General features: G+C 42.3%; 1 protein-coding gene and 1 long non-coding RNA gene across 5 annotated transcripts; one reads left to right on the top strand and one right to left on the bottom strand.

Annotated features, from left to right (window-relative positions):
* Nucleotides 1-1,782: 1,782 nt before the first annotated feature.
* On the bottom strand, nucleotides 1,783-23,626 carry LOC118556951. Its single transcript, XR_004927517.1, has 3 exons — nucleotides 23,347-23,626; nucleotides 2,412-2,507; nucleotides 1,783-2,274 (listed from the first exon to the last, which is right to left on the bottom strand). It is a non-coding gene; the product is annotated as an uncharacterized LOC118556951 (long non-coding RNA).
* Nucleotides 23,627-63,423: 39,797 nt separating this feature from the next.
* On the top strand, nucleotides 63,424-136,063 carry vopp1 (VOPP1 WW domain binding protein). 4 transcript variants are annotated; one of them, XM_036125153.1, is made up of 6 exons: nucleotides 63,763-63,975; nucleotides 87,740-87,798; nucleotides 107,966-108,043; nucleotides 131,069-131,202; nucleotides 133,851-133,896; nucleotides 134,639-134,822. In XM_036125153.1, exons 1-6 carry the CDS (start codon nucleotides 63,880-63,882, stop codon nucleotides 134,694-134,696), a joined length of 471 nt encoding a protein of 156 aa, XP_035981046.1. In that variant the 5' UTR covers nucleotides 63,763-63,879; the 3' UTR covers nucleotides 134,697-134,822. The 4 variants fall into 4 exon arrangements, with proteins under 4 accessions (XP_035981044.1, XP_035981046.1, XP_035981042.1 ...); XM_036125151.1 differs by lacking the exons at nucleotides 63,763-63,975; nucleotides 133,851-133,896 and adding an exon at nucleotides 63,424-63,756 and having other exon boundaries at nucleotides 134,639-136,063; XM_036125149.1 differs by lacking the exon at nucleotides 133,851-133,896 and having other exon boundaries at nucleotides 134,639-136,063.
* Nucleotides 136,064-144,179: the final 8,116 nt, after the last annotated feature.

Below are 144,179 nucleotides of genomic sequence, written 5' to 3'. Positions count from 1 at the left end.
TGTGTCATGAGGTGCACATTAAATGACATATTAATTGCCATATAACCCCTGAAACTCCCTGACAAATTTTTTCATGCCTGCTCAGGTATCACCACCTCAGCCTCTCTGATCCTTTCTTGCAGTAGATGATATACTGCAAAAACCAAAAGGAAAAGATGATTCCAGTATTTTCTGGGGAGGATGCCATTTAAAACAGGCAAAGCATAAAACAAAAGAAACGACCTCCACTCAGTACTTCCAGAACTTCCTTTCTTGCATAGATCGTGGTACTCTTGTGATCTCAGTTGTTGGTGAAATTTTTTTAAGCACTTTGTCGATCTGCTCAGTTTGGGTGCCTATGTACCAACCATGCTGATGGTTTGTGGAATCTAACCAGAGAGAAGTCAGCTGTCTTGTAACTCCAAGGCATACACTATGCTGATATTCTGGAACAAAGCCTTGCACCATTTGAAATTTGTCTAGTTTCATTAGTTGACTTGGGCCTTTCACTCCCATTATGGGCTGCTGAGGTGTTGCATTCATGGCATTGTCAAAATGCTCAACTTCTGTATGAAGACGGGGTTCAGGAATAACATATGGATAGGAGCCTCCACCTCTGTGGTAACATAAGTCACAGCCATAAATGCCATTAAACTGCTTCTTATTTTGGAGAAGTGGCCTTGCAACTGAATCTGCACTACATACAAGTGCATGCACCTTTGCAGTACAACCATCTCCCCAGGTGATCCCATTACTTTGAAGTTCCTGAAGCTCTTTTACAAATGGAATTAGGAGAGTCTGTATATTAGGCTTGCTCTCTCCAAACCAAAGACAAGGAACACATATGTTGTTATTCCTGTCTGTAGGGTGTAGTTCTATGATTTGGCACTGAATCGGCCATATTTGGCATCTAGAGCTTTTAAAAACAGGGATCCCATCACTGTTCCAGATCAGACTGATGTCATCATCACCTATTTCATCACTATTTTTAAGCCTCCTATACTCCCCTCCACATTGGACATCCCAATTTAAACCTGGAGTTGATGTATGTTTTTGGGTTTTGATGTTGGGATTTTTCAGAATCTCTTTAATTTGCAAGGATAAACTGATAACCAAAAAATATTAACCCTTTTCTAGACTAGCATCCACATCAAATTCTGCCTCACACAGAACACACTGTGTTAAACCACAATCTTTTGTTCCAATATAATTTGAACACTGGTGGCAGTAGAAATGGGGCACATACTTGCCATATAGGCCATAGGATTTATGGAAGAGATACAAGGTTGCTGGTATCAGTGCAGGGAAAAGTTCATGAAAAATCCATAAAAGATGGTCCAGAGCAATCCCGGTCAGGTTATGCCTCAGGACGTAAGCCATTAGAAGCAGCAAACTTTGACCTTTGGTAATTGGTGCTCCAGGGTACAAAAGGTCATCTCCACAATTTCCATCGAACACAATGACACATTGAGATTGAAAAAGAATTCAGTACAATAAACAAAACATTCTCAAGTATTCAGGTTTATCAAATCTTGTCACGTTTCTAATAATTTAAAAATGCCCTATATGAATGACACTAACTTTGCTCTACTACCCGAGCAAAATCTAACACAAGTAAAATATTATAATTATTTGTGATATGTTATTTGCTAAATATGATTAGACATGAAATGTATGTAACTCTTGGGATTGAGCTCTTGTGCATATGACTTCATCTAACAATTTTTTAGTTCAGTATTAGTCTCTGATGGGTTTTAATAAGTTGTCATCACTGAACTTACATTTACATACATTTTAAGAATTCCTTGTGTGTACCTAGTTTTGGGTGGTCCAACACAGTATCTCAAATATTTTTGGAGTTCAAACATCAGAACATATAGTAAAATGCTACGTCTAATCATCACTATGATCAATATTTTCTAGAATCTTGTGCCTTGCTGCACTCTTTGGTCATGGTTTTATGTCAGCCAGAGATCCCAATTCAGCTTTATTATGGCCTGCTGAGCAAAACTGAAGTGCCTGACATGAAAATAAAGTCTTTGTTATTCTATTCTATTCTATTCTATTCTATTGCGAAGGAATGAAATGTGTTGTTCAGATTGTGTGCATCAAGTCATCATAGCAAAATCAATCCTGTAAAAGATAAACTAAACGCACAAAGATGAACGCTGGCCGCCCTGTAAGTAATTGTAATCTTACCTGTGACGGATTTGGGTTGGGTCTCTCACTCTCTGGTTCTTGCATGGTCTGGTGCTCTCCTATGTCAACTACATCGTCCTTAGCAGCTGATCCATTCTGAAGTTGGCACAAAGTTTGTGGCAAGTTAGTCACTGAATCAGGTGTTATTTTTAGGTATTGAGTGGGATCTTAAAGCACTACAAGTAAAGCAATCTATAATGCAAATGCTAGCCTGTAAGTAATTGTAATCTTACCTGTGACGGATTTGGGTTGGGTCTCTCACTCTCTGGTTCTTGCATGGTCTGGTGCTCTCCTAGATCAACTACATCGTCCTCAGCAGCTGATCCATTCTGAAGTTGGCACAAAGTTTGTGGCAACTTAGTCACTGAATCTGTTGTTATTTTGGTATTGAGTGGAATCCTAAAGCACTACAAGTAAAGCAACTTACTCCAACTGCTCCAATCTGAAATTTGAAAAATGTCTGAGCTAGTGTGTTACATTGTAGGAGTCAGTTCCTCTAAAAACAAAATAACAATAGACTGTGTATTACCTGTGTCCTGACCTGCATGTTTTTTTTTATTCTGCACACTATTGCCACTAACCTATAGCTTACTACTACTAGATATTATGTTGTACTACACTCGCCCATATTGTATTACACACAAACAAGTAGACAGAAAAATATACACACAAACATATAGACAGAAACCCACTGTTTGGCCATCCTGAACAATTTGGTGTATGATTTATGTGAATATCATAATTTTTTCCATGAATGTTTTGTTATAACTGGACACAGACATCCGGTACAGACATGGGTAGTTTATTACATTTGCCTATAGATCAGGGCTATTCAATTAATTTGGAATTGGGGCCAGTTCATGAATCTGAGGCAAAATAAGGGGCCAGAGAATATGAGTAATCACGGCAACAAAAAAAGAAATTACAACATACTGAAGTCAATATTTTCTGTTTTGTAAATGCAGAACAACATATACACATAAATCCACACATGGACTACTACTGTCAGTTGTTTACATTTTCATTCATTTAACTGACAAACAACTTCAATTCCAAGTGCACCAACAAATATAAAAAACAAAACTGCATAGTATGCTTCTAATTACAACAACATAACAGTGAACTTTATCAAGGCACATTTCAAACTGCTTTCAACAATAATCACCTCAGCCATTTAGCCATATAGTTGTGCTGTGATAGGCCTTGGCTGCTGGAGGACATCAGGGTCTAATTTTCTCACTCTACTGATCTCTACTGTTCTTCAGTCTACTGTTCTCCAGTTTTGCATTGTATTACATTGAAATGACTGTCATCATTTCAGCTTTTAACTTTTTGCTCTCTCTCTTTTCTCTTCATAGTAGGTACACCTGGTCTGGCGTTCTGTTAACTGTGACATCATCCAGAGAAGACGGCTCACCCGCTACTACCATCTAATGTAGAACAGATTACTAGATCAATGTGTGCTTCTGTGCTTTTTTGTTTCTCTTGTTGTGTCTCTGTTCTGTCTTCTGTAACCCCAGTCGGTCGAGGCAGATGACCGTTCATACTGAGCCCGGTTCTGCCGGAGGTTTTTTTTTCCCGTTAATGGGTGGTTTTTCTTCCCACTGTCGCTTCATGCTTGCTCAGTATGAGGGATTGCAGCAAAGCCATGTACAATGCAGATGACTCTTCCTGTGGCTCTACGGTTCCCCAGGAGTGAATGCTGCTTGTCGGGACTTTGATGCAATCAACTGGTTTCCTTATATAGGACAATTTTGACCAATCTGTATAATCTGACCCAATCTGTATAATATGATTGAACTTGACTTTGTGAAGTGCCTTGAGATGACATGTTTCATGATTTGGCGCTATATAAATAAAATTGAATTGAATTGAATTGAATTACTTGTTTGACTAACATGACTGTCACTTTGCATGTAGTTTGCCAACATTTGCATCTAATGAGAGAAATGGCATTTTTTTGACTTAGCAAGAGCAGTGAAGTCAGGTGTATATGTTGTCAGGGCAATGCGTAAGCAGTGTTGCAGATGCTGGTCAGTGAGGGATATGCGATTGTGAGTTTTAATGGCATTCATGTGTGAGAATGACGACTCACAAGTGTATGTTGAGCCAAACATTGTCATAAGAAAAAGTGCAAGACCCCTTGAGTGTGGAAATTTTTCTTGGCTGACTACATGAGTCCAGAATTTTTCAAAACGTGCCTGCTGCAATGACTGTCGCAAGTCATCTGACGACTGAATGTCAATGAGTTCCAGTTGTAAAAAACCTTCATCCAATGATGGTACTAGCTCCTTTCCTTTCAATGCAAAGTCTGTCTCAACATTCACACAGAAAGGGTCCTTAACATATCTCACCACTTCGCTGGAGATGCTGAAATCATCAAACCTGGTGGAAAAGTTGTTTTTCAGTGAGTCAATAAAGCCTGACATCACCTCAGTAATTTGCAGACCAGATTTCCTTAATGTGGGGAAGTGGAGCATCTTCCCAGGACAAAGATCAGCAGAGAAGAGTGAGAGCTTTCTTAGAAAAGCATGAAGTTTCTCCACAAGTTCTGAGACTGTTTTATCCCTGCCCTTCAACTCCATGTTGAGTTGATTCAAATGATGGAAAACGTCACTCAAAAAGCAAACAGTGGCATTAAAATCATCATTTCCCATCAGAGACAGAAACTTGCCAGCTTTTTTCATTTTTGAAGACTGGAGAAACACCAGAATCTCCTCTTTTAGTTCACAAAAACGTTTCAATGCGTTTCCTTTGCTAAGCCATCTAATGTCATTGTGAATGAGCAAATCTTTGTATTCAGCAGACATGTCAGTCAACAGCTGGCGGAAAAGGCGGTGCAGTAAACTGGAGGTGCAACGGATAAAGTTTATAATTGCCATGACAGAGTCCATGGTCTCTTTTAACTTAGCACTGAGTTTGGCACACAGAAGGCTTTGGTGGATGAGGCAATGTAGCGATCTCATATGTGGAGCCACGGCTGCCATCCTCGCGCCAAGCCCCTGATCCCTGCCCACCATCGAGGGCGCGCCATCCGTCACCAGCATGTTGACGCGCGCCAAATCCAAGTTGTTCTCCTCAAAGAATGAAGCAATTTTGGTGAATAAAATCTCACCAGTGGTGTGCCCTTCCAGAGGAAGTAGTCCAAGCAGATCCTCGCAAAAACATTCTCCATCAAAAAAATCGCACATAGAGACACAGCTGCGCAACATCACCGTTATCTGTCGACTCATCCACGGCCAAAGACATCACCTCAGCCTTCCTCAGCTTGTCCAAAAGTGTCTCGAAAACATCCGAGGCAAGGGACTCGACTCTCCTCATATTTGACGTGTCAGATATTGGAATTTGCTTGATCGAATCAATAACGTTTTTTCGGGTTTTTTCATCTGTTACCACCTCATTAATGGATGCCAGCATACATTCCTTGACTATCTCCGAGTCTGTAAACGGCTTTTTCTTTTTTCCCCAATATCCATGCCACTCGTAACGATGCCGCCGTTGCTCTCTCTTGATCCGTACAGGCCCGAAACAATATGCAACGTCTTTGCTCATAACAAAATGTGAGCCCTGAAATCTTCTGCCTCCGAGCGGCATGGTTTTGGCCAACAATGCTATAACCCTCAATCAGCTCCAAGCTAACATTGTCAATAACCACGTCGGTTTCAACAATATTCATCAGGTCTCAACATCAACACTGGCACGCATCCTAATGAAAAAACATATTCAAATGAATAAAATTTATTGAGTGCCTTTCGAGCGCAATTCCGAAAGGGTGAAACGACTGCGGCATGATTATGCAGAGGTATGCATGTATGGTATACATTCTTGGACCAATTGCACAACATAACAGCAGCAAATCAAATCGATCATATGCAATACATTGTTGTCTGGGACAATGTGTCTTTCCACCGCTCTGCTCTGGTTCAGAACTGGTTTCAGCAACATCCGCATTTCACCGTCCTATATCTTCCACCATACTCTCCATTTCTCAACCCTATAGAAGAGTTTTTCTCGGCATGGCGGTGGAAGGTATATGATCTCCGTCTCCAGGCTGAGGTACCCCTCATCCAAGCCATGGAGGAGGCCTGTGACCAGATGGAGGTAGCAGCAATGCAAGGATGGATTCGTCATTCAAGACGTTTCTTTCCAAGGTGTCTTGCTAATGACAACATTGCCTGCGATGTTGATGAAATTCTCTGGCCAGATCCAGCTAGGCGAAGAGAAAATGTCTAGTTTTTGTTTTGTTTTTTACAGTAAACTTACGGTACAATACGTAAAGCATTATGAATCTCCATGTCAACATTTTGGGTGTGTTGAGAAATAAATGAGTTTCTTCAGTCTGCAACATTGGTCTTGTGTAGTGTTTGGTGAATTTATATTATATTTGTACTTTGTTGATGGTAGCCAACTCTAATCATAGGGAAGTAGAAGTGCTAAAAGTGTTTTAGGTTTATCACAGCAGAGTGTAACTCGTGCAAACAGAGTATAGTAATGTGAAACGTGTGTGTTTCATATGGTAACAAAGTGTGGTTTTTAAACAGAAGTGTATAGTTTTTACAAGAGTGTTTAATTATGCAAAGGATCTATAGTGTTTTGCTAATTGGGTGTGTGGTTGTGCTAATTGTGTGTAGTGTTTTGAAAACACGGGCCCTGTTTTGACAATCGTGCTTAAGCAATCCAAAAAAACTGTAAGGCACCTACTTAAGGAGCCGAGACCAGGAGGAGGGTGTCAGTTCTTTCTCGCTACCAGTGTGAAAATCAACCGAGAATCCTAGAATCTTCCAAGCCTGGACTCTCTTTGAGGCCTGGAGCCCTCTGACTGTCAGTCTGCTTGGGTCCTCCTCCTTGCACTCACCTGCCTGTCCACCCTCCATCTCAAACAACACTGGAGAGAGTCACTGGATAACACCTGGACCAAAGACACACTTCCCCCCGGACCCCTGCCAAGCACCAGCCTCCGTGAGTTCAGCCCTCTCCACCTTTCCATCAATCTCAGCCCTGTCATTTACCACTTTCCTCATCTTTCCCAGCAGAACCAAGAACAATCCGGCCAGAAGCATTACCAACTTTTGCTCAATAAAGAATCATTTTCTTATTGGAACTGACTGACTCCGTCGTTGCCCTGATTCAGAGTCATTTCTTTCAGATATTCAGGTGGCATAATTAAGGGTAGAGTCCAGGCATCAATGAAAAAGAAGGTTTATGAGGTTGAGGTGAGTTAGCTGTAAGCTAGCTAGCTGATATTCCATGTTCTGGGTGAGGTATTTCGAAAGAAAAAAAATATACAGGACTGCTATAACTGTGGATGTAACTAAACGAGGATTAAAAATTCAATTCAATTCAATTTTATTTATATAGCGCCAAATCATGAAACATGTCATCTCAAGGCACTTTACAAAGTCAAGTTCAATCATATTATACAGATTGGGTCAGATTATACTGATTGGTCAAAAATGTCCTATATAAGGAAACCAGTTGATTGCATCAAAGTCCCGACAAGCAGCATTCACTCCTGGGGAAGCGTAGAGCCACAGGAAGAGTCATCTGCATTGTACATGGCTTTGCTGCAATCCCTCATACTGAGCAAGCATGAAGCGACAGTGGGAAGAAAAACTCCCCATTAACGGGAAGGAAAACCTCCGGCAGAACCGGGCTCAGTATGAACGGCCATCTGCCTCGACCGACTGGGGTTACAGAAGACAGAGCAGAGACACAACAAGAGAGACAAAAAAGCACAGAAGCACACATTGATCTAGTAATCTGTTCTACATTAGATGGTAGTAGCGGGTGAGCCGTTTTCTCTGGATGATGTCACAGTTAACAGAACGCCAGACCAGGTGTACCTACTATGAAGAAAAAAGAGAGAACAGAAAGTTAAAGCAGAAATGACAACACATAATGCATAATTGAAGAACAGTAGAACTCAATGTAGTGAGAAAATTAGATCCTGATATACTCCAGTAACCTAAGCCTATAGCAGTAAAACTATAAAGGTAGCTGAGAGTAACATGAGTCACTAGTTATAATTTTTGTCAAAAAGAAAAGTTTTAAGCCTAGTCTTAAAAGTAGACAGGGTGTCTGCCTCACGGACCAAAACTGGGAGTTGGTTCCACAGGAGAGGAGCCTGATAGCTAAAGGATCTGCCTCCCATTCTACTTTTAGAGACTCTAGGAACCACCAGCAGACCTGCGGTCTGAGAGCGAAGTGCTCTGTTAGGAACATACGGGGTAATCAGAGCTCTGATATATGATGGAGTTTGATTATGAAGGGCTTTATATGTTAGAAGAAGAATTTTAAATTCTATTCTTGATTTAACAGGAAGCCAATGAAGGGAAGCTAAAATTGGAGAAATATGATCCCTCTTGTTGATTTTCATCAGAACTCTTGCTGCAGCATTTTGGATCAGCTGAAGGCTTTGAACTGCATTTTGTGGAATTCCTGATAGTAAAGAATTACAATAGTCCAGCCTTGAAGTAACAAATGCATGGACCAGTTTTTCAGCATCACTCCTGGACAGAATGTTTCTAATTCTGGCGATATTCCGGAGGTGAAAAAAGGAAACTCTGGAAACCTGTTTAATATGGGATTTAAATGACATGTCTTGGTCAAAAATAACACCAAGATTTTTTACTTTATTACCAGAGGCCAGGTTAATGCCACCCAGATTAAGTGATTGGTTAAGAAGTTTATTTTTTGAGGACTCTGGCCCAAAGATTAAAACTTCGGTCTTGTCAGAATTTAGATGCAGGAAATTTAAAGTCATCCAGCTTTTGATGTCATCAAGACATGACTGCAGTCGAAGTAATTGATTGGATTCATCAGGATTTATGGATAAATATAGCTGAGTATCATCAGCATAACAGTGGAAATTAATCCCATGCTGTCTGATAATTTTGCCTATCGGAAGCATATATATAGTAAAGAGAATTGGTCCAAGGACTGAACCCTGTGGTACTCCACAGGTGACCCTAGAGTTTGAGGAAGATTTATTATTAACATGAACAAATTGGAATCTGTCTGACAGATAAGATTTAAACCAGCCTAATGCTTTCCCCTTAATCCCTACAGTATGTTCAAGTCTTTGTAGGAGTTGTGATCAACTGTATCAAACGCAGCACTGAGATCTAACAGGACAAGTATAGACACAAGTCCATTATCTGAGGCCATGAGAATATCATTAGTGACCTTCACCAGAGCTGTTTCAGTGCTGTGATGAGCTCTGAAGCCTGACTGAAACTCCTCAAGTAGGTCATTACTTTGTAAATGTTCACAAAGTTGATTAGCAACTACTTTCTCAAGAATTTTAGATAAGAAAAGAAGATTAGATATAGGTCTGTAATTTACTAACTCATCTTGATCAAGAGAAGGTTTCTTAAGTAAAGGTTTAATAACAGCTACTTTCAAAACCTGTGGTACATATCCATTTACTAAGGATAGATTAATCATGTCTAAAATAGTGCCACTGATCAAAGGGAATATGTCCTTAAACAACTTGGTTGGGATTGGGTCTAACATACATGTAGAAGGTTTAGATGAAGCTAAAATTTTAGATAGCTCAGAAAGCTCTACTGCTTCTAAACAGTTCAAACACTGCGCAGATTCTAAAGATTCCTCCAATGCTCCCTCACTTACTGAGGACGAGGTAATCATGTTTGGGAGGATGCCAATTATTTTATTTTTAATGGCATCAATTTTATTTATGAAGAATCCCATAAAATCATTACTACTGAGAGCTAAGGGAATGGATGGATCAACAGAGCTGTGGCTCTGGGTAAGTTTGGCAACTGTACTAAAGAGAAATCTAGGATTATTTTTATTCTCTTCAATTAATGATGAAAAATATGCTGCTCTAACTCTGCGGAGGGTCTTGTTATACAACAATAGTCTGTCCCTCCAGATTAAGTAGGATTCCTCTTGGTGTGTAGAGCGCCATTTTCTCTCCAATTTCCTAACATTGTGCTTCAAGGAACGCAGCTCTGAATTAAACCAAGGAGCCAGCTTCCTGTGAATAATCACCTTCTTTTTCAAGGGAGCTACATTGTCTAATGCAGAACGCAATGAGGAAGTCACATTGTTAGCAAAGGTATCGATTTGTGAATGGGAAGAAACAGCAATGCTGCCATCTACAGGGCATTTCTGCAATACTGAGGATATTAAGAAGGGGACAGACTCTTTAAGTTTTGATACAGCATTATCCGATAAAAATCTACTATAATGAAACCCTCTTTTGGGGGTGGAGAATTCAGTTAGATTAAACTCAAATGTTATTAAAAAATGATCAGACAGGACAGGGTTGTGAGGAAATACTGTTAATTCTTCACAATCAATGCCATATGTCAGCACAAGGTCTAAAGTATGGAGCCGAGAGTGCGTCGGTTCATGCACATTTTGAGCAAAACCAATTGAATCTAGGATAGTTTTAAAGGCTACACTAAGGTTATCACATTCAGTGTCAACATGGATGTTAAAATCACCCACTATAATAGCCTTATCAGTATTTAACACCAAATCAGATAAGAAATCTGACAACTCATCCAAAAACTGAGTGTAAAGGCCTGGTGGACGATACAAAACAACAAACAGAAGAGGTTTTATTGCTTTGCAGTTTGGATGAGGGAAACTGAGGGTTAAATGTTCAAAAGAACTGTAATTATTAGTTGGCCTGGGACTAATTAATAAATCAGACTGAAAGATAGTTGCCACTCCTCCTCTTCTTCCCACAGATCTGGGAATGTGGAAATTTGAATAACTGGAGGGGGTTGACTCATTTATACTAACGCAGTCCTCTTGTAGCCAGGTTTCTGTGAGACAAAACAAATCAATCTGATTATCAGAAATCAATTCATTAACTAACAAAGTCTTTGGAGGGAGAGACCTTATATTTAATAGACCACATTTTATTATTTTATTTTTAGGTTCAAGGTGAACCATATTGATTTTTATTAGGTTTTTATGATTTGTTCCTTTTAGATCAGTTTTTGATCTGTTAAGTTTTGGCCGTGGGAAAGACACCGTCTCAATAGGGTAATGGGTGGGTAACAGTACAGAAGCTGCAGAGAGGTGTGTTAAACTACGGCTCTGCTTCCTGGTCTGGACCCTGGGTTGTCAGCATTTAGGAGAACTAATAAATCCGGCCAGATTCCTAGAAAGAAGAGCTGCACCATCCAAAGTAGGATGGATGCCGTCTCTCCGGATCAGACCAGGTTTTCCCCAGAAAGTTCTCCAGTTATCAATGTAGCCCACGTCGTTTTCTGGACACCACCTAGACAACCAGCGGTTGAATGATGACATGCGGCTAAACATGTCATCACTGGTCAGATCAGGCAGGGGACCAGAGAAAATTACAGAGTCCGACATAGTTTTAGCAAACTCACAAACCGAAGCAACACCAACTTTGGTGACCTCTGATCGGCGTGACCGGGTGTCATTACCGCCAGCGTGAATAACAATTTTGCGGTATTTACGCTTATCCTTAGCCAGTAGTTTTAGGTAGGATTCTATGTCGCCTGTTCTGGCCCCTGGTAGGCATTTAACTATGGTCCCTGGTTTCTTTAGTGCCACATTTCTTATTATGGAGCTGCCAATAATTAAGGTCGGCTCCTCGGCGAGATTGTCGCTCAGAGGGGAAAATTTATTAGAAACGCAGAGGGGTTGGTGGTGATCTGGGGTCTGTAATCTAGAGCTATGCTTCCTACGAACTGTCACCCAGCCAGCCTGGTTACCAGGCTGCTCGGGTGCTACTGCTTTAGGTTCGCTACGTGAAGTTACTCTATGCGGCTCCGCGCTAGCAAAAGAGCGGCTATCAGCTGGTTTTTCAACAGCACGGAGCCGGGTCTCCAATTCTGACACCCTCGCCTCCAAAGCTACAAAGACACTACATTTATTACATGTACCATCATCACTAAAGGAGGCAGAGGAATAACTGAACATCTGACACAGAGAGCAGCAGATAGGAGACTTAGTCAGGGACGGAGAAGCCATTATGAGGCTAAGGCTTGGCTAACGCTAGGCTAAAGCTAGGCTAACGCCCTATTATCACGCCAAAGAACAAACCGTGTGAAACACGAGGAGTTCCCAAACGTGATGAGCAGCCACAGACAATGTTTTAAAAGTGCTTATGTTTGGAAACAGATGTTACAGCAAAGAGGTTTAAAGATAAAAAGCGAGAGAGCCTGGAGCAAAGCTCCGTCGTTCACACAACAACAACGCAATACGCCTTACCGCAAACAGGAAGTCCGCCCATACGAGGACCAAAAAGTAAATATGTGACATCCAGGTTTTAGGGGGTTTAGGGAACTAGGGAATTAGTAGTATGATCTGATAGCCCCGGGCTAGCTACAGAAGTATTGTTATGGTAACAGCGCTGACAGCAATGTGTTTTAGAAGTGTTAGGGTGAGGCAGTAAAATTGTTTTCAATACAGGTGCAAGTTGAGGGCCAGGCAGTCAAGTACAGCACATGCGAGTGCCCAATCGGCAGGGACAAGTGCCATCATATGGCAACTTTGTTGAGAAAAATGTGTCCCGCACCGACATGTAATGTGTGTGGAAGAAGGCCAACGCTCCGAAAGGGGACAAAATTGCAACCAAGAGAGTGTCTGAGATGACACCATCCACAACACAAGGTTTGTAATAAGTTTGTTGATGTTGCGGGGTTTAAATTATTTTCTTAACTACGTAATGTGGTTTTGTCAGGATTGAGGAGGCGAGGACCTAGGCGGCAACGAGGCAGAGAGTTCAGGTGGCTCAAAACGGTGGCTTGGGGAGCACTGAACTGCGGCAGCAACAACTTTGGGACCAGATGGGGCCGGCGGAGGACGGCCCGGGTGTGGCAAACGGCGAAGCAGCAGGGTCCTCGGCGGGCGCCGCGGAGGCGACCTCGGCGGCTGCGGAGCAGCAGGGTCCTCGGCGGGCGTCGCGGAGGGCGACCTCGGCGGCGGCAGAGCAGCAGGGTCTCAGGCGGCCGGCAACGGAGCTTCATCCCGGTCTGCCAGACGTGGAGCTCCAGAGCAGGACCCTCGCCGGACTGGGGAGCGGAGACTGGAGGCGGGTCCCCCTGGACCGCCTCGCCGGACTGGGGAGCGGAGACTGGAGGCGGGTCCCCCTGGACCGCCTCGCCGGACTGGGGAGCGGAGACTGGAGGCGGGTCCCCCTGGACCGCCTCGCCGGACTGGGGAGCGGAGACTGGAGGCGGGTTCCCCTGGACCGCCTCGCAGGACTGGGGAGCGTCGTGGAAGGGAGGCGGGTCCCCGTGGACCGCCTCGCAGTACTCGGGAGCGTCGTGGAAGGGAGGCGGGTCCTCGTGGACCGCCTCGCAGAACTCGGGAGCGCCGTGGAAGGGAGGCGGGTCCTCGTGGACCGCCTCGCAGAACTCAGGAGCATCGTGGAAGGGAGGCGGGTCCCCCTGGAACCCCTCCCAGGACTTGAGAGCTTCGGCGGCCTCGGACTGCGGCGGGACGTCAGCGAAGGCCGGTGGCGGCGTGACGTCAGCGAAGGCCCGGCGGCGGCGGGACGTGCACACCCTTGCGGGCTTTGGCCGTGGCGGGCGGAGCAGGACCTTGGATGGCCAGCGGGACAGAGCTTTCTTCGGCCGGTAGGACAGAGCTTTCTTTGGCCGGCTGTACAGGTACGTGCACACCCACGCAGGCTTGGGCCGTGGCGTGTGCAGGGGGATCTTCAGCGTCGGCCAGTGGGATTGCGCTTTCTTTAGCGGCCAGCGGGACTGGGCTGTCTTCTGCGGCCGGCAGAGCGGAGAACTTGAAGACGAACGCGTCTGGTTGGGCCTTGAGGGAGGTTCTGTGCCGGCGAGCCCGGCGTCTGCGCCGGGGGAAGGCAGACTGCGATGCAGAGACTGCTGCTGGTGGTGAGGCCACGGTGGAGACAGCAGCAGAGGTGAAGGTCGATGAGGGTACGTGCGCACCCACGCAGGCTTTGGCCGTGGCGTGCGCAGCAGGAACAGTCCAGCTGGGGAACAGATCATCTCTGTCTCCATAGAAGAAGTCCCACAGACTGGATTCCTCCACGTGAGACGCTCTAGGACAGCGTGGAACTAAAGGAGGCTGGTCATCCCAATTATCCATTTCGGAGTGGCTGAACTGGGGCTGCTGCAGGGGCCTGGGCACCATCCTGAGATTTCCTTTATACGCCCCTGCTTTCCCCGCAGACCGGCCGATTAGAGGCTGCTGCTTGCCGGGCGGAGGAGGTGCGGTCGGATGCCTCGGAGCCGGGGTGAAGGTTGTTGGGCGGCAGTGAAGGGAAGCAAAAAGATGAGTCGGTGGCTGACCCTCGCGGGAGGAATGCGGGGCGTCAGCCTGGCACGACGCGGGGTTTCCTCTTCTTCGCCGTCCTTCATGCCTGCCCCGCGCCGGTGGCTGACCCCCGCGGGAAGTTTGCGAGGCGTTAGTCCAGCACGGCGCGGAGACCTTCTCCCTCTGTCTCCAGAGCTGATTAAACAGCCCGATTATTTCCAGCCCCGTTGCCTGGCCCTCTCTTGGTCGGGTCATTACTGTCAGGATTGACGAGGCGAGGACCTAGGCGGCAACGAGGCAGAGGCAGGCGCATGGGGTTAAACAAAAGATATTTAATGAAAGCTAAACTTACAAGATCTCTGGCAGCAACAGCACGGGGAAAACCACAGGAGGACGCAGAGGGTGATCACAGAATGACCCGACGACGCGGAAACAAACTGAGGCAACTTATATACACGTGCACACACACACAACGGGGATAATTAAACACAGGTGAGTCCAATCAACAGAAACACAACACAGGATCCTGACAGGTTTAAAGCTATTGCTAATGAGATTAATCGTATTTAAGTTAACATACACTCGCGGTGTGTTGTATTGCAGCTGAAAAATCATGATCATATCACCATATTGAAATATATTTGCAAGACAGTGAGGCTGAGATGTACACTGAGATTTTTTTTTCTTATTTTTTTAAAAAGTTTAGATTGTGTGCTATAAATAAATGATGATTATAATAAAAGGCTATTAAATTGAGATAAATATATTACTTATTTTATCATTATAACCATTTGTATTCCATTATTTCAGCTGGCATCAAAAGACCTGTCACCCAGGAGGACAAAGAATGGGCTCAGGCATCCTGAGGGCAAAGCAGGAATACACTGAGCGCACTGGTGTTGTCATACAAGAGAGGGGACTGTTCCTATCTGATAGCGGCCTGCTTGGTGGATCTCCTGATGGGACGGTGTTTGGAAACTGCGTGATTGAAGTCAAGTGTCCGTGGTCAGCCAGAACCAAGACTATCCTGCAGGCAGCGGAGAGTAGGGACTTTTTCATGGAGTTCGATGAAGTGGTTGGTTCCCTGACACAAAAATCACAACTACTGGCATCAGATCCAGGGAAACCTGCACCTGACCGGAGCTAACAGCTGTCAACTGCTTGTGTGGACATCTCTTGACCTTGTCATTCTACCAGTGCTAAAAGATCCTACATGGGCTGTGAACATTGACACTCTTGAAATATTTTATAAAGATTGTTTCCTACCTTACATTCTCTCCCAGTTTTAAGAAAACAAATCTACCCACTAAAGCTTTTATGGAAGTAATCAACTGGGAAACGTGATATTAGTTAAATGTATTCACCAGTGTCTCCCCTTGTTTTCTGTAAATACTTTTGTTGTGGCTTCTTACATTTAATCTGCTGTAGCCTATTTTGTGCATAACTGAAAGAATTTGAACTGCTTTAAAGGTATACTATGCAACCGGGGTTGATTTTCCAGCGAGGCTCCCCCCAGAGGGTGAAAGTAAAAGTGCACTGTCGTAAAGATGCTCAGCTGTTCTGGTTTCCCCGTCAAGCCAGGCGCGGTTGTTTTGAGCTTAGCAGACAGGCGAACGCAACGAAAAGTGGAAAAAACGGCAGTACAAACAATGACTAACACAGTGAAGGTATGAACATCAAGCTTCCCGCAGCGCTATCTTAGCGCTAAACTGTTTTATTATTATTTGTTACGTCCCTTGGCTTAGTCTAGGGGTTATATGGGACGGACATAAAATGAGGAAGTGGACTGAGGAGGCAAAGTTATCTTTTAGACATTTATTTACTTCTAATTTTACATTATTTACAATTCAGACGGTTAAAACTTCAGAGAGAGCCCAGGCCAACATAACAAACAAAACAACCCCAATCAGAAAATAAAAAGAAGAACTTACCTAACAACAATGAAAGTAAAATAGTACAAACCTACAAACTAACCTAAACCTAACAATCACTTAAACAAGAGAAAACTGGGGTTAAACCAAAAGGCAGCTCTTCCCTACCAACCCAGTCTGACCAAGTGTACATTAAAAAACATGACAAAGGCAGGCCTTTGCACTGGCAAGCATCTGCAAGAGGTGGTACGGCAGGCAAGTGGCCAAGAGGCACTGAGGTGCAGGATCACAGCCTTTAAATAGGACACAGGTGATTGCACTGGACTCTGGAAACCACACCCACATTCTGGAGAAGGTGGAGCCTAGCACAGGACAAAGAATTAGCACAAACACAAACATCTACCTGGGAGATGTAACAATTATATTATTATTATTATTATTATTTTTTTTTTTATGTTGGCGAGACGATACCGCCACCGCCTCGCCTCGCCGTGGCCGCCGCGGTGGCGTCTCGCCAACATAAAAAAAAATAAATAAATAATAATAATAATAATAAAACTCGATATGCTTGCATGTTTATTTGACGTTAACACGCGGTTCTTTGTTGTTGCTTTCGCGCGTGCATATAGTGAATGGCAGGGCAAAAACACATGGAGTTCTCGCCGTAAAGCAAGACTTCTGTGGATGCAAGCCGTAAGCTCTTGCAATTGCAAGTGCGGTATTTCCCCCACAGACCCCCAGTGCGGCCGAGAAAACCTTTGTTCGACCTGAAATGACTCATATAATCATCCAAAACGGTATGGAACACATTAATTAACTGAAAAATGTTGCATAGTATGCCTTTAAAGTAATTTAAGATAAATGTTGAATGTTTGTAGTGCTTTACTTTAAGATAAGATAAAATGAGATAGATAAAATGCTGTGTAGCCTATATTTTATAAAGATTTTCCTATCCTTACAACTCTCACAGTTTTAATAAAATAAATTAAACTTTGACATTTCACACAAGCCAGGTATTTTATTTATTATTATATATCAAACAGTCTTTTTTAACTCTATAGTAAGTACATGTAGTGTGTAATCAAATATGCAAGCAAATATACAGAAATTCATGTATATACAAACAATTAAATATAGTTAACTCATCCAATTTCACGGAGAATGGGTGTTTGTAAATTTGTAAGACACACACACACCTTAACTATCTTGTTTACATTTAGTTTAAACTGGTATGGAATGTGGACCAAAATGTGAAACGCTTTCAGTCGCTGAATTGCACGCTCCACATGTATCCTAGTTTTCGAAATTAATTGGTTATTGTTCACTTCCTCCTGCGTAAACTGTCCATTGACGAGGAAAGATAGGATGTTCAGGGAAACTCCTTCTGGCAAAATGTCACGAATTGTGAAGCCCTTGTCTGCCATAACCATATCACCGGGATGTAAATGTTGAAGAAGTCCACAGTCAGCTGTTATTGGCTTGTCTGAGGCACTCCCACCGTACAGATGGTCCAGCAGCTTTTCCATTGGGGAAATGCCAACTGCACACCCTAGAGTTGCAATTTGGAGTGAAGTTTTCACGTCTGTAAAAAAATAATATATAATTATTAATAACTTTTAGAATAAAATTACATTAATTCACCACAGGGATTTTTTTTTATTATTATTCAAATGTTGTAGTACCTTCCTAGTGACCAGACTGACCTACTACAGGTGAAATTTTGATAATACCTAATAATACTGTATTACATAATATAACACTAATTTACTAAAAGGGGGTTTGTTTGTTCCATAACCTGAAACCAAGCATACTAAGACACACACAGCTTCTTCAAGATTGGATTTGGCCAGGCTTGTTCTGTGTATGTACACTGAGCAATGTAAGATCAGAATCAAATATGTAATCATACCTGGCCATTAACCATGATTCTGATCTTATATCTCAGACTCCCTCCAACAATGCTCAATTATTATAGAAATGAGAAACGTTAGCAGATTATCATATCAAACTGGTCTAATGTTGTTTCTTGCTACGTACGCACATCTTCATGCTTCGGCTTGTCTGTAGACTGTTGCCAAAGCTAACGTTAGCTAACTAGCCATAGCTAGCTAGTTTCATCTTAACTAGGCGGCACAGAACAAAGTTTCTTCATTTGTTTAAAATTTGTAACTTACCTTATCAACTGCAGCCATTTCCTCTTCTCATTCTTGTCACATGGAAAGTGGTAAAAAGACAGTTGAATGTCACTCGTTTTTTTAAACTCCGATCTATTTAAACAACACGGGACACAGCACTGCGGCATAGTCGGGCAAAAGCGTCAGAGCAGTTAGAGCGGACCCAGCGTTTTTTTTTTTAACAAACTCAATTAACAAGTCAATAACAAATATTTCAATACAAGTAGAAATATCACAACTCCTGCTTTTGAAAAATACGGTTAAATATAAAGGCTGAAACAAAGTATAAAATAAAATAAAATGAATAAAAATAAATAAAATAATAATAGTAGTTAAAATAAGTTAATCCGTGGGGACTACCAACTGAAAATCTTCAATTAACTTAAACAATTTAATTGCATTTAAATTTTGCATCTTTCTCAGACATCTTTTGAAAAGGGAAAGTTCGTTTTTGAGAGCAGAGATTGAGAGGGAGCATTTTGCATAACGACATTTATGGATATAATACTTTGTTACAATTATTAGAATATTGATTAAAAATTCCAAATTTTTTTCTTTAATGGATACACCGAATTGAATGTTTTGCAAGGAAATAAAATCTATATTTATTGTTTTAGAAGACAGAAAGTTCCGAAGTTCCCATAAGTTTAATACTTCTTTACATTCATAAAAAAGATGTTTAGTTGTTTCCAATTGAGTTGTACAAAAGCCACAATTCTCAACATTAAACTTAAATCTCTCCCTTAAAAACTCATTTGAAGGATATATGTTATTTATTATTTTAAATTGTAATTCTTTATATTTAGGAGGAATTGGGAATTTCAAATAATTTGTCCTAATTTTGACTATCATAGATTTCTTAAAATTTTGTAAGAGAACTGTGTGTTTTTTGTTCTTCCTGGGTACATATTATTTATAGAATACTGATTCAAAAACTTGTTGTTGCACCTATTATCTCTAATGTCCACATGCTCAAATTGAATCTTATGGAGTCTAGGAATAAGGAAATTAGGTAAACTGTTTTTAACTGAATGAATGAGGACATCAGGGATACTTCGTAAAACTTTTTTATAAATTCTTAGTGAACAATCATTTCTATACTTCCTGTTAAAATTCTCCAAACTTAGAAAATCACCATTTCCATCCAGTAAATGAGTAATTGACCAGATTCCTTTATTCCACCAATTTTCTAGAAAAATAGATTTTCTACCACATAGAATGGCTCTGTTGTTCCACAGTGGAACATTATGAGGGCTGAAGTTATGCTTAAACATTAACTTCCACTGTAACAAAACCTGTTGGTGGAAATTAGAGAGTTGTAGGGGGAGTTTTGATAATTCAAAATCACATTTCAATAACAACTCAATACCTCCAACTTTTTGAAATACGAACGACGGAATAACAAACCAAATGAGATCACTGTTTTTTATAAGGGACTGAAGCCATCTCATTTTTAAAGTACCATTCATAATTTCAAAATCAATTGCCTTGATACCACCTTCCTCATAATTTTTTAGCAAATCACTTTTTCTGATATAATGGTGTTTGTTTTTCCAAATAAAGTTAAAATTAATTCTATTAATCTGTTTTATGATATTTGGAGGGACGGCTAAGGAATATGCAGGATACGTCAGCCTGGATAAGGATTCAGTTTTTGTTAATAACGTTCTACCAAACAACGTCAAGTCTCTTTGAAGCCAATTATTTAAGGTTTTGCCACATTTATCAATGTTGTCCTGTAAATTTTTTCTAACGCTGGTAGCTTTACATTTAGTAATCCACATGCCTAAGTATTTAATCTCATTTTTAACTGGAATATTGAAAATTGAAGAATCAGAACAGTTGTGAATGCTCATAATTTCACATTTGTTTATATTTAACTGCAGCCCTGAGGCTTGAGAGAACAACTCTATTACCTTTAGAGCTATAGGAATTTGTTCTTTGTTTTTTAGGAAGAGGGTTGTATCATCTGCAAATTGGCTAATGATTATTTTCTGGTTATTTATTTCCAAACCTTCAATATTGGAGTTTTTAATTGTTATTGCTAGTAGCTCTGTGACTAAAATAAATAAGAGAGGCGAGATACTGCAACCTTGTCTGATTCCTCTTTCTACTTTGAATCTGGGACATGTGCCCTGTGACAGAGACACGCAGCTGTTGATATTGGTGTTTAACATGGTAATCATATTAAGAAAACTATCACCAAATCCGAAATGTCTCAACGTGTTAACAATAAATTGATGTTCTACAGAATCAAATGCTTTGTGAAAATCTAAAAACAACATAAAACTATCATCTTTTATTAAGTGACTATAATCAATAAGGTCCAGAACCAGGCGGATGTTGTTATGGATGGATCTGCCTTTTAGAAAACCAGATTGTGTTTGACTAATTATTCTAGGCAAGCCAGTTTTTAACCTCATTGCCAAAACCTTTGTTAGGATCTTGTAGTCTGTGTTCAATAGCGTGATAGGCCTTAAATTATTTAAGTTTTTCTTATCTTTACCAGGTTTTGGGATTAGTTTAATTAGGCCTTGTTTCATAGTTGGCATGAGTTCCTTTCTACTAACACATTCTTCTACAGCCTGAAACAACAAAAGTTTTAAATCCTCCCAGAAATGTTTATAAAGGTTAGCTGTGAGTCCGTCTGGACCAGGAGCGCGATCAGACGCCATATTTCTTATAGCAATGTCAAATTCAGAGATTCTTAGCTCTTCATCACAGATTTTCTTAAAGTTTTCATCAATAGTAGGAACTAGATTACTTATTTTATCAAAAAAGGATGAAGTAATTCTCTCTGTATGTGAAGATTTATAAAGATTACTATAGAAATTAAATACTTCTTCTGTTATTCTATTAGTCTCAGAACATTCCACTCCATCAATAATAAGACTATTAATAGAATTATATTCCTGTCTATGTTTTTCTAAGTTACAAAAGAAAGCACTATTTTTTTCTCCTTCTTCGATCCACCTGGCTCTGGACCTTACATAAGCACCTTTTGCCTTATTTATGTAAATCTCATCTAATTTAGATTGCAATTTATTTATTGTTTCTTTATCTTCATCAGTCCAACTTAATTTTCTGTAAAGTGACATAAGATCTTTAATCACTATTGTCTCTTCTACTTTTTTTTTTCTATGTAATTTTTGACCAAATTTTATTGAAAACTTTCTAATACTGTATTTCAAGTATTCCCACTTAAGAATTGGTGTTTCAATAGAATTATCATTTGATATATTTAGAATAAGTTCTTTAATAAATTGACAAAACTCAAAGTTTTTAAGAAGGTTTGAATTAAATTTCCAGTAATTATTGGGTTTAGAACGTCTATCTAGATTTTGTAGTTTTAAACTAATAATGCAGTGATCACTTAAAGGACAGTTTGCTATCTCTGTTTCTTTAATACACTCTAGAACTGCAGTAGATACCAGCCAATAATCAATGCGTGATTTACTTTGACCATTAGGTTTGTGCCAGGTGAACTGTTTGACTCCACTATGTAGCGTTCTCCAGACGTCCATCAATTTCGTGCTGCTAAATTCTTTAACAATAGGATTTGGAGTTTCTTTTGCCAGCAGTGAAGGCCAACGATCCATATATTCATCTGGAGCCAAGTTGAAATCCCCTCCAACTAAGATATGATCAGTAGGAAAATTAGCATTAAACTCTGCAATAACCATTGTTATCTGATGTAGCAGATTCCTGTTGTATTGATCCTTATTATATCCATAAATGTTTAACAAAATTATTGGGACATTATCAACTTCTAAAACACAGGCCACCCAATGTCCATCCTTATCTGCTTTTTCACTCAAAATCTTACCGGGACACCTGAAAAAGCAGATGGCGACTCCAGCAGATCGATTTGTCCCATGACTGAAGAGAATTTTATCTCCCCATTGCTGCGACCAGAACTTCACGTCAGATGCGTCAGAATGAGTTTCCTGTAAAAAGGTGCAATGTGCTTGTTGTCCTTTACAAAACAAAAAAACTGCTTTCCGTTTAAGTGAGTCTTTCAGTCCCCTTGTGTTAAAAGAAACTAAAGAAAAATCTTTTTTTATCTGAAAAATAGAACACATGAACCTATGCACAAACGGTTTAGGAGAGTGAAAAGAAAAAACCTTGAGTGAGAGGTCCCATTAACAGAACAGTCCTCTATCTTTCCATGTTCATTTCTGCTGCATCTCAGTTCTCAGCTGTAGAAGCATCCATGATGCGTTTGCCTTCAATGAAACCAAACGGGCCCCTGAAGCCCGCAGCTTTGCCTTCTTTTCTTGCCTTTTCAATTTTTGGCCACAGAACTTGTCTCGCTTTCCAATCTTCTGGTGTCAAATCTTCAGAGAAGCGAACTCCTTCTTCTTTGCAAATGGGAGAAGTTTTAGTTCTCCTCCAGATGTCGTCTCTTAAGGCTCGTCTCACAAACATAATGATGATCTGTCTGTCCCTGTTATTCATCCTTCGACCCACTCTATGGACAACATCAACCTCTTCATCCATCTTTGAAGCCAAATTAGGTGCAATTTTGCACAGAAGGGCCACCACTTCTTCACGGATGTTCTCATTAGATTTTTCCTTTTTTCCTTTTATGTGGAGGCACCACCGTCTTTTATATCTTTCACTGTTAAGGACACCTTCTTTCAACTGCATGTTCTCTTTGGAGAGTGTATCCACTTGTTTCTCCAATGCTGTTATTTTCTTTTTGCAATCTTCGAGCTCTTCTGAGTTTAGCTGAACCGATTTAGCAATAGCCGCTAGCATAGCACTGTGTTGCTTCATTTGCGTGCTAACTTCTTCCATGCGGTCATCTACTTTCTGTCCTAAGGAACTTATAGCGTTTAAAATGGACTCGGTGTTCATTTGTTCCTGGGACGTACCTTTTGTTCTTTTCTCCATGTGTATGTTTTTTTCTGGAGTGCTGGTCGGGGTATTGGCTTCCCTTTCCCGTTTGCTAACTGTTGCTGACTCCATAGGCACAGAATAGTCGTGATCACTTTCAGAGCTTTTAGTATGCAGAGTCTTGACTGCAGGTGGCATAAACTTGTTGCTTTTCTTCATATTTCAAGCTGAGAGCTGATTTAACAGATATTAACTAATAGTTCACTTCATAAAATAATTTAGTGTCGGGACCTCTTTGGGAGCTCAGAGAAATATGACTGCCCTGTCCGCCATCTTCTCTCAGCTCTAGCGGACCCAGCGTTTGGACCCGGTGTAGGTACCAGATTGACTCGGGCTGCCAGATTGGCTCGGGTGCTACCCGATGACGTCTACATATGGCAACTCAACTCAAACAAACTAGATTATGCGCCCGCGGTCTCCATTTGTTACAAATAAATTTTATTTTGTTAATTTACGGTTATTTTCCTGTAAATTAGTCGAGGCATGAAAACTTTTAACATCATTTTGGAATACTTGTGTGGTAGTCTGACAATTTAATCAGTAATTTTGCAGGATCAAAGAAGTTACAACCTTAGAGAAATTTAATTCCTCCAATTTTTTTTTAAGTTGTGAAGGGAAACTAAACCATAAACTCATTTCATTTTTAATAAAAGTCAGCAGCCAAATTTAATTTTATCACGGCATTCATCACTGTAAAATCAATAACGTTCATTCCTCCTTTTTGTACTGATGTTGTTCTTTCTGATCACATGTTTTTTTATTATTCCAGATGAAATTGTGATGAATTTGATTATTTTTTTATTGTGGTATTTGGTACATTTAAGATATATGCTGGATAAATTAGTCTGGCTAGCCCTTCCATTTTTGTTAACAATATTCTTCCAAACATTGAGCCAATTGTCAAATATTTGTTGTTTTTTTTATTTATATGTAAAATGGCTTGAATATTTGTTCAAGCTTTTGAGAAAAAAGAAACCGCTAAATTAACTTAATAAAATTGATTCGTTACAAATGCAGACCGCGGGCTCTATGTAGTTTGTTTGAGTGGTGTTGCCATAAGGTGACGTCATCGGGAGGCGCAAGGCCCACGGAGAATCTGGTGACGTCATCGGGAGGCGCAGGGACCATGGCGATTTTCTTCGTAAAATTGTCCGTTTACAAGCCGCAATCCCGCTCTCGAATAAAACCTACACACCGCTATAATTACTTTAGTAAGTTGTCCAGACCAATTACAATATTTTGCGCAATTGAGCAAACGTTAAACCAACAATGTATAGTGACGTCATCAGAAGACGCAGGACCCGAGTCAATCTGGCAGCCCGAGTCAATCTGGTACCTACACCGGAAACAGTATTATTGGAATGTGGTTACGTCACGACTTAACAACCGGATAGCTAGTGTGATTTATTTATTATTGGCCTAATCCTGCTTTGCTACTAAAGGCCCATTTTTACCCCGGTTTAAGATTTGACAATAAAATAAGGAATCATTGATCAGAGGTAGAACGATTTAAATACATATTTAATTCATAGAAATTAAATATGGAGACAGAGTACATACCATTTACAAGATGTTGTTCTCACCGCGGTGGATAAGTCTGTCTGTCTGAAGTAAGTTTTACCAAGACATTCCTTTTATCAACTTTTAAACTCCTCCTGCATGGCTCAGAGGGAGGATGACTGACCCCCTCTCCTGCTGACCACCCCCTCAGGACAATAAAACTCCATGTTTATCTTACGCTGGAGCAGGAAAAGACAGACCCAGCTCTGCTTTCCTCAGTAACCCCAACTAAGATATATTTTAAATTCTCAACAACCCCTCTGTTTTGATCCCTCAAAGATCAAACCAATAACTAGGCTAAACTAAGTCTATGTCTTGAAACCCTTAAACAAAATGTAAATAGTAAGATGTAATATTGTAACCCACTGTCCCCTCTGTTGGCGACTTATGAAATCAAATGAAGTTCAAATGTTCCCCTTAAATGTAAACTAACCCAAGTATAAGCTAAAAAGCTACTAAACCTATCTGAATCTCTACCCTACTAGAATTAAGAAAAGTAAGCACCTTTATCCGAGAGGTGCAAAGCTAAGATAAATGTGCAACTACCAGAAACTATTATATGATCTAAATATGACTTTAAGAGTCCTAACCTAGATTAACAAAATGTCTTCTTAGAAATAAAGATAACCCATGAAAGCACTACACTCAGATCAAACCACAGAATAAAAAGATTATCATGCAATGCAGAACCAAGATTCTAACAATACTAATATTGAACACCTTATGAATATGGAACTTATAAGACATATGCAGTGATTACAAAAACTCTCAATTTCTTTTCTCTCTTTTACACAATGCATTCAATTGTGGTCATGATGTCTTGCATCTCGGAGATGTCTTCTTCTCGCCTTTAAAGAAGATGGTTTAAAGAGTCAGTGTTCCAACCGCGGTCTCCACAGAACTGTATGTTAGTCTTTATTAAAAATAAAAAACGAAAACAAAATAAAATTCCAGCTGCCCCTCCGTGGGTGGCTCTGCGAGATAAGTTGTTCCGGTGATGTCTCCCTGGAACCCTCTGGTGGCTGGTACACATGGCTCCTGGAGTCTGATGGGCCCCTGACCTCTGGCCCACCACATCTGCTTGTCGATAACCTTAGCGTGCACTCCGAAGTCGGGGGTGAGTGGACTCCCCCTCCCATTCCTGAACTCTCCTAATGTAATGTCTCCAATACAACCTGAAACTTACACGACAATCGTTTAAATATCAAATGTCGTGTGCTACCTGTAATTCCGGAGGTTGACTTCGGTCCCGAAAAGCTCCTTTCAGTCATATGGAAACATATCCTGTAATGAAATTAACTGAACACTCCCACAAGAAACACACTTCACATCTTCCATTGTTCCATCTCCATCCTATTTTAGAAATGTAATAGTTAATGAGACATTTTATCGCAATTTCATTTTCCCCGTCCTTACGCTGTCCTGTAAGAAAATGCAACGACCAGACGAATGCGTTAATCTCTGGTGAAGATTCCCCTGTCTGTAAAATCAAAAATTAGTTAATGCAGTTGTGAAATCAAAGTATAGTAACGAGACGCATGTGGGGCCCGTTTGTGTTGGACCAACCTTTTGTCTAAGTTTCCTTGAGACAGTGAGTCTGCTGCCTAACCTTTGACCGTTAAATTTAATCTCTTCTTTTAGCTCGGTTCCTGGTGTTAACTGGAACAATCGTAAAACCTTGTGACATGCACTTATCTGCTCACAAGACTGTCATATGACCTCGGTGCATCCTTATCCTGACACATGCCCACTGAAGTGTGAAACCAACCTTTGTTGTTTTTTTTTTTTTTTTTTTTTTTTTTTTTTTTTTCTTTATGCTTGTAAATAGCTTTATTATGATTCCTGCAAGGAGAATTTCAAATTATATGGACATGACAATGGGAGAGTAAAGGAAGAACAAAAAGTGAAAGAAAAGAAAAAAAAAAAAAAAAAAGAGTAGAGGTGAAAGAAAGAGGAGATAAAAGGAAGAGAATGATAAAATGTCCTCTGTCTGCTCCATCACCTGGAAAGAGACACAAAAAGAACAGCACAACCAACAGACATAAAGCAACAGATACACTCTAATAACACCTAGATGCCATTGCTAAATCATATATATTATTATGTAAGCTGACATGTGTAATGTGATATTTGAAAAAAGAAAGTGACACAACATAAATAAATAAATAAATAAATTATAAGATTACTGTATATAAGTGAACACTTAATACCTGGGACCCAGCACCAGTGGGAGATGTGAAAGTGCACTAGTTTAGGTGAAGATTATCCAGAAATAGCTTGATAGTGATTGTGGAGAACCAAAGACCCACCTTCCCCGAGCACAGAGGCAGGCGTCAGGGGACCCGTAGCCCCGGACTCCCAAAGGGGTCCCTAAAGCAGGTCGCCCAGGAGGGGCCGACACAGGATATCTGCAACCCCCCCCCCAAGGAAGGAGCAGAGACGACCCCGAGGAAATCCCCCAGCCACCGCAATGTCGACGCCCTCAAGAGCCGCGGAGACGAGCCCGTGGGCTCCGCCGGCAGCCAGCCCCGCTGAAGTGGTCCCGGCCATGGGCCCTGAGGGCCAGAGGCCCCAGGGGCGCCCCGCCCCCGCGACGAGGGCCCCGGCCGCCCCCCGGGGGGCCAGGCCCCGCGAAGAGGCCGCCAGGAGCGGGCCGGCGCACGCCCGGGAACCCGCCCCAAACCCGAAGCCAACCAATGCGCCAGGGGGCCAAGGCGCCCGCCAACGAAGTGGAGGAGGGCAGGACGTGGGGGGATGGGCTCCGCACCTATCGGAGACTTGAGATGTTCTTGGGAGAGGGAGCGGACCACACCCATACCTGAAAAAAAAAAAAAAAAAAAAAAAAAACTCATTCACCCCATCCCTCCCTTGTGCCCCACTCGCCACACACAGAAAAAAAAAAAAAAAAAAAAAAAAAAAAAAAAGACGCTGTACACACATTCCCACATAACACTCACATCCAACACTGACCAAAGGGGGGGGGGACACCCCAAATCGACTATACGACTGCTTGTGCCCGACCCCCGGCCCCCGACCAGACGCCCCCCGGACCGGGCCCCCCCAAGAGGGCGGGCCAACACGACCCGCACGAGCCACCCGGCCAGAGCCCCCCCCTCCCCCTAAATACCTAATAAACCCACTCCCTCCCCCCACCTTACCCTTGCCATCCCTGCCCCCCGCCCCCTGGGGGGAGCGGAGGCATCAGCCCCAGACCTGGTAGGCCGCTGACTGCACACCGCAGCCCCCCGCCAAGACCCCGGACACAGTGGCCCGCACCTCCTCCAGGCCCCAGACTCCTTGCCTCCATCGGAGAACGGGGGTGTGCAGAAGACCCCGACCCTCCCTACGCCTGCTCAAATGTTGTGTTGTTGCATGTTGTTCTCAAGTGCGTTTAAAAACTGGGAGCGCCGAAGGGGATGCACCTTTGTTCTACATACATCCTCATCTGTTTAGGTCACTGGGTTAAAGTTAACATTTATATTACTTTAAGCTACACTATTATATATAAGTGATTATATTTCCATAACACTGTTATCCTGTAAGAATGTCAGAATGTTCTCTGAATTAAAGATTAAAGATTACCATCCATCACACCACTTCACATAAAACCTTTCAGCACGTCACCACACTTTGCTTCTGTACCCTTTACTCAGATGTCTATGCTGTAAAAAAGTTCCTATTTTTAATCTGAGAGGAAAAGCAAACCCTCATTTTGTTCTCATTTTGTTTTATCCAGTTGTTACAAATCCTGATCCAGTTTACTGCAACAGATATACGTGGCTTTGAATCCTTAACAAACCTACCTGACACACCAAGGATTTTAAAGTAAACTAAATATGCATTAAGTTACCCTCTGTTTATCTCTGTTTTATCCATTTTTTTGTAGTTTATGTAGTTTTTCTGTTTACTTGTGCCAAGGGTTGATATAAAGTTTAAGGTCTGTATAGCTTTACAATATAGTGTTATCATATAAATGTTTATGTCATATCCCTCTGCTTGGAACAAAATTAATTTTGTTACAAAACATTAACAAAGAATAGTATTAGTCATCACAGGGAATCAATAAACTGCAAATAATTATCTGAATTGAAGTATGAAAAACACTGCCCTATATCCCGGATTCAGATCAAAACTTAATGCAATTTCATAATCCCACAGATCTACAAGAAGTCCTCCAAAAGTTCAGTGTACCCATTGAAATAATGATTATTCTAATGTGCTCACAGCAAGTTGATGGTATGAGAATGCAACTGTTCCAAGGTACTTACATACTGATAAAATATTGGGTTTTACCTGAATAAAACACCTGGTAACGGCAAAGTCTGGTGGAAATCTGAAAAGTTTTAGCATGCAACAGTTATATTGTACAATAGAAAAATCTCAATACTTATGAGTTATCAAGAGATAGCCTAACAGATCCGTTTAACCTAAAAAAGTGTATCTCTGCAATGAATAGGAAACCAGACGTCACACCCAAATCACCCCTTTGCCTGCTAGTGAGAGGCCCCCTGCGTCATAGAAGCTGATAAGAACTTCCAGTCTGTAAATTTATGACATGCAGCTGTGAGCTTGCAGCATCACAGAACCCTAAATGTGAAAAATATCCCCACCCCAGTGGATTTTCTGCTAATAATTGTGATGGTAAAATACACCTTCTGCTGTCAATTATGAGCAATATGGTCCTGGACATAATAGAATTAAAACTCATGTTTAAAAGGAACATATCAGTTATATAATAAAAAATTTTAAGAGACAGTAGTATATTTTTCAAAACCGCAAACCTGTAGTGTTCGTATCTGCCCAATCGGCTGCCTTAAGAAGTTATTACCTGCACCAATCGATTTGCCTAGAAGCTCAACAAAAAGTTGGAGACACAGAAAAAATATTAGAAATCACTTTCCATTAAATTTGGTCAGAAGTATAGTGGTAGAAATAGAAGTCTGAATTACCTTAACAAAAAGTCTGTTATCAGTCTGTGGTCCTTGAGATGGACTGGACTGACATGTACAGCAGATCAGGCAGAAAAGAGATTGGAGTTTAGACTTCGCACTCACAGCTTCCATGTATGGAACTCCACATTTCGTCCCCCACGTGTTGCAGTGATTCGCTGTCGATGCACCTCAGTGACAAAGTTCTGGTCCACGACTCAGAAACTGGATGAGACATTCAACTCCAGTGTATGCAGACAGTCATTTTCCCTTGATAGCTTAGGATCTGTGCTGTTCATAGGCGTTGGCCATTGTTCCAAGGTGAGGAAACATTGTTCATGGGAGCGTTATCCCCTTGCTGGGGCACTGACCTTCTTGAAGGTGAGGTGGTATTGGGACTTCTTGCCAGGATTTAGTGATGTGAAACAGTCCTTGACCCAGTGTCCAGCGTAAGCAACTGTCCCAGATGTGATGGGTGCCCCACGACACACATATCGGCTGTGAATGCTCAGTTTTATTCTTCCAACCCCAAATCGGCACCGATCTGCGTCTCATGTCAGACGTGTCCATACTCCAGAACGAACAGACCTGTAACAAAATTAAGATAGAAAAAGAAAAACAGGGGGGAGGGAGCTCCCCCACCTTAAATTAAAATAGAGACAGTTCTCGATGGAATCAGCTGCTTACTCTCACTCCTTCCTATGTTGTTTTCCAATAACTGTAATTTTACCAACTTTTAGTAATTAACAAACTCAAGCATTGTGTATCACCCTTCCCTTGAGTCACAGGCAAATGGTGTTTCAAATATTGTCTGAGCAAGCGTATCAAGATTGAAATTCATCAGCTGTGATATTGAAGAGGGCACGTTGTTTTTGTTGTTGTAACACTATTACTCTAAATAATTCCCCTAAATTGGACTGATTTATTTAGGATCCACACCTGTGTGTTAGATCCATCCTAATGATTTTTTTCAGAAGATATCAAGAGTCCCAGTCAAACTCAGGAACCTTCTGCTAAAGTGTATAAAGAAAATGCTGTGTAACTCCATCTATCAAGGAAAAAAATATAAAAAACACCAAAGGTACATTTTAAAACAGCTCTAAAATCAGTTATGCGCCTGTGTTTAGTAAATTGTTAAGTCAAATACTGCCGGCCACAAACAATCACCAGCAACTGATGTTGAAAAGTTCATTCACCAGAATTTGCACATTACCAAATGAACAAAGAAAAAAGATTCCTCGGGCTCTAAATTACTGTGTAACAAGGGCATCTGCATTTTGTGGGACCATGAAAATGTGATTACATATAATGAATAATTTGGGGACCGTCCTGTGATGATCCCGTAATATTTTCTATTTCTACTAGGTGTTGGCGCTCTGCAATATCAGTATCTATAATAAAATGATACACGCCATTAACATTTGTCACAGATTCCTCAATTTTAGCTGCTTCATTTGAGGATAACTTCAAAACTGACTCATGACTAAATGCAGTGTTAACAAAATTTGTCAAATTAACCGCAATATCCGTTTGCACACACTATTAAGGTACAGTTTAACCCAACTTTTAACTCTGTTTAGTTCTGCTTAATGTGATTTTCCCAGGCCTGCAAATGAGCAAAGCTGATAGGATTTACTACTCTCTAGTAAACAGCTAGATTGAAGTCTGACGGATTATATTTATTTATTTATCTATTATAACTAGGGCTATCAAACAATGAAAACCTTTTAATCACTTTTTAATCGCAAATTATATTTAATGTCTGAAAGTATATACATTCATTAGGCATTTTGAAATGCTATTTTGCAATAGATAACGCTAGTTAAAATTACACTCTAACAGAAGGTGTTAGAAAAATATAAATGTCATCATTTTATTTTATCAAGCTACAGGCTTACAAGCTTTGGTTTGTTTTAAGAGTTTGCTTTTCAGGAAGGTACCATTGTTTTTAACCTTAGATAAAATGATTTCCCCAGATAAGGAATGTCTCCTTTATCTAACTGCACATGAAGCTGGTGATTTGATCATCACCCACAATGAAACTTGCTCCCTTCTGTGTTTACCCCCATGTTGTAAACTCAAGACCGTGATTAAATCTTCCTGACCTCATGTGATGTGTGACAAGAAAGACAAGGGGACAGAGGCAGCCCCGTGTCCGTGTTGGTTTTCCCTCCAGGACAAAGAGGCCATTCATCACAACCCTAACATAAGGCATCTTCCCTTTTTTGTTTTTTCCCAATTTATAATGCCTCAAACAGATGTTTAATGTTCTCCCAAATGTTCAACAACTTTACCAAACGTCCAACCTCTTTCTAACTTTTAGGCTACAGTTCAAAATAAAAAGTTTTCTCCAAAACTCACCAAAATGCAGGCCGTGGTCTCTCTCCAATGCAACTCACCCAATCAGCTTGCAGACAATACCTCAAACATTTTACTGCAATGAAATTCTCCTGCACTTCAACAAACATTATTAATGCATCAACCTTTTTTCTAATGATTTCCAAATTCCCCTTAGTTTTTCACCCATATTTTTACTTATCACTTTTACTTAACAAAATTAAACAGCTCCCCAGTCATTGCTCTAATCTTGAGGCCCATGCAAGCGGAGAAATTCACACCCTCATGAAGACACACACACACACACACACACCCCCACTCTCCGCTGAGTTGCAGGGTACAACCAATCTCTCCTTCTCTCAAAACCATGGATCCCATATTACCGAGACATTCAAAACATCAGACAAGACATAACAAATATAACATTTAAGACAGACAGCCTTGCGCATCACGGAAGGTCCTCTTTACCCTTTCCGTAGTCGATGGAACCCACTATTCATTTAAATACCACCTCGGTCTAACCGTCGTGCAATCAGAATCCCCGTTCTGATGCTAGAGAACAATTTAAATGTTCCCTTGGGGCCCCTTTTTAATCTCTTATGTTCTATAACAGCTCACTCTTAAGGTCTTGCTGCTCTTAGCCTCAACTTTTAGATGGTATTGTATTCTCGGCCGTCCTATCGCTACGTTTCTTTGGAGAGTCCCCTTTCTCCGAGGTAACGTTCCACCTCAGTGTTAAAATTTCCCCAGACTCGTCAGTCATGGAGAGGGAGCGACCAACTTCCGAGACTATTTTTTATCTTTGTAATTTTATCTTTTTTATTGTCTTTTATTTTATTTTTCAACAGTCTCTCAACTTAACGGCTTCTTGGCTTTTATCTCTTTTATCATTTCTATCTTATTTTACGGTTTTCCGACGTGGACATACAGATAACTCTCATTCTCTCATTTCTCGGTTTCAACATAAATTCTATTTAAACCTATTTGTACTGTTCAGCCTCTGATATTTTGAGAAGAAAGCGTCTCACTTACAGCAACACTTGATTTAGCCTACATCTAATCTTTAGCCAATAGGAGAATCAAAATCTCCTTACTTTTTTTCGGGTCGACCCTGTTTTGCTGTAAGTGATTACTTCTTCGTGCCCAATTTCAAAAGGTTCCTCCACTTTAATGTCACATCCGGGTCACGGCTAACCAAATTGTGATTTATTTATTATTGGCCTAATCCTGCTTCGCTACTAAAGGCCCATTTTTACCCCGGTTTAAGATTTGACAATAAAATAAGGAATCATTGATCAGAGGTAGAACGATTTAAATACATATTTAATTCATAGAAATTAAATATGGAGACAGAGTACATACCATTTACAAGATGTTGTTCTCACCGCGGTGGATAAGTCTGTCTGTCTGAAGTAAGTTTTACCAAGACATTCCTTTTATCAACTTTTAAACTCCTCCTGCATGGCTCAGAGGGAGGATGACTGACCCCCTCTCCTGCTGACCACCCCCTCAGGACAATAAAACTCCATGTTTATCTTACGCTGGAGCAGGAAAAGACAGACCCAGCTCTGCTTTCCTCAGTAACCCCAACTAAGATATATTTTAAATTCTCAACACTAGCCTATAAGATGGTGGAGCTAGCCTACTACTTAAAATGAATATCAGGTAGGCTTTCTTCATTGCTTGCCCTGTTACCAGTTATTATCCTATTAATAACATTATTAATATTATTATTAGTACTGCTATACTAGGGCCTTCTTATTTTTATTATTATTATTGTAGAAGTAGTAGGCCGACCATAGACATCATATATGATGCCATCATACATATGATGATATCATTCATACTTATAAGAAGAAGAACAGTCAATCAATAATTTAAAATAATGATACAAATTATAATTACCTTCCTGTGTCTGTATTCTGTTGTCCTTGGTATTGTCTTATTAGTGACCAATAAGAAGGACTTGTACTTTGATTGTACAGGTGGCATATTTGAATAATTATTGTTGAGCACTGCATCAGATGAAGATTTAAAAATCAAGACTAAGCAGTAGATGCTACGAATGGACCCAGGAATTGGACCTACCCATCAGTCGGTTCCCACATCCAATCAGTGTGCGCAGCGTCATCGACATCCAATCACTATGTAGAAGTTTGGGCACCACCCAAATAGTTAATGTTTGAAATTATTCATCACTGATACTCAGGCGATAACGGGTAAAGTTAGCACGATGTATGGGTTGTTTTATTCCGTAGACGGGTCCGTTATTGCAGATAGTACATCTATTATACAGGATGCATATATAAATGCTGGTATTACAGTCACCTGCAAGGAAGACCTCCAGTCCCAGGAAGGCTGGATAGAGGTGATTTTACCAGCTAAACGCAGACAAGATCCGAAGCCGGTTGCAGCCAAACTGCTGTTCATGGCGGGTAAGTTCTAAAACATTCAAACTATTCTGAATACTCTTTGTAATATTAACTAACCGACCACTGTCATGTTATTTAACGTTAATGACGAAGTGCTTGAAACATAGACTTTATGTAAGCAATAAGTTAGGAGAAGCTGTGCTGTTTTGTGAATAAGTAGCACTAACGGCCGAAGGGCGTTGTTAGGCACGACGCGAAGCTTGCCTCGAGTAGGCCTACTTTATTGCTTTTATAAAACTGTTACCACACAATATTAAAGTAAGTAAAAAAAAAATTAGTGAAACTTTCATGAAGTTAAATCATTGAAAGCATTCCTTCCGCTAGAAAAAAATACTCCCCGACCATGAACAACAACCGTTGGTGTAATGTGCATGAAAGCTCAAATAAAATCAACAAACTGTTCTCAAACTTTGTCTCATTCTTTTTATTTTTTACCACACAATATTTGTAAAATTCCCAGACACAAATAGGCATATAGCTCATCTAGGGTGACTATATTTTGATTACCAAAAAACAGGACACTCGTTGCTGCGCAATTCTGTTCCCCCGTGAAAATCTGTTCCCCCTGTGTCGGGAGCGCGCTTTGCAGCCGTTTTCACGGCGCTAAAACAACTCCTATAATCATGTCAAGGTTGTAACATTCAGTTTAATCGGCAGCTGTTTAAAAAATTGTAAAATATGTGTTGGTTTTGAAAATATTAAAGAATATTTGTTAAGGTCATCCAGAGTTCACCATCTCCCCATTTTGCTTCGAATCCGACCAAACTGAGCAACTTTTTTTGGTGCTTCGTTTGTGCAGGTTTGTGCTGTTAAAATTAGTGTTTGTGCTCCTTTGGTTTCGGAGATGTTATAAGTTATAATTTCAGCCGGTGACGTCACCATAGGCCACGGGTGCAAAATAAAGCGCTACTTCTTTGCTGGAGCCAAAGTAAACCAGAGTGGTCTACTTCTTTAGTGCTTCGTTTGTGCAGGTTTGTGCGGTTAAAATTATCGTTTGTGCTGCTTTGGTTTCGGAGATATTATGAATTTTAATTTCAGATGATGAAGCATCATAGCCAGCCGCTTCAAAATAAAGCACTACGTTTTTCTTTCTTTGCTGGTGGTGAGTTGGATCCAAAATAAACCGCAGTAGGCTACTTTTTCAGTGCTTCATTTGTGCTGCTTAGCATTTGTGTGGAACTATCACAGGGAGGAAATTAATGTTATCCCTATCCCCGTTGGCTGCAGCGAGTGACCTGCTCTCCTCACAAATGTTTGATACCCAGTCTCGTAGGTCAGTCTGGGTCTCATCAAAAAATCCCCTTGATACACTTCCTTTGTGTCTTCCGCTGGAATGATAATGGAGTCTTCTGTGATCTGTGTTTTTAGGTATTTTTTTTTTACACCTGATTCCAGAGGGACTGCAGAACTATCATCACCCTCTGCCTTACTGAGGGTCACAACAGTAATGGCATGTATTAGCATGTATTAGATGTTTTGCATGATCCAAGCACTGTGACTGAAGCAGCTTTGCAATTGCCCTGACAAAGAAGTCTTTGACACGGTGTGACCTGTTTTTAAAGCAGTCCCACTGGCAGATCGTCTTTATGCAGTGTATGCAATTACAAATTAAAGCTTGATGCATTTCAAATTTTATTTAAACAACAGTAAATTACTTGGTTCAATGAAATATCACCCAATTTGCCTACGTGCTGTGCACTTCCGGTTTCGTCCTTTGAGCTCATGTTTTTAATGGCTTTTTTTTTACCCGTTTGCTGCCGAATCTGCAGAAAATAACAGTCAACGATGCGAATAGGATGATCAAAACCACCTTCAATAAAGCCCAGTTATTTTAAAATACAATAAAAGTAACAGGTAAAATAGTTATAGAAGATATAAGCATATCATAACGGTTGTGTTGTGAAAATTTTATTGATGTAGGTAACTCTGATCATATCTTGTCTGGATGCACCTGCATATTTCCCGTGTGAAAGAAGCTCTCATGCTCACAGATTCATTATTGTGTTTCCACATCCAAGGACACAGAGAGGACTTGAGTTAGATAGGAACACCTCATAAAGGAGAAAGCCAGGACGGTCGCCTGTGGTAAAAAAATGGGTTCCGGAACCTCAAAGGCCTCGGGGGTGTCTCCCCCTCCTCCAGACTCTCCAATATATAAAATTATGGGGGGAAAAGTGGAGATGATTGTGTTGAATGTGCTTTAATTTGATAAGATAAGTTATAATAAGTTATTATAAGTTTATAAGTATAATAGGTTTATAAGTCAGTTTATAAGTTTATAAGTTATAAATCAGTCAAATAAGGTTAAACAGTTGATGGAGCGAGACTAGGTAAAAAGTAAAAAATAATATATATATATATATATATATATATATATATATATATATATATATATATATATATATATATAAAAACAGGGATTTAGATCTGCGGGAAAAATGAATAAAGTGCTGCAATGAATGCTAAAACTAAATTCTGAACTGAAACAGAGGGCAGGGGAAAACATTTTTCTGGGGACATGGGAAACAGACATGACAATACTGGTTGTGCTGCTAATGACCCCTTGTTTAAAATTACATATAGACATGTGGTGCTTCACCCTCCTTTCCATATGCTCCATTGCAGGTGGAGCTGCAGGCCCTCCAGGCGGCTGACCCGGATCTGGACTCCTGTCCCCCTCCAAGAAGACGTCAACCTGATCAACAGCATGCTGACAGAGGCGAAGCTGGGGAGCGAGGCGAGCTCAGCAAGCAGGGCGGCTCTAACGGAGCAGCGGGTTGAAAACTACGGGAATATCCCTCCTTCATCAGACCCATTCACTCCCAAGGCAGAGCAGACACAAGAGTCATCTCAAAGCCAGAACTGGACTTTATTCACACCTCTCTGTTTTTCACATGCCAGAGACATGGGAAACAGCGAGTAAACAAAGGAAGGACAGATTAATCAATTCCCCATGCTGGAGGTGACAGGAGCGAATGAACCCCATGTTTAGACCAAGGACTGCAGCTGACATCCAGGCCAGCGCTGCCCTCCTCCCTAATCCCAGAGAGGAAAGAGAAAGGTTTGCTGCAGAAAGTGAACTTTGTCTGGAGACTGGAGTCATGTTTTGCGTCTGGCTGATTCAAAGAGACGTGCTCTGCTCAGCAGTCATGTCATCAGTGGAGGAAAGAAAAAGAAGAGACACTGATCTGCACAAGGCTGCCCTAACCCTTTTTTCTCATGGATCAGGGCGAGGAAGATTTAACCGTCATGAACGTGGCCATGCACATAAGGGCAGAGGCCGTGGTTGTGGACAGTGGTCTCATTCTAATGCATGTCACAACTATGGACAATTGGAACATTGGAAGAACGACTGCCTGCTGGAATCGCAGCAGCCTGGTGCCGGCAACTGACAGGTGGGGGATCGGACCCTGGATCCGGAGGCCAACCTCGTTGAGAAGGTACCTGCCAAGGGGCGTGAGGCTTCACACACACACACACACACTGCTACATCTGTGTTTGAATGCTGAAATGGTACCTGCTTCTGCTGATACACATAGTTTGCTCACAGAGGCAATCACACACTTAGAATGTGCCACAGCTGTTACAACAGGCACGTATCTCCTCACAAAAACCCCTGTCTTTTTTAAAAAAAAAAATGCCTTTACAAATGTTTTCTACGCAAGTAATAGGTGAAGAAATTTATTTTGTTGTTGACTCGGGTGCAACTCACTCTTATCTGCTAAATGTATCAAGGAACAGCCAAAGCTCAGTGGATGTTATGTTTATTCTGTCTCAGCTTTCAGTTAGGGAAAGTTTTTCTGTTTCTTTTAAAGTGTTTCACTCCACAGGGAGTGAAGCTGAAGCATTTTTATTTTGGTGTCTCCTCTGTGTCCTTTTAATCTTATGGATAGAGCTTTGATGTGTAGATTGGACATTATCATTTCAACCTCTGACGGACTGACGGTTCACACTCAGGACTCTGACTTTACTGCAGTACATTGGGCCCCAGATAAATCTTTGTATCCATACGAATGGAAGCTTCTAGCTGCTCCTGTGCGTTAACATTTTGTCTCAGCAGTAAATGCTGCGACACCTGACAATGACATAATGATTCAGATGACTTACATGGTACTTCCCTTGTGTCTGACGGACCTGACTTTGACTTGTGGAAACTTTCTCATTTAATACATTGATGTTTTGTCAATCTGTACCAAATCAGCTAATCAATGCAGGACAGACATGTTAAAATAGCTTTAACATCTCTTTAAAAAAGGTAATAAAGTCTCAAGATCTAAATGCAGTTTATGCAGGAGGAAGTCACATTTTTGGGCCATGTTCTTTCACATAAAAGCAAAAAGTAGTCACCTCAGCGGATCAAAGTGGCTCTAAAAATCCTAAAACAAATCACAAAGAAACAAATTATTTCATTTCTGGGTATGACAGGTTACTGCAGAGCTCACATTCCAAACTACTCCAAGCTTGAATCTCCGTTGGCTGCTTTAATACATGGACAGGGACTGGCAGCTGCTGGTAAAATCACATGGACGTCTGAGGCAGAACTGGCTTTCTCTGCTCTGAATGCACCTTATCCTCTGCACTGGTGCTGGCTTTGTCAAACTCTGACAAACCATTTATTTAAATGATGGATAAAAAATCTGGTTTCATGTCATCTGTTTTGTTGTAATCTCATGGTGACAAATTGCGACCTGTGGCTTATTCCAGTAAACTTGACGCTGTTGCAGCTGGTTTACCTGGTTGTTTGCGTGCTATTGCTGCAGCTGAGAAAACAGTGTTAGCGTCACGTGACATTGTTGGCTACAACTGACAGTTTTTGTTCCACATCCTGTTTCTATCATCCTCCTGGAACAAAAGACTTCTTATTTATCAGCAGCAAGGTGGCTTAAACTTTCCTAAATTTTATTGGACATGCCTAACATCACTGTAAAACGATGCAGTATTTTAAACCCAGCCACACTTCTGCCTACAGAGGAGGAAGAGTAAAGTCATATTCTGCTCAAACAGCTCAACTCATCGCCTTAAGTGAGGCTTGCAAGTTGGTGGAAGGAAAAACTGTGGTATGGACACATGAATTGGATCATGCATCCACAGGGGCGATGCTGGATATGGTTAAAAAATATTGGTACACAAATGGGTTTTCAGTGGTAAAGTATTTGATCTGTGCTTCTTACAACCCGTCTAGGGTTCCTGCACAGCCACAAGCTGCACATCCGCCTCTACAATTTCCATTCCAACATCTGATAATGGATTTCATTAAGCTGACACCTGTTGAATGAAAGAAATATTGTCTGGTGGTCGTGGACATGTTTTCCATGTATGTTGAAGATTTTCCAATGAAACACGCAGACACCAGTGCCGTCGCTAAAGCCTTATTAATGGAGATCTTTTCCATGCTGTGGGGTCCAGGAGTTAATTTCCAGTGATAATGGGACACATTTAGTAAACAAATCTCTGCAGGAAATCAGCAAACTTCTGAGTTTCTAATAATAATAATAACTGAACTTTATTGATCTCACAATGGAGAAATTCCCTTCTGCATCTTAACCCATCCCCTTGGGGAGCAGTGGGCTGCCGCAGTGTGGTGCTTGGGGAACAATCTGGGGTTAAGGGTCTTGCTCAGGGACCAAGAGTGCAGGCACTGGGGATCAAACAGGGTACTTTCATCCTTCTCTGAGTGCAAGCTCACTGCTCTAACCATTAGACCACCACTCCTCCTTAATTAAAACATATTCTGTTTATCATCTGAATCAGGAGTAGCTGTAGAAAAGGAAAAGTTCACCATAAAAAGCAAACTGGCTAAATGTTGTGAAGAAACATATTTATCTTGGCCAAAAGCTCTCCCCCTGGTTCTCTTGTACATGCAGATGAGAAATAGATCCAGAGCTAATCTAAGTCCTTTGAAATTCTTTATGCGAGCACAGGGGAGGAGGACCCAGTACTAACTTATCCACATTAATAACTGCTCATTTTTAAATATTCAATGTTAGAATATTGTAAGGTTCTGTCACGTTCTTTTTCTCTTTCCCATCAGGCCGTGAGAGCTGCATTAACCCCAGTGGCTGATAAAATCCTGCACCAGTTCCAGCCATGACAGTGGGTGCTGATCCGAGACACGAGAAGGAGCCACTGGAGAGACAAGCGTTGGACTGGTCCGTTCCAGATCCTGCTGGTGACCCACACTGCCATGAAGGTCCAAGGAAGGAACACCTGGATCCATGCGACACAGTGCAAAGTGTTCCAAGGAACACCACCTGAGCAGCATCCGGATCCAAACCCTCTGCCTACAGAGGGTTCCAACGACCGCCCACCTGTGCCAGGCCAGTAACAGGGCAGCGTGACGCAAGAGTCAGCGGGATTTTGATTTAGTTTTTCGTTTCTGTTTATACAAAAAAAAAAAGTACTGAGTACCAGAAGAAAGGACAATCGACTCCGCAGCCAAGATCAACATGCAGCGGTGTGGAAGACTGAAGTTTTTAAAACTGGTGACTAGCATCACACTAATTTTTATCACTCCTGTGCTCACTGGAGAAAAGGTACAACACGAACAATTTGTGACTAAACTGAGTAATCACACCAATCACACCCATCGGCTGACTCGAAAAGAGCCCCATCACTTCTGGGTGACAACTAATGCATCAGACTGTACGGAAAACAAGAAATGACAATTATGTTTGTTCTTTGATTCTACATGCTTTTGATAACCAACCATTGTTATTACCTGTTTCTGTTGACACTGCCTATATTCTAGCAACCTTTTTCCCTAGTCATCAATCTAACAGGATGGTGAAGACCATTTTTCCGTGTGTAAAGAATTACACCATAAGACCGAAAGGATACGTAAGTTTTCTGATGTGATCTAATTTAATTTCTGATCTAATTTAACTTGTGCCGTAACAGGAACTCTTTACAGGTTTCAAGGTATTAGGAATCCCATAAGAGATCCAGACATCTGTTTAGCGCAGCAAGAGTCCGCACCTCATTTTCTGGGAAGGACAGTAGATTGTAAAGTAATCATACCTGCTTCATGTGCAATGACCCATAGAAATCACTCCTCCAATTCATGTGTGGTTAAATCTGAGCCTTATACAATTCCAGGATCTTCATTTCCGGCACGCTATGTTTTAACCCTTAATCTTACAGCTTTGCCACGGAAGTAAACTGTATGGTACAGGTAACTTAAGATTTTCCCAGCAGAGATGTATTTTCATGTCTTAAGAACATGGTTTGGATGTGTGGAATTAAATCATATTTGCATCTGCCTGCTGATTGGTCTGGAGTGTACGTTTTAGCTCATTTACTACCTGCCATTACTACGTATGATTCAATTTACTCGTTACTGGAACAGAAGGCAAGGCTTAAACAGCAAAAGGGATCTTGGGTACTTTATTTCCTCATTATGGTGTTACTAATGCAGCACATAGAACCAATGACTTGTCTGTTGAGCTAGAAAATCTCACTGCTTTAACTGAAAAGGTTTCTCCTCTCTGACAAAGGAACAACAGGCTATCAGAACAATGACCTTGCAAAACAGACTGGCTCTAGATTACCTACTAGCTGAGAAAGGAGGTGTTTGTCACATAATTGGGGAACAATGCTGAACTTTTATTCCTGATGTGTCTAACAACACGACCAATATCCATGATAAATTACAACAGTTCCTGACAATCCAGCAGGAAGAAAATACTGGTTCATCCTGGGATCCTGTGTCTTGGCTCGTTTCTGGTGGTTGGACCTCCTGGTTAATAAAAATTGGAGTAATTCTATCTATTTTCTTTTTGATTTTGATTTTTCTTTCATGTTGTATTATTCCAATGGTTAAGAGAAAGGTAATGAAAATGACTTATGCCACTATGCTGAAGATCAATAATGATGCAGACGTGCTTTCTGTTTATACTGACCATAATTTGGACAAGTATGATGTTTCTGAATTAAAAGATGATGACAGTACTGAGGAAGATGGATTTTACATTACCTAGAGTGCTATAATGATGTAATAACTCAGCCAGATGGGGAGTTGATACCGTTGTTCAGAATTTTAGTCTTTTAAAATTCAGTAAGATGTATGTTTTAACATTTTCTTTCTAATAATTTTTTAAATTTTCTTTATTTTCTTTATTTATCACTTTGCACAATTTTTTTACATAATTTACTTTTTTTTTTTACTATTACAGGCTCACAGTGTTTGAAAAATGTCTTTATTATGTGATGATTTCAGCATCAGAAGAGAGGATTGTTGTGAACATTTTATTGATGTATGTAACTCTGATCATATCTTGTCTGGATGCACCTGCATATTTCCCGTGTGAAAGAAGCTCTCATGCTCACAGATTCACCATTGTGTTTCCACATCTAAGGACACAGAGAGGAGTTGAGTTAGACAGGAACTGGATCGTACCAGTGGCTGCACTCCTCTGACCATAACTCCCACTTTCTTTGTTAACCCAGAATGTATAAAAGTTAGTGTGTTCTTTTTCTCATTGCTCTGTTTCCTGACTGCGTTGGGGGACAGAGACATTCAAACGCTCGTGCCTTTGAATTAAAATAACTTAAAGACAAACGATGCATCATTTGTTTTCATGAGTGGTGTGCTCACTTAATTGATAATTATTAATATCCATAACAGTTGCAGATCATAAGGTTTTGAGCAAGGCATATGTATAGGCTCCAGGTGGTGTTTTGTTCCCCTTCATTTGTGAGAGGACAAGGGGAACAGATTTTCACGGGGGAACAGAATTGCGCACAACACCAGCAAACAGATACTCAAATGATACTCGAAGTTTACATTTAAAGTAGGCTATGCCTCTTCTGTATAGGTAGAAAATTGTTATATTTATTACAAGACACAAATTCAGATAGGCTTCTCAAAGGTTACTCAACATGTTTTATTATGACAGGTTTCAAAAATAATGAATGAAATAATGATAGAAAGAATGTCTTTTCTGTATTAGAAAAATACATATACAAATAATAAATAACTAAAAGAAATACCTCCAAATTGAACAAAAATAGCTCTCACAAACTTACAAAAAACGAACTAACAAAATATATTTCTATCTTTTGTTTTCTTCCTCTTTATCCTGTTTTTCTTCCTCATCCTCCTTGTTTGTCCATGTATATTTTGATGTATAGCTGATCTTTCCCAGCAGTTTTTTGAAAACCAGGACATTTTCATCACTTTATAAAAAAACAGTCAGGACAGGCCGTGAAAACAGGGCATGTCCTGGTAAATCAATAAATATTTGATAAATGGATAATTTTGATAGATCAAAATTCATATTTGTAGAAGTCTCTCCAAATTGTTCCTCAAACCACTTATCCATCGTCATGATGCCACCTAGTAAATAGAAATTTACTTTAAACATTTTAGTCTCTTTGATTCTTACTTCTTACTTATCTTTATGTTGATATGTGTGGATGCTAAGTGTGTTGCTAAGGTTGCATTCCTGACTTGAAATTATTATTTTTTATTAATAAAATGTCACATTGAATTTGTATTGTATGTGTCTTCTTTACAGAAAACTACAAAGAAGTAGTACAGAAGCATGCTGCTTACCTCAAGGGGGGGATATATGGTCTTCCTTCGGTCAGTCTGGCCAGGAGAAGGGGGCGGTGAAGCAAGGAATGACCGTAAGCTTGATTTATGACTTAACAGTTATGGAACATTGTGTTTCCAGTTTACAAATAATGCTGTGTCATCGTAGAATATGTTTGCCATGGGAGTTACATTGTGAATTTTTCCAGACTTTTCCAAGCTGGGTGCACAAGCATTTAGCAGATTTAGCCAGCAAATGTTTATTTGAAATGATAAATGTTACTTAAAAGACTGTGAAACAAATCAAGTTAGCTTTTGTAATGCCAGGCATGTTAAGTTAAGATTCAGTCTCCTGTTACAAATACTGTCAGAGTGATGGATGGAGGTGGATTCTTGGAAAGTGTGTCGCAATATATAGAAATACACCTGTACAAGCTATTAAAAAATGAGTCTCTGCAGTTACTTAAAGTGGTGGTGTGGACATAAGTCAAAGTTTATCATTCTCTTAAACAAGATGTATGTTGTCAGTCTGGTTCACAGATGGCCAAGATGGGCGAACAGCTGAAGAGGGACCTCAAACGGCAACCTACAAGACCACTCAGTTCTACTCCTGCTAGATATCAGTCTGATTCCGACGACACATGTTGTGATATGTTTGATCCACCCAAAAAACGAAAAATGGTACGTTTAAAAATGTAACTGACTTCATTAAATAATGAGCAGTGTTCCACAGATAATTTTACAGAGTTTACAGTGGTGGATTATAGCCTATTTGTGCTGAAATGCATGCACTGGCGCACCTTGTGCTTGAATTGAACAGTACCAAAGTCCAAACCCAGCCTACAAACCAATGCCCTTGGTGCTCAGGGTAAGATGTAGCAGAACTGCATTTTTGTGAAAATTAGTTACTATTCAAGAGTGTATGAACTCTCTCATACCATGAAAATTGTATTTTGGTGTGTGTATGATTAGGAGTGTATAGCTGCCATTTTTGTTTAAGGTAATTAGGTTGATGTTTTCTGCATAGGTGGTTGACACCAGTGAGGAGGAGGAGGAGGAGGAGGAGGAGGAGGAGGAGGAGGAGGAGGAGGAGGAGGAGGCCATCCCTCAAGCGGAGTCGTAGCGGCCAGGAACAGTTTTTGTTGAAATGGATGAGGACAGTTTGAAGGCTCTGAAAGGTGGGTGGTTGTATATGTATGCTAGTGATGCCAGGGTTATCTCTGCCACCACCTGAACCCTCCCATACACCTACAGTCATTGTCAATGAGGTCATGAAGTCAACTTTATGAATTCAAGACATGCATCACACTGTTAATTTGAAGAACATGCATGTTACATGTTATGTCTTAGAATACAGACCTGACTTTCCACATTACAAATTTGAAAATAATCCACTTAACTCAAGTGGTACAGATATAACTACAAGGCCTCTGGCAGAGTGGCGCAGGTACCAATTCAATTCGATTAAATTTTATTTATATAGCGCCAATTCATGAAACATGTCATCTCGAGGCACTTTACAAAGTCAAAATCAATCATATTATACAGATTGGTCAAAATTTCCTATATAAGGAAACCAGTTGATTGCATCAAAGTCCCGACAAGCAGCATTCACTCCTGCAGAAGAGTAGAGCTACAGGGAGAGTCGTCTGCATTGTACATGGCTTTGCAGCAATCCCTCATACTGAGCAAGCATGAAGCAGCAGTGGAAAGAAAAAACCCCCATTAACGGGAAGGAAAAATCTCCGGCAGATCCGGGCTCAGTATGAACGGTCATCTGCCTCGACCGACTGGGGGTTACAGAAGTCAGAGCAGAGACACAACAAGAGAGACAAACAAGCACAGAAGCACACATTGATCCAGTAATCTGTTCTACATTAGATGGTAATAGCGGGTGATTTGTCTTCTCTGGATGATGTCACAGTTAACAGAATGCCAGACCAGGTGTACCTACTATGAAGAAAAAAGAGAGAGAACAAAAAGTTAAAAGCTGAAATGACAACAGTCATTTCAATGTAATGCGATGAAAAACTGGAGAACAGTAGAAATCAGTAGAGTGAGAAAAATAGACCCTGATGTCCTCCAGTAGCCTAAGCTTATAGCAGCATAACTATAGAGGTAGCTCAGGGTAACATGAGCCACTCTAACTAGAAGCTTTGTCACAAAGGAAAGTTTTAAGATTAGTCTTAAAAGTAGACAGGGTGTCTGCCTCATGGACCAAAACTGGGAGTTGGTTCCACAGGAGAGGAGCCTGATAGCTAAAGGATCTGCTTCCCATTCTACTTTTAGAGACTCTAGGAACCACCAGCAGACCTGCAGTCTGAGAGCGAAGTGCTCTGTTAGGAACATACGGGGTAATCAGAGCTCTGATATATGATGGAGCTTGATTATTAAGGGCTTTATACGCTAGAAGAAGAATTTTAAATTCTATTCTTGATTTAACAGATAGCCAATGAAGGGAAGCTTAAATTGGATAAATATGATCCCTCTTGTTGATTTTCATCAGAACTCTTGCTGCAGCATTTTGGATCAGCTGAAGTCTTTGAACTGCATTTTGTGGACTTCCTGAGAGTAAAGAATTACAATAGTCCAGCCTTGAAGTAACAAATGCATGGACCAGTTTTTCAGCATCGCTCCTGGACAGAATGTTTCTAATTTTGACGATATTCCTGAGGTGAAAAAAGGAAACTCTGGAAACCTGTTTAATATGGGATTTAAATGACATGTCTTGGTAAAAAAAAACACCAATATTTTTTACTTTATTACCAGAGGCCAAGTTAATGTCATCCAGATTAAGTGATTGATTAAGAAGTTTATTTTTTGAGGACTCTGGTCCAAACATTACAACTTCTGTCTTGTCAGAATTTAAGTGGAGGAAATTTAAAGTCATCCAGCTTTTGATGTCATCAAGACATGACTGCAGTCGAAGTAATTGATTGGATTTATCAGGATTTATGGACAAATATAGCTGAGTGTCATCAGTATAACAGTGGAAAATAATGCCATGCTGTCTGATAATTTTGCTAATTGGAAGCATATATATATATATATATATAGTATACTATATATATATATATATATATATATATATAGTAAAGAGAATTGGTCCAAGGACTGAACCCTGCGGTACTCCACAGGTGACCCTAGAGTTTGAGGAAGATTTATTATTAACATGAACAAACTGGAATCTGTCCGACAAATAAGATTTAAACCAGCCTAATGCTTTCCCCTTAATCCCTACAGTATGCTCAAGTCTTTGTAGCAGAATATTGTGATCAATACTGCGACCACAAGTGTCATACTGCTTTTATACATCTCTTCCCCTTCCATCGTGATTAAAGATATAAAATTGCGATTTCAATCATTTATATAGACTTATTTATATATCCACTCCAGAAAATAGTTCTAATCTTCCATCTCTGTTGTCAAGCATCAAAACTTATCAGTCAAGAGAAGTGTCCACTGAGACAGGATATATGGTCTTATTCACATAAGAATTTGCAGCAATTGCTTGCAGGGTTCCCACAGGTCATGGAAATTTTGTAATATCCTAGATTTTCAGGAACAGTCAGGAAATTTGTTAATTTTTGGGGCAAAGTCATGGATATCAGGGATTTTTGTTTTAGCAGTTTAAAATTGTCTTGCCAAAATAAATTAATGCAAATATATTTCCACACAAAATTGGTGTATATCTGGTTATTAGCTTTACTGCTTGCTTGAGCAGTTGTGTTTAACCAAACTTTCAAATACAATGACCATTTATTCATCTCCCACTCTAAAAAGTAAAAGATGCTTAAATGCTACGAGGGTCCTTTGAAATCTTTGGTCAGTTAGTTTATTGCACCATTCATAGTTGGTCATGGAAGTAAAAAAAAATTGTCTGGGAAAGTAATGCAATTTTACATTTAAATTAACTTGGGAACCCTCTAGAGGTGTGAACCTACACTGGTCTCATGGTTCGGTTCGGTTATGATTATCATGTCATTGATTCGGTTCAATTCGATATCGCAATGCATTTCAATCTGAAAAACTCACACAGACAGAAAAGGCAATTAGAAGAATTTTATTGATACAATATTTTAAGAGTTTGGCGCTCAGACCTCGGCAGGAAAAATTCACGCTGAATTATACTTGAATATGCATTAGCAGGCGTATGAGAATAGGGATATTTCCCCCCGGGTCTGAAACTGGTGGTGGAGTGGAGATAAGCAAAGTTTTGTTCAGTCCATATGATGATCTGTTTGAGCTAGATGTCCAACTTGATAAACACAGGTTTGCATGAACTGTCCATGATGAGCAAGCATGAAGCGACTGTGGAGAGAAAAAAACTCCCCCTTGGGAAGAAACCTCTGGCAGAACCAGGCTCAGCATGGCGGTCTTCTGCCGGACCGTTTTAAGGAGTGACTGGGAATTCCATGAGAGTCCAGGAGGAATTACACTCTGATAGTGACGAGGTTAAAGGAGGACCGTAGGAAAGCCAGGCGGAGCTTGCTACGATGGTGGAGAAGGGGATGGAGGTGGGTTGAAACCGGTCGACAGAGTCCAAACCGGACACGCGCAGCCACTGCTTGCTCGCTGAGGAGAAGGCCGAGATGAGGATGTGGAGTTCTTTTTAAGATGAACCCAGGATGCTGATTGGCTTTGAGGAGGAGCAGTTCAAAGCTGATTGCCTTGCGTCGGAGGCGGATGAGTCCCTGATTGATGGAGGTAGGCAATAGAGTTTCTTCAGTCTGAATTTTCGCTTAAGCTGCATTTCAATCTGAAAAACTCACACAGAAAGAAAAGGCAATTAGAAGAATTTTATTGATACAATATTTTAAGAGTTTGGCGCTCAGACCTCGGCAGGAAAAATTCACGCTCAATTATACTTGAATATGCATTAGCAGGCGTATGAGAATAGGGATATTTCCCCCCCAAAATTGCCGAGGTCGAGCCCGGTGCGTCTGCATGGTTGAAAGACAATGAGACTTGGATTAAACTAAAAACAGAGACAAGTAGGATGAGCTATAGAGGAAACGTGCTGCGAAGGCTTACCAAACAGGGCCGGTTGCCGCGAAGGCCTACCAAAGTTGAGTGAGATGAATGGGGAGATGAGGTGAGGTGTATGGTAAGGTGCATGAATAGAGATGGTCGGTCTCAGGATGATACTTGGAACTGAAAGGCTTGCAAAGGGGAATGTCTGAAGCGAAATACGACATTAGTGCAATGGTTCTTGCGCTTGCCGAAAAGCAGGCTGAGAGATGATTTGGAGTTGCTGTTTAAGGTGAACACTGGATGATGGGGCTTCGAGGAGGTGTGGCTTGAAGCAAATGCTCCATCGGAGGCGGACAAGCCTCTGGTTGAATGGAAGTAAGCAAGAGTTCTTCGGTTGTATTTCCGCTTTAGCATCATTTCAAACTAAAGACTCACAAAGAGAGAAAAGCGATAGGAATTTATTGATACAATTGTTTAAACTTTGGCGCTCGGACCTCGGCAGGAACATAAACGGCGATTTATACTTTAACATAGATAAGGAGATGTATGAGAATAGGGAAATTACCCCCCAAAAATGCCGAGGTCCAGGCCAGAGCGTCAGCAAGTTCAGAAGGCAGAGAGAAGGATGAGTAATGAAGGAGAAAAGATGTGAAAGCTTAGCAAAGAGGGCCATTGCCGCAAAGGCTTACCAGAATTAAACAAGATGAATGGAAAGATGAGGTGAGGTTGATGGAGAGGTGGAAAGTGAGGTGAATGGTCAGTTTTGGGCTGATGCACGTGATGAATGAATAATCATGGCAGGGAGCAAGGCGGGCAGCATGCAGGGGACATGGGAGGGAACACACAGGGAGCATGGCCGGAAATATGGCAGGGAACACACAGGGAGCATGGCCGGAAATATGGCAGGGAACACACAGGAGCATGGCAGAGAACGCAGGTGGTATGGCAGAGAACGCAGGGAGCATGGCAGAGAACGCAGGGAGCATGGCAGAGAACGCATGGCAGAGAACGCATGGCAGAGAACGCAGGGAGTATGGCAGAGAACGCAGGGAGTATGGCAGAGAACGCATGGCAGAGAACGCAGGGAGTATGGCAGAGAACGCATGGCAGAGAACGCAGGGAGCATGGCAGAGAACGCAGGGAACACACAGGGAGCATGGCAGAACGCAGGGAGCATGGCAAAGAACGCAGGGAGCATGGCAGAGAACGCAGGGAGCATGGAAGGAAACATGGCAAGGAGCATGGAAGGAAACATGGCAAGGAGCATAGAAGGAAACATGGCAAGGAGCATAGAAGGAAACATGGCAAGGAGCATAGAAGGAAACACATGGCAAGGAGCATAGAAGGAAACACATGGCAAGGAGCATGGAAGGAAACACATGGCAAGGAGCATGGAAGGAAACACATGGCAAGGAGCATGGAAGGAAACACATGGCAAGGAGCATGGAAGGAAACACATGGCAGGGCAGGCCGCATGGCAGGAAACACATGGCAGGAAACATGGCAGGGCTGGCCGCATGGCAGGGAGGAGGGCGTTGCAGGGAGCGTAGAAGGAAACATGGCAAGGAGCATAGAAGGAAACACATGGCAAGGAGCATAGAAGGAAACACATGGCAGGGCAGGCCGCGTGGAAGGAAACACATGGCAGGAAACATGGCAGGGCAGGCCGCATGCCAGGGAGGAGGGCGTTGCAGGGAGCGTAGAAGGAAACACATGGCAAGGAGCATAGAAGGAAACACATGGCAAGGAGCATTGAAGGAAACACATGGCAAGGAGCATTGAAGGAAACACGGCAAGGAGCATTGAAGGAAACATGGCAAGGAGCATGGAAGGAAACACATGGCAAGGAGCATAGAAGGAAACACATGGCAAGGAGCATAGAAGGAAACACGGCAAGGAGCATGGAAGGAAACACATGGCAGGGCAGGCCGCGTTGCAGGGAGCGTATAAGGAAACACGGCAAGGAGCATAGAAGGAAACACGGCAAGGAGCATAGAAGGAAACATGGCAAAGAGTATGGCAGGGAACACACAGGGAGCATCCTCAATTTTCAATTTTACTTAAAAAGTTATGTATGCGTGTGCGCCTGTTCTGGAAGTCGCAGTGACAAAAACAGACATTCCAGTTTAAGTTTCATGGGACTAAAGCCTGTTTATGCCATTAAGAAAATGAAATTCTGTCAAATCAATTTTGTTTTAAAGAAATGTTAATTTAAAAGCAGTGCTCATTCATCAGTGTATAATGCTACCCTGGAGACGCGTGCATCAACCGTCACCGAGTCCGCTGTTGAAGACGATCATCCATTTATAATCACGCGTAACAACACAGAAAAATTGTAATTTGACCATCGGGTGCGGAAGGGTTGCCATCTCTCCCTGTTTGTCCCGATTAATAACCTGTCCCGGGAAATGTATCCACTCTTTGAAAGGCTACTTGAATGTAGTTCAAACCGTGTAGCGCGTGTGCGGCAGAGAGGGAGAGAGCGAGACCTTGCGTGTGTGAGCTAGTGTGCCTCAAGAAGCGCATGTAACTTGCATGCGCATGTAAGACGCGTATGTAAGAATGTTTAATTACTCGTGTCTCGGCTCCCTCTGCCAGTATATGCTACCGCGACAAAGCACATACGCGATAAATTACATCAGAAAAGCGTCAGTACATTATAACCAGTTATGGTCTATTACTGAACCAATATCGAATTGTCCTTGTTTGCATCGTGGTGCTTCGACGAAACGATTAATTTCGACACCCCTAGAGCCCTCTGCTTCTCTATACTTCACAAGCTAAACTGAACATTCGCCCTACTCCATCTTCATACTCAATGGAATTACTGCCATGTGGCTTTGAGTAAGCGGAACATTCATGTCAGACATGCATGCTAGCGGTGAAAAGTATGAGTAAGATCCTCATCCAATCAGAAATAAATAAAAGTTAAATCAGATGTAGCTGTTGTAAAATGACATTTATATAGGTGCTATTTTGTGTCACAATGTGATAATTATTCTTTGTTTCATAATGTGATACTGACCCTTTTTATATTATATCCTTATTTTAGAGCTGCCAGGACTGGTGTCTTCCCTCAAAACAGTCCTAAACAAAATGGAAGATTCACCTTCATCTTCCATGACTTCCAGCCAAAGCGAATCACCGCACACTGGCTGTCACATTGGCAGGGAAGAGGACATGGTATGATTTCAAACCAATCCTTGTCTTTGTTATGATTGGGTGCAATAAGCCTACACACAAAAAAATCTTACAATAAATCTTACTAATCTTACGTACGTGAAGGTACAGTTTGTGTTAAAACACTTGAAACCAAGACACGTGCCAACCTTCCCTATAGAGAAGTGTTCTTAATTTACCTTTTGTCTTTATCTGCTTGTGTGTTTTCACAGGTGTCATTGGGCAACCCAACAGTGAGAGTTCCAAAAACACCTCTATCAGAGGCTAAGTGGGAGGAGGATGTCCCTCTTCACACAGGAACTGGCCACATTGGTGTTTGGCAGGGAAACTTTGGCCAAGGCAACCCTCACAGGGAAAGGAAAAAAAGGCGAGCTTAAGGAGCAGCTTGACCCAGAAAAAACAAACACAATTATAGGTACAGTAATGTAATAGTTATGAACCCAAATCCATTGTCATGATTCATTGACAAATCCATTATCATCAATGATTCTATTTCAATGTTATACATCATGTTTTAATTCATGCCCTCTTTCCTGTTTTCACAGATGCAGTAAGGGGGCGATTCCCCAACACTGAGGTGGCAGAGATCCGGGCCCTTCTACGAAGGAAGTGCAACAATGAGAGCTACAAGGCCTCTAGTAATTCAAGTCAGAGCTAGATGTGCATTGTGTAATAAGTTGTTTGCCGTTGTTCTGTTCCCGGCATTTCAGAGAAAGGTGACAGTTCAAGGTTCCTCCTTTTGCCAATAACTGCTTTTGTATGTTACTTTTGTGGTAATAATAAAGATCCTTTTCTGAAATGCAATGTGTATTCTGTTGATTTAATGCACTTGAACTGAATTGTAATATAATACACTTGTTGTGTAATAGCAACATTCATGCCTATGTATAACAAAATGGGGATAAAAGTGCAGATAAAATATACTTCAAACAATTTGTTTCTACCTTACACTATAATAACATTGCACTGAAAGTACGTGTCTATGATGTTTAGGTTGTAATTGAAATTCACTTCAAAAACATTATTGTCACAGTGGGACTCTTTAAAAGCACTAAATATAGTTAGGAAGTGCATTTGTAGATCACTCAAAATATTACAGAGGCATACTAAATTACCTGTTTGTAGTAATTTAAAGTATGATAGCAGTATGCACAAAATGTATTTAAACACAACTATAATTTGCGCTGCAATGCCTTTTAAGTGTATTTCTATTAGAATGGCGATACAATGCAATTGTACTGTAAGTGTGCCTAATTGCTCATGAATCTTAATTTTCATTAGTGTATTTTAGTGTACTTAAAGTTTAGAAAAAGTTGTTCCATTTTAGTATAGTATTTACACTTGAAGTGTAGTCAAATAGATGTTAAGTTGAAGTTAATACATAATTTAATACACTTAACTATACTAGGATTTTACGAAAATAGTACAAAATGTAGAAAATAGACTTAGTACACTTTATTAAAGTATATTTTTAACAGAATTATTTTTCACCTGGGACCCGTTAACGACCTTTGAAACAATGCTATGCTGACATGTTTGGGTGTGTTTAACGGTTGTAACAAATTTAATTTCCAAGGTTTTATACATCAATGGGACATTAATGTTTCTGTTGTCCAGATTGCTCAATACGACATAATAAAGCTTAAAAGTCTTTCTAAGGAGCGGCAAATGCTCCCACTAGCAATAGCAGCATATTAGCTCCCTGGATAATTTACGGCTACTACCTAGTAAACATAACTATGGCATTTAAACCTAATGCTGGTCTTTGTCTCGCTCCGCCATCATTTTGAATGTGCTACAAGAGTTATTACAGCAATAATAGGGAGTATTAATGTCGAGTTAATGTTTTTTTTGTGTAACTTAAAGGCACACTCAAGCAACTGTAGACAATGGCCACAGGAGGTGCCACGACGAGTCATTTCTGGTCGATCGTCCACTACAGCGCCCTCTAGCTTCCTAAGTTACCGATTTGAGTCTGAATTATTTCCTGGAGAAATAATCATATTAATAAAAATCTATTTTCTTATAGGTTGATGATTTTTAATTTAAATGTTATTGCCTCAAATATTGTTTGCCTAACTAAGATTTGCATTGTGAATGGGTTGAAACTCATATCAAATGTTATCAAATGCTAGTTAAACCAATTTAACCTCATTCCACATTCTTTAAGATGAATTTTGGTTCTCTAACTTTGATCTGCAGTGAACCACAAGAATGATTCACTGAAATCATCAGACGGTAGAAAGGATACTGCATTGGGGATATAAATCAAACATTAACATGCAGGGTGTGATAAAGACTCCTGATCATCTAGACGGACCAAATCATCTTCAAGGCGACAGTCATCCATCAACTGGGCACTGCAGCTGCCAGATCTCAGACCAGCACCATAAATCACTTCCCTTCTGTTCACATTACATAACTACGGTATTTCATGCTGCTACAGTCAAATAAGCATTAGTTTGTTTTCTTTCGTTTTCTTATGGAGCAGACCATAATGGGTTTAATCCCACTGTCATTGGGCCTGCATATTGAAATTCAAGCCTTTACACGTTCATTATAACTGAAAAAACTCGGGCATGGGAAAAGTTCGGAGAGGCCATGGAGAAAGAGGCTCATGCAGAAAATGAGGAGTAATTAGAGAAGAAACAGGGAGGGGAGGATTTACAATCCATGAGACCAGGTTCTTAACCCCATTAGGGCTGATTTCTGCATCTGGATATGGAGCCCAAGAGAAGTGAAAATTCTCTAAATGTCTGTTTTGTCTTTGGAGATGCTAATTCAATCAATCCTTGTTTTCACTGTTCTTCATGGCACTGTAGCTACCCCAACTTTCCACTGGAAGACACTTTGGACGCTAAAACATTTGTATGTGTTTAAAGCATAAAACAGCTTATATCTGCCAGATACAAGCAGGACAATGAGTAACACTTCAACAGACCTACATAACATGTGGAGAGGCATCAGGACCATCACAGACTATGAGCACAGCAGCTCAGCAATGACCCAGCTCTCCCAGGCACTTTTAATTCAATTCAATTCAATTCCATTTTATTTATATAGCGCCAAATCATGAAACATGTCATCTCAAGGCACTTTACAAAGTCAAGTTCAATCATATTATACAGATTGGGTCAGATTATACAGATTGGTCAAAAATGTCCTATATAAGGAAACCAGTTGATTGCATCAAAGTCCCGACAAGCAGCATTCACTCCTGGGGAAGCGTAGAGCCACAGGAAGAGTCATCTGCATTGTACATGGCTTTGCTGCAATCCCTCATACTGAGCAAGCATGAAGCGACAGTGGGAAGAAAAACCACCCATTAACGGGAAGGAAAAACCTCCGGCAGAACCGGGCTCAGTATGAACGGTCATCTGCCTCGACCGACTGGGGTTACAGAAGACAGAACAGAGACACAACAAGAGAAACAAAAAAGCACAGAAGCACACATTGATCTAGTAATCTGTTCTACATTAGATGGTAGTAACGAGTGAGCCGTCTTCTCTGGATGATGTCACAGTTAACAGAACGCCAGACCAGGTGTACCTACTATGAAGAGAAAAGAGAGAGAACAGAAAGTTAAAGCAGAAATGACAACACATAATGCATAATTGAAGAACAGTAGAACTCAATAGAGTGAGAAAATTAGATCCTGATATACTCCAGTAGCCTAAGCCTATAGCAGTAAAACTATAAAGGTAGCTGAGAGTAACATGAGCCACTAGTTATAATTTTTGTCAAAAAGAAAAGTTTTAAGCCTAGTCTTAAAAGTAGACAGGGTGTCTGCCTCACGGACCAAAACTGGGAGTTGGTTCCACAGGAGAGGAGCCTGATAGCTAAAGGATCTGCCTCCCATTCTACTTTTAGAGACTCCAGGAACCACCAGCAGACCTGCAGTCTGAGAGCAGCTTCTTTGCATGATTTGACTTCCCAAGCAGCAGAAGGTCTGAACATCTTCCACACCAAAAGGAGCAACACCAGCCCCTGATCCTGCAAAGATCAATATCAACAAGGTTGTAGGTCCAGACATGGTGTCAGGTCAGACACTAAAATCATGTACCGACCAACTAACAGGGGTTTTTCTAGACATCATTAACCTCTCCCTGCAGCTCTCCATGGTCCCCGCCTGCCTGAAATCCTCCACTATTGTGCATGTGCCCCCCCCCTAAAAAAAACAATCATCACCTGCCTCAATGTCTACTTTCCTTTTGCTCTGACCAGTCATCATGAAGCAGGGGTGCCAATTTATGGTTTTGCTGGTGGGTGCTCATGCTTGCACACACAGTCATTGTTAGAAAGAGGTGGCCATTCTCCCTGAGTGCTCAGGAATCTCTGTGGGTGCTCCGACCCTGAAGCACCCACAGAAATGCTTCCCATGTCATGAAGTGCTTTGAGAGGATCCTCCTGAAATAAATCAAGGGTGCCATCCTGCCTGGACAGCCTGCAGTTCATCTACGGGGAGAGTCATTCCACAGAGGATGCTGTCTCATTATGAACTCCACACGGCTCTGACTCCTCTCCAGCATCCCAACACTTATGTTGAGGTGCTATTCATGGACTTCAGCTCAGCCTTAAACAGTGTGCTCCCAGACATTCTGGCTCTGAAGCTCCACAACCTGGGATTATCTGCACAACTCTGCTCCTGGATCTTCCTCACCAACAGGCCCCAGGTGGTGAGGATAGGGAAACTCACATCTGCCCCACAGATCCTCAACACTGTAATTCCCAAGGGTTGAGTCCTCAGCCCTGCTCTCTTCACCCATAACAACGGCTCTTATTTCCCAGGAAATTTATATTCTGCTGCTAATAAACTTTTATAGATCCACGATCTATAAAGCATTTTGTGCCTCAGTGTGACTGTGTGGAATGGGAGCTCCACAGTAAATGGGAGGAAGGATTTAACATGGAGGGGGGGGGCACCACAGGGGATTGTGGGATGCCGTCTACAAGATCTAGAGATGGTCTATGCTGCAAGAGTCCAGAAAAGGGCCAGACGTATTGCCACAGATCCCACCCGTCCAGCCAATGCACTGTCCCACTTCCATCATGTAAACGATTCAGGAACATTACAGTGGCTTGCAACAGTGTTCATACCCGTTGAACTTTTCCACATATTGTTACATTATAACCACAAACATAAATAAATTGTATTGGAATCTTAAGTGAAAGACCAACGCAAAGTGGTATACAATTATGAAGGAAAGAAAATTATACATGATTTAAAAAAAAAATTTGCAGTGTGGAAAATTATTCACCCCCCTTTTCTCTGAATGCAACCAATTTCCTTCAGAAGTTGCCTGATGATTGTTGATGACTGAATAGAGTCCACCCTTGTGTAATCTAATCTCATCTCAAATACAGCTTCTCTGTGAAGGCCTCAGAGGCTGGTTAAGAGAATATTGGGGAGCATACAGCATTATGAAGTCCAAGAAACACCAGAAAGATCAGGTATAAAGTTGTGGAGAAGTTAAAAGCAGTTTAAGCCTGAGTGGCACTGGGGAGTAAACTCTCGTCGTCTGCGTAACCAGTAACCAGAGTAAAGAATCCCTCTATGCCGAAACTAGCCTTGTGGTTTTTTTTCTCAGCTGTTGCAGGAAACTGACTCCAGACGGCACGGAGCAGCCTCCCGCCTGCAGCTGGCACAGGACCCATTTTTCCAACCTGTGAGCAAAAGCTGAGCTGAAATCATCTGCCGCAACCGGGTCAAAGACTCGCATGAAGGACCCCGTAGCCGCCTGCTCCAACCAAGAAGTTTCGGCTAGCCCATAGCTGCCTACTAGCCGCATGTCGCTGATCATAAAATCAACCTTCACCCTGTCACTGCATGAAAAGTGAGATTTTCGTCCCCGTAAACTACCGCAGATCTCCCTCATTTTCGGCAGTTAACGACAATTTGCAACCCGCGCTTGTCACCGTTTGTCAGTGCCACAAATTGTCGGAACCGGACTATGACGTATGTGGAGAGCGATCAGCTGTACTAATGGACCTAATTAGCATATGAATGCAGCGAACCCGCGCGGCTGGCCAGGTCTGGCTTGAATAACCTACTCAGTATTGGCTGAAACCACTATTTCAAACAAGTAAAATCGCTCGTGATTGGCAGCAAAACCACACGTGGCCAGGCCAGGCTTGAATAAAATCGCTCGTGATTGGTTGGCATATATATATATATATATATATTTATTCATATATATTTATTCATATATATATTTATTCATATATATATTTATTTATTCATATTATGCTGTATATTCATGTTATCCTACACTACTACACTATTATTAGGCTACCATCAAGGACATGAATGAATTTATACAGGAAATGAACATTTGCGAGGAAGATGTTTATGCAAAGAAAGAGCTTTATTAAAACAAACACAACTATATACAACGCAAGGATCTGCCCACACATACGTATCCAAAAACTACAACTCCGTGAACTGTCCGTTTGCCTCCTCGGGGTTGGAGGTAACTGGCGGCGTTCTTTCCGAGGCAGGTCCATTGTGCAGACGCCTACTGTGCGTGGCTCTGTACTTCGGCGTCGCCTCTAACCGGGACTGCAGCTTCACACAGAGTTCAGAGAAATCCAGCCTACGCAATGACGGCGGCCGTACAATCCATCCAGTGAGTGCTAATTCCCTCACTGCCTTTGCAAGCAATATTCCAAAGACTTTATTCTCCTTGAGGAAATGGACTGGTGTCCTCCGTGACAACTTCTTACAGTATGTGGTTTGTCCAAAATGTATGACAGTTTACATGCTTACTGAAACCTACGAGCTCAGACGGGATGGCACAAAGGTTTGTAAGACTTGTGGTCACATACCATTCTACAATCACCCACAGCTAAAGTCTGCATTAAGGAAGAAATGTGACTCTGTCTTGCTAAGAAAGGCGAAACCTCCCCCTGCAACACTGATTTGCGTTTGTATAGCTCACAGCATTTTCATTTACATGTTAAAGCCTCCCCTAGAATTAGGAGGAGGGGGGTCATGGGGGTACCACTGCCTACGAAAGCCCACGTCAATTTCTGACAATTCATGGCAGTTTTCGGTGTTGCCTGCAAATTACCGTGAACAGCCGTTAACCTGAACTTCCACGACAATATACAGTGCCGCATAGTAACGAAAATCACACTTTTCATGCAGTGTGTTTCAACTGCTTCCAACTGGATGCCCAAAATTAACTGAACTCACACAGAGGCACCGACAAGTTTGGCAGAGAAATAAACAGGGAAAGTTAAATGGTCCCCTCCATGGGCTGCCACCTTACCGTGGCAGCCCAGGGACACCTAGGATCATTGAGTGTCCCAATGATCCTATGAGCTATGCTGCCAGGGGCTTTAAGCCCCTAGTAGGGTCACCCAAGGCAGACAGATCCTAGGTGAGGGACCAAACAAAGAGCAGCCCAAAAAGCCCCTTATGACGACCAACATAAATGGATTTTGTGTTCCCTTGCCCGGACGCGGGTCACTTGGGCCCTACTCTGGAGCCAGGCCTGGAGGTGGGGCACGTTGGCGAGCGTCTGGTGGCCGGGCTTTTGCCCATGTGGAGCCCAGCCGGGCTCAGCCCGAAGAGGTGACATGGGTCCCCCTTCCGATGGGCTCACCACCTATGGGAGGGTCAAAGGGGTCAGGTGCATTGTGACTCCGGAAGCAGTCGATGTTTACCGGCAGTCGAAGCGGCAGGCGGCTCGGCTGGTCGCCGAGGCAAAAACTCGGGCGTGGGAAGAGTTCGGAGAGGCCATGGAGTAAGACTTCTGTATGGCTTTGAAGCAATTCTGGTCCACTATCCGGCATCTCGGGAGGGGGAAGCAGTGCAGCACCAACACTGTTTATAGTGGGGGTGGTGTGCTGCTGATTTCGACTCGGGATGTCCTGTTTCGGTGGGCGGAATACTTCTAACCTCCTTAATCCCACCAACACGTCTTCCATTGCGGAAGCAGAGCCTGAGGACTCTGGGTCGGGTTCTCCCATCTCTGGTGCTGAGGTTGCCAAGGTTGTTAAAAAGCTCCTCGGTGGCAAGGCTCCGGGGGTGGATGAGAGTCGCCCTGAGTACCTTAAGGCTCTGGATGTTGTGGGGCTGTGTTGGTTAACGCTTTGCAACATTGCGTAGACATCGGGGGCAGTTCCCCTGGATTGGCAGACTGGGGTGGTGGTCCCCCTATTTAAAGAGGGGGACCGGAGGGTGTGTTCCAACAGAATCACACTGAGAAACAGTCTAATTCAACAGAATCATACAGAGGAATCACACTCTTAAGCCTCCCTTGTAAGGTCTATTCAGGGGTTCTGGAAAGGAGGGTCCGTCGGATAGTCGAATCTCAGATTCAGAAACAGCAGTGTGGTTTTCGTCCTGGCCGTGGAACACTGGATCAGCTCTTCACCCTCAGCAGGATCCTGGAGAGGGCATGGGAATTTGCCCAACCAGTCTACATGTGTTTTGTGGATCTGGAGAAGGCATTCGACCGTGCCCCCTGAGGGATCCTGTGGGGGGTACTCCGGGAGTATGGAGTACCGGGCCTTTTAATAAGGGCTGTCAGGTCTCTGTATGACCGGTGTCAGAGTCTGGTCCGCATTGCCGGCAGTAAGTCGGATTCGTTTCCGGTGAGAGTTGGACTCCGCCAAGGTTGCCCTTTGTCACGGATTCTGTTCATAACTTTTATGGACAGAATTTCCAGGCGCAGCCAAGGTGTTGAGGGGATTCGTTTTGGTGGCCTTAGGATTGCGTCTCTATTTGCAGATGACGTGGTCCTGTTGGCTTCATCAGGGCGTGAGCTACAGCTCTCACTAGAGCGGTTCGCAGCCCAGTGCAAAGCGGCCGGAAAATCAGTGCCTCCAAATCCGAGACCATGGTCTTGAACCGGAAAATTGTAGAGTGCTTCCTCCGGGTTGGGGAGGATGTACTGCCCCTAGTGGAGGAGTTCAAGTATCTTGGGGTCTTGTTCACGAATGAGGGGAAGATGGAGTGGGAGATCGACAGGCAGATTGGTGCAGTGTCTGCTGTGAAGCAGGCGCTGTACCGATCCGTTGTGGTGAAGAAAGAGCTGAGCCAAAAGACAAAGCTCTCGATTTACCGGTCGATCTACGTTCCTACCCTCATCTATGGTCACGACCCAAAGCTCGTGACCGAAAGAACGAGATCCCGGATACAAGCGGCCGAAATTAGTTTTCTCCGTAGTGTGTCTGGGCTCTAGGGTGAGAGATAGGGTGAGGAACTCAGTCATCTGGGGAGGACTCAGAGTAGAGCCACTGCTCCTCCACGTCGAGAGGAGCCAGTTGAGGTGGCTCGGGCATCTGGTTAGGATGCCTCCTGGATGCCCCCCTGGTGAGGTGTTCCGGGCACGTCCCACCGGAGGAGGCCCAGGGGAAGACCCAGGACACGCTGGAGGGACTATGTCTCCAGGCTGGCCTGGGAACGCCTTGGGATTCCCCCGGAGGAGCTGGCTCAAGTGGCTGGGGAGAGGGACGTCTGGGCCTCCCTACTGAAGCTGCTACCCCCGCGACCCGACCCCGGATAAGCGGAAGAAAACGCACGGACGGACGGACAGAAGTTAAGTGGTTTATTTAGAAATTTAATGCGTTTTCACTGTGTTTTTAAACACGTGGAGCTAACAGATATAGCTCCCGCTAGCTTCTTTGAAATCATGCCATGCTGATGTAATTCGAGTGTGTTTTTACGGTTATAACAAACGTTATCTCCACAAGGGTTTTATACATTGATGGGATATTGATGTTTGCGTTTTCCAGTATACTCATTACGATCAAAATAAATCCGGAGCTTTTTAAAATTAGGGCCGAATGTCCGCTAGCTAATGCTATTAGCTTCCAGATAACGTTAGTTCTTCCCGAATATGCGACTGTGGTTCGTTTCAAACATAATGTTTCTTTCGTTTTGCTCCACCATCGTTCGATAGTGCTAAGAGTGTTATTACCTCAATAATATGGAACATTAATGTCAATTTAATTGTGCTTTTGTATAACTTTAGCCCTAACTGATTTCAGCGACTGATCAACGACCCCTAGTTTCCCAGAGGTATAGTTGCATTAATAAAATGAAGCGCTCCTAAAGTTTACTGAGCAACTTAGTCTTTAAAATGTTATTTTTGTCAAATAATGTTAACTCAGGATTTGCATTGTGAATGGGTTGAAACACATACCAAATGTTGTTCTGAATTTGTTAAGCTAATTTAACCTCAATCCACTTTCTTTAAAATTAACTTTGGTTTTTTAACTCAGATCTGCAGTGAACCAGGATTCAGTAAATCATCTTGATGATGGTGATCAACCATTTTATTCTGTCTTTTTGTTTCTTTGCGTGGACATAGTTCCTTAGCTTCTTTTTGTCTTCATTTTGTGTAGTGGTTTTAGTTAAGTTTCACTAGCCTTGTAGAGAGGATTTATTGATTGAGATATAGTGTTAATTCATATAAACAGCGTTCTATAGTGGTGTTCTCAGGATGTTCATTTTATTTCTGATATATCTGCCTTTGGGCTGATATTCACCGGACAATACCTAACAGACAGAGTTATTTATTAAACATTAAATAACTTTAGACAGTGTGTAATAGCACAACAAGGTGCTTTGGTCAGACGAGACCAAAATGTAACTTTTTGGCCAAAATGCAAAACACTGTGTGGCAGAGAACAAACGCTTCTCTTCGGCAGGGGCAGGGAAGATGGTCGGAGTTGATGAGAAGATGGATGGAGCCAAATACAGGGCAATTTTGAAAGAAAACCTGCTGGAGTCTTTAAAAGACTTGAGACTGGGGCGGAGGTTCACCTTCCAGCAGGACAACAACCTTAAAATAAAACCAGGGCTACAATGGAACGGTTTAAAACATATGGCCTAGTCAAAGGTGAGCTGTTGTGCAAAGAATGGGCAAAGATTTCAGTCATTGTATGCGTATGTGCAAAGCTGGAAGAGACATACCCTAAAAGACTTGCAGCTGGAATTGCAGCAAAACTGAGGGGGACTGAATACTTTTGCACAATGCCCTTTTCAGTTTTTTTTATTTGTAAAAATAGAGATCATGCTTCACAATCAGTCAAAGGGTGTCAGAAAGGGGCGTGGCATGAACACACACACACACACACACACACACACACACACACACACACACACACACACACACACACACACACACACACAGCTCCTCCTTCCGCCATTAGTCCCAGTCTGGCCGTCACTCAGCTCCACTTGGTTCGGTCCGCTGTGTTTTGCAAAGCTTTGAGTCTGGAAGCGGCTGGAGCTGCCGTGGCCTGGACAGCGGGAGGATGGAACCGACACAGTGACACAAAGGAGTGTCTCCTCTTCCTCCTCCTCCTCCTCCTCCGCAGCAGCAGCAGCAGCGGCGGCGGAACTCGGCTGCTGCTCTCCTCCCGACAGGCGGAGATATGAGGAACTCGCTGGCTGGCGGTGTTGCCGTGACATTGTGGCTGCTGGTAGAGGTGAGCGCTGTCTGCCATTGTAGCGATGCTCCTGCAGCTCCGGCCCGGCCGGCGGGCTGTCAGAGGGCTAATGCCGGCTGGTGTGCGCCACCGTGGGTCTCGCCGCCCAGCTCTGCCTCTGGGATGCCCGACGGAGCTCTGAGGCTGGCTGTGGTGATCAGAGGGCTGATCGCCACATTTAACGTGAAGCTAGAACAATGCCACGGTTGTTCAGTTTGGGTAAGAATCAGACCAATCTTAGCCGTCAGGGTTAGATGTCTCGTTGTCTGTCATGTGAGCCCATCATGTGGAGAACCAATCCTTCCCATGGCATTGTTAGGCAGGAGAAGCTACCTGCCATCCTTTGTCTTCTTGTTCCGCTCCACCAGAGCTCCTCAGTAGGTCACTGGGCTTGTAGGCCACCCTCACTCTGAGGAGAAAGGCTCTTAATATGTTCACCAAGTATTTGGGGTTTACAGTTAAGGGCAACAGTCAGTTTGATAGACTTCCAGAAATATATGCACACACCTGATATTTGCCAAGATGCTGGTGGGCATAGAGTATTTAGAGCATTGTAGGGGAAAAAGAGGGAACTGTAATGTTTGGTTTGTGCTACTCTCTTTGTAATGGTATATTGTAATCTACATGGTTTCACTATACCCCACAGCTCTGGTTTAATCTCTGATCTGCATCTGATATGTGTCATATTATCCTGATTGGCAAGCATCCTCCTTTCCTGACCTATACCACATAGATATATTTTAGTAATCATGTAATCTATCGAATAATAATATGCATTCTTTGTGTTGAAGCCCTCAGAATTGGTGCTTCTTTAACGGTTAGTCTTTACTGGTCACTTCCATCAGAACCTGGGCAACAACTCAAGAAGTAATCTGGTTTCAAAATAAGACTCTTACAATTCACAATATAGGTGAATCGTGAAATAGTAATTTCTTAATTAAGAAACGTTTAATTTTTCAATGTCTTGCAAAGAAAATGTATTTAACAACTGTAACAAATTATTTTATTCGAAGTTAGAAAAAAAAGTTAGGACACCCCTAAATGCTGGTCCATTTAGTAGAAATAACTTCAGTGAGAGGCCTCTTCCACCATTCTCTGACATCTGACAGAAAGACGTTTGCCCAACTCTTCACTGTTTCTTGCATGTACAGCCCGTTTCCCGGGGAGAAGCACAGGGAAGCTTTCTCCCTTGATCTTAATGAGTTCAAGGGAGAAAGCTTGCAATTTGGCTCAGGACTTTTGTAATTCTCAGTCAGCCCCTGGTAGATTTAGAGGTTCGGATCATTGCCATATTGCATATTCCTGCTTCGGCTCTCATTTCTCACATTTTCTTCAAGCATCATCTTAACATTCATGGTGGGTTCTATGATGGGGACCTGGCTGCCTCCAGCTCTGTGCTTCACAGCTAGTATGAGGTTGTGTTCCTTGAATGCTGGATTTAGTTTGTGGCAATCAAGCAAGAATATGTGATCACACGCATATTCTGTAAAAAGTAATTTGCTTGCAGCAGCACAAAGAAAGATATGTGCTTGGATATGAAACGTAATGCCCTTCTGAAATCATTGAACATTTATCTGATTTTTACACTTGTGTGTACAAGCTAGATTTGACTGATTGACTAAAAGATGTTTTTTATTGTATATTGAGTATCTTTTCTGACAAAATGCAGACTTCAACCAAGCTAAAATTTGATAAGTATAAAACAATTCTGAAAATTATTGTTTAATTGTTATCAGACTTTTACAACAATAATTAGGGGGTTGTAATTATTTAAACCCTCAACTAAACACTGTTTAAACACAACAGTTCTGTCTCTGAATATTCTAGGATTGTAATAATACAAATAATTAATAATTAACAAATAATAATTCAAATTCGACACTCATACTAAGAAAAATACTCAATATGGATGCCATTTTCAGTACTGCAACAATGTTTTTGAAGGCACACGATTCTTTCTGGTTAAAACAAAACATACAATGAAGTACTATGACAATATTTTAACGTTCTTAACTAGGGCAAGACCAATATGGATAATTCAGAAATGTCATCAGGGACAAAAATAATAATTGTAAACCAAAATAAATCAGGTTTCAAAACAAACTTGGATCTCCTGCATACAAAAAATGTTTATAGTGTAAACAAGGATTTGGTCCTGTCATGTTTTTGTGAGGAACCCGAACACAACCACACACAGAGTTCTGTTTTGTGAGTTTTATTGAAGATGAAGAAGACCAGAGTTCAGACCAGATGGAAGCAGGAGGCTGTTAGTGGCTGAGGCTGGCAAGCGAGATGGAGACGGAGCATGGAGGCAGCAGGAGCAGCAACACAGCAGAGTGGAGACTTGGAACTAGAACTTGACAGCAGCACGGCAGAGTAGAGACTTGGAACCAGAACTAGACCAGCAGAATTAAGCAGCGTGACTGAATGAATACTTGCTGGACCGGAGTGAGAGCAGAACCAGAACCACAGCAGGCGGACGGACGGAGATGAAGGGAACCTGGGCTGGTAATGAAAAGGTAAGGCGAGCAGTCAAGAGCACAGGTAAACAGACGAGCCGACAGGGAAGGGCAAACTGAGGGAGGTTTAAATAGTGAAGCTGACAGGTGGATTGAGTCCTGGCTTGATTAGTGGCTGGCAGGTGTAGATGATTGCTGAGGTGGAGAGGAGACTGGGGTGTATGGAGGGTGAAAAGAGCCCTGAATATGTGCGTGGTGCAGCAGACAAAGCTGCACCATGACATTACCCCCCCCTTAAGGCCGGCTCCCAGACGGCCAAAACAACACAACAAAAAACGACCCACCCAGGGTGGGTGGTGGGAGGCTAGGATGGGGGGCCGGAGTAAAACCAAAAACTACCCGAACAGGGCAAACGTAGGCAAACAAGAAAACTTCTAACTACGCTGGCAGGCAAAAACCTAGGAAACGAAGGGGGAACTAGAGGGTGTACTAACACGCCAGAAAAACAGAAAAATCTGAACACCAGGGAAACAGAGAAACTAGGAGGACTCAGGAGAACTAGCACAACAGGGAAACTAGGGGAAGTCAAAACAGAAACTACAGAAGGCTAAAACCAAACAAAACTAAGAAACACGAGAACCAGAAAGAAACAAGGAGCATAAAAACAATTAATAACTAGGGAGCTCAAGAACCTTATGAGCGCCGGACCTAATTGAGCGCTGGGAAAGCGCAGAAACCTATAAAAGAAAGGACTAGAGATGAGACAGGAGCTAGGGAACTAAAGCAGGAACTAGAGAATTAAAGCAAAAACTAAAAACTAAAGCAGAGCTGGAAAACCAAAAGCAGAACAAAACTAAAGAACTCTAAGAAAAATAAAAAAATCATTAATAGCTCTGAAGCTAAGGGATGCTAAGAAACTCAAACTAAGGCTGAACCAGGACAAATAAACAAAAGGCACTGGGCCTTAAGGGCGCAGGCAGTGACGGCTGTGAGGAGACCAACAGCGGCTAGGCCATAAAGAGTGGTCGTGGAGGACTGCCAGGACGTGGCAGGCGGCGGAGCAATAGCGCCCGATCGAAACCTCGAGGAGGGCGGCCCCGACGGCGGGACAGCCAAGTCAAAAACGGGCGTCGCGGCGGACGACCCCGACGAGGCAAAGTCAGATTCAGGCGTCGCGGAGGGCGACCCCGACGAGGCAGGGTCAGATTCGGGCGTCGCGGAGAGCGACCCCGACGAGGCAGAACTAAAAGCGGGCGTCGTGGAGGGCGACCCCGACGAGGCAAAGTCAGACACGGACGTCGCGGTGGGCGAACCCGGCGGTGAAGTAGCAGAGTCTGATGTGGCCAGCGGTGGAAAAGTACCCTGGAGGACAGGCGGCTACCTACTAAGGGCAGCGCAAGGCCACAGGCTATGGAGGTCACAGGACTAGAGGCTACGGAGGTCACAGGGCTACAAGCTACGGGGCTACAGACCACAGGGCTACAAGGTACAGAGACCACAAGGCTACAAGGTACAGAGACCACAGGGCTACAAGGTACAGAGACCACAGGGCTACAAGGGACAGAGACCACAGGGCTACAAGGGACAGAGACCACAGGGCTACAAGGGACAGAGACCACAGGGCTACAAGGGACAGAGACCACAGGGCTACAAGGGACAGAGACCACAGGGCTACAAGGGACAGAGACCACAGGGCTACATGGTTCAGGAGACGCCTGGCTACATGGTTCAGGAGACGCCTGGCTACAGGCTTCAGGAGACGCCTGGCTACAGGCTTCAGGAGACGCCTGGCTACAGGCTTCAGGAGACGCCTGGCTACAGGCTTCAGGAAACGCCTGGCTACAGGCTTCAGGAAACGCCTGGCTACATGGTTCGGAAGGCGCCTGGATGCAGAAAACTAGTGGTGCTAAACTATAGGCTTCTGGGGAGCCCAGGGTACAGACTACCGACGGGACTGGGCTACAGGCTTCAGGAGGCGCCTGGCTACAGGCTTCAGAAGACGCCTGGCTACAGGCTTCAGAAGGCGCCTGGCTACAGGCTTCAGAAGGCGGCGTTCCCTCCTGGGTCACCACGTCGCAGGAAGGCGGCGGACCCACGTCGGACGCCGGGCTGACGTGCTCTGCACCCACGTCGGACGCCGGGCTGGCGTGCTCTGCACCCACGTCGGACGCCGGGCTGGCGTGCTCTGCACCCACGTCGGACGTCGGGCTGGCGTGCTCTGCACCCTCGTCGGACGCCGGGCTGGCGTGCTCTGCACCCACGTCGGACGCCGGGCTGGCGTGCTCTGCACCCACGTCGGACGCCAGGCTGGCATCGACCAGATCCTCGGCAGCAGGCTCTTCTGATGCAGCCCCTGAAGCAGGATCAGGGCTTTCTGTGGCCGACTGGGAGAGAACTAAATCTTCAACTGCAGGCTGAGCAGGATCTGGTTCTCTTGCTGCAGGCTGAGCAGGATCTGGTTTTCTTGCTGCTGGCCGAGCAGGATCTGGATCTTCGGCTCCGGTGGGTAGACCGAGGAACAGGTCATCCCTGTCCCCATAGAAAAAATCCCACACCTGAGACTCGTCGACCTGAGGAGCTTCGACCGGACTCTCCTGATCGACAAACATTGCAGCCACACCCGTTCGAACCACCAAGGGAACTGAGGTGGCTTTGGACCCGGTCAGAGTGACTGCGGCAGCTGCCTCAGGCAGGATCTCAGGGAGCACTGTGCCGGCGAGCTCGCCGTCTGCGCCGGGAGGGACCGGGCGGCAAGGGAGTGGCTGCTACTGCCAACGAGGAAGCAGGGGTTGCAGAAAAGACAGCAGCAGCGGCAGCAGTGGTGAGAGCCGGATCATCGACAGGCACCGCGGTAGAATCAGGAGCGGGTGGAGTTGTAGCAGTGGAGATAGCAGCCGTGATTGACAGGCTGGTGGGCGGAACGAAAACCACAGCTGCGGTGGCATCAGCGCTGGAAACAGCCGCGGTGAAGGGAGGTCTGGGAGGAGGTGGCCGGCTGAAGAGCTGGGCGACTGCAGCCCGTTGGTTCCAGTCGAGCTCCTCTTATAGCTCCGGAAACTTGAAAAACGGTAGGAGCTCCTCTTTGCTCTTCAGCAGATTCCGCACCTGAGTCACCGCACTCATCCGCCTCCAAGGTGGACTGAGCGTGGCGATGACATTCAGACAATCCTGGACCTGTTCCATGAGGAGCCCCACGTTCTCCTGGAGAACATGCTCCGCTGAGCTACGGTCCGGGAGCGGGGCAAGATCCATCTTGCCAGTTCCTGTATGGAATCTCTGTGTGGGTGTCGGGTTCTTGTGTTCGGCTCCCTCTGTCATGTTTTTGTGAGGAACCCGAACACAACCACACACAGAGTTCTGTTTTGTGAGTTTTATTGAAGATGAAGAAGACCAGAGTTCAGACCAGATGGAAGCAGGAGGCTGTTAGTGGCTGAGGCTGGCAAGCGGGATGGAGACGGAGCATGGAGGCAGCAGGAGCAGCAACACAGCAGAGTGGAGACTTGGAACTAGAACTTGACAGCAGCACGGCAGAGTAGAGACTTGGAACCAGAACTAGACCAGCAGAATTAAGCAGCGTGACTGAATGAATACTTGCTGGACCGGAGTGAGAGCAGAACCAGAACCACAGCAGGCGGACGGACGGAGATGAAGGGAACCTGGGCTGGTAATGAAAAGGTAAGGCGAGCAGTCAAGAGCACAGGTAAACAGACGAGCCGACAGGGAAGGGCAAACTGAGGGAGGTTTAAATAGTGAAGCTGACAGGTGGATTGAGTCCTGGCTTGATTAGTGGCTGGCAGGTGTAGATGATTGCTGAGGTGGAGAGGAGACGGGGGTGTATGGAGTGTGAAAAGAGCCCTGAATATGTGCGTGGTGCAGCAGACAAAGCTGCACCATGACAGGTCCATGGAAATATATTCAGCAGCAGCCCTGTACAATTACTGCTTTTCTGATAAATGTGCATTATATTTTCTTTTGTGATCCACTTCAGCAGCTGGGTAGGTTGTTACAGTTTCCTACTTTCTCTGCCTTAGTTGTCAGCTTCATGTTGGCTGTAACCAGACCCTGTTATTATTAGCCATATTATGCCTTTACATGTAAGCGATGGAGTCGCGGGGTGTCACACTGCTTTGCATGGTTACTTTAATATCTAGTAGTCTCCTGAGCCGACAGCTGATGAACATTTTCCTGCATTAACTTGTACCGCTGTAGAACAGAGTGTTGCATGGTGAAGAACTGTGCACCTGAGATGTGCATCTCGACAGGAGAGTTTAGACAGACATACGTAGCACCGTCGTTGGCTTGTCTGTATCCATCAAGCTAATATTTAACCAGGCAGTATTAGCTTATTTCATTTGGAAGGTTTACTACTACACTGTTGCAGGTACAGGAGCTTTACTGACCTTTTAAGTTTCTCTGAAAAACATCAGTCTCATAGCGTTGGCTTACAGCGTTAACTTGGAGAGTTAGCATGTGTTTTTGTTCAGCATTTCGTTATTTTTTCCATTCACCTGCCTCATAAACAAACTCAGAACAATGCTATTGTGTTTTCCTTGTTAACTAGAGTGGATTGCATATGTTATTTTTCTGGCTGTATTCGCCATGTTAGCAGAGTTTAAAACCTGCAGCAGCTGGTGATTATTATGTTCAGGTAAATATGCAGGGTGGAGTGGAGGGGCATAGTCTCTTGTTGCATTCCATTTGCCTTGGAAATCAAAAATAGGAGCTGGGATTGGGGTAAACCCGAATAGATAGCGTTCCAGTTAACAGTCTGAGAAATCAGCAGTCCAAAATAAAAACAAAAATACAAAATGTTAGGATGTCAATATGGCAACGGTCAGGAAAGCTGTTGTTATGTTCGTAGTACATTTTACAAACATCGTTTAAAGCTGTACTTTCCACATTCAAACACCTTTTTAATTTGCTTGATTCAGAGTCGCAGCCGCTACATGTAACATTGATTTTTGACGCGCTCTTACAACCGTGTCTTGCAAAATAAACATGTTTCAACAGCATACTGTTGTTGATGCGATGATCTGCCATATTGGCCTTAAAACAGTTCTTTGACTTTCCAAGGGGAAAGCAGCCATTGCAGTTGATTTTTCCGACCGGAAGCTGGGATTTTCAAGTTCCCACTGCAAATGAAATGCAGTATGTGTTATCACAGCACTGCTGCCGGAAGAAGTGCCACAATTTGGACAAATGTGAATGGATCATCTGGACCCGAGTGTCTTTGAATAATTATTTTTTATACTATCGATTATATCGAAATGCAGATTATTTTGCTAACTCTAGGTTACAGTCATGATTTTACATGGTTTTACTATTTTTATTTAACAACACTTGGTTTTCCTTAACAAGATAAGAATGAATGCAGACCTGTGAATGGGCACATAGAGAGATGTATATCATGCACAAGCATTATGTTAGATATCATGGACATATTACCCATAAGTCCCACCCTGATACCCAGGGTAGGAGTTTCTGCATGGAGTTTGCATGTTCTTCCTGTGCATGCGTGGGTTCTCTCCGGGTATTCCGGTTTCCTCCCACAGTCCAAAAACATGACTGTTAGGTTAATTGGTCTTAATCTAAATTCTCCTTAGGTGTGAGTGTGTGTTTGTCCTGTTTGTCTCCGTGTTGCCCTGTGATAGACTGGTGACCTGTCCAGGATGCAGCCTGCCTCTCACCCTAGCTGTCTATAAACACCAGCACCCCTTGCGACCCCACAAGGGATAGACGTGTTAGAAGATGGATGGATATTTCCTTGTTACTGGAAGGACTTAAACTGGGAACATTTAAAAAAAATTCTGATTATAGATGCGTAAGTTGAATATGTGTTTGGAAAAATCTGGAAAGTGGACCACATAATTCTACTGTGAGTTAAAAGTGGGTAAATTATCACAGGTGACAGGCCAACATGTTTACTGTTCAATGTTATATCATTGATAGTTTTACAGTTCCTAACTGTTACAGTTCTACATGTAGGGGAGAAAAGAGCAAATTAATGTGAATCATTTATATTTAATTTAATATGAAGACTATGCCCTGTGAATTGAAGCATGTTTTAATGTGCGTTATAATTTATAAGTTAGTTAACAGACATGGAGAATGATACTGTGAAAAGATTTTCATTCACATGTTCTGCTTCATATACTGCAGCAGCATTCATGTGTGCTCACTATACATCCCATCACACTTTAAAGCTGTGCAAATAAGTTAGTTATGTGACTCACCCCAATCTGTGGCTGCAGTTAACATCATTTATTCTAATATATAATATTTAGCCACTTTGTGACCTTTATCTCTGAAAGTCTTTATGGGTTTGTACTCAAGGAACACACATCATGATTAGATGTTTCCAGACATAATCTCTCATGGCTTTAAGCATACATGGAACGTTATAGACATTACAGTTAATTCAGATGCATTTTGCTTGTTTGTTTTTACAAATATATATATATATATATATATATATATATATATATATATATTAGGGCTGTCAGTGTTAACGGGTTATTAATGCGTTAACTTTGTTAGACGGCGACAATTTCTTTGTCGTGTGTTAATCGCGTGCCAAGACACACACACTGTTCCCTAATGGTTTTTTCCTCGCAGCGCTCTCCGGGCTATGTTTCTTTTACCCTCCCCGCTTTCCGTAGTTCCAAGAATGCTAGAGACTGTAGCAAAACAGACTGTTGACTAGTCCGCTTATTTCATGCGATTTTGGGCTTCTTTTTTCTAAAGTCGCTTGTAAATTTCATGAGTCGCAGGTTGCGTTTTTTTTGGGCTTGTTTCTAAAGCGAAATCACTTATTTGGGCTCTAAAATAAGTGACGATAAACACGAGTTATTTAGAGACCTGTTTGCACTACAGACACTTTGAGGATAATCAGCTGAAATATCCCTCCGGCTCATCACGCGCTGGAGCACATCCTCCTCTAGACTGACATAGGAGCAGAGGGGAGTAAAGGCAGAGGGAGCAGCTCTGCCTGTATTTTCTGCAGTTTACAGTTGCAATAACTGATAACTGCTGAAAGTAAATTACGCGATGCAGATCACCATTTTGAGCAGAGATTAGTCCTGAAGATGAGTTTTTACATGCTGATAACATTGCAGAAACCCAACCTATAAACCATACTTTAATGCTTATTAATTTGTTGTCTCTGTATTTGACAAACTAAGGGTGAATCACATTGCTAAATGAAGTACTCTGGAGTTACAGTGTCAGCAAATGCAAGCTGTGCTAAACAGTTGTCTTTCAAGGGTATTAAGCTGTTGCCCCAGTTGCAAGGAAAGTGTAAGACTCAAATGACCTGCAAGTTTAAAATGTTTTTCCAGGCTTTAAAAAAAACTGTGTATGAATGTGGATGTAAACAGCAGGAAAAAATATACAAAGAAATTATTGTTGTTGGTGTGAATATATATGTATATATATATATTTTTTCCTTTTTGAATATAAATATATATATATATATATATATATATATATATATATATATATATATATATATATATACCAAATGTTTATCAACAAATACATTTAATTTCACAACTTTTCCTATAATGATAGGTTTTAAGATTAGTTTTAGTAATGGACCTTAAGTGGAAATTTAATTGAAGAAACTCTATTACCTACTTCCATCCAATCAGAGACTCATTCACCTCTGACGCAGGCAAATCAGCTTTGAACTGCTCCTCCACGAAGCCAATCAGCGGGGATCATCTTAAAAGAACTTCAAATCCACATCTCAGCCTTCTCCCCAGCAAGCAAGCAGTGGCTGCGCAATGTCTGATTTGGACTCTGATGACTTGATTCAAGAGATAATAACTTATCCTCAAATCCTCCTGCTCATAGGAATGCTGTCTAACCGCACATCCATCCTCTCCGACCTCTGTATTCGCTCCAGAATATCTTACCCAGCGCTGATCTGGACTCGCTCTCTCAGCTCCCTCCGCCTGTGGCATCTCATTCCGTCACTGAATCTCTGTTTTCCGTCAGCTCCGATTCCTAGCGCAATTAACTTGCAAATCCTCCGCTTCCTCACCTAGCAACGCAGATGCCGTCCCAACTCTGCCTCAGTTCCGGTCCCGCTTCGTTTCGTCGTAAATTATGTCTTAAAGAAGTGTTACCCGTCTTCCATCTGTTCTTCATCTTCATTCGTTCATCTTATGGTCGTTTTCTTCTTATAGATCTTCCTTTCACTATTCATAGTTTGTCCTTTCTCAAATTTAACCTGTCAGCCCTGCAAAATTGAGTTCTAGGTAATAATCTCAACCTAGTTCCATGATGGCTTCCTGCCTGCAGACAAGCTCTCGAATTCATGAGATATCAATTCAATTGAAGCGCCAAATCATGAAACATGTCATCTCAGGGCACTTTACAAAGTCAAGTTCAATCATATTATAGGGTAGTTCATTGTTATTGTTTTGATGCGGGTTTTTCGCGCATGCGCGCCGGACTGGTAGGCTAAAGACGAACACAATGGCGGACGCAAACAGAGAAACTGACGAGTTCTCCACGTATTTTTCTTCTTTAGATAACGTACTACAAGATCGTTTTAAGAGTAAGTTGATGGTTCATGGTATCAGATTGCCAGATCCACACAGCAAAAGCCTGAAGGGACGGAGCGAGTCTGTGAAATGCTGGCCAAGGGTTCCGTACCGCGACATACAGCTGCCTTATAAACACGCAGGCCAGTACAGACGAGAGAGCACGAAAGACATTAAACCACTGGATGGCTACAATTATTTTATATCAGGAAAAAGGCTCCAGCAACGCCCGCGACGCCATGAGGGATTAAGCGGTCAGAAAATGGATGGATGGATGTTGTTCACACATGTTTGTGCAACAGCACAAAGCGAAGTCGCACACAGACCGCGTTTCAGCAGAGGTTAAAAAAAAAACATTTTTCACTACGGATTATTTAGGTGTTTTTGTCTTGTTAAAATGGGTGGCGGTGTCGGCGACATTGCAGCGTAAACACATAAGTACTAGCGCCCGTGAACGGGGGTGTAGTACTGTAGCTGCTGCTGCTAGCAGCAGCAGCTACAGCAGCTAGCAGCAGCGGCTTCTTCGGCCCGTGTAGTGTTTACGCAGCAGCCGCTGGCTGCTGCTGCCACAGCCCGTGAACGGGCGGAGCAGCCGCTGCCTGCTCCGCAGCCGTTGTCTGAAGCAGCAGCGGCTGCTGCTGCTTCAGACAACGGCTGCTGCTGCTACCGCATCTCCGACCAGTGTAGCGATCGCCACCTCCCCTCCGCCGCTATTTAAGTAGAACAATGACTAGTGCAGAATTAAGTTGTATTTACCGGAGATGAAGTGTAGACTGCAAATTCTGTCGTAGTATGATGTCTCCCCCGGTCCATTGGGAGTGTCTGTCTGCGCTCTTTTCATTGAAAATATCCATTTCTTTCTTCGTCCTTCCTCCTTCGGTAAACGACAGAAACGTACATCCAACGATTTGGAATGCCTCTCTGTGCAACTGGGAGCACAACAAGTCGTAGGCACTGTTTAGATTCCAAAAATAAACAAACTAAAAGTACGCTCTAAATCACCCATTTTGTAATGATAGTAGACGAGGGCAGCTCTGTTTTTGCCTACCCGCGGGACCCAGATGTAGCGCTGACGTCACGCGGGACCTACCCTATACAGATTGGGTCAGATTATACAGATTGGTCAAAAATGGTAAATGGACTGAACTTATATAGCGCTTTTCCAGTCATGCTGACCACCCAAAGCGCTGTACACTATAGCCACATTCACCCAGTCGCTCTCACTAACGCTCACACATTTATACACCGAGACGCAGCTCGGTAGGCAACTTGGGGTTAAGTGCCTTGCCCAAGGGCACATCAACATGTGGCAAGGGGAAGCTGGAATCGAACCCACAACCTTCTGGTTGCCAGACGACTACTCAACCCATCAAGCCACAGTCGCCCAAAATGTCCTATATAAGGAAACCAGTTGATTGCATCAAAGTCCCGACAAGCAGCATTCACTCCTGGGGAACCGTAGAGCCACAGGGAGAGTCGTCTGCATTGTACATGGCTTTGCTGCAATCCCTCATACTGAGCAAGCATGAAGCGACAGTGGGAAGAAAAACTCCCCATTAACGGGAAGGAAAACCTCCGGCAGAACCGGGCTCAGTATGAATGGTCATCTGCCTCAACCGACTGGGGTTACAGAAGACAGAGCAGAGACAGAACAAGAGAGACAAAAAAGCACAGAAGCACACATTGATCCAGTAATCTGTTCTACATTAGATGGTAGTAGCGGGTGAGCCGTCTTCTCTGGATGATGTCACAATTAACAGAACGCCAGACCAGGTGTACCAACTATGAAGATAAAAGAGAGAGAACAGAAAGTTAAAGCAGGAATGACAACACATAATGCATAATTGAAGAACAGTAGAACTCTATAGAGTGAGAAAATTAGATCCTGATATCCTCCAGTAGCCTAAGCCTATAGCAGTAAAACTATAAAGGTAGCTCAGAGTAACATGAGCCACTCTAGTTATAAGTTTTGTCAAAAAGGAAAGTTTTAAGATTAGTCTTAAAAGTAGACAGGGTGTCTGCCTCATGGATCAAAACTGGGAGTTGGTTCCACAGGAGAGGAGCCTGATAGCTAAAGGATCTGCTTCCCATTCTACTTTTAGAGACTCTAGGAACCACCAGCAGACTTGCAGTCTGAGAGCAAAGTGCTCTGTTAGGAACATACGGGGTAATCAGAGCTCTGATATATGATGGAGCTTGATTATTAAGGGCTTTATACGTTAGAAGAAGAATTTTAAATTCTGTTCTTGATTTAACAGAAAGCCAATGAAGGGAAGCTAAAATTGGAGAAATATGATCCCTCTTGTTGATTTTCATCAGAACTCTTGCTGCAGCATTTTGGATCAGCTGAAGGCTTTGAATTGCATTTTGTGGACTTCCTGATAGTAAAGAATTACAATAGTCCAGCCTTGAAGTAACAAATGCATGGACCAGTTTTTCAGCATCACTCCTGGACAGAATGTTTCTAATTTTGGCGATATTCCTGAGGTGAAAAAAGGAAACTCTGGAAACCTGTTTAATTTGGGATTTAAATGACATGTCTTGGTCAAAAATAACACCAAGATTATTTACTTTATTACCAGAGGCCAAGTTAATGCCACCCAGATTAAGTGATTGGTTAAGAAGTTTATTTTTTAAGGACTCTGGCCCAAAGATTACAACTTCGGTCTTGTCAGAATTTAGATGCAGGAAATTTAAAGTCATCCAGCTTTTGATGTCATATCTGTTACTACTCATACAAATGGTAGTAACAGAAATAATATATCTATTTAAAATTACCATACTGCCTAAAATATTGTATTTAGTTTACCCCTGGGGTTTTTCATGGTAAAGCAATATGTTTTGAAAAGAACAAAAAGAATGTTGACTTTTTTTATTCAAATTAACATTTTGCATATAGCTTGGTCACATTTTCAGACAAATAAATGCCTTGGATGTAGGTGCACGTTGGGTAACTACTGCTCTGCACTGTTAGAAAATCCAGGCAGAACAACATTAGAACTGGGCATCATCTCTGTTTTGATGTGATTAAAGCTGAGCGATTAGGAAACACTGTCTGCAGTTGTTTATTGCTAGAAAGGGGTTTGTGCATCAGTTCTGGGTCACAAACTACAATCTGTGCGAACAAAAATTATTGGCTGTTTAAAAATTATGAAACAACTGGCTGCACATTTGCCTCAGTCTTTAATGTTTTTTTTCTTGACGCTAACTAATGTCAGTTCTTTAAAGATGTTCAGTACATTACCTCACTGACAATCCATTAGAGTCAAATTTATACTCTTATACACCCCCCACCGCTCGTTTGGTGGAACATGGTGGTGGCAGAGTTATGCTGTGGCCAGATTTAAACTTGCTGTTCATAGACTGTACAGCCAGCCTGACAGAGCTTGAGCTCTTTGGGGAAGAAGAAGGTTCAACAAATAATTTATCTAGAGATGCATAGCTGGTAGAGACATGCCCAGGAAGACCTGCAGCTGAATTCACAGCAGTCAGGGCCTTTAAATGTATTCACGCACTGTGGCTCTGTCACATAAATGCTAGTAAATTACCTCTAAGTTTGTGTTTGTAAGGTGAGAAGGGTTTACATGGGGTGTGAATACTTTTGTAAGGCACAGGATTTGTTTTCTGTCTCCACTAGGTTGGTTCAGGCTTAAGCACACCTGAATGTGTGCTTTCTGCTCTATGGTGGTTTCAGCATCTCAGGAGTGCAAAAGCAACACTTATCATTTGTGCTGGAAAAACTGATTTCCTTTTAGGATGACTTAAAATAAGTCATTTGAATTCTTTTAATTGTGCTGCTGTCAAGAATCCTGGTCTGGTCTTTGATAACTGTTTCAAAACAGGTTGGTGCCGTAGTCCAGTCTAGCTTTTATCATTTGAAGTTGATTAGCAAAATCAAACCCTTGAAAGGTTAAGAAATGCTTTTATTACCTGTAAATTGGACTACTGCAACTCTCTATGCGCTGGTGTGGACAACTGTCTTCTGTGACAACTGCAGATGGTCCAAAATGCTGCTGCCCGTCTGCTAACAGCTACTAAGCGACTTGAGCACATTACCCCTATTTAGTCCTACCTGCACTGGCTGCCTGTATGTTTTAGGGTTGATTTTAAGACTTGAATTTTGACTTTTAAGTGTCAAAATGGTTTGGCAGCCCCTTATCTCTCAGAACTTTTACACAAACACGTTCCCAGGAGAAGTCTCAAGTCAGAACTCCTGTTGCTCTTTAGATGTTTCCAGGACTCGTCTTGTGATCCGAGGAGCCAGAGCCTTTTCTGCTGTTGCTCCTAAACTCTGGAACAATCTTCCTCTGATTGGCTACGTTTACATGGACAAAAGTAATCGAAATAAAGGGCCGATCTGAATAAAAAAGCGTTATGTAAACAAGCCAAACCCGAATGAGAGGAGTGGTTTATACTAATGGATAATCTGATCTATGTGCATATAAATGCTCCTCAGGCTCAAGTTATTCTGCAACGTGGCAAACTGAACCGAGTGCACATGAACACCCAACGTAAACGTGATGCATTTTTGTGTTGGTGAGTGGCAGAAATACATCAGGAAGCAAACTTTTCTGTTCGAAAAAATTAAAGAGGTCAAAATTGTTGCTTACTCAGTAACATTTCAACCGTAATTAGAACATGGTGTAAGTCCATCCAGGGTGCTTGGAAGACAAATGAACTCATAAAACACAGCAGACGGAGGTACTTCTGTGCTTTTTTAGGGGAATTACATAACTGTGCATGTCAGAGTGGTTATATTATGAATAAAGCCAGGTGCATATGAAACACATTATGATTTATGATCGGATTCATTGATTGTGTCCCCATATAAACGGTACAATTATTTAATCCGAATATGTAAATATATTAATTTTTTAATGTATTGTTTTCTTATACATTGTGAATCTGTATAGCACTGTGACAACCTTGGGTGTGTAAAGCACTCTGTAAATAAAGTTGGTTGATTGATTGAATGATTGATATAATTTAATATAGTTTATATTATAAAGTACATAATAAGGTTAGGATATAAGTGTCACTGGACAGTGTACTGAGCTCAGTGGAAGCTTGCTAAGATCTGATATTCCTCCTGCCGGAACAGCTTAGCAGACTACCTCCATCTAATTAATAGTTAATGATCGAGTTAGCAAAAGAATTGTTTCTGCGCCTATAATTACAATATAATTGCATTATCATGCAACTGTATGATGCATGGTCATGTCTTCTTTAGGCTTAGAATTAGATCATATCAAACATCCTGCATCCTGGTTTTATGATCTTGTTCAAAATCATTTCCTTTATCATGTTTTTACATCTAGTCTGGAAAGATATAAATAGCTTGAAATCCCGTTTTGAGGAAAAACAACCCTTTATTATCTGGAAGTGAAAAGGCTGGGGACATTGTGTTTATCCAACTGTTTTAATATGTAAAAACTCTTTAACTTTCTCGGTTTAAACATAACTCAAAGAACAAGTTGCATTACAGTAGGTGTTTTTGTTGCACTTATTTGAGTTTAATGAAGATCAGATAAGGCTTATGGGCATGTTTTGATGCATAACTTAGGATCTTTTCGTGAGATGTCATGACCCAACAGGATTGTTACAACTCTACTCGAGACACATTGCTTAAAAAAATAGCATACCCATGATTTTTATTTTCTAAATCATTATTTTTGTGGTGTAACCCGTTAGAGTATGAATAAATTACTACAGCTATAATCCATGTCAGAGAGGCAGGTCAGAAGTGCGAAATGGGTACGGTAACCTGGCTACAGCCTTCAGGATATGAAGACGTGGTTTTCAGAGCGGGGTGCTTACCGAATCACCGAATGATCCAGGCTTCCTGGCAGAATATCAGGTGCTTTCCCCTGTTTTGTCCATTTCCCCATTTCCTGTTTACTTCAAACCAAATACACTGAGCCCATAAAATGATACCCACTGGGTACTTCTTGCTTTTTGATGTTGGAGGCATCTGTGAGCGGTCAGCAGACATAAAAAAAATAGGAAGGACAGGGGGAAGTGGAAGGATGGGAGATGAAAGGGAGAATATGCGTGAAAGAGATGAAACAGAATGTTGGAATCAAGGAAAGGTGAGTAGTTACTGATGTAACGTGGTTTAAAGCAGGCATTGGTGTATTTTCATTAAAAATCTTTCCATGGATTGTTCCACAACAGTTCCTAAGATTTGCATTAGATAATTATAAGAGGCTCCTGTGCTTTAAATTTTGGATAACAATATTTAAATGATATTGTTATATGTGCAGCATCATAAAAATGGAATATAGGTGACAGAAACTGAGAACTGAACATTTTGTATCCAAAGACTTTTTCCTATGATACTTTCCCTCTTCTTAATAATCTATTCACCTTCAAAGGCATAAATCTTCGTGATCGTTGCAAACGGCTAGAGTTCACTGTGCAACTATTTAAACCATTAATGCCCTGAATTCCTCCCAGCCAAAAGCTAGCTGAACTGCTTTTATAGAGTAGCAGGAAAACACGTTGTCTGCTTGCGTAATGCCGACTTTTGTCCCACGGCAGCGTCAGACACAGGTTCCTGTGCTGCCAGCTCTTTCACTGAGCCTAGCTCATGCAAAGCCTGGCAGCGCTAGCCATGGGGCAAATCAAAAGAAAAGTAGGACAGGAATATAGTGGTGAAGTATCATTTAAAGATTTGCTTTTTATGACAAGGTTTAGAAAGAGGATGTTGCAAGTACTGCTGCTGTCCTCAGGTTTTATTGCTGATACTGATTATGATATTTTATTAGGCTATTTATTTATTTCGGATCCACCCATTCTGGCATGCATCCTTCTATCCATCCCGCCATGTCATGCATGCTTATGTCGACTGAATATTTTAAAATAAAAAATCCATGGCTTAGAACAGTGTCTTTTTTATCATTTATGGAAAACAAGATTGGTGCCAAGTTTCTTTTTAGTGCAGTAGCCAGACCTACACAGAGTCTTAGCTCTGTTGAGTCATCAATTCCCTCAGTAGTAATGACTTTGTAGAATTCTTTATAAATAAATTCTTTATAAATAAAAATGTATTCTATTCAAGTCTTGACATTGTCTTGAACAGGGTATCTAGCTCTTCAGTAAGTAGACTGTAGACTGCGGTATGAGTTTTCAAAAAAAATATTAGCTTAATTTAAACCTTCAACTCAATATTTATGGAGGTCCTGATGCATCTCAATAATACAGGTAAAAAAAAAGTTGAGTAGGTCCTCGAGACGGGTTCTTTGTTAAAATGTTCGAACAGGTAAAATTGAACATTTTACCTGTTTTATTTATTCAGTGGGAGGAGTTTCAGGTAAACTCGGTTGTATAAGCAGTAGGCCTACCTCCGCATTGGTTCGCAATAAGTTTAACAGTGACAATAAAATTGGTTGTTTACATGCAACAGAGGACCATCCACCTACCAACCCATTGTTAGTGTGCTGATTGCCACTAATTGTTCTCAGGGGGCTGAGTTGTGCATTGTAAGACAGGATCAAAAGGACCTGTAGGCCACCACCCCTTTTTAATGATGGCTGGTTTCTCCTCACAAAAATGTCTCCTTAACACCTCTCTGAAACCAACGTTCCTCTGTGCTCAGGAGAGAACATCGTCATCCCTAAAAGGGTGACCGCTGGCCTGCAGTTGAGTGTAAACCACTAAATCTTGGCCTGATTATATTCCTCATCTGGGTTTTGGCCCTTTTGGCCAGTAGCTGCTTTTTATCTCCCTGATGGTCACAGTCCTCCTGGCACTTAACAGCATGGACAGCATTCCTCTGCTTGTGCCGGGCCTGGATCTTTGGAGAGAATCCGTATTTGCCTGATGTGTTTTGTTTTTGTTTTGGGGGGGGGGGGGATACCTGAGTGACCCTCAGTGCTTCTGACTCTGTGGCAGCCTGTTGTGCAGCCATCCTCAGAAATTGATTGCATTTACAAAGTGCAGATATTTTACCCAAGTCACAACTCTCAACGCTCTCCCAGCATGTGATCTGGAGCTATTTCATCATTTGAAATTAAATTAACTGTGAACACATACAGATATTTATTAATTTACTACACGTCATGATCTTGGTGTGTGTGTGTGTGTGTTCAATAATGCTAGGGGAAATACTGACATTCCTCTTGTCTTGCATGTGATTTCTCCTTCTCTTTTCTTTCCACTCATCTTTTTATAGATAAGCTTGATGACACATGCTATCTCCGCTAAGCAGCAGAGCATACACTGTGATCCAACAGAGAGATAAACTCTGACCAAGAAATAAAAAAAATTAAAAAATGGAACATGGAGAGTAAACAACGGATGTGGTATCAATCATGAAAGCTTGTGACGGTAGCAAAATGAGGCTTTTAAACGCATTAGAAACATTGAGATGCCGGAGAAGGACTGATCCTTTCTCTCTCCTACAGTTTTTACAGACTAATTAAGATTCTAGATTTTTATTTATCTGCAAGACAAAAAAATCCAACCAGCCATTTGTTGGCGGGTCCTCTTTGTTTACAGTGCAAGACTCAACTGATAAAGTGTTGTGTGTGCAGGGGTTAAGGTTACAGCATTAGCTTAGCACCATTACCAGTCAGTAGGCAAAAGTGCAAAGGAGGCAAAGAAGATATATATATATATATATATATATATATATATATATATATATATATATATATATATATATATATATATATATATATATATAACTAAAAGCACGCTCTAATTCACCCGTTTTGTTACGGTGTTTGGCGAGAACAGTCCTGACTTTGCCTACTGGTGTAACCCGGAAGTAGCGCGGACGTCACTTTACTGTTGTAAAGTGTTGATATTAAGGGGAGTGTTCATTTATTTTCATTGTGTCCCCTACGTTACTGTGTGCCACATATGCCACAACGACACATGTTAAAACGTCTGAAGGCATGAAATGTGAATAAGAGTTTTTGAACTTTAATGTATCTAATGCTGCATAGATCCTAGGAGCTATGCTGTCAGGGGCTTTAAGCCCCTAGTAGGGTCACCCAAGACAGACAGGTCCTATGTGAGGCACCAGACAAAGCGCAGCCCAAAAAGTCCCTTATGATGAGTACAATTATTGGACGTCGTGTTCCCTCGCCCAGACGCGGGTCACCGGGGCCCCACTCTGGAGCCAGGCCTGGAGGTGGGGCACGTTGGCGAGCGTCTGGTGGCTGGGCTTTTGCCCATGGAGCCCGGCCGGGCTCAGCCTGAAGAGGCGACATGGGTCCCCCTTCCGATGGGCTCACCACCTGTCGGAGGGGCCAAAGGGGTAGGGTGCATTGTGCAACGGGTAGCAGTAGAGGGCGGGGACCTTGGCGTTCCTATCCTCGGCTGCAGAAGCTGGCTCTTGGGACGTGGAATGTCACCTCTATGGTGGGGAAGGAGCCTGAGCTCATGCGCGAGGTTGAGAGGTTCCGACTAGAGATAGTCGGACTCACCTCGACGCACTGCTCTGGCTCTGGAACCAGTCTCCTTGAGAGGGGCTGGACATTCTTCCACTCTGGAGTTGCCCTGGTGAGAGGCGCCGAGCTGGGGTGGGCATACTTGTTGCCCCTCATCTAGGTGCCTGCAAATTGGGGTTTTCCCCGGTGAACGAGAGGGTGGCCTCCCTCCGCATTTGTGTGGGGGGACGGGTTCTGACTGTTGTTTGCACTTATGCGCCAAACAGCAGTTCAGATTACCCACCCTTTTTGGAGTCCTTGGAAGGGGTACTGGAGAGTGCCCTTCCTGGGGACTTCCTCGTTTTGCTGGGGGACTTCAACGCTCACGTGGGCAATGACAGTGGGACCTGGAGGGGCGTGGTTGGTCTGATCTGAACTCGAGTGGTGTTTTGTTGTTGGACTTCTGTGCTCGTCATGGATTGTCCATCACAAACACCATGTTCAAGCATAAGGGTGTCCATATGTGCTCTTGGCACCAGGACACCCTAGGTCGCAGTTCAATGATCGACTTTGTTGTCGTTTCATCTGATCTGCGGCCGCATGTCTTGGACACTCGGGTGAAGAGAGGGGCGGAGCTCTCCACCGACCACTACCTGGTGGTGAGTTGGCTCCGATGGCAGGGGAGGAAGCCGGTCCGACCAGGCAGGCCCAAACGTACTGTGAGGGTTTGCTGGGAACGTCTGGCAGAGTCCCCCACTAGACGGAGCTTTAACTCCCACCTCCGGGAGAACTTTACACACGTCCCGAGGGAGGCGGGGGATATTGAGTCTGAATGGACCATGTTCCGCGCCTCTATTGTTGAGGCGGCTAGTCGGAGCTGTGGCCGCATGATTGTTGGTGCATATCGTGGTGGCAACCCTCAAACCCGCTGGTCGACACCTGCGGTGAGGAAGCCGTCAAGCTGAAGAAGGACTCCTACCGGGCTTTTTTGGCCTGTGGGACTCCGGAAGCAGCTGATGTGTACCGGCAATCGAAGCGGCAGGCGGCTCGGCTGGTCGCCGAGGCAAAAACTCGGGCGTGGGAAGAGTTCGGAGAGGCCATGGAGAAAGACTTCTGTACGGCTTCGAAGCGATTCTGGTCCACTATCCGGCGTCTCAGGAGGGGGAAGCAGTGCATTACCAACACTGTTTACAGTGGGGGTGGTGTGCTGCTGACCTCGACTCGGGACGTCATGTTTCGGTGGGCGGAATACTTCGAAGACCTCCTTAATCCCACCAACACGTCTTCCATTGCGGAAGCAGAGCGTGAGGACTCTAGGTCGGGTTCTCCCATCTCTGGTGCTGAGGTTGCCGAGATTGTGAAAAAGCTCCTCGGTGGTAAGGCCCCAGGGGTGGATGAGATTCGCCCTGAGTACCTTAAGGCCCTGGATGTTGTGGGGCTGTGTTGGTTAACACGGCTCTGCAGCATTGCGTGGACATCGGGGGCAGTTCCCCTGGATTGGCAGACTGGGGTGGTGGTCCCCCTATTTAAAAAGGGGGACCGGAGGGTGTGTTCCAACTACAAAGGAATCACACTCTTAAGCCTCCCTGGTAAGATCTATTCAGGGGTTCTGGAAAGGAGGGTCCGTCGGATAGTTGAATCTTGGATTCAGGAAGAGCAGTGTGGTTTTCGTCCTGGCCGTGGAACACTGGACCAGCTCTATACCCTCAGCAGGATTCTGGAGGGGGCATGGGAGTTTGCCCAACCAGTCCACATGTGCTTTGTGGATCTGGAGAAGGCATTCGACCGTGTCCCCCGAGGGATCCTGTGGGGGGTACTCTGGGAGTATGGAATACCGGACCCTTTAATAAGGGCTGTCAGGTCTCTGTACGACCGGTGTCAGAGTCTGGTCCGCATTGCCGGCAGTAAGTCAGACTCGTTTCCGGTGAGAGTTGGACTCCGCCAAGGTTGCCCTTTGTCACGGATTCTGTTCATAACTTTTATGGACAGAATTTCTAGGCGCAGCCAAGGTGTTGAGTGGATCCGTTTTGGTGGCCTTAGGATTGCGTCTCTGCTATTCGTGGATGACGTGGTCCTATTGGCTTCATCAGGGCGTGATCTACAGCTCTCACTGGAGCGGTTCGCAGCCGAGTGCGAAGCGGCCGGGATGAAAATCAGTGCCTCCAAATCCGAGACCATGGTCTTGAACCGGAAAAGGGTAGAGTGCCTTCTCCGGGTTGGGGAGAATGTGCTGTCCCTAGTGGAGGAGTTCAAGTATCTTGGGGTCTTGTTCATGAATGAGGGGAAGATGGAGCGGGAGATCAACAGGCGGATTGGTGCAGCGTCTGCTGTGAAGCAGGCGCTGTACCGATCCGTTGTGGTGAAGAGAGAGCTGAGCCAAAAGACAAAGCTCTCGATTTACCGGTCGATCTACGTTCCTACCCTCATCTATGGTCACGAGCTTTGGGTCGTGACCGAAAGAATGAGATCTCGGATACAAGCGGTTGAAACGAGTTTTCTCCATAGTGTGTCTGGGCTCTCCCTTAGAGATAGGGTGAGGAGCTCAGTCATCCGGGGAGGACTCAGAGTAGAGCCGCTGCTCCTCCACGTCGAGAGGAGCCAGTTGAGGTGGCTCGGACATCTGGTCAGGATGCCTCCTGGACGCCTCCCTGGTGAGGTGTTCCGGGCACGTTCCACCGGGAGGAGGCCCAGGGGAAGACGCAGGACACGCTGGAGTGACTATGTCCTGGGAACGCCTTGGGATTCCCCCGGAGGAGCTGGCCCAAGTGGCTGGGGAGAGGGACGTCTGGGCCTCCCTACTGAAGCTGCTACCCCCACGACCCGACCCCGGATAAGCGGAAGAAAACGCACAGACGGACGGAAGTTAAATGGTTTATTTAGAACTGTTTACTTTAATGCGTTTTCACTGTGTTTTTAAACACGTGGAGCTAACAGATATAGCTCCCGCTAGCTTCTTCGAAATCATGCCATGCTGATGTAATTCGAGTGTGTTTTTACGGTTATAACAAATGTTATCTCCTCAAGGGTTTTATACATTGATGGGATATTGATGTTTGCGTTTTCCAGTATACTCATTACGATCAAAATAAATCCGGAGCTGTAGTTTGTAGTCATTAAGTCGTAGCATTGGAGCTTTCTGAGTCGTGATGTGGTTAAGTTGGGTGTGAAGTATTTCCTACATAAGATTTTTGAGGTAAATGGAATGCTTTACCAAGGAGGCTGCTGTGTTACACTGGTTATGTTATTGAGTCAGTAGAAACCAAATATTGGCATACACTACCGAACACTAAGTATAGCAGGTACAGAGCGCATTCACCTTTATAGTCGGTTATATATTTGTTGGAGCAAACTGTGATACTTATACAATGTGTCGTGACAGGCCAGTATGAAGAGAAGCAGCGGGAAATGCCATTACTTGCATTCTCCTTGTTTCTGTACTGACGGCGCTCAGAATGGAAAGACTTCTCTAGAGTTTGCTTTATTCACCAGCGATCTTTCATCAGCATGCCTGTTGTTTTTCTCATGCTGTTTGTTGCCAGCTTTTAATCTTCACATTGGTTAACTATACCCTAATTACAACCTTCTTTTTCTTTTACAGTGTGTAGAAGCCAAGAAGTTTTGCTGGTATTTTGAGGAACGATATCCCGCCTATTTTGTGTAAGTTCTATCCAATTAAATGGACTTTTAATACACTAAAACCAATCTCTGTGCTTAAAAACCTAAAATGTTAATTACAGCATGCATCAGGTATTGTAACAAATCAATAACTTATAAATGACTTAGAGAAGTCATTTTATATTGTATAAAATGACTTCTCTAAGTCATTTTATACACCATTCATTGCATAGAATAAATATTTGTAACATCTTTTATTAATCTATTGATAGATATTAATCTATTGATAGAGATATAGTGATTGAATACACACAGAGTGATGCATTTCTCTCTCTTTATTTTGTAAGCATGGCTGACGTCTTTAGACAACCCAGATTTGTTTTTCAAAAATTACGACATTTCTTAAGATCAATAAAATAGATCTTTAGGTATGTCCATGTACTGTACAGCACATTCACATAAAAGTTTTTTTCTCGTTTGATATGTGCGCTTGTGGTATCCAAGTGTGACAATAAATCCAAATCAAACATTTTCCTGCATCAAAAATCAACAACATTATAGCTACTCATTCGAGGGCGATAGCTTAGCGGTCACAGATGGTTAAGTAGACAGTAGTCAGAGCAAAGAGTTGCCATTTCCAAAAAGCTAGAGAAAGTCCAGTTTAGAAGCTTACAGTGGTCTAGTGGAAAAGGCCTCTCTCACCGTCTCTCACATGCAAATGTGTATTTGCACACTTCAGTCTCTCAGGACTGTCTGTTTAGTTGCAACTGCATAGTTTTACAACAAAACTTATTGCACAGTATTATAAACTGCTCTCTTTTTGACCTGAATATATGTCCATCAACTGCTAAGAACTATATGTGCGCTTAATCCCACCAGGGAGTCATGTGGTTGGGTAGTGTAATCAACTTTAATTTTTTGAACAAAAAGCACATGACCCGAGTTCGCCTGATTTGTCTGACCTCTGATTCCAGCCCTCTCTGCTGTCATCCCCTGTTGTCAGCTCTGACTGTCCCCTGCCTTACTCTGGACATTATTCTGCCTGCACCAAGTTTTGTTTATTTTATTTGAAATGAACCTGTGTCTGACTTGAATACTGGGTTCTCTGATTATCTTAGTATTAGCAGATCATGTTATGTTGTGTCTGCGTGTTATGGGTCACTCTGTGCATTCTGAGCCGATGTTTGCCTCACCGAAAATGTCATTATGGTAACACATGATGAGAATAAAGCTTCTTGATTCTTGGTAGGAAAGGATGAAATCTGACAAGTTAGATAAAATGCATATTATGTTGACAAACCTTTCTCTTGAAAAGCAGCAATATATTGCAAAATGTATTAGTATGTATACGAAGATATTGTAAACTTATTACACTATTAATAAATTGTATTTGATGGCTTCAAGGCATTATATTGCTGCAATCTTAAGCCGCATATTTCAAATTGAACGTAACAAGGATTTTACAGTAATCATGTTTTTATTTCACATTAAAGGTATACTATGCAACCGGGGTTGATTTTCCAGCGAGGCTCCCCCCAAAGGGCGAAAGTAAAAGTGCACTGTCGTAAAGATGCTCAGCTGTTCTGGTTTCCCCGTCAAGCCAGGCGCGGTTGTTTTGAGCTTAGCAGACAGGCGAACGCAACGAAAAGTGGAAAAAACGGCAGTACAAACAATGACTAACACAGTGAAGGTATGAACATCAAGCTTCCCGCAGCGCTATCTTGGCGAGGCCAAGCCGCCTCGCCAGTTTTATTGTTATTATTATTATTATTATTATTTTATGTTGGCGAGACGCTACCGCCACCGCTTCGCCAAGCCTCAGCCGCCGCCGCGGCCGCCGCGGCGGCAGCGTCTCGCCAACATAAAAAAAACAAATAATAATAATAAAACTCAATATGCTTGCATGTTTATTTGACGTTAACACGCGGTTCTTTGTTGTTGCTTTTGCGCGTGCATATAGTGAATGGCAGGGCAAAAACACATGGAGTTCTCGCCGTAAAGCAAGACTTCTGTGTGTGCGGGCCGAGAGCTCTTGCAATTGCGGTATTTCCCCCACAGACCCCCAGGGCGGCCGAGAAAACCTTTGTTCGACCTGAAATGACTCATTTAATCATCCAAAACGGTATGGAACACATTAATTAACTGAAAAATGTTGCATAGTATGCCTTTAATAAGAAAGTATTGTTGACTCCTACAATTAACTCTATAACGGGCGACTGATATGTGTACCTACACAGCACAAAAAGTAAGGAATTATGTGTTTAATAATTTTCTGTTTGTTACAATGCTTTATGGTAATAAATCTATATTCAGTTCAATTCAATTTTATTTATATAACGCCAATTAATGAAACATGTCATCTCGAGGCACTTTACGAAGTCAAAATCAATCATATTATACAGATTGGTCAAAAATTTCCTATATAAAGGGAACCGGTTGATTGCTTCAAAGTCCCGACAAGCAGCATTCACTCCTGGAGAAGCGTAGAGCTACAGGGAGAGTCGTCTACATTGTCCATGGCTTTGCAGCAATCTCTCATACTGAGCAAGCATGAAGCGACAGTGGAAAGAAAAAACACCCATTAGCGGGAAGGAAAAACCTCCCATTAGCGGGAAGGAAAAACCTCCAGCAGAATTGGGCTCAGTATGAATGGTCATCTGCCTCGACCGACTGGGGGTTACAGAAGACAGAGCAGAGACACAACAAGAGAGACAAACAAGCAAAGAAGCAAACATTGATCCAGTAATCTGTTCTATATTAGATGATAATAGCGGGTAAGCTGTCTTCTCTGGATGATGTCTCAGATAACAGAACGTCAGACCAGATGTACCTACTATGAAGAAAAAAACGAGCGAGAACAAAAAGTTATAAGCAGAAATGATGACAAGCAATGCATGATTGAAGAACAGTAGAACTCGATAGAGTGAGAAAAACAGATCCTGATGTCCTCCAGTAGCCTAAGCCAATAGAAGCACATCCCCATAGGTAGGTCAGGGCAACATAAACCACTCTAGTTATAAGCTTCGTCAGAAAGGAAAGTTTTAAGATTAGTCTTAAAAGTAGACAGGGTGTCTGCCTCACGGACCAAAACTGGGAGTTGATTCCACAGGAGAGGAGCCTGATAGCTAAAGGATTTGCCTGCCATTCTACTTTTAGAGACTCTAGGAACCACCAGCAGACCTGCAGTCTGAGATAACTTCGCCAGTTATCAATGTAGCCCACGTCGTTTTCAGGACACCACCTAGACAACCAGCGGCTAAACATGTCATCACTGGTCAGATCAGGCAGGGGACCAGAGAAAATCACGGAGTCTGACATTGTTTTAGCAAACTCACACACCGAAGCAACACCAACTTTAGTTACCTCCGATCGGCGTGACCGGGTGTCATTACCGCCAGCGTGAATAACAATCTTACTGTATTTACGCTTATCCTTAGCCAGTAGTTTTAGGTAGGATTCTATGTCGCCCGTTCTGGCCCCTGGCAGGCATTTAACTATGGCCCCTGTTGTCTTTAGTGCCACGTTTCTTAATATGGAGCTGCCAATAATTAAGGTCGGCTCCTCAGCGGGTGTGTCGCTGAGAGGGGAAAATTTATTAGAAACGCAGACTGGTTGGTGGTGACCTGGGGACTGGGATTTAGAGCTATGTTTCCTACGAACCGTCACTTAGCCGGCCTTGTTACCTGGCTGTTCGGGTGGTGCTGCTTCGCTACGTGAAGTTACTCTATGTGGCTCCGTGCTAGCAGGAGTGGCTATCAGCCGGTTTTTCAACAGTACGGAGTCGGGTTTCTAATTCTGATACCCTCGCCTCCAAAGCTACAAAAACACTACATTTATTACACGTACCATTATCACTAAAGGAGGCAGAGGAATAACTGAACATCTGACACAGAGAGCAGCAGATAGGAGACTTAGTCAGAGACGGAGAAGCCATTATGAGGCTAAGGCTTGGTTAAAGCTAGACTAGCGCCCTCTTACCACGCCAAAAAGCAAACCGTGTGAAACACGAGGAGTTCCCAAACGTGATGTGCAGCCACAGAAAATGTTTTAAAAGTGCTTATGTTTTGGAAACAGATGTTACAGCAAAGAGGTTTAAAGATAAAAGAGAGAGAGCCTGGAGCAATACTGCAGTTCACACAGCATCAACAGGAAGTGACACAATATGCCTTACCGCAAACAGGAAGTCCGCAGTCATCGGCAGTCAGTTCCACTGTTTATTTCTGCTTAAAGGAGCAATTAATAATAATTAGTAATAATAACACCTAGTGTGTCAAATTGGTACAACAGCTTGCCAATCACAACAATCTAATATGCCATTTTTAATCGGTGTGTTGCTGTTGTGAATTTTCACTTCCGCACGAAAGGTACATAATTCTGTTATATTTCTGGTCTGCTTCTCTTACTTGCTTCCATATTTCCAGGCTGCTGCTCTTTTGCCAAGATAAAATATCTAATGCTGTGCTCTGTGTTGGGAACCCTGGGAACTGTCATATGATTGGCTCAGGAACCAGGAAGTTAACATGGGCTACACTCTAAACCGAAGTAGTTCTGGACTGTACCTCTAGGTCTGAAATGAGATAAGTGTGACTAAGAGATTGTTGATGGAGAGGACCGATTGTTTATAGTGAATGTTACTTCCATCCCAGGTGACAAATGAGAATGATTTAGGTTGATCTTGCAGTAAATGTCTTACTTATTGCTCCTTTAAATAGTGCCATGTTTATAAGGAAATCCGATTTGTTAATTTAGTGGCAGGGTTTTGGTGCAGAAAGGGAAAGGCAAGTTTATTTGTATAGCACATTTCAGTAACAAGACAATTCAAAGTGCTGTACATGAACAGAATAAAGAAAAGAAGACATACAGAGGAAAGTGCATTGCAGTGGCATAATAGAGGCAGTTAAAGTTAAGTTGGACTACAAACTTAAGCTAATGAAGTTTCAGCTCACATTTAAAGGCAATTTAAATAAAAAAGGTTTTTAATCTTGATTTAAAGGAACTCAGGGTTTCAGCACTTTTACAGTTTTCTGGAAGTTTGTTCCAGATAAGTGTACCATAAGAACTAAATGCTGCTTCTCCTTGTTTGGTTCTGGTTCTAGGTATGAAGAGTAGCCATTCAGGGATTTATAGACTAAGAGAAGTATTTTAAAGTCTATTCTCTGAGATACAGCGAGCCGGTGTAGGGACTTTAGAACTGGGGTGATGTGGTCTACTTTCTTAGTCTTAGTGAGGACACGGGCAGCAGCGTTCTGGATCAGCTGCTGCAGCTGTCTGATCCACTTTTTAGGCAGACCTGTGAAAACGCCGTTGCAGTAATTGATTCAACTAAAGATAAACACACAGGTACATTTTTCAAGACCCTGCTAGGACATTAATATCAGGTGATAGAAAGCCGACTTTGTAATTGTCTTTAGATGTTTTTGGAGGTTCAGGTCTGAGTCCATCACTACTCCCACATTTTAGGCCTGATCAGTGGTTTCTAGCTGAAGCAGCTGAAGCTGTGTGCTAACTCTTGATCTCCATTTATCCAAAAATGATTATGTCAGTTTTGTTTTTATTCAACTGTAGACAATTTAGACACATCCATGCATTGATTGTGCATTTACCTAGTGCTTGAATCAAGAATCATTTCCTGAGAAGATGAAACATGCACAAATAGTCAGTGTCTGAGAAGATTTAACGGTTCAAGTCAAAAAGGACAGAAAGCAGTCACTTTACAGAATGATGTAAACCACTGTGATCACGTGAATGTAATGAACAACCATTCCTAGAGAAGTTAAGTGTGAAAATATTTCTTAGAATTTTTTATACGACAAATAAGACCAAATTAGAGAACAGTAGAACTCAGCTGAGTGAGAAAAATACATCTTGATGTCCTCCAGCAGCCTAAACCTAGAGCAGCATAACAAGATAATTTTTTTAAATGAATTTCAGAAACAAATTGACCTGCTTTTCATATTATCTTTGTTTAAATGTGCCATTAATGGCAAAATCCTGTTTAAACTGGGAAAGATGTAACCTGACGCCGCCAGATAGATTTGCTTCGCATATCCATCTGGAAACCTTCCGTTGAAGTAATTTTGGGAAGGGGCGAAAATACTGGTTAGCTGATTGGCCTATGTTGGTGATAGACAAGCCAAATAAACCAATCAGATCAACGAAGCATATGACGTACACAACCACAAGCCAAGCTACTCTTGCTGCTGCAGGTAAAGGCTCGTTAGCTCAGCAAAGAAATACTCTGTAATTCCGATAAAATTTGCTCGATAGCCACGCTAACGCTAGTTTCATCGGCTGAAGCCGCCATGTTCTTTAGACTGAACTGTCGATCTTCTCGTTGCGTCACACCTCAACCTGCCTCAAAGCCAACGCTGATTGGACGTTCGTTTGGTGAACGGCTCCAAATTTTCTTTAACGGAGAGTAGCCAGACTGATCTGCGAGTGAAACCTTGAAAGCTCGCGAGATCAGGATGGTCTCACGAGGCTAGGAAAGATGTGGTTTAGACATGAAACTTCACAGCACTAAAATAAAGTGCAGGGTGAAAATCTAAGAGCTTCTTTAACTTATACAAGTTTAGCAGAAATGTCGTGTTTGATTCTTTGTTGTCTTTGAAGCTTTGGCTTGTTGGACTCTGAGACCCACAGCTCTACTAGTCTGTTTTACAGATCTGGAGAGTCAGCAGGCGTCTACCACAGATCCGGCCTTTATGAATTCACTGTGCTTCCTCAAGGCTGCACACAGCTAGAGCTCTGAGAGGGAGAAAGAGGGGAGGACACAGAGAGCACCATTGAAGGGAGATTAATCTGGTAAAAAGAACAGCTTTCTCCCTCTTAGATTTCCTCCTCCACACAGCACTTTCTGTTTCTCTCCTAAGCTTCAAGAACACAGGTACGATAATAGCCGCCCTTCAGAAAGCATTTCTTCACACCACAGTGGAAACAGCAAGGCACCATAACATGACAGAATTCTGTCTATTTTGTCTTCTGTTTAAACTTATCCTATCTGAAACTGTCAACTCTGGGGAGTTTTTTGCTGAAGCCATTCTGGAAACATATTGCAGAGAAGGGGAATATAAAACAAAAATGTCTGAAGTTTGTTTAGCATAAGCTTGTGGGAGCAGATTTTTTTTAGCTGAAAGTTCAGATTGTTTTAATCTAGTGTGCAGATTGATCAAGGGAATATAATTCATTAAAGCTTTCCTACATACATTTTATGAGGTGTCGAGTTTACAATTGGATCGACCATTCAGTAAATGGCTAAATCTGAGTTGTGCTGTTCCGATGATGCCAAAAATCCTCAGACTCTCCATTTCCCCAGCCTGATGGAAACCATGCCATGAGACAACAGGGAAAACAAAGAACACTCAAGGTTTAGAGTTGTGGTCAGAAAACACAGCAGATGTTACCCCACTGACATGAGGAGAAAGCCAAAGCTATACAAATGCACTTGATATTTAACATGTCAGAGTGAAATGAAGAGGTTAAAAATATGGACCAATACTGCAAATATTCTTTTTGTATTTGTTTTATGTGTTTGGCAATAAAAGCCTTTAAAATGTCTGTCAGCTTTTGGCTGGCAGAAGCTCAAAGTTGAATGTAGAGGCAAGACAATTAGTTATATTTGAGGTGGATTTATTTAAGAACTTGCACCAACATGCACACTTAACTGACAACAATGTGTTGTGCAATTATACACTGTTTGAAGTTTTTTTTATTTATAATTTTTAAAGTGTTTTCACAGTATCAAACATAAATAAACACAAACATATATGGGATGCATGCCAATATTCACAAGACAAGGTTTTAAGTACAGAAACATCATTCATGTATCATGTATCATTCATACAAAATCTGACCGTAGGGGTTTTATGTACTCATTCCATTTAGTCCAAATTTTGTAGAACATGTCCTTTTGCATTCTAAGGGAAAAAGACAACTTTTCCATGACATATATTTCGTGCATTATGTTGATCCAGTCCTCAATAGTTGGAGATTCCACTCTCAGCCACTTTCTTGTGATGGCCTTTTTACTTGCAATAAGTAACATACCGAGTAATCTTTTATCATTGTTATTCCAATTTGTCACAGGAACATCACCCAAATACAGTGTTTCACATTTAAGGGGATTTTAGTACCAAATACATTATTAACATGTTCACCTATCTGTGTCCAATAATTAATTATAACGTGACATTCCCACCCAAAAAATATCAAAGTGGTTGGCACCAGTGACCCCACATAGCCTCCAACATGCATCCCCACCACCTTGATGACGTTTCTGGATAGGCGTAATAAAGTACCTGATCATGTTCTTCCAACTGAACTCTCACCATGTATTCGACCCTGTTATTGTCCACTGAAACTGACATATATTGGCCTACCTGTCAAGTGAGATAACCATATTTCCCTCCTTTACCCACCTCTTCTTTATACCTTCTGTGCTGACTTGTGTACATTGCTGAATGCCCTTATATAATTTAGAAATTATATTATTTTGAGAATGAGACCTGGTTAGAGTTAAGAATATCTGTAGGAAACCTAAATCTTTCTTTTCATATACTGTTTTTAAATTTTGGTGGAAATAATGTCTAACCTACAAATACCTGTAAAAATCATCTTGACCTAAACCATATTTAGTCTGTAGGGTCTCAAAACTCGAGAATGCCCCTTTGTGGATGAAGGAATAATAGGTTGTTAACCCCTTAGATAGCCATCTCTTAAACCGATCATCATATCTATTTGGCACAAACTCAGAGTCGTAGGCGCACCACCTCAAAAAATTGGACAGTTCACCCAGTTTACACCTTTTAATGATTTCATTCCAGGAATTTAGCAGGGAATCATACATAAAGTCAGAAGTATACAGTGTGGTCTTCTGTAATTTAGTATCTGCATATAGCGCCATGATAGGCACCTCTTTTGTAATATCAGCTTCTATATCCTTCCATCCTGCAGAATAGGTTGGCGAACTCAAACAGATTAAGGGTCTAAGCTGGGCAGCATAGTAATACTCCTTAAGACAAGGAAGGCTCATCCCCCCTTTCTCTTTAATTAATTGGAGTGTTTTGTATTTAACCCTGGCTCTTTTATGTTGCCATATGTTTTTCGCCAGCATCCTGTCCCAATCATCAAAATATTTCTGAGGTATTTTAATTGGTAAACACTGAAAAAGGTAGAGCATACGAGGGAGAATGTTCATTCTAATTGATTCCACTCGTGAGTATAAATTTAAGAAGGGAACAGTGTTTCACCTCTGTAAATCAGATTTTACCTTTGAGGTTAAGGATCTGTAGTTAGCATCGACCAATTTAGATAAATCCTTTGTCAGAACTACCCCCAAATATTTAATTTGTTCTGAGTCCCAGTTCCAATTGTACATGTTCTTAATTCTAATGGATGGATTAAAATTCAAACGTAATATCTGGGTTTTGTTAACATTAATTTTATATCCCGAGAGTGATCCGTATTCCTCAAGTACTGTCAAGTACTGTCAAGTAGTCTGGGGAGTGTCTGATTTGGCTGTGTTAAGAATATCAACACGTCATCGGCGAATAGGGCCAGTTTTTGTTCCCCTGCTGTCATTGTAACCCCACTAATATCAGATCTTTGTCGTATCCACTGCCCCAGAGGTTCTAGAAATAAGGCGAAGAGGAGTGGAGAGGCGCCACAGCCCTGTCGGGATCCTCTCTGTATAGTAAAATTGTTAGTGTCTACACCACCAAGAATCCTACCTAATCTGGAAGAACAGTCTATTGTTGTATAACAAGACCCTTCGCAGAGTTAGAGCAGCATATTTTTCATCATTAATTGAGGAGAATAAGAATAATCCTAGATTTATCTTCAGTACAGTTGCCAAATTTACCCAGAGCCACAGCTCTGTTGATCCATCCATTCCCTTAGCTCTTAGCAGTAATGATTTTATGGGATTCTTCATAAATAAAATTGATTCCATTAAAAATAAAATAATTGGCATCCTCCCAAACATGATTACCTCGTCCTCAGTAAGTGAGGCAGCATTGGAGGAATCCTTAGAACCTGCGCAGTGTCTGAACTGTTTAAAAGCAGTAGAGCTTTCTGAGCTATCTAAAATTTTAGCTTCATCTAAACCTTCTACCTGTATGTTAGACCCAATCCCAAGTTGTTTAAGGAGGTATTCCCTCTGATCAGTGGTCCTATTTTAGACATGATTAATCTATCCTTGGTAAATGGATATGTACCACAGGCTTTTAAAGTAGCTGTTATTAAACCTTTACTTAAGAAACCATCTCTTGATCAAGATGAGTTAGTAAATTACAGACCTATATCTAATCTTCTTTTCTTATCTAAAATTCTTGAGAAAGTAGTTGCTAATCAACTATGTGAACATTTACAAAGTAATGACCTACTTGAGGAGTTTCAGTCAGGCTTCAGAGCTCATCATAGCACTGAAACAGCTCTGGTGAAGGTCACCAATGATATTCTCATGGCCTCAGATAATGGACTTGTGTCTATACTTGTCCTGTTAGATCTCAGTGCTGCATTTGATACAGTTGATCACAATATTCTCCTACAAAGACTTGAGCATACTGTAGGGATTAAGGGAAAAGCATTAGGCTGGTTTAAATCTTATCTGTCGGACAGATTCCAGTTTGTTCATGTTAATAATAAATCTTCCTCAAACTCTAGGGTCACTTGTGGAGTACCACAGGGTTCAGTCCTTGGACCAATTCTATTTACTATATATATGCTTCCGATTGGCAAAATTATCAGACAGCATGGGATTAATTTCCACTGTTATGCTGATGACACTCAGCTATATTTATCCATAAATCCTGATGAATCCAATCAGTTACTTCGACTGCAGTCATGTCTTGATGACATCAAAAGGTGGATGACTTTAAATTTCCTGTATTTAAATTCTGACAAGACAGAAGTTGTAATCTTTGGGCCAGAGTCTTCAAAAAATAAAGTTCTTAATCAATCACTTAATCTGGATGGCATTAACTTGGCCTCTGGTAATAAAGTTAAAAATCTTGGTGTTGTTTTCGACCAAGACATGTCATTTAAGTCCCATATTAAACAGATTTCCAGAGTTTCCTTTTTTCACCTCCAGTATATCGCCAAAATTAGAAACATTCTGTCCAGGAGTGATGCTGAAAAACTAGTCCATGCATTTGTTACTACAAGGCTGGACTATTGTAATTCTTTACTATCAGGAAGTCCACAAAATGCAGTTCGAAGTCTTCAGCTGATTCAAAATGCTGCGGCAAGAGTTCTGATGAAAATCAACAAGAGGGATCATATTTCTCCAATTTTAGCTTCCCTTCATTGGCTTCCTGTTAAATCAAGAATAGAATTTAAAATTCTCCTTCTAACGTATAAAGCCCTTAATAATCAAGCTCCATCATATATCAGAGCTCTGATTACCCCGTATGTTCTTAACAGAGCACTTCGCTCTCAGACTGCAGGTCTGCTGGTGGTTCCTAGAGTCTCTAAAAGTAGAATGGGAGGCAGATCCTTTAGCTATCAGGCTCCTCTCCTGTGGAACCAACTCCCAGTTTTGGTCCGTGAGGCAGACACCCTATCTATTTTTAAGACTAATGTTAAAACTTTCCTTTTTGACAAAGCTTATAGTTAGAGTGGCTCATACCCTGAGCTATCTCTATAGTTGTGCTGTGATAGGCCTAGGCTGCTGGAGGACATCAGGGTAATTTTCTCACTCTACTGATTTCTACTGTTCTTCAGTCTACTGTTCTCCAGTTTTGCATTGTATTACATTGAAATGACTGTCGTCATTTCAGCTTTTAACTTTTTGCTCTCTCTCTTTTTCTTCATAGTAGGTACACCTGGTCTGGCGTTCTGTTAACTGTGACATCATCCAGAGAAGACGGCTCACCCGCTACTACCATCTAATGTAGAACAGATTACTAGATCAATGTGTGCTTCTGTGCTTTTTTGACTCTCTTGTTGTGTCTCTGCTCTGTCTTCTGTAACCCCAGTCGGTCGAGGCAGATGACCGTTCATACTGAGCCCGGTTCTGCCGGAGGTTTTCCTTCCCGTTAATGGGGAGTTTTTCTTCCCACTGTCGCTTCATGCTTGCTCAGTATGAGGGATTGCAGCAAAGCCATGTACAATGCAGACGACTCTCCCTGTGGCTCTACGGTTCCCCAGGAATGAATGCTGCTTGTCGGGACTTTGATGCAATCAACTGGTTTCCTTATATAGGACATTTTTGACCAATCTGTATAATCTGACCCAATCTGTATAATATGATTGAACTTGATTTTGTAAAGTGCCTTGCGATGACATGTTTCATGATTTGGCGCTATTTAAATAAAATTGAATTGAATTGAATTGAATTGAATTAGTCAGATCCCCATTTACTTTGATCTTGGCTGTAGGTTTGCCGTACAGTGCAGCAAAAGTATCAAGTATGTTTGAATGGAAGCCAAATTTTGATAAAACTTAATATAGAAAAGCCCACAGTACCGAATCAAAGGCTTTTTCAGCGTCTAAACTCAAAATCAGAGTTTCCGATTTATGCTGGCTAACATGCTTCATAAAATGCAGTGTTTTTCGAATATTGTTTTGGGTTTGCCTTTGTCTAATAAAGCCTGTCTGGTCTTTGTTAATGAGGTCTGGCAGTATTATTTCCAATCTTTTAGATAAAATGGAGGTGAACAATTTATAATCAACATTTAATACGCTAATCGGCCAATAATTACCACACTCTAATTTATCTCTATTCTCCTTTGGAATTATAGAAATGATGGCCTCATTCCATGAAGAAGGAATCACCTTTCTCTCCATTACCCAGTTAAATGCTCTCAGTAATGTCGGTACCAGTTCCTCCTGCAGACTTTTATACCACCCCGAATCGTAACCGTCTGCGCCGGGGGATTTACCTGTTTTTCATCTTTTGATAGCTAATAAAACTTCCTCTTCAGTAATTTTGGATATCAATCTTTCATTTTGAGCGTCAGTGACCCTTGGTAGATTTAGTAAAGACAGAAAAGTATCAATTTGGTTAACCTCACCTAATTGCGTCTCGGAATATCATTTCTGATAGTACTCCTCAAAACACTGTTTTATTTTCTCCGGGTCGGTTTCTATTTGATTTGTCAATGGATTTCTAATTTTGTGTATTGTCCTTTCTGCTTGCTGTTTTCTTAACCTGTAAGAGAGTAAATGCTTTCCCCTTGTATCATAGTACTGCTGCTTTGTAAAAAGCAGCTTCTTTTGGATTTCTTGTGTATTTATTTCATTAATTTCATTCCTTATTTCTGCTTTCTTTGTTTTGATTGTATCCTGTAATGATTTGGAGTGCTCTTTCTGTAGCCTCATAAGTTTATCTTCTAGATCCATCAGTTTCTGACTTTTAAATTTCTTTACCGTGGCAGAAATGGCTATTATTTTACCTCGGATTACTGCTTTTAAAGCATCCCACAACACAGTTGGTGATACCTCTTCATTGTCAATAAACTCTAGGTACAATCTAATTTCAAGTTTCAGTTTTTTTAAATATTTGCATTTAATCTCCAAAGAGTAGATCTTGTCTTATTAAACATCTGGAGTGATAGATAAACGGGGTTGTTATCTGAGAGTGTACTAGCAGCGACATCGCAGTTGATGGCTCTAAAAAATATTGTTTTTAAACATAAAGAATTAGTCAATGCGAGAGTACACATTATTAGCAGAGGAGTAATGTGTATAGTCTCGACTTGTTGGATTAATTTCCCTCCATACGTCAACAATTCCCAATACTTTCATTAAGATATTAATTATTTTACTAATATTTTTGGCATCAGATTTCCCATTGGATGAATCGATTTTTGGGTGTAACCTAATGTTGAAGTCCCCCCCCCCCCACATATTACAATACCTTGACATTTTGTAGTCATAATGTCAAAGACATGTCTGTAAACTGACCAGGCACTGCCTGGAGGTACGTAAACATTGAGAAGACTTACTAGAACACCATAGATTTTTCCGATTATCATAACATATCTCCCTTCACTATCCTTGTATTCAGATATATATTCAAAATCTACCGCACTGGACACCAAAACCGCCACCCCCCTTCGCCTTCCGGAGCTATGGGAAGAGAAATAGACTGTTTTAAATCCCATTTTATTTAATTTAGCATGTTCAATATCATCAAGATGTGATTCCTGGATGAAAGCTATCTGGACTTTATCCCTTTTTAACTGAGACAACATTTTCCAACGTTTGATTGGATTGAGTACACCATTTATGTTAAGTGAAACAAATCTTATCTGCCTGTCTTGCATCTAAATATATAACGAAGTGAACAACTTAATAAACAATGTGGCAAGCTTCCCCTTCTCCGCACACAACAGCAGAGGGTGAACAAAGAAATAGGTAAAACACCCAAATAAAACATACCATTAACTAACATATAATGACAGAACACAAAATGTGACTCCCTATGCAGGGGTCTGATCTATAGACCCTAATTACACTGATGGGCGCTAAAACACAAACCCTTCTCCTATTTCGGTGAAGGTGGTGCTTAGTGGCTACAACCGTATATTGAAGTTAACCCTCAAAACCCCTGTAAGAAAGTTCACAGCTTACTCACCCCCTCTCCTTTTAGCATTATCCATATTTAGAACGGTGGTTAACTGCAAGAAAGAAAATTAAAATAAACTAAAGCCCAAGTCCTTACTCAACAGAAGCACCTGGTGAAGGCCTTCTGAATGCGCAAAGCTTCTCCTTGTAACTCGCGTCTTTGATGGGATCAAGCGCGCTCCTGGTTGTGGGCCGTTCCTTTCTCGTCCAAGTCAGCTGCTTTATCCGCTCCATGAGGGACTCCAGTGCTTTCATAGTTTTAACAGCGTATGCTTTCCTCCTCAGGTCATTGCCGCATCTGCTGCAGAGTCATACACTTTGATCTCGTCTGTGTATTTTACCCGCAGCCTGGCAGGAAATAGGGTCTGGAACTGAACTTGATTCTCTTTCAAAACCTTGCGGACCCCAGCGTATTCTCTTTGTTTATTAATAATGCGCAATGGGTAGTCGTGGTCCAGGTTTACATGCTTGTCCATCCATTTAAACCCCTTTATCTGCCAAGCTTTGCGGAGCAGAGAGTCTTTGGACTTAAAGCTTCACTATGATAGAGCGTGGAGGTGCCCCCGCCGGTAGCTGCGGCCCGAGGTAGCGGTGCGCACTGCCATGGCTTTAATCTCGGCGAGCAAGATGCTAACGAGGTGCTAGTTAGCTTTAGCTTTGGCTACCGGGCTTGAACCGTATATTTATCTTCCCACCTCCAAATAAGTTGCTTAGGGCGAGCTGTGCCCCCTTTGTATTAACAATCTTGAAGTAGTACTTCTTCTGAAATGGGGCTTTAGGTGAATTCGTTGGGGTTTTGATGGGAGCGCTCCTAACGTGCTGCCATCTTGGCGATGTTCCAGCCGAAAGTCCTGTTTGAAGTTATTTAATGTTTATTGAATAACCCTCTGTCTGTTAAGTATTGTCTGGTGATGATCAGCTCTTAATCTGATATTAAGACAATGGATGAAAGGGATGAAATTCGAGCACTAGCAATCTTTTAACAGCAAAACCTGCACACACAGAATAAAGGAGTGACAAACTTCTTTTCAAGTCCAAGAATTTAATAACAGAAATAAAATGGACATCCAGAGAACATCACCATGTAATGCTGTTTATCTGAATTAACACAATATTTTGATTAACAAATCCTCTCTACTAGGCTAGTGAAATTTAACTAAACTACTAAGCAAAATGAAGATAAAAAGAAGCTAAGCTAAGGAACTATTTACACGCAAAAACAAACAAAAGTGGTTGGTCATAATCAGAATAATTCGGTGAATCCTTGTTCAGTGCAGATCTGATAAAAGAAAAACATGGAGTGGAGTTAAAAACGATGCAAAGCACAAGTTAACCAGAACATTATTTTGAGAAAATAACCTTCTGGTTACTGATTTGCCCAGTAAAATCATTTAAACCCTTACGACCGAGTTTGTTAATGCGATTCTCCCTCCGGGCGTCTGGGGTCGCTGTAGCAAATCGGTGGCTAAGAGGTTACAACATAAAGTTATCAAAATGGCCCTTACCAACATTAATATTCGATAGTAATGCAGGGATAAGGCTCATAGCACCATCGAAGGATGGCAGAGCTGAACAATTAAGCTTTGTGCTTTAAATAAACTCCTTTTGAAATGTCCTGGACCGGATGTTAGCAAGGCTAATAGCATTAAGGCTAGCGTGAGCTACCTGTTAGCCCTTTGTTCTAAACACCATGTGTCCAACGGTTTACAAAACATTTCCCAATAAACCTATTAACTTCACCCTCAGCTCGCTGCTGTTATTGTTTTCACCGTGCCGCGTCTACGGTGAAACACCCTCGGTGGACCCAGCTCGTTTTACCCAGTCAGGCGACCCCCACTCACTTATTACCTTGAATGTCGGACGCATAAAACAGACAAGTATACTTTTAGTTATATTTTATCTACGTAAAGACAGAGAAACAGTTACAGTCACACCAGCGCTGATGGGCTCCTGATCGGCAGGAAGCCCCGATTGCTCATCACACAAACATTATATAGGTATCTAGGTACACACCCATACAAGGGCTGTACACATCCAAACTGTGACATCAGCAGAGAAACTGTGTCACCTCCGGGGTGATATCTGATAGACATGTGCCAATCTTTTTGGGTCGGTGCCATCTAAGTGTGCCATGCAGTTCTGGGATAAACAGCTCGTTCCACTTGACCTCGTTGATATCCTAACACTGCCCAAACCTGTCTTTTGTCTCATGTCAGTTCTGTCCAGTTTGGCCATTCACGGAAGGAGCGTTGAAGGAGGGAAGTTGTTGGGTTGTTGTTGGCGGGATAGCGCTTAGCTCTGCAGCACCTGAACTAACCAACAGCATGTGGAGGGAATGCTTGGGGTTTCTGCGGCCTAGCAGAAACACGCATGTGTGGTCGGGACTGATGTCCATCCAATAGTCGGATCGTTCAGCTTGTCTGGTGAGGGGAGGCATTCACCGTCTCGCGTCTGCTTTTCTGCAACAGCTGACAACAATGAACAAAGCTGTTTTGGTGATCTGTACTAGCCGGCAGACGACATTAGCAGACCCTGGATCAAGCATGGCTGTTCCAGGCACCTTCCCTCAGCTGCTGGCTTGTGTGTCGGTCAGGCCCGACCAGGGCCTCTTGGTCCAGGCCTTCTCCTTTGTCTCAGCAGTAAGGAAGGTCCTGGGAGGTGAGTTCCAAAGAACGGCTGTTCTGGGGAGCATGTAGCTTTTGGGTCTTCAGTCCCATGGCTGCTGAGGAAGGAGACCCCCCCTCTTCTTGGGAGCCCCAGTGGAGTGTGTCTCAGCAGCTTGGAGTCAGAGAGAGAGTCTGAAGCTGCAGGAGAGAGAGCTGAAGAGGAGAGAGAGAGGTAGAGAGAGGCCGTCCTTCCGACCATGTCCCCCCGTGTCTGCAGCAGGACAGAATTCCTGTTACCTCTTCCCTACTGTTCAGAATCCAATCTGAGATCAATTATGTATCATGGTGTTATTATGGCATAACAAATGTCTGCCTTTTATACGAGTGTATCCTGAGTCTCTTGCTGAAAGGACCCAATGAAGGGGATGATCAGAAAATAATAAACAAACAATACTTACACAAATCTAACACCCAACACAATAAATGAAACCTAATAAATATTTACATAAATACAAATCCTTTCAACTAGACAAATCTAAAGTCGATCAAATGAATACTTCAAACTAAACATAATTCCTTAAAGCTCTACTCTCCATCCAAATGATTTGCTCCAAGAGCTTTCAGCAGCACCTGCAGCTTGTTTCTCCCTTTGCTGCCACACCCTGCTGAGGAGCCAAACCAGGAAGAGTCAAGTGCTTTTAACTAAACAAATGTATTCTTAAAGCAAGAAATCAAACATCCATAAATTTAAGGAAACATAATTTGACATTTATATCTACAATTCCTTTACACAGAATGAATGGCCAGTCCCCCTGCCTCTCAAAAAGGTATATTTAAATGTCTGAACAACAATACAATAAAAAATAATACAACTCAACTGCTTGGTCTGTAACTTAATCAATAATCTCATCTCCTGACTTAATGGAACCAATCTCATTATAATGTCTAAGATTGTTTAGTTGTTTATTAGTTCCTTCGAAATCTGCTTTGAAAAAAAGCCAGAAAACCCCTTTGGCCAAAATCACACTTATGCTGAGATAATTTGGATCACTGGAAAACACCAGTTTTGTGTTAATGTGAAAAAAAAAAGTACAGAAAAAACTTCTAATAAACCTATCAGACATTCACTCATAAACAGCCAGGCCAACTATCTCTCAATTGTAACCATACTACCTGCATATAATGCAAGAAAGACTTCTCCAGCGTTAGGAAGGGGGAGGAGATTGTAAAGTGATAAGGTGCAATTACTCCATTTCTCCAGGAGCTATTGCTTCCCAACCTAAAATTCCAAAGATTTGGAAGTCAGCTTCCTCCCTATTCACAATCATGCTTCATGCATCCTGCTTTCTCTGTCACACACAGACCTGTTCTGTTATTGTTCTGGCTCATTGATGCAGGTTTCCTGCTGCTCTCCATAAACCAATCCATCACAGCTGGAGTTCTGAAAATGTGGCTTCCAGGCTGCTGCTATATAACCTGACTCTTGCCAGACAGATGTTGCACCGCCTAGCTCCACTCACATCCAACTAGGACTGATCCATAGGAATTGCCTTTATTGAAGGTTGGGCCTTATCAAAACTCCTTGCATATGATTGGATAAGCCACTTGTCCGTCATTTTTATCGACGTGCTCTTTCAACCACTCACACCAAAGCTAACCCGTGACGCTGATGAGAGCGACGCAGGAAAAAACAAAACTATTTTTTTTTTTAAATGTGTTTGCGGCTCTAGTGGCACACGTTTTATTGACAGTGAGCTGACAGGAAGAGGGGGGAAGACAGGCGGCAAAGCATTGCGGGTCGGAGTCGATCCTGGGCCGACCGCGTCGAGGACTAAAGGCCTCCTAATAAGGTTCACAATAACCCCTCCGGGGCGCGTCCGCGTCCGCCACGGGCGTGCCCCAGAAAACAAAACTTGCCAAATCTGGTCAGGAGAAGGGCGAAAACATTGTTTCCACCAACAAAAGCCTTCAGAGCCGTTCTCTGATGTTCTTTTAATGAAACAATATTAGGTAGATTGGACAACACGGAAGAAATAGCAGCATCAATGTTAACGCTTGCTTCCTCGATGCGAGCCGCCATTGCTGTCTAAATCAAAACAGTCTCACGTCACGGTCACTTCTCCACTACATCACATCTATGAAACTCCAGCCCTGCGTCCTGATTGGCTAGACAATAAAATTGGTTGGAGAAATCACTCTCTATGGGAGATGTCCCAGATGTATGTGAGTGGAGCTAGGCGGAGCGTCATCCGTCTGGCAAGGGTCAGGTTAGCTGCTATATCTGTTTAAAAGGAAACTTTAAGATTTTGCTTGCAAAGCAGAAAGTGGGATTTATGCTGGCATTATATGCACTTGTCTCTGTTAGATCGTTCTCCTTGGTTAGACCTTTTCAGTGTATCTCAGTTCACCCCAATTCATGTTAATTAGTCTCTCTTCCTCAGTCTCCCTGTGCGCCTTCTGACCCCACTGCTTCACATTGTCTTCTTATTTATTCACCAGCATTCAATGTTTAACATTTTTGACATTCAGTGTATATGCTCATTGGTTCTCATTGGTACCTGATGGATCCTTTTGTTATTCTGCTCTTTCCCTGTTACCATGCCTGTTTCTTCCTTGTCGTTTTGACTACTGCTCTGTCGATGTTCCCTCTTTAGATCTCCTCATACTGTACTTTAAGTCCTTGTCTTAAAATGATTAAGTCATTTGCTCATCATGCTGCTCCCATGTTCCTGTCTGCACTTGAGTCCTACCCCAGAACCACCAACTCTGAAAGAAGGACCCAACGACATGACTATTTTTGGCAGGAGCCAGAGAAGCATATACCCGGGTTTAAGGATCCAGTGAAGTCTCAATCTCCTACTGAATCTTATTAAATTGAGTACTAAAGTCCAGAGACTTTCTTCTGCAAAAGTGTCTTTAAAGCTTTTTCCATGTACTTGTTCTGTGGAATGTGAGATGGCGGGATTAAGAAGTAGCAGAAATAAAATTGTTGTTGGGTTTTGTCTTACTGACGTTCTGCCTGGGCTTTGTTGCAGATGTCGTTCCTATGAGGACTGCTGTGGAACTCGCTGCTGTGTGAGAGCCTTGTCCATCCAAAGATTATGGTACTTCTGGTGAGTAAAATACTTTCTACATTTGGAACTAAAACAATGAAGTATCTCAAGGAGGGAATACAAGCGGACACAAAATAGCACAAATATCCATTCAGCCACACCATTTCTGAATGTTCAGCCGAGCAGACTGTTTGAAGCCCTCCACAGACGATGGCTGTTTTTTTTTTTGCCTGCTTCCCCAAAGATGCTCAAGTGTTTGACAACTAACGTAGTCAACAAAGCTCCGGTTTGATTAACTTCTCCAGCAGGTGTGGCTGGAGATTTGATGAGCTTCTTTATCAGCTGCCTGTTCAGAATCATGGGTGTGTGGACATGACACAAGGAATTTGATTAAACAAAAAAGCTCTGAACTGTTCAGTCTAGGGTAGGGTGATATGGACCAAAAATAATATCTTGATATTTTTAGGCTGAATTTCCGATATACATTTATCGCAATATGTTTTTATTTTTCATAAAGTAATTATAAAAAGGCATCTCTGAATCCAGGCTTAATCCCAAATGTCTCACAGGCACATTTTTAAAGAACAGCTGTAGATAAATATGAGAAAAATTACCTACTGGAATAAATAAAAGTGTCATTGTAATGCAACATAGACGATCTCTTTATTAAGGATATAGTCTCATCTTATATCCCTTTTACAAAAATCTCTATATTTTTTAAATCTGTCTTTAAAATGTATTGCCCGGCCCTAATTCAGTAGTGCCTAAGTATGGCACTACTGCAAAGAGACCAAGGTAAGTCTGTCAACCTTAATACACAGTTAAGGTTCAATTAGTTATTATGATTTTATATTACTTTCCTGTGTGTAGTTTGTGTTGTTTCTTTTAATTATGACGACATTGCTTTTACCATTTATTGTTTTTACATGTACAGTGACCTTGAGTGTTTTGAAAGGCGCTTGAAATAAAATGTATTATTATTAGTAGTAGTAGTAGTAGTTGGGCACTCCACAAATTTGATCTCTGTAAAATAGTGGCAAATTGAAGGCCCTAGATGTCCAGTTTGCACTGCCATGTAGGGCATACAGCAAACCTTTGGATGACTTGGATCTGAACAGATAGGACCAGTGGTGGCTCCTGACAAATTCCTGTGGGGGGCAAATGTTATAGTGAACACTAAGAGGGGCCGTTGAATTGGTAAAATACTAATAAATAAAAATCACATGGCGAAGTTTAGACACATTGCAATGTTTAATGTAGTTTGTTCTTCAGCCACTACATGGCAACAGAACACATGAATTGTACATCCTGTGCAGTATTTTTGGACATCTAAAAAGCTAATTTCTCAAATACAATAAATTTGGTTCCATTATAGAACAGTTACACTGTGGCCATAAAACATACATTTGTTGTCTTCTATTTTGACCTTAAAATCACTGTTAGCATAGTCTGCAATATATTGCTATCATGAAAACCACAGCAACATTCAGATCTACGTACGTATCAGCCAAGCATGTTCATGTGATGAAATCACGTTGGGGCACACCCTCCCAGAGCTCATAGAAATGTTGTGTGAAAAAAAAAAGACTGTTAGCATGATTGTGCCTGGGGCCATTTTCACCTTGACTGAAATTATCCCAAGGGGCGGGGCTTCTGGTTGGAAGTGGCAGGCTGATGAATGTCAACCATTATTCAGGCTGTTGATTGGACAATATTATTAAGACTTAGAATGGCAAAATAAATTCCTATCCCTCTCCTTTTTCATGTGTTTTAGGGAGGGCGGTGCACTATTGCCCACTTTGGGCCAACTGCCCCTGGATAGGACCAAAACTGAACATTCTGGCCTACGTGGAATCCCTGTAGTGGTGGCAGCTTAATGCTTTTGGAATCTTTTTCTTAATCAGGGACAGGGAAGCTGCTCTGAGTTTGTGGAAAAAAGGATTGAGCTAATTACAGGCCAATCCTGGATTTAGACCTGTGAGAAGCTTCAGTCCTTATAAAAAAGGCCAAAAACCATTTGATTATGATAAAATAAAGCTATATACACAAAGCCTCCGTCTTGATAGGGTTTTGATAGCTAGATAAGAATCCAGCAATGGGCATGGTGACCAGATATAAACAGATGTGGCGTCATTTACTGGCAGTACCGCAGAACTATCTTAGTACCAGTTTGCTTAATTAATAAATCACTTGTCATGTTTTGTTTAACATATTTGGCCCACATGCAGATCACACTCGGTTACACAGGAGGCAGTTTAAGTTGTTTTATTGGATTAACTGCGGAAAACTATAAATGCACAGGAGGATGTGTCACAAGGTGATGGCAACGTGGAGAGGGGAAAGAGCAAGATGCACTCAATCTAGGAGGCAAGAAGAAATGATTAGGTAAGTAATGACACAGTAACACAAGCTTACCACTGAGCACGGAAACCGGACCGGGGGGAAGCGGAGCGGACTCAGCTCTGGCTTTGATGTTGATGAGGCAGGTGACTGAGTGACGGGTGACCGAGGGTTTGGTGCAGGGTCCGAGCAGCCCTGGCGAGTCCGAGGTCCAGGGGCAGCAGGAGGAACCATGTAGATCCGGTGAGGCTTCTCAGCCCGGCTTGGTAAAACCAAGCGAGCACGAGAGGGAGTCCGAAGCAAAAATCCAGGACGAAGGGAACCGGAGGATTTGGCTTGAAACGTCTGAGCACAGATGAAGGATCCAACACGAGAGGAAGCCAAGGGAGCACGAGAGGGAACCTGAGAGACACAGAGGGCAAAGATTAGCTCAGGAAGAAGGTAGCTGTCGTGAGACAGTGGGCACTGAGGCATACCACAATGGTGAACACTATGGCGTCCTCCTGCTGTCTGTGCGCAGTTCTTATAGTGCGGTCGAGCACTGCTGAACACGCTGCGGGTGTGCGCATCTGTCAACTGCAGTCACCTGTGGAAAAAGCAGAAAAAGTGTCCTTTTCAAACATTCTTAGGGGCTCTGCATTGTGGGGAACCGATGCAGCGGACATCCCCCCCCCCCCCCCCCACACACACACACACACACAACCACACACACACAAACATATGTTGGAGTTGCAGGTACCTCAAATAAGTGGGATGCAGGGATACTGAACCACCACACCAACTACCCAAAAGATCAGAGATCATAGGTCAGATGGAGGCTAACCTTTAATGAAGGTATATGGAACATGAGAGCAACATTTTCCATTTAAAAGATGGTTTTCCATAATGGCTGGCATGCATGTAGAATGTAGAGAAACTTGTTTGTATGAACTATGCATTAGCACTTCTGAATGCTTATATTACCCACATGACAGCACGTTCCTTTAATGTCCATCCATTGTCTAGCCACTCGTCCATGCAGGGTCACGGGGACAGAGGAAGAGTTGTGGTCCACCCTGTACATGTCACCAGTCCATCACAAGGCAACACAGGGGACAGACAATCAGGCACACACACACACACACTCAAAACTAAGGGTAGTTTAGAGAAATGAACCTAGCAGTCATGTTTTGTGGGAGAAAGCAGGAGGACCCGGAGAGAACCCACGCATGCACATGGAGAACTTGTACACTCCATGCAGAAGGACCCCAGACATGGGTTCAAATCCTCCTGCAAGGCAACAGTGCTAAGAACTGTGCTACCATGCACTTGTACATGCAGCTGAGTGAGTGTGTGGGAGGGCAAGGTGGCTAGGGATTATTTTTAGGACTAAGGTGTCAATTAGGTTTAGGTTAGTGTAGTGTTGCACCCAATGTGACCCCGGGTCCTGTATTGAGATTCACAGCCAGCTAAACTCTTTCTTGCATCACTTCCTTCAAGGAACAGGCTTAGACTTTATTTGACATTTTGTATGTACAGAGTGCATACAGAACGAAATTTCATTGCATACAGCTTGTAAATTACAGTAAAAAGTGTAGCAGTGATTAAAAAGTAAACAATTTAAATGTAAACAGTGCAGGAGAAAGAAAAAATCTGCGTTCACAGTGTACAGGAGAATATTTAAACCATTTGTATGTGCAAAAATTATGGTGCAAAAGGCATTTGTGCAAAAATGCAAGCAAATGTGGAAATGTGGTGCAGAGTCCAGTTTATAGTTCAGCAGTTCAACAGTCTGATGGCAACGGGGAAAAAGCTGTTGCAGAACCTGGTGGACCTGCAGCAGATGCTGCGGAACCTTTTCCCAGAGGGCAGCAGGGAGAACAGTCCATGGTGGGGGTGTGAGGGGTCTCTAATGATGTTATGGGCTCGGGACACACAGCGCTGGGACAAAATGTCCTTAATGGAGGGGAGAGGAGCCCCAATGATCCCTTCTGCTGTCCTCACCACTCTCCTCACGTTCTTCCAGTCGGAGGCACCGCAGCCTCCGCACCACACAGAGAGACAGCTGGTCACAATGCTCTCTATGGTGCTTCTGTAGAAGGTTGTGAGGATGGGTGGGGGCAGGTGGGCTCTCCTCATCCTCCGCAGGAAGTACAATCGCTTTTGTGCCCTCTTCACCAGTGACATGGTGTTCACAGACCAGGTGAGGTTGTCCGTGATGTGCACCCACAGGAATTTGGTGCTGCTGACCACCTCCACAGCTGAGCTGTTGATGAGCAGTGGAGCGTGGCGAGGCCGGTTCTTCCTATATCGACGATGATCTCCTTCGTCTTCTCCACGTTCAGGATCAGGCTGTTGTCTCTGCACCAGCCCACCAGCTGCTCCACCTCCTCTCTGTAGTCCCGGTCGTTGTCGTCTCTGATCAGGCCCACCACCATTGTGTCGTCTGCAAACTTCACGATGTGATTGGTGGTGAACCTGGGGACGCAGTCGTGTGTCATCAGAGTGAACAGCAGGGGGCTCAGGACGCAGCCCTGAGGGCAGCCTGTGCTGAGGGTGATGACATCAGAGGTGTTCTGTCCGACCCGGACTGACTGAGGTCTGTTGGTGAGGAAGTCTAGCAGCCAGTTGCGAAGAGGTGTGCTGAAGCCAAGATGTTCTAGTTTTCCTACCCGGTGCTGTGGGATGATGGTATTACACGCTGAACTGAAGTCCAGGAACAGCATCCGCACGTGCATGTTCTTCTTCTTCAAGTGTGTCAGACTCAGATGAAGAGCGGAGGAGATGGCATCCTCAGTGGAGCGGTTCCGCCGGTAGGTAAACTGGAACGGGTCGAGTGTTGGGAGGAGACTGGAGATGATGTGTTCTTTCACCAGCCTTTCAAAGCACTTCATCATGATGGGAGTCGTTGAAACAGGTGACTTGAAGTTTCTTCGGCACCGGAATGATGGAGGCACACTTAAAGCATGTAGGCACTGTGGCTTGGTCCAGCGAGGTGTTAAAAATGTCTGTGAGGACACCTGCCAGCTGACCTGCATACTCCTTGAACACCCGCCCAGGTATGTTGTCAGGACCTGTTGACTTTGTCGGCGGTGTCAAGGCAGAGGTCCTCCTCTTCCTGATGGGGGACAGCCTTCACTGCTGGAGTGTTGTTTAGTGCCTCAAACCTCCCAATGAAGTTATTTAGTCCGTTAAGGAAGTCAGCATCAACTGCACCCACCGGGGGGGGCATGTTGTATTCAGTGATCGCCCTTATGTCTTTCCACATGCTCCTGGTGTTGCTGGCGTCATGGAAAAACTCCTGGATTTTCTTAGTGTGGCTCCACTCCGCTAGCCTGATGGCACGGTTGACTGTCCTCAGTGCCTCCTTGTCACCATACTTGAAGGCTGAGTTCCGTGCTTTTAGCGCTTGACGGACCTCCTCAGTAATCCAAGGTCGTTGGTTGGCTCGGGTGATGATGGTCTTAGTGGTGCTGACGTCCTCAATGCATTTGTTGATGTAGGATATGGATGGCCCTTGTAGACATGCAAGTGAATAGGACTGCCCATCTCTTACTATTAGCTTGACCACCTTTGGCGCACCATGTTGAAACCTCCCACGGTCCAAATACGTCAAGGCCAACATAAGAAAATGGATAATCAGTTTGTAAGCGTTCGGCAGGCAAATCAGCCATAATCTGCTGCTCTGTTCTGCCTCAAAGCTTTCTGCAGGTGACACATTTGTGGATAACACTGCTGATGGATCTCTTTGCTCCAACTATCCATAAACCACTTGCTCTCATGGCTCCTTCAGTGAAGTGTCTTCCTTGGTGCTGGACAGCTTCATGATGATGTTGAATGAGCAACGTAGCAATGTGATGCTTTCCTTGTATCAGAAGAGGGTTGGTTTCATAACTTGGCAATTTGGACTCTGAAAGTCGTCCTCCTACTCGCAGTAAGTTTTTGTCATCAATCATTGAATTAAGTTTGTAAAGAGAACTGTTGTGTGGTATGACACATTTTGTCGTGATGCGTTTTATCTCCTCTTTATAGACTTCCTGCTGGACACATTTGATAATTATGTGTTCTGCTTGAGATAAAGCTTCATCTGTGAGACTTGCCTTACACAGGTGCCAGCTGCTACAACTGCTACCATCTTTGGGCTTGTAGCCGTGAGCTATGTGTTTGAGGTACGCCATTGCTTTTATGAAAGAAGTCCATTTTGAGAACCGTTCAAAGCGTAATGAACCTATGGCACCTGGAGCGGTTGTGGTCTTAAGCACAGTCACATTGTGTCTAACTTCAACATCTGACTCCGGATCAACGAGTTCAAATGGACCTTTTTCTGGAAGGAGGCTCTCGTGGTTGAGGAGAAATGCTGGGTCACACAACCATGAAGTACTAGGAAGTTTCTCTGCAGCTACAGATCGAGAGCCATGATCAGCGGGATTGTGCTCTGTCTGCACATATCTCCATTGGTTTGGTAGTGAAGACTGCTTGATTCTCTGTACACGATTGTTCACATATACATGGAACCTTCTGTGTTGATTGTTGATGTATCCTAACACCACTTAACTGTCAGTGTAAAATGTTGTCCTGTCAATCTTGATCTTCTGTTCCTCTATGAGGAGCTCTGACATCTCAACAGCAAGTACTGCAGCACAGAGCTCTAGTCGAGGAACGGTGAGCTTTGGAATGGGAGCCAGTTTAGCCTTACCCATGACAAATCCAAGTTTATTGTGTCCATCCTCATGTGTGACCTTCAGGTAAGCTACTGCAGCGATGGCTTTCACTGAAGCATCTGAAAAAACACAAAGTTCAACGAAGATGGCTTGTGAGATGGAAAACATAACATAGGTACTAGGAATGTGTAGACTTGTCAGACTCTGTAATGAGTCACGCCATCTTCTCCAGTTGTCATATATGTCTTGTGGTAAGGAACTGTCCCACTCAAGGTTGCTGCTGGAGAGCTCTCTGAGAAGAAGCCTGCCTTTGATGGTAACAGGCGCAAGCAAACCAAGAGGATCAAACAAGCTGTTTATTGTTGAAAGCACACCTTGTCGAGTGTAGGGCTTTTGCCCTTGGGGAACAAGGAATGTAAACGTGTCTGATGTGGGGTTCCAACAGACCCCTAAGCTGCATTGGACTGGAATCTCAAAAGTTGTCAAATCTGGATCTTTGATATCTTTGGCCCTGTCCTCAGGGGGGAATGCATTTACCACTTGCACTTTGTTGGAAGCAATCTTGTGAAGATGCAGATTAGAGAGGGCAAGCATTTTCTGGGCTCTTTGTAGGACATCAATGGCCTCAGCCTCAGTTGGGAAAGACTTTAATGCATCGTCGACGTAGAAGTCTTGCTCTATAAAGTTTTGTGCATCAGTTCCATATTCGCTTTCTACCTCCCTTGCTACCATCCTGAGCCTGTAGATCGCCACTGCCGGGGAGGGACTGTTACCAAAGACATGCACCCTCATCCGATAGTCCACTACTCCTTTGGTAAGATCATTATCTTAGTACCACAGGAAGCGAAGGTAATCTCTGTGATCTTCCTGGACTACAAAGCAGTAGAACATTTGTTCAATGTCAGCTGTGATGGCGACCGGCTCTTTCCTGAAGCAAAGCAACACACCTAAAAGTGTGTTGTTTAGGTCTGGGCCAGAAAGCAGTATGTCGTCGAGGGACACTCCATCAGACTGCGCGCTTGAATCAAACACTACGTGTATCTTTCCTGGCTTTTGCGGATGGTATACACCAAATATCGGGAGATACCAGGCTTCTTTGTCTTTGGTGTGAGGTGGTGCGAGCTCTGCATGTTGGTTGTCTAACATTTTCTGCATGAATTCCACAAAGTGCGTCTTCATTTCGGGGTTTTTGTCAAACACACGTCGTAGAGACATGAGCCACTGGTGAGCGTATAAACGGTTGTCAGGGAGTTTGCATCTGGGAGTTCGAAATTGGAGTGGTGCAACCCAGCTGTGCATGTCATCTTTGAAGAATCCTTCCATCTTCTTCAGAAAAATCATGTCTTCATCAGAATGAGCTAGCTGGTTGTCTTTATTGGTACGAGAAAACACAGTTTCTCCTAAATTCTCAGCTGCGGGCCTTTGGTGTAAGTACCCAGAGGGTGATTGATTGGAAATGGCTTTGGCTCGGCTCAGACTGAAGTCCTCCTTTACACTGAAGCGACAATTACAGGGAGTGAGATAACTTGGACGACCATTGTGCAATATGTGTGTTTTCAGAACATTTACTTCACCTGGCTTGTGAGCTTTGCCAAGACATAGTACATCGTCAATGATAACCCATCCCAGGTTAAGCTTCTGTGTGAATGGGTCGTTGTGTCCGCCATTCATTTGATTCCTCACTTTGTGAGCTCTCAGCAGATTCCATCCAATCAGTAACATGATATCTGCACTTGGGTCAAGGTGGGATTTCAGCAGCTATTGCTTTCAGGTGGTGGTGGTGTGAAGCAGCGTCTGCAGTGGGTATCTCTTCCCTATTGTTGGGGATTACATTGCACTCTATGAGTGTAGGGAGAGATAAACTAATTTTTCCATCTAACGACTGGACTATGTCATCACATGCCCTTCTACCATTCACTTGTGTTACACCACTACAGGTTTATGGTTCAGCTGGGCTTTGTATATCAAACATATCGAAAAACTTCTTTGCAAGGGATTGGTTACTTTGATCATAAATTATTGCGTACATTCGTTTGATATTGTTTTGCTGACCTTTGGGGTAGACTTGCACCAAGCAGATCTTAGAACAGGGTTTTCCTGTAATTGCATTTCCACATACTACCTCTGTACATGTGGCAGTAACATCTGAGTCTTGCGCATTTGCTTGCTCCCCGCCTCCTCTTTAGTCGATAAAGGAGGCTTAGACATTTGCGGTGCTGGGCCAGGGTGAAGAGCTGCCAGGTGTTTCTCACTGTTGCAACCTCTGCATCTCCCGAGTGAGTGTGGTTTGTGATGAATGGCACATTGTCTTTTAATGTCTTCGCCTGTTTCTTTTGTGTTGGATCCTTCTGATGATATGTCTGTCTTGTGCACTATGACTGATGGCTTTTGGCTGTAGTTGTGTGTTGGTTTTCCTTTTCTGTAGCTGAAAGTGTTATTTAAATGTGAGAGTGCAGTTGTGTTGAATTTTGTAGTGAGGCTTGGGTCATTCCTTGCTTTGGCTTGACCTTTCACAAACTCAACAAAGACTGAGAAGGGTGGGAAGCTAACATTGTGGTATTTGAACTTTGACCCTACCATTGTCCATTTTTCTTGAAGAAAGCTTCTCCACTATTGGACCTACTCCTCTCGCAGTGTCAAGGTAACTTAGCCCAGGTAAATAGCCATCTAGCTTTGCAGCTTGGAGTTAACTCAGTAGATCTGACAGGTCACAAAGCTTGTGTGGTTCTTTACTGGAAAGCTTTGGGAAGTTTTCTATTCTGACAAACAGGAAGTTTTCTATTGCTTCTGGTGAGCCATAATAATCTAGTCTTTGCTTTATGTTAACTGCTGGTGAGCCATAATACTCTAGTCTTTGCTTTATGTTAACTGCTTTTAGTCTCTTAGCATGTACAGAAGACTCTGTGCCTAGCCTCTTAATGAGTAGATTAATTTCCTCACTGGCTGTAAGACCAAGGTCCCTGATGGTATTCTGGAATGTGGCATTCCAGCTGAGGTAGGTTTCTGGCTTATCATCAAATTTAGACAGTCCTCCAGTTAATAGTTGACTTTTGGCTAGAAATCTGGCAAGGTCACTTGTTGTGGTGTCAGCATTTTTATTTTGGTTTTGTTCCTGCTGTGGTTGTAACCCATTGTGGAGGGTTTGTGGAATTACATCTCTTTTTGATGGTCGTTTGGCATCTTGTGGTGCAAACGTGTATTGCATTGGTTCTTGTTTTGGGAAAAAAGGCGTATACACTATTGGCTGTTTGCATTTTGCGTTCTGATAGGTGTCGTCATCATATTGAAATGTCTCTCTATTATCCTCAGCCAGGTCAGTGTTACTATGTTTATTTATGTATTCACTCACCTTTTGCTCTGGAGTAGTTTGTAGTGGCAGAAATCTTAATTCTTCTTCTGAATCAGCTGTGTCAAATTGAACTGCTGCTGACTCCATTACCTCAGCTTTAGCCATGGCTGCACCAGCTTCCTTTTGGAGATTGATTACATCGAGAGTTGCTTCTAGATGGGCTTTTTCTACTTTGATCGTCATTTCCTTTTCAGCGTAGGCTAATCTGGCCTTCGCTGCTTGAGCTTCTGCTTGTGCTCGTGCTGCCGCCATACTGGCTCGTGATGATGCTGATGATCTGCTGGAACCCGTTGCTACTGATCTAACAGTTTCCCTGAAGACTTTGAAAACTTTGCTGAGTGGGTTGACTTTGTCTCCTCATCATTTCGACCTTTAGCTTCTGATTTCTTCATGGTTGAGTAGTAGAGCGTCTACTCGTAGTCCCTCGCAGAGTGCTATGATTTCACTGTATTGTTGCACCCAATGTGACCCCGGGTCCTATATTGAGATTCACAGCCAGTTAAACTCTTTCTTGCGTCACTTCCTCCAAGGAACAGGCATGTGTTGTATTTGAACAGGATTTAATGCGAAAAAAGTGTGAAACTGAAACAATACAAAATACAGAAATGTACTTAGTATGTAAATAATACATCAAAGTAAATCAAATAACATTTACTTTGTATAAAGGGTACATTTAAAGGATTAGCTTAAACTTAGCCGTAGCATTTCACTCTCTCTAATGTGACTCCAGTGTATTAGACCATACACCATATCAAACATCTAAATTTTACCACAATAATCAAATATATAATTTCTAGCAACAATACACAACTTTACAACTTACTCATATTGCCACTCAAAGGGATGGAAAGGAGTGGGTGGGTGCAGATGAGAGACACACCATGCTCATGTAAAGGAAGATAGCTTGTCACCCACTACCCAATCCGTACCGGTAGCACGATCCGTATCATCAGCTCATTTGCACACGCGCGAACAGAATAACTTCCGATAGGCAATATTTAGTTTTTCTTACTTTTTTATTCTTTGGTCTTTTTTCGGGCCGGGTGTTTCTTTTTATATATATTTGTATTTGCGTAAATATTGCATATTTTAAAAATAAATAGAGAAAAATGTAAATATATATATATAACCCTATATATATTTTTATTTTTTTTAATAAGAATATACACACCATTATTTAAAGTACATAAAAACCCCAGCTATAAACACGTTTAGGAGTATGTACCTAAAAAATGCATTTTAAAAAAAGTATGCCTTGGCTTTGTTATGTTATGCCATAAGCTGGTTGAATATGCTTATTATTATTATTAATTATAATTTGGTATTATAATTTAAATAATAAATCATTCAACTCAAAATTCCGCTATAACAAATATAGTTCAAATGGTGGTGATGTTAGCTATAAGCTTGTAAGTATTTATACCACTAATGCATTAGTTAATTTGCTGTTATGAACTCATTTATGCTGGAATAAATGATCAGGTCGGACTGTTAACCGACGAGGTTTGTCCAGCAGGCTGTGAGAACCCCAATGTAACTGCAATTAGAGTTTAAATCCTTATTCCTTATCACCATCCAATGATATTGTCTCTGTATTAATATCAGATGTTAACTCCAAAGGAGGTTAGCTCTGAATTCTGAATACCCAGGCAACTGTAAATTGGATTGAACACAAAACAATGTCTATTCCGCAGTCGTTGGTTTTATTGAACCAAAAGCAATTCCCTGTTACAGTAATTCTCTGATTCAACAACTTTGGAATTCTTGCCCACTACTAAACTAACATGCAATATATATATGTGGAAATAAAAGAACAAAACAAAAAAAAAATAAACAATGGATTAAAATGAGCGGTTAGCAGATCTTAACTTAACTCACAGTTGTTTAACACCGCCCTCGAAACATCGGCATTTGACGTATCAGCATTGACAGACAGAACAGCTTCGGGAATCTAACTGGACGCTTTGATGTCTTACCAAAAGCTAGTTCAGCTAAGCTCCCTACAGTTAAGATACACGTCACCCTCCCAAGATGGCTGCTACGATGACGTATGAGGGGAGGTCCTAATGACGTAACCGCGCTTACGCTGATGGGATAATGCCTCGCTTCGAGAGGGCGCAGCTAACAGGGAGTTTAAAGCAAAGCCTGCGACTTGAGCTCGGACAAAGAGATTAACTGATAAGAAGAAGCGAAAAGAGAGAGGGGGGAAACAGGGAAGAAGATGAAAGAAATGAAGCAGTAACCCACGGCGGGGTTCTTGATGGATCACAAATCAACACAGCAAAATCAATTGTAAAATGCATGCACATACAAAGAAAATGTTCAGCAAAATAATTCCAACTTCGTCATGGAATAAAAGCATTAACCAACACCTACAAAGTTCTAACGCCTGCCCAGGCACTTCTAAACACCCTGTTGGTGAGACAGAAATAAAAGGGGAGACCCCGTTACTTTGAGGTGCCTCTGGGCTGGTCCGGAGCGCTCCGAGTAGTGGCTTTCTGGACGCGCCTTGACGAGCGCAGTTGTCCGCAGGCTGCAGCGGGACGGGGAAGAAGCTCCTTCGTTTCTTCCTCCGGGTTCACAGTCGCTTTGTTGGCCAGACAAAGCGGGGTCCTCTTCGATCACTGGGAGATACGGCGTCTCTCAGTCTTTTGATCAGAGGGAATTTAAAAGTACTTATTTTAGTCGACCTCCTGTTATGTAAAGCAGGGAATAACCGTTGCGTCGAAAACTCTCGGTCCAGCGAGGAACTCGAACACGTGGCGTGGGATTAACCCAACGGAAACAGCTGTGTGTCTTCTCGGGTTGGCTAAAGCCAGGGAAGAAGGAAGATTGTCGTGTGTGATCGGCTTTTATAGCCATCACCATAGCAACCTTATCTTGATCGGCGGCCATTTTGTCGTGTTGCGTGATGGGAGTTGGTGGCCATTTTTTTTTTTTTTTTTTTTCCCCAGTGTCCTGTCTAGCAATATGGCAATAGGAATTGATATCTCAATGCCAGATAGAGCTCGACAGATTTTGCTTTTACAAGTGGGGCAAACAGCTTTCGCCATAGTGCTCCACTTGATTTATGCTTGTAAATAGCTTTATTATGATTCCTGCAAGGAGAATTTCAAATTATATGGACATGACAATGGGAGAGTAAAGGAAGAACAAAAAGTGAAAGAAAAGAAAAAAAAGAGTAGAGGTGAAAGAAAGAGGAGATAAAAGGAAGAGAATGATAAAACGTCCTCTGTCTGCTCCATCACCTGGAAAGAGACACAAAAAGAACAGCACAACCAACAGACATAAAGCAACAGATACACTCGAATAACACCTAGATACCATTGCTAAATCATATATATTATTATGTAAGCTGACATGTGTAATGTGATATTTGAAAAAAGAAAGTGACACAACATAAATAAATAAATAAATAAATTATAAGATTACTGTATATAAGTGAACACTTAATACCTGGGACCCAGCACCAGTGGGAGATGTGAAAGTGCACCAGTTTAGGTGAAGATTATCCAGAAATAGCTTGATAGTGATTGTGGAGAACCGAAGACCCACCTTCCCCGAGCACAGAGGCAGGCGTCAGGGGACCCGTAACCCCGGACTCCCAAAGGGGTCCCTAAAGCAGGTCGCCCAGGAGGGGCCGACACAGGATATCTGCAACCCCCCCCCCCCCCCCCCCCAAGGGAGGAGCAGAGACGACCCCGAGGAAATCCCCCAGCCACCGCAATGCCGACGCCCTCAAGAGCCGCGGAGACGAGCCCGTGGGCTCCGCCGGCAGCTAGCCCCGCTGAAGTGGTCCCGGCCATGGGCCCTGAGGGCCAGAGGCCCCAGGGGCGCCCCGCCCCCGCGACGAGGGCCCCGGCCGCCCCCCGGGGGGCCAGGCCCCGCGAAGAGGCCGCCGGGAGTGGGCCGGCGCACGCCCGGGAACCCGCCCCAAACCCGAAGCCAACCAATGCGCCAGGGGGCCAAGGCGCCCGCCAACGAAGTGGAGGAGGGCAGGACGTGGGGGGATGGGCTCCGCACCTATCGGAGACTTGAGATGTTCTTGGGAGAGGGAGCGGACCACACCCATACCTGGAAAAAAAAAAAAACTCATTCACCCCATCCCTCCCTTGTGCCCCACTCACCACACACACAGAAAAAAAAAGACGCTGTACACACATTCCCACATAACACTCACATCCAACACTGACCAAAGGGGGGGGGGGTCACCCCAAATCGACTATACGACTGCCTGTGCCCGACCCCCGGCCCCGGCCCCAGACCAGATGCCCCCCGGACCGGGCCCCCCCAAGAGGGCGGGCCAACATGACCCGCACGAGCCACCCGGCCAGAGCCTCCCCTCCCCCTAAATACCTAATAAACCCCCTCCCTCCCCCCACCTTACCCTTGCCATCCCTGCCCCCCGCCCCCTGGGGGGAGCAGAGGCATCAGCCCCAGACCTGGCAAGCCGCTGACTGCACACCGCAGCCCCCCGCCAAGACCCCGGACACAGTGGCCCGCACCTCCTCCAGGCCCCAGACTCCTTGCCGCCATCGGAGAACGGGGGTGTGCAGAAGACCCCGACCCTCCCTACGCCTGCTCAAATGTTGTGTTGTTGCATGTTGTTCTCAAGTGCGTTTAAAAACTGGGAGCGCCAAAGGGGATGCACGGCACAGCCCACCCCCCTTCCGGAAGGTAGCTGTTGCCAGCGCACCCCCTCCGTGTGACTGCCCAGAACCCTCAATGTCTAAGTGGGAGAGGAGGTGAAGGGAGCCGTCCGAGGTGAGGCCCACACAACATAAGCCCCCCCCAGACGTCTTCCCCCCACTCCCCCCTACCATGGCCTATATGAGTGTGCGATGTGAAAAATGTTTGAAGTGAAAGTGTCTAAGATGCATGATAAAATTGGGGAGAGGGGCGTCACCAGAAAGTGGCAACCTCCAGTAACGCCCCCTCCCTCATGACCTACATGTGTGGCGGCGTGATGGAGCAGGCAGAAGGAGGAGTCCGGGGATGGGGAGCAAATGACTGGGAAGCCAACCCAGGGAGCCAGCTCCCCTACTGACTCCAATAGGCACCCCCGCTCCCCGAAAGCCCCACCCAGAGAAGGGGGCCAGGGAGAGGCCGCAGGGCCCGCCAGCCAACCACCCACCAGGACCAACACCTCAGCCCCCCCAGCCCACCCACCAAGCCTACTTAAACTAAATAAATAAATAATAATAATAATAATAATAATAATAATAATATTAATAATAATAATAATAATAAGAGGGGGGGACCCAGGCCAGCCGGCCCGCACGAGCCATCCCAAACCCCACCCCCCAGGTGAAACCCGCACCGGAAGACGACACGGACCAGGACCGTGACAGGGGGCCGGACACAAGCCCACCATAACGTTAACCCCCCCCCCCCCCACCCGTGGATTTAATCCCTCCCCAACACTAACGTTCAAACAACTCACCATACATTCGACAGTAGACATCCAGGCTGGGTAGATCCCTACTCCCCCTCCTTTCCCCCTCCCCCCACTGGCAGAGTGCCTATCCAATGAAGGAGAAGAGCATCTGCCCAGAGGTGTTAATGACCATGCCCCCCTACCAGCTCAACGGGCCCCGAGGCCCCCCAGCGCACCAGAGGCCCCGTGCAGGGGCGGACACCCGGGCGCGCGCCGGCCCACACCAAAAGCGGCACACCCCCCGGAACCGGAACCCCCGAGGCCCCGCCGGGGCCCGCGCCCGAGAGCGGCCCCACCCAGCGGCAGCACAGCTACCAGGTCAGTAAGCCACGTCCGTCAACACGCAGCTCCCAAAGAGCGCCGCAAGCGGCCGCTGTAGGCCACCCGTAGGCCTCCCAAACTCCCCCCAGATGGGGGCAACAGACCCCGGAGCCGGATCCACCAGGCGACCTACTCCAAGTGCCCCCAGGGCCCCAGGAACCCATCCATCCAGCCACTGCACCCTGCAGGAAGCAACCCACCGCCCCCTATTCCACTAAGTGATGGTGTTGATCAGAGGAGCCCAAAGAGACCAATCAGATGTGGAAGCAGATGCTGTCTCAAGATTAATATGATCCAACAAAAGATCTCTATACTGATTGATACTGAGATTTTGTTTACTTTTCCAATTCATGAGGATAGTTTTCTTTGCGATGCATAAAGCAGTAAAAACCATGTAAACTATTTCTTTTTTCAGAGGACTTTCCTCAAAATTACCCAGCAGGCAAACTGATGGGGATGGTGTAATTTTACAGCTCAAGCACCTTGATAAGTCCTTACATATCTGTGTCCAGAACCTCTGGACTGGTGTGCATAACCATAACGCATGAAAATAATTATCAGGATGATTGCCTATGCAGTGTGGGCAGATATTAGATTGTGCCAGACCCATCTTGAATAATCTTTGTCCTGTGTAGTGTACTCTGTGAAGGATTTTGTATTGTATTAGTTGTAAGTTGGTGTTTCTAGTCAATTTGAAAGTTCTTAGACATGTCTGAGCCCAGAAATTTTGTTCAAAGGTGCCTGATAAATCTTTTTCCCACTTCATTATAGGAAGAGATATCGAATCATCTATTTTAGTCAGTGTCCTGTATGATTTAGACAGTAGTTTAGGGGGGGGTTAAATCTAAGAACTCTATTATATTAGTTGGGACTTGTAAACCACCATTAATATGCTTATATTTATTTTTAATTATAGATTTAAGTTGTTCATATTCCAAGAATTTATTTTTACTAATGCCATATTGCATATTTAGTTTAGCAAAATTGATGAACTCGGTTCCGTCAAGTAGATGTTCCAGATATTTTATACCTTTCTTCTTCCAGTATGTAAAGTTTATCATTTTATTATTTTGTAGGATATCAGGGTTATTCCAGATAGGTGTACGACTGCATGGGATAAGGGATGACTTTGTCATTTTGAGGAACTCCCACCATGCTGTCAGAGTAGAACTAATGTTGATATTTTTGAAGCATGTATGCCGTTTTATATTTGAGCTTATAAACGGCAGATCTGAAATCATGATATTATTGCACATTTCCTGTTCTATATCTAACCAAGGCTCATCTAAAAGACTATTTTTTAACCATTTAGAGATGTATTGTAGCCTATTTGCTAAGTAATAGTTATGGAAGTTGGGCAGATCTAATCCTCCCCTGTCTTTAGTCTTCTGTATTGTCTTTAAGCTAATACGTGGGGGTTTATCTTTCCAAAGAAATTTAGAAATGGCAGAGTCTAGAGATTTAAACCAGTCAGATGATGGTTTATTGGGGACCATTGAAAATAAATAATTAATTCTAGGTAGGACCATCATTTTTATTGAAGCTACCCTACCCATAAGTGTGATTGGAAGCGATTTCCATCTTTCAAGGTCCTCTTCTATCCTGTTTAAAAGTGGGGCATGGTTAAGTTTAAGTAAATCTGTTAATTTATTCGACACAGTAATACCTAAATATTTAATATTTCCTGATTGCATTTGTAAATTTAGGGAGTTTTCGAGAGAGCAATTAATTGACAGTACCGTAGATTTAGACCAGTTTAACGAGTAATCTGATACTTTAGAGAAAGATTCTAGTATTCTAATTACTTGTAAAAGAGAATTATTTGAATGCTGGAGATAAAGTAATACATCATCCGCGTACAGACTAATCTTGTGCTCTATTTTCATGCATTTTATACCTTTTACAGCTTTTGTTTGTCTGATTGTTGCTGCTAGAGGTTCTATAAAGATGGCAAAAAGTGATGGAGAAAGAGGGCATCCTTGCCTGGTGCCCCTCTGTAGACAAAAACTGGAAAATATTTGATTATTTGTCCTGACACAGGCTGTTGGAGAATTGTATAGAATTTTTAACCAGTTTATGAATAAATCGCCAAAACCGAATTTATGAAGAGTAGCGAATAAAAATTTCCAATTTACTCTATCAAATGCTTTTTCTGCGTCTAAAGACAATATATTGGTTTTAATGTTTTTACTGTAGGAATAATCAATTAAATTAAGTAATCGGCGTGTATTTGTGGATGACTGCCTTCCTCTGATGAAACCAGTTTGATCTGGATGTATTATGAGAGGAGTTACTTTGTCTAATCTTTTTGCTAAGGCTTTACAGATTATCTTAATATCCACATTAATTAAGGATATGGGACGATAACTAGTGGGCAACACAGGATCTTTGTCTGGCTTGAGCAGAAGGCTGATGGTGGCAGAGTTCATATTAGCTGGAAATCTACCTTTTTCCTGTATTTCCTGCAACATTCTGTGGAACGTTGGGGCTAGAATATTCCAGAACTCTTTATAAAACTCAGTGGGGAATCCATCTGGACCTGGAGCCTTTTTATTAGGCATGCTTTTAAGAGCTTCCTGGGTTTCAGCTGTTGTCAGCGGGGAATCCAGTGTCATTCTTTGGTTATCTGATAATTTAGGAAGTGTAATTTTATCCAGAAATTGCTTAATATCCTTCTCTGATGGATTTATCTGTGGTGTGTATAAAGATTTGTAGAAATCGCGGAAGGTATTATTTATACACTCTGGTTCACTTACTGTATTACCAGTTGAATCTGTAACTGGAAATATAGTAGTTTTCTCCTTATTTATTTTAAGCTGATTAGCTAGAAAGCTTCCTGACTTATTGCCATGTTCAAAATTTTCTATTCGGAGTCTTTGTATTAGAAATCTATTTTGCTTTCCAATATAGTGGTTTAATTCTAATTTTACTTCACGGATTTTACCTAACTTCCCTTCTTCTTGAGATAATTCTAGTAACTTAAGTTTTTCTTCTAATTCCTGAATCTTTTTGTTTTCTTTTGTCTTTTTATGAGATGAGAAAGAAATTATTTTACCTCTCATCACTGCTTTTCCAGCTTCCCACAATATCGATGCCGATGTACCTGGTTGATCATTGTATTCTAAGTATGAAGCCCACTGTTCTTTAATGAATTTTATAAATTCTTCATCTTTAAGCAGTGATGTATTAAATCTCCAGCTTTTGTTTTGTGTGGTTATTTTTTTATTAATTAAGGTGAGAGTAACAGGAGCGTGATCACTGATAGCAATAGGATGAATTACCGTCTCTGAAACAACCGACAGCAGTGAGCTACTTATTAGAAAGTAGTCCAGACGAGAGTACGAATGGTGAACATTTGAGAAAAAAGTGTATTCTTTACTAATAGGATGAAGAGAACGCCATGCATCGCAAAGACCAAAATCACTCATGTATTGTTTTACTACACTTACTGACTGCCAACTACGCTGAGTCCCTGTTGTATTCAACCTGTCTATATCGTTATTTAAACCAAAGTTGAAGTCACCTCCTATAATTAGTGAACAATCCCCGTGTTTTGAAAGTGCAAGGAAGAATTGGTGGAAAAAAGAGGGGTCATCAACATTTGGACCATATATACTGACAATACATAGCTTCTGGTTATGGATAGCTATTTTAATTATTATGTATCTACCTTCAGGATCTATAGTTTTATCTAATATTTTAAAACTAACGCTTTTGTGGATTAAGATTGCTACACCTCTCTGTCTAGAGTTATAGCAGGCCGCAAACACATTAGGGAACTCAGGTGAATTAAGCTCACTTGCATTTGTAGCTGATTTGTGGGTTTCTTGCAATAATACAACATCTGCCTTTAATCTAGTAAGCTGGTTAATGATCTTCATTTTTTTCTCTCTGGTGCCAGCCTCATGCACATTCCATGTCACAAACTTTACATTCGCCATAGATGTGAGTGAGAAGTTAGAAGGTGCATGCCCTTGAGAAAATAGTCATACATAGACCCAGGTAGCATCATATGATGTGCTTGTGATTGACTGATGTTCAGGAAAGAAGCAGACAAATAAGATAGAAATACACAAAAAAATAAAAAAGTGCAAAGAGTAAGAGAGTGTGTAAAGGGATAAACCATAGCCCGTGCCTTCTGTACCCAACCGTGAACACCAACGTGCTCTTGAGCTGTGCGTGTATTTAATTTATCACCGTGTACCGATCTGTGCGTCTTATTTATTTATTTATTTTATTTATTTATTTTAAATCATTGAAACATGCTTTAAGTCCACCTGTGGTGTAACTAATAAAGCCAAGGGGTGATCTTCTGATCCCTGAACAACTGTCCATTAATATAAAGTCTGTCAACCGATATGGTGGCTTTAACGCCGTCCATCATGTATTTCTTCCTGATTGGGAACAGCACTCGCCTGCGATCTAGGATTTCCTTAGGAAACTGATCATTAACACTAAAGTCTGTCCCTCTCAGTTCCCTGCCGCAACTTCTAACAAATTCTTTTTGTTTATAATGCTCAAATTTAGCTATGATCGGGCGAGGACGGGTTTTGTCGGGTTTCTTACCTCCGAGCCGGTGGACTCGATGAAAAGTGATGTTTTTTACCTGATCCGCCGGGATTTTTAGCTTCTGCTGGAGAAAGTTCCGGACCGTTTCTTCTGCTATCTCTCCCTGCTGCTCCTGGATGCCTGCAAAGACGAGATTATCTCTCATACTTCGCGACTGTATGTCCAGAATGGATTCCTTCATTTTCTTATTTTCGCCGGAAAGCTGGATAAACCCTTCGGTCAGCTCCGTAACCTTCCCCCTCAGCGCGTCGTTCTCCGCGGCCATAGCTGTTAGCTGGGCTTGGCTAAACTCCACCGACTCCCTTAGAGACTGAAACTCCTTGTGTAGAACCTCTACCAAGGCGAGACGCGCGTCAAGGCTGGTAAGCTTCTTGTCGATGGATTCCAAGATGTCGCTGAAGTTCCTGTCTGGGGACAAAGTGGATGAAGAAGAAGCACTGGTGGAATTAGAACGAGTGCGCTTAAGTGACGGTGTGCTAGCAGCCGTAGGCTTCTGGGCCTTCCCCATCACAATGCTATCAAAACACTCGTCCAGGTAGCACTCCAGGCTCGTCACGGTCTCTTCGTCCAGTTTGGTCCCTCGTAGAAAATAAGACAGTTGTAAATGTTTGAGCTTTAACTTTGTATTATTTTCAGTTATTGGTTCGTTCTTACCTTAGCTTGTTTGATTTGAATTACATGAACGCCTCCATTTTACTTACGCACAGCTCTCGCGAGATCTCAGCCGCTCATCTCCGTCCGCTCACTCCGTTGGTGACCATGTGGTCAAAATGTGGCCATTTTGACCACATGAGTTGGTGGCCATTTTGACCACATTGCATCATGGGTAACGCAGTCCGTTACGTCCCGAATTGATGCCGTTTTCTGTCACGTCTGAACTGGCACAACAGTTATGTGCTCTTTGTTCTATTCCCTGTTCGGTTTTTGTAAAAAATAAACAATGCGGCTACTTTAATGTAGTTCTCTTGTTTATGATTTGTACACCAGAGGGCGCTAAACTCTTAATATATGGTTTTAACTTTCTACTAAAGCTAATTTTAGTACAAGATTATTTAAATAACAAAATTCACCTTATAATTAAGGAGAATTTTTTTTTTCAGTCCTGTTTGAACAAATAATATAACTTATAGTGTATTCAGTCAATACAGACAAACGTTGCACAATAATATATTCCCGGACTTCTGAGCATATCCGATGATGACGTCAGGCATTGCAACGTACAGAATGTAAAACGCATTAAGTTCTTCCAGAAAAATCTTAAATATTTTCTATACAATATAGTTTAGCATTCTTTAATGATTTAAGTATAGAAATAAGTATTTTCAGTACCGTAATTACATTATTATTATATAATTATTATAAATATTATTATTTGGTGACCCGGAAGTTATTTTGTTCGCGCGTGCGCAAATGAGCTGATGGTATGGATCGTGCTACCGGTACGGATCGGGTAGTGACATAGCTTCCCGTAGCATTACTTCGTCTACTCATCAACTGACTCAACTTAGCGAACTTTGCAAACATGCGCCCCCTAACGGCCTGGAGAAACAACATAAAAACAGCTCCAGCACAGTTAGGGTTAGGCATGTGCTGGTAAAGGTTATTTTAGGGTCAGGATAAGGACTAGGCCATAGAAATGGTTGAAATTAGTTAAAATCAATGGAAATCAAGGCACGATCCTCAGTAACTTTGTGTGTGTGTGTGTGTGTGTGTGTGTGTGTGTGTGTGTGTGTGTGTGTGTGTGTGTGTGTGTGTGTGTGTGTATATATGGACATTTCTTTTGGTCCTCACTTGTTTTCTGGGCTAGGGCTTAGGTTTTGCACTAAGGTGTCAATAGGTTTAGGATAGGTATAGACTGGTTAGGGTCAGGCAATAGAAATTCTTGAAAATTAATGGAAGTCTATGGAAGTCAAGGCACAATCCTCACTTTGTACTTTAAACAAGGATGCGTGTGCATGCAAATTGGAGGTGAAATTGAGCTAACTCTGATTGGACTTTATACACTGTTTTGTATTGATTCTGTAAATACTACAGAGGGTACAATGACACATGAAATCAGACTAGACTCTTCAGTATTGGTTAATGTAAATGAACTGAACTTAAATAGCGCCTTTCCAGTCATTCTGACCTCTCAAAGCGCTTTATACTATAGCTATATTCACCCAATCACACTCACTAACGCACACACAGTCATACACCGATAGGCAGATCGGTAGGGAACTTGGAATTACTTGTGCTTTGCCCAGGGAAACAATGGCATGTGACGGGGTAGATGGAATTGAACCCACAACCTTCCGATTGCAGTGGATTAAGCGTTTTTGATTATTGAATGCATTGCCAGATCCATTTTTCCATCTACCCTTTGGTTTGGATTCTGTGTCTTGCTGCAGAATAGATAAAAGATGTGACATGTTCTGTTTTTCTCTTAGGGTCCTCCTCATGATGGGAGTGTTATTCTGCTGTGGGGCTGGCTTCTTCATCCGCAGAAGGATGTATCCTTCTCATCTGAGAGATGAGCCAAACTTTAACGTCTCCTTCACCAGGCACCCTGTCACCACACCAGGTAAACTGTACAAATAACAGATTTGTACTGAAAATTCCAAAGGCGCTGCTCAGAATGAACTGATTGAATTAGCTTTAGCAAGTGTGAGGACCTCTACCAAAGCAGGAGTTTTGACACTTTACTGCAGTGGAGTATTGAGGTATATGTTGGCACCAAAGAGGAAAGGCCTTGGACCTTGGATATAACCTGAGAAAGCTTTTCAAGGCATCCATGACTAGTCAAACATGTTGGCCCAAATATGTTGTAATTTTCCAATTAACTTAAAAATTGCTGTTTGTGATACATAACTCATAATTACTTTAAAAATTGTTTTTATGTGTTTTCCCATGGAGGTCGCCATTTTTTCACCTGCGCAATGCATGCTAGGTTGATGATACGGTTAGGTCCTACTGGACTGGAACCTACAGCGTTGACACAGGAAGGTTAACATTAACCAAGGTGTTTTTTATCGTACTGCGTTTGACTGGTGTAAATTTAGAGAGTGCCACACGGTGTTGCTGTTGGCTGTAATTTCAAAACAAAAAACAGCAGAAAAACACTTCCCACATGAAAAAAAGAAGACCGCCGTTGGAAGAAAACAACTTCCAAAGGACCAACATTTGTGCTCTCAACACTTCTCTCCAGAAGACTTTGAGTTATTCTTGCCAACAAAATTGATGACAATAGGTGGTCGTTACCCTCACAAGCTAAAACCCATTGCCGTGTCATTTGTTTTTCCATAGAGCACCTAAATCCTACCGCTTTGTGAGCACTAGATGCTTGGAGGAACATCAGAGACAGAACATACTAAAAGCCCTTTTAAATAACTAAGCTATTGCCACTGCCATCGGCACTGAATGTGAAATCAAGGACCCGACACCGGACCGAAGACCAGACCCTAAGCAGGTGTTAACGGACCGAAGAGCGGGCCGATCAGATCACAAGTGTCACTGAACCTGACACCGGACACAGCGCACTACTTGGTTGATCACGCAGTCGTACGAGCGGTACATGTCATTCATCATTTTTATTATTACTTTGTCATCAATTTCAATTTGGCTGTTTTGGCTGGATAGAGATTGCGCTAGGACCTAATGTACATAATTTACCCAGAATGCATTGCAGCGTAAACAACATGTCAATGTCCATGTAACAATATTTTATTTAAATTTATAAAAACTAAACAGCGTACAGCATTTTTACTATATTGTTTTTCCATCTTAAATAGATATTTCTCAAATAAAGTCCATTGTTACAACTAATCGTGGATCCCTTTAAGCAATACCAAGCTGTTTGTTGTCCACCCTTCTTGAGTAGGTAAAAGGAGTTGAAGGGTTCCCAGGAGTAGATATTCTGACAATGTTACCCTGAGATCTAACTGTGCAATCCCCAGAGAAATCACAATAAATCTAGAGTTAGGTGGAACAGTTGGTGACCTGGAAAAGTTTGAGATCCACAGCTGTTTGAATGACAGTAATAATTACTCATCAAAGCTGTTGTCGCTCTGTTTCATATCTTTCCATCAAAAACCTTAAATTAGAAAAGCATATCTTGTGTGGCTCATTGCAGTATGTGAAGTAATGACAGGGATTTTGAGCAGCATTGATGTATTCCTACTCTCATTCACACATATTCAAACCCCGTGTTTCAAAGGGAAACAGTCCCGGGGCGCCCTGTAAAAAGAATTGTACATGGCTGCATGATGGAGTAGCTCTGTTACTTTTATTGTGATATATTCTTTTTAAAACATTTAAATCCTCCTTTTTGTCTGGATCCCCAGGGGTTTGATTACTTCTTGTAGCCCCCTTGGGATCCTGCAGTCTGTTTGTTTGCACCCTTTATTTAGTATTGTTTATCTATAGATTCTTGTTTCTGCCACTAGGTGGTTTTCTCTTCTTGTAGAAGTTAGTAGTTTATTTATTCACTTTATTTCTATTTTCTGCCTGTCCGTCTTTAGGTTATTCTCTCATGTATGATCATTTATCATGTTTCCCTGTTAGATTCTGTTCTTCTCCTGTCCCTGCCAGTTCATTGCCCTTCCTCTCATTCAGCCTGTGTATTCTTTGGTGTAGCTGCTCCTGGAAGTGCTGTCCTTCCAGCAGCAGCTATAAGACATTACATGACATGATATGTCATATAGTGTTTTCCTGATTCATTTTCATCCAGGACTGACTAATGGATACAACTTATCCATGCTTGTTACAGCTAACCCAGACACTCATAGCCAGGGTCCGAAATTAACACTCGGCAGTCGCCAAATGCGAGTAAATTTCCCGTTTGGCGAGTGAATTTCAGAGGACTAGCTGCCACATGGCGAGTAAATGTTTGTACCAAATAAAATAAAAATAACAAAACCCATCTGGGCTGCGGATGATCCGTTCACAGCTCTGTCCATCCAGAGCTCAGTCTAGACCCGCCTTCTACGGAGCAGGTTCAGCATCTTTCACATTTAGAACCAGTCATGGCTGCACGCTGGATCAGAAAACAGATCTGCTAACCAGATACAGTCTAAAACACCAATAAGTCTGTTTATAAGTTTCGTTCTTATTTATTCTGCATTTTTTTAAACTACGTGCGCTGTGTCTCTGTGCTTCGCCGCAATGTCCAAATTAAAGTCAATATGAGAGTCAGTAACTGTTTTTCATGCTCTTTTGTTTTTAACGACACAGAACCAGTGCTGCTTCGGTGGGCGTGGTGCCTTGCGCTTGAATTCAGGTGCGCACTTTTAAGGGTTTTTTAAGGAACTTGTAACATCGGGTGCTTTAGCTCAGACCCATTATTCCTTCTCTCCTCCCTAAAGGAGCCCTTTACAGTCTTCATTTATGCATTTCCCCCACTGTTTATCCCTTGCGCACAGCGCACCAGGGTAAAATCCAGCAGCTGGATCATGCGTAAAGACGCAGCATGAACCCTGCGTACTTTAAGTGTTGCAGTTGAGGGAAAATGTTTGGATGTATAGACTTAACGAAACGCCGCCTCATTCACAAATAAGACCAACATGGATAGAATAATGATAATCTGTAGTGTTTTATTGCCTGGATGTGAATCTGATAATTCATATTGTGTCTTTTATAATCAACTACAATATTTTCTCATCTAAGTCAGCCACACACCCAACCACGCCCCCGAAAATTAACATAATTAATATTAATAAAAGCCGAGGTCTGGTCAGTATTAATATTTTGGCCGGTAAAAAATATGCCTTGCTGGTTGATTTTTACATCTACCGACCAACTTGGCCGGTGAATCAGGAAGTTAATTTCAGACACTGCTTGTAGCCATGAATTAGTTTACATTATAACTAACAGCTTTAACATTCACCAAAGACATGTGTTGAATGTCTTCAAAGCCAATTTAAGGCTGAGCTGGAAAAGGAGCCTTCTGTTCTAACAACTGATCACACATTCTGTCGTCCAGTCACGCCAACTAAAACTAAACTCTTCTTCTGTGTTTGCAGTTTCCCAGCAGCCCGGCAGTATGCAGGGCTTTGGGGTGAATGGGATGACCGGAGGTGACCCCGGGGTTACAGTGGCCCAGCCTGCATATCCTGCACAGCCCGGCACCGCCCACATGATGATGTGGTCTTATCCGCCACCTCCGTCCTACTGCAACCACCCACCGCCACCTTACGAACAAATAATCCAAAATGACAACAAGAAGTAGTGTCTTCAAAGAGCTGACGAGGTGGAACGTGAAGAGGGAGGGGAGGCGGCGGTGACAGAGTGCTGATACAGCTGAGGAAAAGGAGGACCAGTCTGCTGTTTGCAAGTGAATAAGAACTGGAGTGAAGAAGTTAATGACATATTACTGTCATTGAAAACAGAAACCATAGACCCCCTCACAATTCCCCTCCAGTTCACATGAACATCCACTGCCTGATGGGAACCCACAGGTCTTCATGTCCCAGTAGTTAGGCAGGTTCACTGTGGATTAAAATGCTGGAAAGGAAAGTAAAAACTGATTTTAACCACAGAAAATAACTTTTTTAAAAGCTTAGTATCAGTTTTATGGTTGGCACAGGCTTTCCAGCATTTTAACGCAGCAGGAGCTTCTTCATGAATAAGTTATTGATGTAGTTTTTATTCATAGCCCAGTTATGTAATGACATGATTTAGTGGTTGAGGCTGCTTTTCCTTTGGCTCTTTCAGCTGCAGACGTTCTAGTGTTACATGCTGACTCCTTCGGAGGCGGGCCGTTGGTGACGGCTGCTGTTGCGGGATTGGGTTGGCTGTCAGTGCACGGCAGAGCAATAGCTGAGCGGTGCCGTCTGTTCGCACAGCGTGGCTGGACAGATTTTTGCACACAAGAAAAGAAACGTGCTGTCATTTCAATGCAACACTTCTGTTTTCCTGTCCGCAACCCCCATTTGACTATCGTTTCAATGCAATAAGCCCAGAGACCAGTTTATAGGAGAAGGGATTGTTAAGGGACCTTTGGGAACAGAAGCGTTGGGCTCTGGTGCTGAGTTTCTTGGGCAGGACAACTTGATGCTTTCTTTCCAAACTTTCTTAATAAACAAAAAAACTAAAGCCGACAATGGAGAACTCTTGTCATGTGCAAATTAAATTATCAGCAGGGTCAGAGATGGTTCCTGGCTCTGCCTTTGACTGGAGGTGGGTGGATCTTCTGTAAAATGAAAATACTATCACTCCACCGGGAGATGCTCAATGGTTTGCTACTGTCCTTCATATTGGGGTCAACTTGCCAAGAAACTAGACTCTAACATCAGAAATTATTTTTCCAGAAGGAAAGTTTGGCGCGTAGTATTTGGAGATCAAATTTTAACACATCACATCAGTAGTAACCTAATAATAGATGAAGCACTTGAACCAGCCAGCTTAAAGAGTATGTGAGACCAAAATTACCAAAACCCCCCCCCCCCCCCAAAAAAAAAAAACAAGAAGTTGCAAACTATGAGATAATTTCAATTAAATTAGTAATTCATGCATCAAATCTATATCTTAAATTCATATGTGAACTATTCAGTATGGATATAAATCCCTAAAAATGTTGATTTTAATTTGTGATAGTTTTGTGCTGCAGGTCAGCGTGAGTTTCTGAAACAAATTCAGGGAACAGGGATAAATAAAAGGTGATCTGTCTGCAGTAGCGTTGCTGCATGCTAATTAATGACATGTTTGGGTCTAAAATTATGAGACCAGAAATGGCTTCAAAGGGTTCGTTTTGTACTGTAGCAGAGGCAACATCAAATAATGAAAAGGACAGAAATAGCTTTGCATGATGTGCTTAATTGTGCGATAAATGATTTAGACATGTACAAATATGGACAGATTTTTTTTTAAAGCATCCATTTATCCGGTCCGCCACAGTGGGAGAGGCCTCCAGAACCTGTGGGAAAGCAATCTAACCTATGAGGATAGGAGGGGAGTGGGGGAAGAAGGGGAGAGGTGAACAGAGGCAACAATGCAGCATCAACTGTGCAAACATTATTATTTATTGATTCCCTACCCTGGGATAGGGGGATCGCCTAGGCATGACCCAGATACAGGTGTGCCGGTCAGCTGGCCTGACTCGTCTTCTAATGCTGTAGTTTTGGCTACCAATGAAGAAAGGCCTCTTCTTCCTTTAGTTTTTGACATTCCCATAACCTGCTTTTAAAGTTCAACCTTCTGAGGGCTTTTTGCTCTTCCCAAGCACATCGCAGTTCTAAACTGGTGCTGGTGCTTCCTGAGCATCACCTCTCAGCTGAGCCAAAGGAAACATCTGCTTTCATCAGCAGCTGGAAGTGGGCTCCAAGAAAGGAAGAGCCATTTCAAATTACGAGAGCACAAAGTTTAAAACTCATCAAGGTGGTTTTGTTTTAATCTACTCATTCAAAAGGAGAAAAACAAATCCTCAGCATTGACAGAAGCTCACGTTTGCTTCCCCTCAACCTGAATTTCTGTATAAACACATTATTTCTTCTTTGATTCCATCAGGCTGATGCTAAATTTGAAAATGGGACAGAAGGCAGATAGAAATGTAAATATCTAGTATAAGAAACCAAAATGTGTATATTCTAAATTAAACTGGGTATGTGTGAGGAGGCCATAGTGGGATACATACATGGATGAGCTTTCAGATAAATTCATAACTATAGTCAACAAGGGACAGCTATTGCTCTTCATCCCACAGAGCAGAGATTACAATCACTAAACCCTGTTTCTGCTCATAGGCACCATTTGGTCTTTTAATATTGTAAGTTGGTGTTTTTCATTTCTACTTCTGAGCACATTGTGTGTAGTCTTAAATAGCATTTATAAATTAAGCCTTCAGACATTGGTTTGCAGGGATAATGAGATGAAAGCAGTGACCGGTGTATTTAAAGCATCCTGCAACGTTACTGGAAGTAATGATTTAAATAAATGTAATGATGTAGGCCTGAAATGGCTCTTTGACTGTAGGAAATCTAACCAGACTATAAAAGCCAGTTTTTGACTGTTTTTTATTGTCTAGAACCAGCTCCATCAGCAGTTCTGCTTTAAGCCCTGACATGTGTTTCATGTAGAAACCTATTAGTGCACTCAACCCACATTCGCTGGTGAAAAACCTTTGAGAAGACATTTCTATTGCACGATTTTCGCGGGGCATTAAAAGTCATTAAATGTGATTATCTGTGGCATTAAAAATGCCTTTTTTCTAAAAAAAATAAATAAAAATACGACGATTGTTTTTACAATCGTCGGGAAAGAAGCTTGAGGCGGAGAAAGAGCTAGAGAATGGGAAAATGCAAATATATTTTGGGTGTACACTTATTTTTCAGTGAGAATCACGTATACCCACTTCTGGAGCGATATTTGTGTATTTTGTTTGGGCGCGCAGTGAGACAGGTATTCATCGTTTAAACATCATGCGCGCACGCTTAAAACCTGTTTGCCGCGCGGTCAACTCTGATAAACTCTTCTCAATCCACTATGCTCGCGCTCGGTTCCGTGTCTGCCCTTGACCTGCTACTTCCAGCTGTGTGCTCGCTGGATTCTGTCGGTGTGTATGGGGTAAGAGAGCTTCCTAAATAGACTTGTACATAAAAGGATAGTTGTGTCCATATTAGTCAGAAGTTGTGCATAACAAACATTTGTAAACTCATAATAATTTAAGTCGTATTCAAAAGATACAACATACAGGTTAAATAGTTACAACTTCAATAACTAATAAGTACAAATTTCAAGTTTAAATTTGTGCTTTACTCTTTATGAACACAAACAGCAGCGGCTGCTTGAGAATATGGATTTTTTCTTTGAGAATACGAATTCACAACAGTGGTCTGACGTCACGGTTTCCAAGGCTGGTTAATGGAGCACAGAATGTGAAGATAGGAGCCGCGCATGCGTTCTTCAGAATGATCGTCTCAGAATGCACCGCGGCCGCAGCTTGATTCCAGACAGCGCAAACAGAGCTCACAGTGGTAAGTTAAACATTCCCTTTTCTGCTGCTGTTCTTCAAAAGTACGTTTTCAGATAGTTTGAGGCGAGAACAATATACTTTTAAGCTTCCCTATGTGGCCTGTTTACAGAGTTATTGCGTAATTTTAATAAAAAGTCCGACGTTGAGCGTCTGTGCCAACTGGTAGGTTTTTTAAGATTGACAGCCTATTTCCTACTTTTATCTTTAAAAAAACAACATTGAGGATGGTATTAAACATGTGATCACGTTGAAATTGTGACTATTTATCTGTAAATAATTAAAATGAAAACATAATTTGTATATATTAGTAACAGTAAAGGGAGTAGAGTTAAGCTACTTTGTTGCACCTACCAACCTTCACAGCATTGTTCATTAAGGAAAAGTTATTTCTGTCTGCCCATCTTTACAGTGATTACAGTTAGTTCAGTTCATTCTTTCAGTGAAATGGTAGAAATACCAGAGAAGGGAAGCCATTTGTTACATTTGACCCTTTCTTTCTTGAAAACTATAATAATCTGCATGTTAACCACATATAGTTTTATGGTGTGAAAAGGTGAGAATTGAAAAAACAATTATGGTAACATTTGGCATTTTTTATTTACAGGAAGAAAAAGAAACAAAATATGTGAGGATAAACACTTCTGTGCCAATCCTCTAAATATTTTTTAATGAAGGGGACCTGAAACCAGCCGTCAGGCTAAGAAGGACCACCATCGTCCTCCTTCAGCTGCTGCCCATCCAGAAGGTCCATGGATGGCCACAGGAGATAGAGGTGCTGATGACCCTCTGCTGGCTGGCCTGTGGTGCATTCTATAGGGAAACAGCTTGCCAGTAAGATCTCTTACCTTCTTGTCCTTAAATAGAGCCAGCAATGACACACAATTGATACATAGATTATATTATTTGGATAGAAGATTAAGACATATCAGCATATTACCTAAATTACTAGTTAATTTTATATTTGGTACAGTCCAGGTGGAGGCACGCTACAACAGGCACCACGCCAAGGCGAGAAACATCATTGAGTGTGTCTTTGATGGTCTGAAGACACGGTGGAGTTCCATCTTCTTAAGGGTGCTGGAGGTCCGCCCGACGTTTGCCCCAAAAGTAATCGCTGCCTGCTGAATCTTCCACAGTATTTGTATAGAGGAAGGGGACCAGCTAGACGTGGAGGATGAGGAGGTTGACCCAGAGGAGGATGACCATCCCGCGGCTGAAGACAGGGAGCTGCTGCAGCTGGCTGCATGTTTAAGTGAACATGACTACATCTAACCTAATGTAGATCAGTTCTAGTCATGTCCACATGCTGCTTCATTTAATTTTTTTTCACCACCTGTAAAAATACATAAATAATTAGTGAATTAATTTCCATTCCAACTATTTTTAATTGTATGTTTGTAGGTGTTGTCTATTTGTAAAAGATGTTAATAGAAGTTATTTCTTTGTTTTAAACCACGTTAGTAACTGTTAATTTGTTGAATATGTTACACCTTCATTCTGTTCCAAAGTTAAAACATTTGTCTAAAATAAATACCTGTTTTTTTTTCATATATTGTTACTATTGTTTTCTTTCCCTCTTTCTCTTCTCAATTCTTCGTGTCCTCACTCAGAGGAAACTCACTTAGGAAAAACATTTATAGAATTTATTTATTTATAGATTTTATATTAGGGCTGGACAATATGGAAAAAAGCATATTGATAAAAAAATACATATTGATGGATAGATAATTATCAAAAAGATTTAAAACCTGGCTCTTATAATATTGCTAAATGACTTAATTTTAATATATCACAAACAAACACTCAATCCCAAATAAATTCTTATTTACCCAACATTTTTAACCATAACTGATTTTTTTTAAAGAAAAATAACTGAACTTAAGAGACCTGGGTGATGTTATTAAAAACTGACAAAGAATAAACTAAAGTGACCGGCGCTGTTAGGGAGCGCTGTTAGAGAAAAACTTGCAGCCCGGAACTTTATATCGCGGATCATGAGTGGCGAGTAGTTGTTTGAAGCCAGGTTTTTCAGCTGCAGAAAACAGTAGCATGTCCATCACTATGAAGCATGTTACTGCATGCGTGATGTCCTTATGCTGCTTGGACGCTTTGTCATTTTATCACAAAGAAGGGAGCCCAGTTTAGCTGCTATACCTGCTTTGTTTTGGAAGAACTTCCAGAAGATTCCTAAGAAGATGACGCGGAGCCGCGCAGGGCTGACACAGCTCGCGCTGCTGCGGCAGTGAGCGGCTGAGCAGCTTACGTGATGAAACAAGTTGGTTGCGTTACCAGACTTTGTTTTTACCGGTTCCTTGCAAGTTTTACAAATCACTGTGGTTTATTTCTGTCAGACTGGCGAACTAGTAAAACCCCGTTTTGGGACAATTTCCTCTGCTGCTCCTTGCTGCGACATATTCACGTGCTCTGTGTTGTGGTTTGAGAGGGCGGGGCTTTGTGACGGTGTGCCTGGGTCCGCTATTACGATTGGTTGAGAGGAAGCAGTGACTGTAGCATCAACTAATATAGGTTAAAAGGAAGGAAGGAAAACTGTCTCACCAACTTTTATCGACCCTTTTTCCCTTATTGTGCCACACGTCTTTCGACTGATATATATTGTTATTAAATTATCGTCCAGCCCTATTTTATATGCTGCTGTCATCCTTGGGAGACATTTACAATTTATTCCAGCAATTATTGAGTTAATAAAGCAACACGTGTCAGTCTGATAAACACAAAACAAATAAATCAGACTTTTTTTAAAATTTCGCACCAACTCTGTAAATAGGGAAGCTTAAAAATATAATGTTCTCGCCTCAAACGATCTGAAAACTTACTTTTGAAGAACAACAGCAGCAGAAAAGGGAGTGTTTAACTTACCGCTGTGATCTCTGCGCTTTCTTCTTCTTCTTCTCTTTTTTTAATGGCAGTTGGAAAACAACTTATAGGTGCATTACCGCCACCTTCCAGAATGGAGTATGGATCAGACACTTTGCGCTGTCTGGAATCAAGCTGCGGCCGCGTTGCATTCTGAGACGGTCAGTCTGAAGAACGCATGCGCGGCTCCTATCTTCGCACTCTGTGCTCCATTAACCAGCCTTGGAAACCGTGACGTCAGACCACTGTTGTGAATTCGTATTCTCAAAGAAAAAATCCGTATTCTCAAGCAGCCGCTGCTGTTTGTGTTCATAAAGAGTAAAGCACAAATTTAAACTTGAAATTTGTATTTATTAGTTATTGAAGTTGTAACTATTTAACCTGTATGTTGTATCTTTTGAATACGATTTAAATTATGAGTTTACAAATGTTTGTTATGCACAACTTCTGACTAATATGGACACAACTATCCTTTTATGTACAAGTCTATTTAGGAAGCTCTCTTACCCCATAGTGCGCTTGTGACTTCAAAAACTGTCCACCTCAGCCAATCACAGACAGGTTTTTTTCCATCCAATCAGAGTAGGGCTTACAAATTCTGCATTCAGATTGATTAAATGAAAATGCTGCAGCTTTTGGCAGAAATTACTAAACATAACGGTGGGATAGAAGAAAAAACAACAACCAATAAACAGTTCAATATTTTAGCCTAAAATATTTAGTTTAAAACAATTCCTTGAGTTACTAAGAGAGGTGTGAAAAATCTTTTTGTCTCTTTTCTTTCCAGCTTCTGGGTGATGATGCAAAAGTTTCTTGTGATCATAATCATCATCATTTTCATCGTTATTTAAAGAGCACTTTAACTGGAGGTAAAACAAAATAACATCTAATAAAATGACTTGGGTAAAGACTCAACAATAAAAAAACACAATAATAATAATAATAAGCTGTTTAAATCCTTAAAAACAAACAGAAGTTCTTTAAACTGAACTCTAAGATAAACAGGGAACCGGTGAAGGGAGGCCAGGATCGGGTAATATGCTTTATTTTATGTTTTTCCATTAAAAGGTGTGCAACAGCATTTGAACCAGCTGCACTCATTTGAGTGAGGACTGACTGATTCAGAGATAAAAAGAATTGCACTAATCCAGTCAGGATGAAAGGAAGACTTAGAGTAGTGTTTCCATATTTTTGCCTTGAAAGAATAGGTTTTACCTTTGCTTTGTTCCTTACATGATAAAAATGACTTAACTGAGGTCCTTTTTGACTGTCAAGTTTAAAATCACCGTCCATTTTAAAATCGAGGGGCTAAACATTCATTGCCAGGGAGTTTAAATCCACAGGATGAACAGTTATTTGGGTGTTTCAACTGGTATATTTGACAATTCATGATTTGCAAAGACAAAAGAGATTTGAGTTTTGATGTTCTCCTCGTCATTAACTTTATCTCTTTCTATAGATTTTCTTTCTCATTCAATTTAGGACTTTCCATATGCCTTATCATCTAGGTCTATATTGAAAAACCTACAGTAAAGTAATGAAATGTTGATTCTGGATGTTGTGTAGGAATTCCTTCAATATAAACCAAAGAAAATTTTACATTACCTGCAAGAAGCTGGATAAAATCTTTAAAAAAGAGACAACAGTATTTTCACACCTCACGTAGTAGCTCAAGGAAATATTTTAATATAATGTTTTAGGCTAAATATTTTAGGCTAAAATGACTAAACTCTAGAGATGGATTTTTGGGTAAACTAAATAGAGCAGTGTTACATGTCATTGTTTCTAAAACAGCATTTTTCTGAGCTGCGTCTAGAAGGGCAAACAATGAGAGTAGACCCACTTCTCCAGGGACCACTACACCACTGCGGACAGCCACAGCTGCAAGGGGCAGACAACAGCTAACAATGTCAAGTTACTTTTCTGTAACCAAACGCAGTTGCGTCCGCATTTGCTACCGCAAACAGCACAGCAGCAGCTGGAGCAAGCTTTACTGCCACTAATGAAGGGCTGAAAATCTATTTCTTTTCAGAATATCTGATGTTTTTATGCTGATCTGCATTATGGAGACAAGTTTCACTTGGCTTCAACTGAAGTGAAGGAACTTTGTTTTGCATGTTGCTTCTGAGGATGCCACGAACGTTCTGTGAGAGTCTGGACCGCTCCCTTCCAGCTTGTGTTTTATACGTACACTGTACAAAAAGCTCCTGTTAGAAGGTAAGGTAAGAGAGGCCACAGCACATTCAGAGCTAGATTTGGATTGGAAAAAGTTTTGGAAGTTGACTGTTTGGACCATTCACTTTAGTGTATTTACTATATATACAACCAAGTCACAACAAACGTCGCCTCAAGACTATAATAATGGCAGTACGTACTAGCTCCTTTAGTGGCTTCTTCTAGGAGAGAAACACAGCTAAACGTTCCATGTCTGCTTTTACTTTGAAGTCTCAATACTGAGGTGAAGACAGGAAGATCTATGGTTGCCAAGGTAACTTCAGTTGGGAATAAACGGCCGGAGACTCCGTAGATTAGTGGTGAATTTGTCCAGTTTAACATTATTTGGACACATATTGTAAACAGTCAATCAGAACACCAACCTGGAAATCAGCACCTCTCTGAACACATTTATGTTTCCTCTACTGCGGGGCCAAGTCTGTAAGAATGGTCACACACTAGCGCCTCATTATTTGTTGCAGGCTGTGATGCGGCGGACCCTAACA

The sequence above is a fragment of the Fundulus heteroclitus genome, chromosome 21 (assembly GCF_011125445.2).
Source record: "Fundulus heteroclitus isolate FHET01 chromosome 21, MU-UCD_Fhet_4.1, whole genome shotgun sequence".
Classification (NCBI taxonomy): domain Eukaryota; kingdom Metazoa; phylum Chordata; class Actinopteri; order Cyprinodontiformes; family Fundulidae; genus Fundulus; species Fundulus heteroclitus.
The sequence above is the reverse complement of the archived record's forward strand: the minus strand, read 5'-3'. Positions and strand labels throughout refer to the sequence as shown.

Excerpts from the sequence above, each read along its gene's own strand:
- vopp1 (XM_036125149.1), top strand. The coding sequence starts at position 63,880 with ATGCCCGACGGAGCTCTGAGGCTGGCTGTGGTGATCAGAGGGCTGATC. Across the intron at positions 87,799-107,965 it reads CGATATCCCGCCTATTTTGT|ATGTCGTTCCTATGAGGACT; the intron begins GTAAGTTCTATC and ends GCTTTGTTGCAG. Across the intron at positions 131,203-134,638 it reads GCACCCTGTCACCACACCAG|TTTCCCAGCAGCCCGGCAGT; the intron begins GTAAACTGTACA and ends CTGTGTTTGCAG.